Source organism: Cavia porcellus, unplaced genomic scaffold (genome assembly GCF_034190915.1).
Source record: "Cavia porcellus strain 051 isolate PalLab524CR breed Dunkin Hartley unplaced genomic scaffold, mCavPor4.1 scaffold_5, whole genome shotgun sequence".
NCBI lineage: Eukaryota > Metazoa > Chordata > Mammalia > Rodentia > Caviidae > Cavia > Cavia porcellus.
Window position 1 is genome coordinate 476707 of NW_026947488.1, and position 144179 is coordinate 620885.

At 45.2% G+C, this 144179-nt stretch overlaps 2 protein-coding genes across 9 annotated transcripts; both read right to left on the minus strand.

Moving 5' to 3' along the window:
- Positions 1–6925: 6925 nt before the first annotated feature.
- Positions 6926–25981, minus strand: Pcmtd2 (protein-L-isoaspartate (D-aspartate) O-methyltransferase domain containing 2). 4 transcript variants are annotated; one of them, XM_063247960.1, is made up of 7 exons: positions 25829–25950; positions 24852–24900; positions 21654–21984; positions 20218–20344; positions 19156–19327; positions 13293–13416; positions 6926–10086 (listed from the first exon to the last, which is right to left on the minus strand). In XM_063247960.1, the coding sequence occupies exons 3-7, from the start codon at positions 21958–21960 to the stop codon at positions 9710–9712; spliced, it is 1107 nt and encodes a 368-aa protein (XP_063104030.1). In that variant the 5' UTR covers positions 21961–21984; positions 24852–24900; positions 25829–25950; the 3' UTR covers positions 6926–9709. The 4 variants fall into 4 exon arrangements, with proteins under 4 accessions (XP_063104030.1, XP_063104032.1, XP_063104029.1 ...); XM_063247962.1 differs by lacking the exon at positions 24852–24900 and having other exon boundaries at positions 20242–20344; positions 25829–25981; XM_063247959.1 differs by lacking the exon at positions 24852–24900 and having other exon boundaries at positions 25829–25981.
- Positions 25982–46477: 20496 nt separating this feature from the next.
- Positions 46478–105376, minus strand: Myt1 (myelin transcription factor 1). Of its 5 annotated transcripts, none has more exons than XM_023561944.2 (24): positions 105031–105374; positions 87318–87418; positions 80797–80851; positions 79928–79958; positions 77068–77130; positions 76046–76293; positions 73651–74520; positions 71281–71415; positions 70587–70677; positions 69299–69412; positions 66753–66967; positions 65294–65418; positions 64467–64736; positions 61904–62058; positions 60907–60969; positions 60726–60794; positions 57094–57156; positions 56590–56673; positions 53285–53506; positions 51749–51840; positions 51052–51155; positions 50048–50104; positions 48687–48830; positions 46478–48298 (listed from the first exon to the last, which is right to left on the minus strand). In XM_023561944.2, exons 3-24 carry the CDS (start codon positions 80849–80851, stop codon positions 48158–48160), a joined length of 3411 nt encoding a protein of 1136 aa, XP_023417712.2. In that variant the 5' UTR covers positions 87318–87418; positions 105031–105374; the 3' UTR covers positions 46478–48157. The 5 variants fall into 5 exon arrangements, with proteins under 5 accessions (XP_023417712.2, XP_063104033.1, XP_063104034.1 ...); XM_063247963.1 differs by lacking the exon at positions 105031–105374 and adding an exon at positions 104568–104924; XM_063247964.1 differs by lacking the exon at positions 105031–105374 and adding an exon at positions 104129–104273.
- Positions 105377–144179: the final 38803 nt, after the last annotated feature.

The window sequence follows — 144179 nt, forward strand, 5'->3', positions numbered from 1 at the left end:
ATATAGCTCAGTGGCACAGCACCTCCGTTGGTGTTTATACTGAAACAGCAAGCCCCTAGAAAAAGGAAAAGAAGACGAATGACAGTGTAGTTTAAGAGACAGAATGGGTGTGTTTTAATAGGTAATAGTACTGAGTACAAACTTAAGGTTCTTTTCTATTTAAGAATACACTATCTTAAAATATTATGTAAAATCATGATTACTATTTCTCTATGACAGTCTGAACCTCTATGACATTATGAATGAAGCACTTATTGTACCTGTTTTCATTTCCTTTTTTTCTTTTTGCACCAGGGATCAAGCTAGTGACCTCACACTTGCAGGCAGGTGCTTGTGCTGCTGAGCCACATCCCTGGCCCCCATTTTCATTTCTAAGAGTATATTTATTCTACATCCAATGAATCTGAAATTAACACATCAACCTTAGGTTTATTGTGATTGGAGTTTGCATAGTACTATCTTCATAGTTACTGTCACATTATGTCTTGGAATTTTCCCATATTCACTTTGGTTTAGACATATTTACTTAGAGGAGGAAAAAGTAAATTTGATTTTCTATCTTGTTAAATTTTAAAAAATTATTCTATTTACAGTTCATGATGATTTATATACCTTCTTTGTTCACACTGTTTTTATATTGCTCTCCATTTTTTAGATAACTTCTAAATCTCAAAAAGAAGAAGGAGAAGGGGAAGAAGGAGAAAGAAAAGGAGGACGAGAAGGGGAAGAGGAAGAAGAAGAAGAAAAGAAAAAAGAAGAAGAAGAAGAAGAAGAAGAAGAAGAAGAAGAAGAAGAAGAAGAAGAAGAAGAAGAAGAAGAAGAAGAAGAAGAAGAAGAAGAAGAAGAAGAAGGAGAAAAAGGCCCAAAATAAGTTTTATTTTCAACAACCAAGTTATTAAGTATAAAAAGTTACTGAATTCACTGGGAATGGTGGCACATATCTGTGATCCCAGCACTTGGAGGCTGAGGTAGGAGACCAGCATGAATATGAGGCCAGCCTGGATTACATAGCCTTCAAGGCCAGAATGACTATAGTGAGACTCTGTCTCAAAAACAAAACTAAACTAAACAACTATTGAAATTCACAGAAGATGAACTCTTTTTGTCAGTCACAGAAATTCCTTTCCAGTGGCCTTCAGATGAGCTGACAGAAATCCTGTTCATTAAATAGCACACACACACACACACACACACACACACACACAAAACACAACACAAGCTTAATTAAATACAAAAAGGCAGTAAACACATCAGACAACACATAAATCTAGTCACTTTGATAAACTACTTTTAGTTATACAAAAAATCAAAATAGGGATTAGAAAATAGTAGCTAAGACCCCTAGAGAAATAAGAAAAGGAAGATGTACAAACATTAATAAAGGGTTTCAAAGTAGTTGATATAAAAAATCCAATATATACCGAGCTAGAATGAATTTACAGATTACTTGATTCTAAAACATAAGGATAGGTCTGGGGATATAGCTCAGTGACACAGCACCTCCCTAGCAAGTGGCAGGCTGTGAGTTCAATTCCCAGTACCCCCCCAAAAAATATATATATATATATACATATAATAGGTATGGCAGTGCACATCTGTATTCCCAGTATTGTAGGAAATTGAAGGCAGGTTGACTGTCATGCACACACTTATATTAAAAAAAAAAAACACGTCAGGAGATGTGGCTCAATATAAAGGCCTTGGGTTCAAACTTCTCTACTGAAGAAACAAAAACAAGACTATCAGGAACATCTTAAATAAAACAGAATTAGAAAACAAAATCAAAGTCTGCTTTTTAGCTATTTTTGAGCTTGCTATAAATACTCAAAATTTGAGCAAAGAATATCCTAAGTTATCAGGTTCTGACCTAGATCCCTGATCTCCCAAACAAGTGTACAGTGGAGGTTTTTGTCCTGTGAAGGCCTCCTCTGTATCCAAAACTTCCCACTCTGATGGACTTACTCATTCAGGCTATAAATTCCCAGTCCAAAGGTTTTTAAATCCCTGTTCTGGGTGACAGTTATCAGGTTCTGACCTAGATCCCCGATCTCCCAAACGAGTGCACAGCTGAGGTTAAATAAAAAGAGACAAATTGTATGATTTTTAGGGCTCCAGGAGGGTCAAAACCCTTTAATTAAGCTTAAGATTTTGAGGGTAAAGACAAAGGATTCTGTGGATCAGCCCACTTATATTAGGACCAACGACAAAGGACAGAGAAGCTGAGGAAAGTGCAGGCAATGAGCAGGACCTTGGGAGGCACTTCCAAGTCAAGAATCAAGTCAATTAGTAGAACTGTCTTATCATGAAGACATGCTAGAAGTAAACTGCAGGAGTAATCTTTGCAGCTGAGTCTCTACCTTCTTAATTGGGGTTGGAGCCAGAGTGTCCTCAGCTGTGACCTTAACCTGCCCTTTGAGATATCTCTGGCCTCACAGGCCACCAGAGCCGCTTCATAGTGGGCTCCAACACTAAGTGAATCATTAGAACACATAATAATTTTTAATATCCTCATATTTCTTCAGGAAAAAAGCAATTTGTATTAAAGTATATACAGGTTTTGATACCAAAAAAGCATCCAGTAGGATTGAATTTTAGTTTACAAGAATGCTATTAATTCAGCATTTATTATGATGATGTAACTGCAACAAAATATCTGTCCATGTTCATTCATGTGGAGAAGTGCAAGAGGTGATCAATGCTAATTTGCTTGATTTAATCAATTGAAGATGTATATAATCACATAACTTTATAACCCATAAATATATACAAGTAGGATAATTAAAAATAAAACAAATGGAAACTCCCTCAAGTCAAGACTTAGATATTACTTAAAGAAAAAAGGATTAGGGCTAGGGTTAGGGTTAGATTTAGGGTTAGTTTGCTTAGTTCAAGTACAAAACCCTGTTCTGAGGCCTGATTCTCTGTTCCTGGAGCCAGTACTTCAGCCCTCTACAGGGTTGCAAGGGCATATATAGCAAGACTAGGAGCCCAGGGGACAAAGGTCAGGAGGTTGGTGACATGAAGAAAAATTCACTCTGTACTGCCACTCTAGGGGAATCCAGAGCTTCAAGACTACAAGCCTAGAATTCTCAGACTAATTTTCCCATGGATTACAATATCCAGTATCTTGTGGGGCTACTGGGCATGATATTCCCCCTGGACTACATACATAGAATCTTGTGCAGGGCCTCAGGACTGTGTGCCTACAGTCCGTATAGTAATTTTCCCTCTGATATAACAAACAATTCTATCGTGGCCACAGAACTTGGCACAATTTCTTTCTGGACTATATTAGAAGCTTCCAAGAAATCGCAGGACTTCATACTCAGAATCATCAGTTTTCCAATAGACTACCATACCCAGAATCCTCAGAGTAATTTTCCCACAAATTATAATACCCAGAATTCTCCATGGGACCGCAGGACTATGGTACCTAGAATCCTCAGCGTGATTTCTTCCTAGATTGCTGTAACTAGAATTCTTTACAGGGTTGTAGAACTAAGTAAAAGAGTTCTGCTTAATTTCCCAACAGATTATCATAATGAGAATTCTTCCGCAGCCACAAAACTATGATACCCAAAACCCTATAACGCTCCATGGACTACCATACCCAGGATTTACAGCGCAGCCATAAGCCTACAATACCCAATCTTCCCACTACCTCTACCCCCAACTCTCACCCCCCACCACACCAGCCCAACAAGGACGTTACCCAGACTCCTTGGTGTGCCCACCCCTAAAACAATAGGGTGAAAACTGTACCATGATCCTCTCAAAAGGTACAGTATGTAGAATCCTCAACATAGCCACAAACTGCAATATCGACAGAATGGCTCACGTCGCCTGAGCAATGACTACCATACCCAGAATCCTCAGCGTTCTTCCCTAAAAACTACAATACCCCAAGTCTCCCTGCAGAAGCCTGGTTATGATGCTTAGAATCCCAGGTATGTTCCTATTACTAACAGCTACATTCCCCAGGATCCTTGCTATGCCTGCCTTACCCAAGACTTCGCAGCAGCATCTTTGAAGACTGGTACCCCAAGTCCTCAGTTTGTTTCGTGAAAGACTGCTGCCCAGGATCCTCTATATCCCCTTCCTCCCTCAAACCAGGGTTATGATACCAGAATACTGTGTGTACCCCAAGGGTTGTGGACAGGCACAGTCTCCTGCACTGCACCAAACGGAAAACCCAGAATCCTCAGGAGTCTCTGTGAATTCACTGCCTAATACCTGAACACAGGTGTCCACCTGGGTGTGTACAGCCAGTCTTCTCTCAAGATTTGCCAGGGTTTCTGCAGTCCAGGCCTTGGTTTATTTTTAGGAACTTATGCATACACTGGGATCATTTGCCGTTTCTGTGATACAGGTAGTTTTTCTAGTGTATCTTTGGACTTTGCACTCTTTCCTATACAAAATTTAATGTTTAGTTAATTTTGCAGGGACAAAATTAGAGGGCCATAGGCAGGAAATTAGAGCATGCTTTGGGTGGCTGATGGTTGTAAATTTATCACATGCTTATTGTGTATTATGTACTGGGAGAGGCTAGCTCTTGGGAGATTATTGCATGCATGTGCCGAGAAACCCCTAGCTCCCTGACATTTTCCTCACCCCAGAAACAAAGGCTAAGACCCTGACTGGCCAAATTTACACCAATCAGCAAAATAGTTATTTTTAGAAACCAGCTTACCCCAGTAAGTATGAATGCATTTGTTCCTTGAATGTCAGCCACCTGCTTAGGTTACCCCTAGCTTGCAGCAATTCTCATACAGGGTAGCTTTTTCCTGCTTCTGCCATGTGGTAAATACACTCCTGCTTCACATCATTTCAATTCTGACTTCATTTTCCACCTGAGGCACCAGGCTTTGAGTCACTCTCGCCCTGCTTCTTCATTCTTCACCTGAGAATTACCTGGAGAAAAGCGGAGGGTCGTTTTGCAGGGAACCCCTGCCCTCAGACATCCCTGCCCCACTGCTGACACAACAAACAGATACAACCCCTGCGTTTGGACCTTCTAGCCTCCAGAACAATAAACCTCTTATTTTGTTATGTATAATTCATCCTCTAGAATTCTGTTATAGCTCAGAAAACAGACTGAAACAGATGGAGATCACTATGAGTTTGAGGCCAGCCTGAACTGCATAGCAAAACCCTGTCTCAAAAAAGGAGAAAGAGAGAGAGAATCCTAAGGAAAAAGTAGATGGCAAATAGACAAGTCAACTGATGTCCCATATACTGAGTATAAAAATAATTAGAATTTGAAGTTTTTAAAATATTTTCAACACCACCCCAAAATTGAAGGACCAAACTATAAATCTAACAAAACATGCACAAATAAATGCACATTCATAAAACTGTAACATATGGCTGAAAAAATTAAAAGAAACATAAATGCAATGCAGAAATATTCCTTGTTCAGGAACAGTACAATTATTAGTTAGGATGGCAAATCTAACTTGATCTATAGAGTTAGGGAATCTCAGATTCTCCACAGATGCCAACAAAGTCCTTCTGAGCCTTGAAGAAATGGCTTGAGATTGAAGAAGAGCGCTTATAAAAGTGTCTGATAGGTACCAAATACCCAACATACCAAACTTAAGAGGAGAGGCTTACTTTCAGTTCACCATCTGAAAGGTCTCAGTCCGTCGTTGGCTGAGTACAAGGCACGGACATCATGGTAGAGGGCACAGCAGGAGAAAGCTGCCCATTTCATGGCAGCCAGAAAACAGAAAACCAGCAAGAGATGCATCTTTCAAAGACATATCCCTGGTGGTCCACCTCCTCCAACTGCCCCACACCAGCACATTACCACCTAAACAGCACTCCCAGGTTCCAATCACCCCTCCAGGAGTCTCATTCCAGTGAAGCTCACAACTTCTACCTAGTACCATGAAGCCACAATGCAGAGGATGGAATTGGGAAAGGAATACATAGAAAAATGGAACAAAACAAGATAGGAGGGCAGCAGGGCAGCAACCACTAGAAGATGCTCACTTTGCCTCATCTGGAAGGTTGGGACGCACCTCTCAGATATTAAGGGACACTGTGAGACGCTGGCAAGGAAAGGCAAGAGGTCATCCTCCTCGGAGCAGGTCAATCAGGCTCCCTACAGCAGTGGAGCTCAGAAGGCCCCCGTGGACGTGGACGCCCCTCCCTTCGCACCTCCTCTATCCCTCACTCCCAATTCCTAACCCTCTGACCTAACCTTTAACACCAGCTCTCTAATGCTTGACTCCTGATCCTGCTGAGTCAGATAAGCAAACATTTTCTTCCTGGTCTTTTGAAAAGCTTTTACTTGGGTTCACTCTCGATTATTTATTCATTCATTCATTCATTCATTGGTACTGAGTCAGGACCTCACGCCTGCCAGGCAGGCACTGTGCCACTGAGCTATATCCCTGGCCCTTGATTAGATCCTGACTACTTAAAATAATGGACTCTCCCCACTTTTTTTGCAGCTTTGGTGCACAGCTGATTTTTGCTACTGTTCCAGTTTCCTGTCCAGCCCCTTCTTTCTTCTCAAGTTCAGACCCTTCAGTCCATTTGATCTACCAATTCTTTGTGGGGTTTTGTTGGTTGTTGTTTGATTGGTTTTTTACCTTTTTGAGACAGGGTCTCATTATGCAGTTCAGGCTGGCCTTGGGCTCACTTTGTAGCCCAGGCTGGTCTCAAACTTGCAACGATCCTCCTGCCTCAGCCTCCCAAGTGCTGGGATTATAGCACCACCATGCCTGGCCTCCAATTCTTCGTTTTTTATGTAAGGCTGAAACCAGATTTATCTTCAACCCCAGCATACAGCTTCAATACAGCAGACTTATTTATATATGAGTTTATATACAAACCATAAAAATAAACCACTGCCATCCTTTAACATTCTCAAATATGGGAAAACTGTGTCAAAAATATACATATATGCTCTTGAAAATAATTTTCAATCTATTCCAATTTCACATTTATTAATTAGAAACAATGGTTGGCCTTTCCTACATCTATGAATGTTACACAATTAAGCAATATAGGTACGTAGTGAAAGAAAACATATAAATAAGGGGGGAAAGGTGTATTTTTTTAAAGATTTCTTTCAAAAATGTAGTCAAGAATTTAAATCCCACATGGGATACAAAAGCAATGATTAGAATAAAATGTCTCAGTTACCATTATTGATTCATTTGTGTGTACTCATGTATATCCGCTCATTAAAATCAATGTGTTCCCTCTCCAAATAAGTTCTAAACTGACAGGCTTTGTTGTTGGGTTTTGGTCTAGTTCTCTACTACTTAGCACTGAACTGGGCCTCCACAGAGTTACATCCCCAGTCTTTCTGAGACATCTCAGTAAGTTGCCCAGGCTGGGCTCAAATTTGCAGTCCTCCTGCCTAAGCCTCCCCAGAGTGCTGGGATTACAGGCATGTGCCATCACTCTCAGCTCTGAGTATTTTTAAGTACACATATGATTTTTATAAATTTGAAATTTGCTTTGCACAGATCTATGGCTTTACTACTTTTCAACAGAGAAGTCACATGTTAAAATACAGACTACTCAAAAATAAAACAGTTATCAAGAATGGGATTACAATATCCCTCTTGTAGACAACACAGATTATAATATGAATTTATCTGTTTGAAACAGAAGTAGTGTACTATATCGAATTCTGGTTATAAGGTGCTTAATGATAGGAAAGCTTATTCACAATTTTTCTTTACAAGATAAACAGCAACCTATTTGTCACATGTATTACAATTATGTTTATACAAACTGACAACATGTAAACACAAAACACTAAGAAAATTTTAACATTTAAAACAATGTCTCATACATTGTAATGATTTTCTATAATCTAGCATAAAGGCAAATGTGGTTTAAGAAAAATTTCAATCTACATACAATTATAGAAAAACATTTCATCAAACGACCTATTTCACAGATATCATTCATTTACTATTATGTCCAAAAATCCTGATGTAACATAGAAGCTACGTATCAATTAGAATATTGTCAACAAGGATATAACAACTATAAAACATTATCAAGTAAACTTAAATCATGCATTTCTCTCTGAAAGTAAAATGCCTGGCTTTGACTTAAAACGCAGGCAAAAACAATTCTGAAATAACTTTCTTTAAATAGCTTTTATTTACCAATCTAGGGCAATGTGTGTTTTTCCCAGCTATGTATGCAGACTGTACCTCATGGCAAAATGATTCAGTTACTACAAAGAAGCAGAAAAAATACAAAATAACCAGTTAAACTAGAGAAACCATAGAGACATCAAACCCCTTCCAGCAAGTAAGAAGGTAAGAGGTTAAAGAGAAGCACAAAATCTCAGTGCTAAATCCTACATCAACACTTGAGTTTGGAATTATAATTAATAACTTATACTATTCTTTTCTTTGGGTAAAAAAGACTTTAAAAAGTGTTTCAGAATCATCACGGTAACTTCAAATCATTCTGCCATTAAGACTGCTACAAAGATTGCTTTGTTTTCTAGACCCACAATTTGATACCAAGCTCTCAACACAAAAGGCCTAGAGAAGACAGACCTCACAAGTCACTGAGTTAAACTGTTCTAATGCAATGGAGCTACTAAAATACATATTTGTTCTGAAGAAAATTTACAAAACTAGCAATCTCTTTTTCCCCAGAATTACAAAAGATAAAATATATGAATTAGCACTCTAATGTGATCACAGAGACAGCAAACTAAAAAAAAAAAAAAAATTACAGACTGTAACACTCCCTAATTCATTTCTTGAAGTCTTAATACTTCCTATTTTGAAAAATAAGCATATCAACAACATCCTTAACATCCATTATGGTCTCTAAGGATGAGTAATTACCTCTGTGGTTAGAGCAAAATTAGTTTACTACTTTAACATGTTTTGTTTTGCTTTGTTTTGGTTTGGTTTAGTTTGGTTTGGTTTTAGTTTTGTTTTGTTTCGTTTCGTTTCGTTTCGTATTGTTTTTGGTACTGGGAATCGAACTCACCATCTCAAGGTTGCCAGGTAGGCACTGTGTTACTAAGAACCCTGACCATTTACACATATCTTAAAACAAAAACTCTAACCCAAGAGTTCACTTGACTGTTGTTCTTTTAAAAGTAATAAAACATGTCAGAAAAAAAAATCTTGGAAAACTTCTGAAATACCAGAAAGATGCCTGGCAGGTTGATACTTTTACTCCTCCTCCCCTGTTCACACTTTTTCTTTTAAAACTTAGAGGTGACAATTCACATAAGATTAAAATACTTTCATTAAAGTAAGGACTTCTCAATGCTTCCCCCTCCATAAAACTAAAAAGCTCAGTGGAACTCAGCGCCACTAACTAAGAGGCTGCTTAACACAGAACTCAAACTCAAAAGGATTTTACATATTTTCACACACTACGCTTCACACAGGGAGTCCTGACTTCCATGCACCTGATGTGGAGTTTCAGACTCACACACATTGTGTCAGCTGAACACGAAAAGAGCCTCCCGCTTGAGGAAAACACTCTTCTATGTGTCCTTGTCAGCTTATGTTTAAATAAACCACATTACTGAATCAAATTTTAGACCATAATCAAGAGCCAGAAAAGGAAAATTACAATGTGGATGGGTAGACCAGTTCCCTTTCCCAGGGCATCTGCTCCAAGGGACCCCTCAGCAGGAGACAAGCAGCACAATCAGACTTCATACTGACTCTTCCTCATTTCCCCTTTTCAGTTGGGTGATTTATTTTTCTCTGTAATAAAGCAAGTAGTATTTCAGGGGGTCTGGCAGAGGGAGGCTCAGGACCTTCTGACGCAGGAAGTTCACGGGAGGATCTGGCTTGGCTTCTAGTGAAGTTTTATCTTCTTCCCTCCGTTCCTCTTCCAAGTCTTCACAGCTGTTGTCGTCCGAGGGGTTGGAAATACGACTGGCAAAGACTTCTTTGTCCAAAAAGACTATTGTTTCCATTTGACGGCGGCGGACCCTCCTTCGTTTAAATCTGGGAGTGTTCTTCAGTCCATTTCCACTTTTGCTCAAAGCTTCCTGATGAATGATCTTTTTAATGGTACCCCGGATGGCAATGCGGGCCAAGTCCTGGAGGCTGCGTACAGCAAGTGGTGCTTCAATACAAGAACAAGAGGGGCAAATACAACTGTGAGTGATGACACCATAAGGCCCAAACATCCAAAAGTGCACCATTTAAATTCACTGGCATATTTACAAATCTGTTACCAGAATGTTAGAGTATTTTAGACAAATGTTAATTAGTACACCGATTTGCATTCCTGTGCTACTTTTCAAAACATTCTCAGATACACTAATTCTTCACTCTTAAAAGGAAAGAAAGCAACATTACTGAAATTAGGGAGGCTGCAGAGAATCCCAACAATCTCCACTGCCCCAGAGAAACACAGGCCTGTTTCTAAGGACGTTGGCAGAGAATATGTAGCACCTTCCTCCTCTTATTTATCTCTCCTGATTTTCTGTCTCCAAGGACAAGAGGGCCCTTCCTCCCTTTTCCAGGATGAGCTCCAGCAGTTCCTTTGTTGTAGTCCTGAGCACCTAGGTCATGCCACTTACCTATCTATGATCTTCCATCTTTCCTGCCCTCAATAACTTACTTCAAGAAAGATTAGTTCCACAGCCCCTGCAATCTAATCATTCCTCTAAGACGCTGGAACAATTTACCTCACAGGCCATCACAATTGTGAGTGTCAGCTTTGGGCTGGCTCACTTTCCCTCCCCCCACCTCCCTCTTACTTTCTGTGTAAGTGTGTGTGTGTGTGTGTGTGTGTGTGTGTGTGTGTGTGTGTGTCTGTCTGTCTGTCTGTCTGTCTCTCTCTCTCTCGCTCCCTGAGGGTACCACCAGGAACAGCCAAATGACCTCACCATCCCAGGGACACAGCCCCTCCCTCTCGATCCTCCTTTCCCCCCAGCCTAGTCATGTCCCCAAGCCCCAAGGTCCACTATCTTCCCTTTCCCACGCCTGCTGTTCCTTGATTCACATTCATTCCATGGCTTTAAGTGAGTGATCAGCTCCTCAGGCTTCCATTCCATCCTGACCAGGTACGTACAGTAAAAATGGATACCTTAGACTCCCATATTCTTCCTCAGAAAGGCCATGTATCCCTGAACTCTGCTCACTATTGAGGCCAGTGTCAGCTCAATCTTCATTTCTTGCCTAGAAAATTCCAGTAATTTTCTAACTAGCCCCTGTCTCCAGTCTGCCAATCATCCACTCAGTTTAAAAGCTGACCCCACACAGTGCATGTCTAAGTCTTAGTAAGGTAGAGGATTAGGATGGGGACACACTGGCCCAACAACTGGGAGAAATGTGTCAGTCACGAGACCCAGGAGACATGCAGAACACAGAAGCCAGGGTGACTCCGCAGCTCCTCAACACTGTAATGGAACCAAACAGAAACATGCTATTTTCAGTTCTTCACTTACATCTGGCAGGAAGTCAGGCTAATCTTCGGACAGGGCAATTTAAATATGGCAGCAGGCCACGAGTGTTTCTAATAGGACAACTGTCTAAATGCCTTATCTGCATGAGGAAGAAGACAACCCAAGAATTCTGGATGTAAGGAACCTTTTCCATTACCCTCACGGCTGCTGTGAGTCTGTTCATCAACCCACTCTCACTCTGCAGAGGCACTCCTGTTCCACCTCCCCTACCACCTTCTCTGTATGTCTCGTACAGTCCTTTGTTCAGGCCACCTACAACCTGGGCATCACCAAACCAGTAACAATGGGACTCACTTTACTCATGCTATTTTCTGTACTACTGTGTTCACTGTCTTCATTAGCCCAGAAAACTCTGGCCCAGAAGGATAAAAGTTGCAAATAACCTGATTATTAACTTTAGGAACTCTAAATATGATCACATCAATGTTTATCACCCAACACTGGCTTTCTCCCTCAAAACAAGCGTCTCAGGGTAGCCAACACACTGTCAAGCCTCACCCAGGTCTGATCAAGCCTCGCATGGAGTGACTTATTTTTCAACCAGACCCTCAAAAAAATCTCATAAATGCCTCCAAGGAGCCATTCACTTCCCAAACTCTACTACAGCTCTGGAAATTGATGCCCTCACTTATCCACAGCAGCTTTTGTTTAAAGTTTCACAGTAAAGCTTTTTGGAACATGCATCTGACAAAAATCACCCTCTACCTGACCAGTAGGGTTATCCAGAATTGAAGCATGCTCTCTGCCTGTAAATATCTGTAGGCTCTCTACACGATGAATTCAAATTTAGCCTATATACCAACCTAGTTCCTGCCATATATGGGAGAATACATGTTTTTAGTTTTACCTCCCACATACAATTTTAATGTTTCAGTGGCAGGTAAATATTCTTTAATACCATTCCTCTACTACTTCTGTCTTTCGGGAATTACTCGTCACATTAAAGACTAAGAACAAACATCATCATCCTCTTTCTTTTAGAGAGACACTCCCTGGTCTCTCTAAACTCCTTTGCATGTTCCACTGTGGGTTGTTATCAAATTTCAAGGATCTTACCTATGTCTTGAACTTAGCAAAGTGTGATTATTTGACAAATGAGTCCTCAAAAATTAAAAAAAAATTCTGAAAGAAGTCACCAAAAATACATTGTCTTTGGACACCAGGACTAGGTATATTTTTTCTCTTCCTTTACTTTTACAAATGTTGTAAATGGTAAATAGTTTAACTTTAAATCAAATCAACTGAAATTCTCATTTCTGTGTGAGTTGTTTAAATTCTCAAACATTATGATGAATGCAGCCCTTACTGGTCTGCACCCTGCAGGTGTGACATGCAAAGGGTCAGCAAGCAAACCTCCACAGTCTTCCATCTGACCCAGCCGATGAACAGGAGAGTGTGCTCTAGCCTTCATCTCCCCATACCAAGACCTGCGCTGGGGAGCAGGTCTGTGACTCATGTACAGTTCCAGCAGACACAGAATCTTGAGTCTTCTACATGGCAAACTAGCTACCTTTTTCATGAGTCTCCTACAATCTATGGATAACCAGTGGCTACTCTTTGTAGATTTGGGGGTTTTTTTTGTACCAGGGATTGAACTGATGATCTTGTACTTGTCAGGCAGGTGCTTACTCTGTTGAGCTAAATCTCCAGTTCCTCTTTGTAGATTTAAAAGAAGGCTAACATAACCTAGGATGGGCTAAAAATAAATTATAATTTTTAAGTGCCTAAAATCCTTTGTAAAATTTTAAGTTTTCAGTGGTAGATAAATACTCTTTACTATCAAGAGGTTTCTTATAAATTTTGCTTCCAACACTAATGAAATTAAAAGATTTAAAAAGAAAATGATGCATGTACTCACGAAGCTGGACAAGTCTGGACTTTCCTGACTCTGAGTGACAGGGCTGGACCAGCGGGGCAAAGGAAACAGCCAAAATCTTTTTTGTTTCCCAAGCAGAAGGGCCTGTGCGCGTTATCTTGGTCAACTGTTCCAAAGACAAAACAAGAATACCCAAAAGATTTGGCTATTAGATAACATATTTGTGATCATCCCTATACTTAAAATCTTAAAATATGCAGATATACTGAAAGAACCTAAAAATATAAACCCCTAAAGTGATATGGCATGGAGCACAGAATGTATTCAAGCCACCAGCATCTTTTGTTTATAGGTGATATGTATGATACATAAACTAGTTAAAGGATTACTTCAGGAAGTACTTAACCCAGAAAGCTGGAGACGCTTACAAGACAACTTTCTCAGGCTCTTTAAAAAAGGTCAATGATTTGAAGGAAACTAGGGTAGGCTAATCTGAGTTAAAAGTAACTGAAGGCATGTAACAAGCACAATGCTGGAATTAAATTGGAATTCCAGTCTGCCCTGCAGTTAGGTGTAAACATACAAATATTTCTACAATTCCTGCAAAAACAAGGGTGCAGGAGACCCAAATGCTAGGCAATGCTGCATTCACGGTAACTTTCTTCAGTGTAAATTTCTCTCTCTGGATTCCTAGGTGATTACTCTCATTCTTCCAGGAGAAATACATCCTAACAGTACCTTTAGGTGCTCTGGGATTTGGTAGCTAACACACCGCAGTGTAGGTCATCAAAACATTTCTTAGTACAGAGAATTCAATTAAACAACACAGTCAGTCTCCATGTGTGCAGTGTGACTAGGCTACTTTTCAAACAGCCTTAATAGGCCACAATACCATTTTGGGTCAGCTCTGTCATATAACACTATCTGCCAGCCTTCCCTAAAAATATCTAACCTAGTAGATCTTCTAAAGCTAAGATTCTGTAAAAGGCTCATACAGCCATGTACTAAGTAAACAACATCACACTCTTATATACCAAGAAAATTTTTTTCCAAAAACATTCTTGAAAATGAGAAATTCTAATTATAATGAACATCCAATGTTTAATCATTAAATGATGTAATACACCTTAAGTAAAACTATAATCCTCTATTTCTCTTTTTCTTTTTTTTTTTTTGGAGGGGGGGTTAGGCTGGCCTTGAACTCACTATGTAGCCCAGGTAGCCCTTGAACTCACAGCGATCCTCCTGCCTCAGCCTCCTGAGTGCTGGGATTACAGGTTTGCACCACCCACCCAGCTTCTATTTCACATCCTGGAGGAGCAGATTCAATACTGTAAAAACATCTACAGTCTTCAAATTAATCTAGAGATAAAACGATCTCAATCAAAAGCCCAATGCAATATAACAAACATTTCTAATATCATTTATGTAAACAGAATTATCTTCGGAGAAGGAAGACAAAATATGTTACTGTCTAAGCCCTATAATATGTTAAAGCCTCAAACTCTGCAGGAGCCACACACAGGGCAGTCAGCAAGCACTCAGACCACTACTTCTTCTCATTCTGCTGACAGTACTGCCTTAGAGAGGACACAGATACTTCTGCTTTTGAGATTGAAATTGTAAAGATTAAGAGATAAAATACAAAGATATAAAGATTAAAATATAAGAATATTTACAAAAAACATACATGCAAGTTTTTTCTGGGGACAATGCTTAGAACAGCAAGGCTAAAAAGAACCCAAATGTCCATCATTAAAGCACATTCTTATATACCAACAAGAGATTTTGGCAAGGGATCTTCTTGAGACTGGGTCTCGTGATGCAGTTCAGGCTGGCCTTGAGCTAACTTTGTAGCCCAGGCTGGTCTGGAACTTTCAATGATCCTCTTGCCTTACAGTGCTGGGATTATAGGTGTGTGCCACCACACCCAAAAAGATTTTTTTAAATGGACAATATTTTTTAAAAAGCATAAGGGGAGTAAGAATTTTTAGATCTAATGAACATCAAATACATAGAATTAAAATATATAAAACCTACAAAAATATAAACCTTTATCTCATATAAAGTGATATGTTTATGTACATTTTTAAATAGAGATAAACTAAAAGCCAACCAAGATGGTCACCTACAGATGAGGGAGCAGAGTAGAGAGGCATGCATAGAAAGAAATTTTGAGTGTTCCTTGTTTAGACTTTGGAACCTTGTAAGTATTTCACAAAATTAAAAATCTAGAATGATAACCACTAAAATCTGAAAAAGAGAATGAAAGAGCTCACTACACTACAGGCTGATAGTATATGCTTACAGGGAAGTATTACTTCAAGGGACTCTGAAATACAGTGATTGTATACATTATCGCAACAGAGGGACAAGAAAGGCTGGAAAAAGGAGTGTTGGCTGGAGAGGCACCAACATACAGAAAGAAAGGGAAAAAAAGCAAAACCTTTCAACAGTTTTGGAAGTTTAACTGGTGATACTGGTAACACCGTGTACTGCAGATAAAGAGAAGGGTAACACTGCTGTCAAAACTGACGTCAGAGAGCACCCCAATCCTTATTTTAGGTTGGAAGTAGCCACTGTGAACATACGGCACATTTTATCTCCAACAAGTCAGATGCGCCCTGCCCTAATAGTCCACTGAAAACACAAACCTAGTATTATTCATTCCCTGGCCCTGTCACCTCAAAACACTGATTCTCAACAGGGATCCTTACAGAAATGGCTAATTCCAAGTCTGAGATTAAAAAAAAATACAAACCAAATCCCTTTACACCTTGGGATAGTAGCAAAGTTATCACAGACCAATAAAGCTGTATCAAACCCAAAAGTCAACTAAAGAGGCCCTAGCTAAAGATGAGAAAATCTAAGCTTCCTTAAAAATAGCTAGCAGGGTGTGTTTAAACCCATGAATTCATAATGATACTAGAAAACAATCAGTCCTTCATTAGTCACTACCTCTAGCAAACGCTGGAAAACCAAATTATTGAGAAAATAAACAAAGGTTAAAAACCAAGATTCATCCTTCCCCTCTTTGTATAAAGTATACCTCAGAATAACCAGTAATGAGGATTTTTCCCCTCTTAAGTAAACCAGCTTTGTAATGATGGAATTAGAACATATTCTACTGTTCTTAATGAATAACAAATTGGGAGTCACAACTATGCCATAAGCATTAGAAAAAACAATGACTTGATGTGCTGATACATGGTAATAGTGCTGTCCCTGTTTCCAAGGTCTCTACATCCACAGATTTAAACAATCATAAACCAAAAATATTCGGGGGGGGGGAACCTGTCTGCCCTTGATACAATTTTTTTCTGTCATTATTTCCTAAACAATGCAGTAGGAAACAATTTACATAGCATTTGCATTGTGTTAGGTACTATAAATAATCTAAAGATGACTTAAAAGTATGTAGAGGATTTGTGCATGTTAAACAACAATAACATACTATGTGATTTTCTGAAAGGTACTTGAAGATCTGTGGATTTTGGTATCTGATGAGCAGAAGGACAAGTCTTGAAACCAATTTCCTGTAGATACCACGGATAATTGTATAAATACCTAGTAAATATTTTTGTGCTCTCTCCTCCAAAATGTCTCAAATACAAACCTAATCAAATCTCTAAATCAAACTAACAATTCACAGAATATACAAAGGACAGAAGAACATGCAAAATGTCACCATAGAAATATGTAATCTGCCAAATACAGACTATACAAATTCTACAAAACAAATGACCAAGTCTTTGAAAAAATAAATGGCAAAAAAGTAAAAAAGAAAGGAATCTCAAACATACATTAATAAAAAAATTTTGAAGGACAATCTATAGATTAAAAAACCTCAAGATATCTGTCAACAAAATGCAATAAATGACTCTTATATATGATCTTTCTTTCTCCTTTTTTTTTCCTTTTTTTGGAACTGGGAATTGAACTTAGGACCTGGTGCTTACCAAGCAGGCACCATGCTGCTGAGCTATATCCCTGGCACCCATGATCTTTTTTCTAACAAACAAACAATTTTGGGAACAAGGAAAAATTGAACATAAAGTGGATGTTTGAAGATACTAACAAATTATTAAGATTTTAGGTTGATAACAGTTTTATAATGCTTTTTTTTTTTTTTTGGTACCAGGGATCAAACTCATCACTTCACACTTACCAAACAGGCACTTATACCACTGAGCTAAATCCTCAGCTCCTATAATACTTTTTTAAAAGGACTCTCTGTCTTGGATAGCTATATATTCAAATAACAGATGAAAGTTTTAAAATTACAAACGTTCAGTAATGTCTTTATATAACACTAACAGCAAAATAACATACAACCTAACACTCAGTAACAGCAGCTAGTTAATAAATCTGATTAACAGTTCAACAGGGAGGGCCAAGGATTTAGCTTAGCGGCATAAGTGCCTGCTTGGGCAAGCATGTGGTCTTGAGTTCCATCTCTGGTGCCAAAAAAAACTGTAAACAGTTCAACAGGGTTAAATATTAAGTAACTTAAAATTATATTCATGAACTTTTTTTTGGTTTTTTGTTTTCTTTAAAAACTAATTTTTAATTAAGACTACTGACAAATAGATCAGATATTTATGTATGATTTACAAAATATGAAATGAAAATATTTTAGGACACTTCTGTTTGAGGATGTTTTCAAAAAAATCTATGAACATATATTAACAGCAATAATTTTGTATTATTTTTAAAAGCCTCCTCTACATGAGTAATTTTCAAAATAGTCACTTACATATGTATGATTACACGTAACTATGATTATTTTCACACATTTGACAATAACCATGAGTTTTGAATGCTTCCCCACATTGCATACATAGGCTCGGGACACAATATGACATCATTCAGAAGGTTAACAGCTCTGTCAGCTGAACTTTTACCAAATATTTCTTACATGCAGTTACTCCCCAGTGTGAGGGGAATGTTATGTTTGCTAAAGGAAGACATTGCAGCAAATCTTTTTCACACTGCCTAGATACACAGGGTTTTCTACCTTGTGTGCATAATTCCTCTATTCAATGGCATTTTTGTGCACTGACTGCTATCTACCATTTCATGAACTTTTTTGGATAAAAGAAATTATAAATTAGTATTGCAATAATCCTTGAAAAAAAAACACAAAAAGTACTATATACAAGTATCAAACACTAATAATAATTATGTCAGAGATTTTATGCATTTTTCTTAATATCCGTATTGTGTTTTCTAAATTGAGTATTGTTTTCTGAACAAAATAAATGGTAATATCTGAAAATCAAAAAATGCACTAACTCTTAATTTTTAACCCATCTCCTTTTCCAACTTCTTTGTGACTTAAATTCTTCTAACTTCTAAGAAATTCTTCCTGGGGACCAATTTATGTTTGACTGATCTACTCATTAATTTTAATCTATTTTGCTTAATGAAACACAGTATCTGAAACACATACAAAACCAAACAGAATGCTTGGACAAGATTTCCACAAAACAAGAATTGCTATACAATACTCACCATCAAAGCATTTAACCACTAGATTGATAAAAGAGTATTTTAATAGTTTCCTATATAACTCTGACATTACAACAATTGTAACAATTAGAATCAAAAATGAGAAGAGCTGGAGTAAAGAGGAGGGTAAAGGAAATGAAGTGGGGAGTGAGAAGGAAGAAAGGAGAGAAGGAAAAGAGGAACAGGAGAGAGAAGGGAGGTGGGAGAGATGGGCCACAAGCATGGGCTCCAGCTAGGGTCTGTATTACCTAGACAAGCTCCTACACCTGTCCTCTTCTCTTTTCCCTAATTTATACAATGGCAGAAACTGTTACAAGTGTAAATATGTATGAGCTGCCTGGAAGAGACCTTGGCAGACAGTGTACAAAAATGTCAGTTGTGGAGGACATCTCACCTTCTCTTCCAGAGGCATGACAAGGATTCCTCCAACTTTAAGAAGATTTTTCATGTATTCCTCATGTTCCTTCTGCACACCAGCCCCACAGTACACTCGATCATACTGAGAACAATCTGGAGAAATCTCCAGGCAATTGCCAGTAACAAAAGAGGGTTCACAGAAGTCAAACCTGGAAAGGAAAAAAATTCTTTCTGTAACTAAATACATCACGCTGCAACAAGTTCATACAATAAATGTACACTAAAGCAAGGTTATGTTTTAATTGTAAGATTCCAAAGCAATGTAAGTTTCTAGAGTCAGAAGCTAGAAGCCAAACTGCTAAAGAAAATTATAATACACAAATAGAATCTTAGAAATTCAAAACAAAATACAATGAAAGTAAATGTCATAAACATGATCCAAATTTAAAACAATTTCCAGTTGTTCTTTGCTTTGTTTTACCATGCTCATCACAGTAACCAAGATCTACTGTTTGACAAGTTAAAGGAGAGAAAAGCACATTTTGTTTCTCTTAAAATTTTAATGCCTGCTGGGCCTAGTGGCACACACCTGTAATCCCAGTACTTGGGAGACTGAGGTAGGAAGATCGAAAGTTTGAGGCCAGCCTCAGCTCCACAATGAGACTAAGGCCAGCCTGGACTACATGATGAGACTCCGACTCAAGAAACAAAAGACAAACAAATAAAAAATTATGATCTAAAATAAAAACTTCAATGCCTTACTTTAAAGTACCAGGAGCTACCACATAAACTGCCTATAGATAAAAAGTAACAATTTTATTTTAGAAACAATTACATGTTAAAAGGTGGCTATACTAGAAAGATAAAAGCTGAACTAAATGAAATTTTTGTTTTCTCTTATTTTACTAGTGAAAAATTACATTCACAAAGATATCATGTTTACCAAAAACTAAAGCCCTTAAAACCATGATACTAAACAAAAATAATCAGAAAAGACACACATACAACCCAGTATCATCCAACTATGGTTCAATCACATATAACACACTGGCTTTTATCTAATCCAAAATGTGCTGAATTTTAATTCACATTCGCTGACCCAATGGGTATTGCCTGATCATACTTGTCAAAGCTGTCACTTGTTCTGATGAAGAAGTCCAGTTTCTGTTTTGCGTACTCTATCACATCAGAATGAAGCTCCACTCCATGGTTCACACCAAAAGGACCTAAAATTTTGAGAATAAGAACACTTTTAGGACTAAAGCCAAGAACTCTCATACCTTCTGTTCTGCTTTGTTAACACATCAGTTCCTACATCAAAAAATACCAGCTGCAAGTTAGGCATAGTGATGCATATCTATAACCCCAGCACTCTGGAAGGTAGGAGGATCCCAAGGTAAATGCCAATCTTGGCAAATTTGTGAGACATAGTCTTAAAATAAAAATTTAAAAGGGCTGGAGCCAGGCATGATGCTGCACATCTGTAATCCCAGCACTTGGAACCTGAAGCAGGAGGGTCACTATGATTTTGAGGCCACCCTGGGCTACATACGGAGTTCAAGACTAGTCTGAATTACATAGTGAGACCTTGTCTCAAAAAATAAAAATAAAAAGAGCTGAGGGTTCAATTCCTGGTACCACACACACACATACACACAAGAAAGAAAAAAAAATAAGGAAAGAAAGAAAAGAAAAGAAAGGTTTAAGTGGAGGATGTACCATGAAGGCCCTAGGTTCAATATCCAGTATCATTCACACAAAATAAAACTTAAAACTACAAAAATAAAAAAACTGCACTGGCTATTTCCCAGGTCTCCACCCCGTCTCCTACTCAGAATAATCACTGTGAAATACTCTTTCACAGGCTAATTTCCACCTTTTTCTCCTCTGGCAAACCCAGCTCACCTTATTAAAAGCTGACATCCTTCCCCTACTGTGCCATTTTTAAACAAAGATGGACTTCAATAAATCTTTGGTTATCTGATACCAGTATTATTAATACCAGAAATGGCCACATTCCCATGTCTACTTAACTGCTAAAACAACTTTAATGGCTTCAAATTAAGATATCCTCTGAAATCACTTGATCTCTGAAATGTATTTTAAAATATATAAATGTACAGGTATTACTCTTCTAGTCTTGAACAACGAAACAAACTGCTTGGAATAACTCCAACTATCAACAGACTTTAATGACTCTAGGTGGAGAAAAAGCGAAAGAAAAACAGATTCCTCATTAACTTTTTTTGGTGTGGTAACTGGAATTGATTAAATGAATAAATATGTGAGACCGACATTTACACTTCTCTCCTGGCACTCCATGAGCCATAATATACTTCAAAGACAAAGGTAGGAGGAGACAGGGACTAGGAAAGGGCTCCCTGAGAACTCAGGGGTCCATAAGTGACCATCCTACAGTTACTTACTACCTGGGCTCTAGTTACTAGGCTCTAGGCAAGTAACAGAGGCCACAGTCTCTACCAGGGCACGCAGCCTGGTTCTGTCGGGACAAAGTTCAGACTCTTCAATGCTCACCTAAAATGAGGCCAACCATGGAGCTGAGGTATCCAGTACCACTGCCCAAGTTCAGAAACGAAAGCCCTGGCTGCAAATCCAGGGCCTCCATCACTTCTGAGTAGATGCACGGGGCTGAGAGGTGAATGTTTCCATGCTTCCACGCCAAGTCTTTGTAGGCATTTTCTTTAAACTCCTCCAGGTAGTAATCTGCTCGATCAATAGCTCTGAAGGCCTGTTCCACCAATTCTGTCCGTATATACTGTGCTTCCTTCAAATTATCGATCAGTTCGTCATTGTCCTCACCAGCACTCACAGCACCGCCCATGTTCAAGATCAAGCTCAAGACAGACTGTAATTAAAAGTTAAAGAACTATTTATATCAAGGGCAAGGGGCAGAAGAATAAGGGTTCAAAACACAGACAAATTTCAAATTCTAAATTCCACCAATAATGTAGGTGGAATATCTTTTGTTATCTAGCCCACTCTCCAAAAATGCCAAATTTATAAGAAAATTCCAGTTTAATTAGAAATTCAAGCCAACAAATACTAAGAACGTATTGAACGTTTATTTGCAGTTCATATTAAAGTAGTATCCTAAATTTAATCAAAATTCTTTATTCCAATATACACAAGAATAGCAGACCAAGTCAAAATTCCATGTACTCTGTTGACATGGATATTCTGATATCCAAATTTTGTGTAAGAATCTTTTTTTAAAAATCTCTTCCGAAATAGAACGCATTATGACAAACACTTTAATGTAACAAACACAAAAACGGTTTCAAGGCGAAAGGTTAGGAGTAGAGGGTGTACTATCACAACTTCCTATGCCATAAGTGTGTGCTGTGTAGTTTTTTCAGCTCTCTCAAAAGCACATTTCTGAGCCAGGGACAGTGGCCTGTAATCCCAGCTACTTGAAAGGCTAAGGCAGGAAGATCTCAAAATTGAGGGAAGCCTGGGCATTGTAAAAAGAACCTGTCTAAAAGTACTCAAAATTAAAATTTAAAAGGGTAGGGAGGCAGCTCAGTGATAGAGCACTTGTGCTGCACAGACAAGTCTCTGAGTTCAAAATCTAGTACCAAAACAAAAACAAAAACAAAAAAAAACCTACCCTCATCTAGTGCACAGAGAAATGTTCTTCAATCTGCTGCTTTACTCCTCCTGAACAATATAAACATCTTTCTCAATTTTACACTGAGCCCAGGAGACTTTCCCAAAGCGATGGCCCTACTTCACATAACACAGTGACACCGAAACAACACCGCTGCAGAAAAAGTCACCACACGTTATGAAGACACGTACCTTTTGCTTCTGACAGCCCTCCAACAACCTATTACAATGCTATGACAGGACAGTTCCACATGTCCTCCCTCACAGCCCCTTGGGTCTCTAACAACAGCAAGAGAGTCACAAAGAAACCCAAGGGAGAGGCTCCAAGACACCCAACTACCCAACTGGCTGACTAAAGAATGAAAATTTAAAAATTGAGAAGTGTCATTTGTTCACGTACCAACTCCTCACAATAAATGTACTCCCTATGCACTACAAACAACATAGTAATAAAAAATAATTTTTTAAAAGGATAAAAATAAGTCACCACTTCTATAAATCTTCAGCTTCTTACAACAGATGAACAAAAAGTACAAGTAAGTGTGGCATAGATTCTATTATACTTTCTGGTAGAAAGTCAAGCTTAAAGATTTGAGAACTGAGTATTTTCACTTCCTTTTTAAACTGTTTCAGAACCCTCATTGACAGTCCATGGCTAGTTAACTAACATGGATGGAATTAAGTGCTAATGAGGTTGGGTTTAATCTTGGATAAGCCACTTAATGCCTACGTTACACCCGTAGCCTAACGGTTATATTAAAATTTGGGTCACTGGTTAAAAGTAAAGTCATGTGTTTGGATGCTTAAGGATCTACTTAGCAAAAGACTTTACAATCACATATTCTACTAGGTGCTGGATCAAGAGTGCCAACTCTCCATCAAAAGCCTGTATAGAACGCTTTTATTTTATTTCAATCTGTTTCACCTTTAGACAGTAACATAAACTATGTATTGGGTACATGTCATTTTCTATTAAGTATCATTTTGAACTTTTCCTTACTTTGAAAGTTCCTTTCATATCAAAAGGATGGCTTTTCATCATTTTTTGTTGTTGTTGTTCTTTCTGAGACAGGGTCTCCTTGTGTAGTTTAGGATGGCCTTGAGCTCACTTTGTAGCCCTGGCTGGTCTCAAATTTGTAATGATCCTCCTGCATCGGCCTCCTGAATTTTGGGATTGTAGGCATGTGCCACTAGGCCTGTCAAGAGGTCTTTAGTAAAACAGCTACCAGCTATCTGCAGGTGCTACCTCCCAGTCACAATCTCAAAATGACAGGAGGCAAAACACAGCCAGTGTGAAGAAGGGCTAGCTGCACTATCCAAAGGCATACTTTTTATACATCAAAGCAACTTTTTAAAAATGTTAAAGAAGCAACATTCTTGAGGGAGGGTAACACTCTTTATACACAATATCTTGTTGATCTTTTGACAATCAGGGTAACCTATCTAATGCCACTGATAGGGTGTAGGTGAAGATCCATAGGCTTTGGTATTTACTACCACCTTTGTTTGACAATTTAATACTTCCTCACACAGAAACATCCCTGCTTACTGCAGACATGTGTATGATCTGTCACCATGTCACCAGAAACACCCATAACAGTCAAGAGACACCCTCACAAACCAACACCAGGCTCTGCAATCCACTCAGATACAATTTCTCAAAGAGAAGCACTTTAGGTTGTGCCTTTAAGTGCACTCCACTCTTTCCTACTTGCTGTAATACTCACTACAGTCCCTATTCAGCTGTTACCCACGTAATCCCACAGCACTGCAGGGCGCAGGGCAAAGCTGCAGCAGCACGGGAACATGGTAAGATTGGCAAATGGTGGCTGTAACCGAGGCTACATCAACACAAGCAAAGATGAGCCAATGGGGGTATCAGCTTTGGTCTGTGCTGGGTTTGGGAGACTACACAAGGACGCCCACAGTTCACCCTAGATCTCACTGACTCAGGAGAATATCATATGGAAGATGCTGAGTGGGGAAAATAACCCGAAACTATGCATCCTATGGACAGAATAATGAAAAAATGGAGACTTCTGAAAACCAGAGATCTTACAAGGGCTAGGGTAAGGCTGCCACCTGTACACTATTCGTGGCCCCTACCTGTGGACAAAAGTCTTGACCACGGATACATGCTGGATGCAGTCAATACCTACGAAACACACAGAAAGGCTTTCTAACAATTGGAATTGCACACACAAAAAAAGTAAAACAAAATCTTTACCCACAACACACCCGGTCACCATGTAAGACAGTTCCCTGTATTCTCCCAGCCACAGTCACAATTTTCAGTTTTTGAGGGCACCTCTACTTCCCTCATTCTTGAATGAAAGCCCACCAAGCACCATTTGTTTTAGCCTTTCCTTTGCTATTGGAAACAAAGACAACTCCTGCAGGCACAAGAATGCAGAGTCAGATACTCAGAAGAGTAATTTGAAGGTAAAAAGCCCAAGGCCCGGCAAATTCTCCTCCCCGCTGCTCCAGATCCTTTCACAGCACTGTAACCAATTCTCTTCTCCCTTGTTAGCGGCCGTCTTAAAAAAAAAAAATCCAAGGAAGATAGAATTTGCTTCAAACCTAGTCAACTCCTGACTTGCTTGAGAGTTATCTGGAAAACAGAGCTAGAGATAAAAGTGCCACTCTAGAGCCAGATCTGGGGACTGCAAATGAAGTAAAGTGAACGAGAAAATGCTGCACATCTCCCAAAAGGGAAGAGGAGACACTGGGGAAGATGCCGGGGCGAGGTTCCGGAGAAGGGGCAGACTCTGGGAAAGATGCTGAGGATGGGGTTCACGGATAAGGTGACAGGAGGAACTGGGGGGAGGACGCGGGGCCGAGGGGGGTCCCGGAGAGGAGAGAGGAGATGCCGTGTGCGCGGTTCCCAGGGAAGCAGAGCAGACGGTGGTGGACGGTTACCGGGAAGAAACAGCGGGGAGACGCTAGGGCCCGGGTGCCCGAGCAAGGGGACAGGGACGCCGGGGGTGTCTACAGGACGCGCCCCATAGAGACGGCCCAGCGCTCCGGTGACGAGGGGCGGGCAGAGTGCTGTAGGACATGAGGGACAGAGGGACGGACTCCACCTGCGCTCGCGCTCCGTGGCCCGCGGGTCAGGCTGCGACGGCAGCTCGCCCGCCCGGCTCGTCCTCCGCGTCCGCGGCCTGCGCTGCTCCGACCCCGGCCGCCGTAAACATCCGCCGCGGTTTTTGCGCCTGCGCGCGCAGAGGCCGAACTGCGCGTGCCCATCGATCTCGGGCTTAAAAGGGCAATGGCGCGTAAAAAGGGCGATAAGAGCCGCCGAGTCCCTGGCCGCCTAGCGGCGCTGCCTTTACTAAGCATGTGTGCCGTCCAGTGAGCGCCAGGGCAGACAACTTCAACAGTGGATGCAGGCGCGCAGACTGTCATAGGTCTGCGCTTGAGGAAACGGAGGAGCACTCGGAACAGAGGCTCGGTGCCTGTGGGGTCAGGCAGCGCCCCTTGAGAGACACCCTGGACCGGAGACGTGGCCGCAATGAGAAAGCAAGATGACAGAGTGGATCCTGGGGCAAGAAAAGAGCCAGCATCTGTAGGACCAGAGGAACCAATTGCTATAGTCGAGGGCAAAGCAGAGGCGGGCCAAGCCCTGGCAGTGTCCACAGAGGCCCCGCATCGTTGTCAGACCGGCAGCCTGCACTTGGCTGATCTGGTGGCTGGCTCCAACCCTCGCCTATCCCCCCAATCATTTCCACTGTTTTCTGGGTCAGCAGAGAAATAGGCAGTTGGACTGGACTGTAGTCTTAAGCGTCCTTCAGAAACACCTATCAAGAGTGTTCTGAATTTGGTCCTTGCAAGTTTTGAGTGAGAAACAGCTCTGTTCCATGGTCATCTCCACTGTGCATTCCTCCACCCTCTCTGTTGATAAACAACCTTGGAGCAAAAGCACTGAAGAAAATGACATTAACAGAAGGAGTCTACATTTATGAGAGAGTCACTTAGCCTGCAATGGATTGTGCTGTGAATGAGAAAAATATATATATTTTTAAGAAGTTTGTATGGAAAGACAAAGACCCACAATAGTTACCACAATAATGATGAAGAAAAAAATTGGGAAAGGCCAACACTGTCTGAGTTCATGTTTTTAAATTATGTAATCGAGTGTGATATTGGTGAAAAAAAAAAAAAAACAAATCAGTGGAACAAAACTGAATCCCCAGAATTTGACCCACACAAGAATAGTCAACTCTTCTTTGATAAAGAAGCAAAAAACAATTCAGTGGACAAGGACTAGGGATTTAGCTGAGCGGCATAAGCACTTGCTTTGCAAGTGCTCAGTTGTGAGTTCCATCCCTGCCACACAAAAAAAAGAATTCAGTGGATAAAGTGTAGTGTTCGGTAAGTGACTTTTTGCAAAAAGAGTAACCTACAGACAGATCTCACACTTTTAACATAAGTCTTCTAGAAGATAACATAGTAGAAAATCTAGGTGACACTGGGTTTAGTGATGGCTGCATAGATGGATTAATATTGAAAGAAAATTTGGTAAGTTAATTTTTTCTTTAAAATTTCTGTCCTCTGAAGTCAAGCCCAGTGGTATAGCATTCTGGAGGCTGAAGCAGGAGGATCAAGAGTTTGAGCCAATGAAATTTACAATCACACCTAGGGAGAGGAAAGCAAAAATTCATAACCAAGAATTTGGATTGGAACAGATCCTAAGTCAGTTAGCTTCAGTACTGTGGTGGAGTTAGCTTCAGATCAGAGAAATTATTGGAGTGTGAGCCATCAGACTCTCTGGTAAAGAAGCTATTGGGTGAGAATCAAATACCCCACATCCCAGAATCTACTAAGCAACCAGTGGATTTGGAGGACAGGCTGAGTTGATAGCAATGTACATAAAGCAACTAAATGCTTGTATTGTTTGGTTGGTTTCATAGGTCTGAGCATCTCTTGAAAGAATAATAATATGCAGTGTAGCGAATACAGGGGATTTTCTTCTGTCTTGTCTTTGAAATCCAGTATTGTTCTCACTGTTTTGTTTTGTTCTAATTAATTGTTTTGCTTTATTCAATATTCTATTTTGATTGGTTTAATTGTGGTTTTTTTGGTTCGATTTTGCTATACCTGATGGAATGGACAACTATTGTGAGGATAACAAGATATACTATGTTAGCTATTGTTGTTTTCCTGATATCCTGCTTTGAAGTTCTGCACCAGTTTTGCTGCTCTCTTTTGATTGGCTTTGTTCTGTTTTGTTTTGCTGGATTTTACTATCTTTAAAATAAAAAAAAAAGAAAGAAGCTATTGAGAATCACATATGCAGTGTCTCATTGGCATATTTAATATATTCCAAGACTGATGAATATATTAAACATATATATTAAATATATTAAACATATATTTAATATATTCATCAGACATAGATTTTCTTGATTGGTTTAGTAATATGGAAGTATGTTATATTATTTTATGGTTTCCTGTGTTTGTTAAGTTGTTCCTTTTGCGTATTTGTCCTTTGCTCTAATTTAATAAATGTTGAAGTTCTCCACTCATCTAGCTTCTTCACCTCAAACCCCCAAGACAATATTGTTAACATATTTCTTTGTTCTTTTTCCAAACACATAAACTCCTCCTCCCAAGTTTTTAAATTTCTCATACGTAGACATACAGTCATGTCTATCTTCTCTAGTATATTTTTATCTTTCCCAGCCTAAGCCTTTGGCTTTTCCATATCTTACCTAGTTTATTGTCCTGCCTGTCAGCAAGTCCTGACAACCACATAGCATTCCTCACACAGTAAACCTTTTTCCTGTATCTCTCCCTTACCCCCCCCACCGCAAAATAATACTCTCAATACTAAACCTTCAACTCAACTGAAATTACTCCAATAAAATAAAGCCTCCACATCAACTTTTTCTCCTCATCTGCCACTATTACCACGTTTAAACCTCTCCCTTAGTATCTAATACTGCTTATCCAACCACTTCCGCTTCTCCATACCCCACCTCACCTACCTCATGGCAGAACAACCAGAAATAATAAACTGTCATATTGTGCTTAGAAAAGAGATAAAGGGGGGAAGTGTAACTGCAAATACTATCATATAGAAGTGCTGTAAGATTTGATTCCATAAGAATATTCCTGACATAGTGGACAAACTTCATGCCAGTGAATGTCTACTGAATCCACCATCACACCTAGGGAGAGGCAAGCAACAATTCCTAACCCAAGAACTTAGATTTTACAAGAATGCCTGCAAAGATTCAATCTGTGGATGCTGTTATAACCAGAAGTAATTCAACAAAATATAGAGAAAGAGTCCAAATCACTTAAAGTAAATAATATAAGGAATAAATACTAGAATTGGACATACAAAGCTGAAAATTATTCATGGGAAGGCAACATCCTATTAAAAATCTCCAAATAAATTACAAACTCTCCTTGCTTCTCTCGTCTCCTGACATGCAGTAACTCCCCCCAAAAAAGGGACAAAAAAGATAAGGGAGAGAGAGAGAGAATGAAGAAACAAGAAAACAGATGACTTTTGAATCCCCCTAACTCTCCGAGTCAAAACAAGGGATCACAAAGAGAGAAAAAAACAAATACCAGGTAGCAGAAATCTATGAAAATTTCATGGAAGGGATGAAGAAAATAGATGAGTTCAAGGAGGAAATGGACCAAAACTTCACAGAAATCTTACTCGATATGCCTGTAGTGATTCTGGGAGAACTAGATTAAAAATAAAAACTGGACGAGCTAAAGGGAACAGTTCAAAATTTGAATGACAGATTCAACAAGGATGTAGAATCATCAAAAAGATGTCAGACAGAAATATCTGACATAAAAACTATAGAATTCACACATTGCAGAAATGGAAAATGTGAAGACAGAGTATCTGATATTGAGGACAAAATAGTGAACTACAATAAAGAACTCAAAAAAAAAAATAAGAGAACAAGAGAAGACTATCTAGCAGCTACTAGATGACAACAAGAAGACCAATCTAAGGATAATCAGAGTTAGAGAAGAACTAGAAGATAGCCTAGATGGATTCACTACCATGGCTTCAAAAATCATGGCAGAAAAACTACCAAATAAAAGAAAAAAGCTTAAAATAGAAATAAGTGATGTTTATAGAAAATCAAACAATTATGAGAAAAAAGGCTCACTAATGTTTCACACCTATAATCCCAGCATTTGGGAAATTGAGGCAAGAGGATTAGCATGATTGTGAGACCAATCTGGACTACACAAGTGAGTTCAAGGTCAGCCTACACTACACAGTGAGACTGTTTTCAAGCAAACAAAGCTCACCAAGGAGCATCCTTATTAAATTAACAGATATCCTCCCAAAAGCCACAAAATTTAAAAGTAGCCAGAGAAAAATTAAAAAATCACATATAAAGGTAACTAATTTTAAGAAATAAAGTAAAACAATTAGAAACACTGCAGACATCTCAACTCGAACCCTAAAAGTTGTAAGACCTTGGAGCGAAGTATTTCAAGCCCTAAGAGTAAATAACTTCCAACCCAGACTAACTTACCCAACAAAGCTATCTTTCAAAGTAGATGGAAAAATAAGATATTTTGAGGAGAGGAGCAAAGACGTCGGATAGATAACAACTGGCTACAGAGGCTCCCTGAGATAGTCAACTTAGAATTCAACATAATACAGAGTGGGGAGCCCCAAACAGAAGGAGATGAATTCTCTTATCCCAAGAAGAAATTAAGGGGACTTGCCAACCATCCAAGGTCCCACCTTGACTTGCGGAGCCATCCGAGATCCTGCCACTTTGACATTGAGTTTGGGGGTCAGCCAGCCAAAAGGAGAGCTGAGTTGGCAGGGTGCCTACATTGACCTGTGGTGAGTGACAGGAGTGGAGCCATTCCATAAATAGGGGGGCTCTGGCAGATGACATTTTGGGACCAGGCAGGACTGGCAAGTACAAGGGGCAGCAGTGACTTCTGTCAGTTGCTCCCTTCCCAAACAGGATTGGTGGAGTGAGGTAGGCTTGGGTCACATGACCTGGATGAGACCCAATAGGTTATTTGAAATCAAGTCTCTATAGCGGTGGTGCACACTAACCCAGTGAAACCTCAGAAGTTTGACTGACAGTGCAGGCCACAGCAGCTTGACTGACCCAGAGTGGAGGTGGTGCAGAGAAATACAGTGCACACCACAGCAGCTTGACTGATCCCCATGCCACTGAGCTCCAGCCACTGCCTCTGGCGCCTCCAGGCCACTGGTGAGACCTGTCTCCATGGACCCGCCAGAGGTTGGGGGAGCGGAGCCGCTTGGCACCCACTGGCTGCCCCACCCCTGTCCCCACTGCCGCAGCCACTGATCTGGAGGGGAGGTGGCACAAAGTAATACAGTGCAGGCCACCTCCGGAGGGGAGGGGCCAGCATACGCTGTCCCTGTCTGCAACTCATTAGCACACAGCAGTGTGAAGGGTCATCTAACCAGTGTGCTTCAGAAGAATTGTAACCAACAAAGAAAGAAACTGGGGCCTCCTGGAAGAAGCAAAAAAGATAGGAAGAGGAAGCATCAACAAAAAGTCCCCAGGTCCCAACCCTGAGAACATTGACCCAAGACAGGGAAATACAAAGGAGAATGAGAACAGCAAACATGCAATATCAGACATAGTGCCAGTGGACATAAAGAAATATATTCGGGACCTCATAGACAAGTTCAAAAGTGAAATATTTAGCCAAATAAAGCAAGATATAAGAAGATTAACAAAAGAGGTACTAAGCACCCCTCAAGCAGATACAGACAGAAAAAGGGAGGAACTCAAACAAAGGAGAGAACCATTTGATGAAGAATATTTTAAAAATATAGAATATGTGAAGCAGATTCAAAGAGATAACCAGGAAATTAAAAACTCTATGGAAGGGGCTGGGATTTAGCTCAGTGGCATAAGCACCTGCCTTGCAAGCAGGCGGTCATGAGTTCGATCCCTAGTACTGATTTAAGAAAAAAAAAAAAAAACTCCATGGAAAGATGGCAAATCAGCTTGAAAGAAACTAAGATAGATTATCCAAACTGGAGGACAATTTTGCAATGTGGGAGTATGAAAGGGAAAACTTTTTAAGAATAACAAGGAAACAAGCAGTAACAATACAAAGGCTAGAAGATGACAAAAGGATCTATAACTTGAGAATAAAGAATGTGAATGAAGAAGCTGGGGTACAAACAAAGGAACTACAAAGGTTATTCACAGAAATAATTAAGGAAAACTTCCCAAACATAGGAAAAGGAAATGATATGAGGCATACAGAACTTCAGCCACCTACAACCAAAACAGAGCTACATCCAGGCATGTAATAATCAAGATCCCAGAAATTCAATATAAGAACAGAATATTAAAAGCTGTTAGAGACGAGAAACAGATAACCTATACAGGAAGGCCTATCAGAATAACGGCAGACTTCTCAACACAAACCATTAAGTCAAGAAGAGCCTGGAGCGAAATATTTCAAGCCCTAAAAGAAAATAACCTCCATCCCATATTGATACACCCTGCTAAACTGTCTCTAGAAATTAATGGAGAAACAAGATGCTTTCAAGACAAAGAGGAACTTGGGAAATTCACAACCACCAATCCAACTCTACAGAGAATACTGCAGGGCATTCTACAGAGAGAGAAAAGTACTAGGATTCCAGGAATGGTGGCAGAGAAGCCTCAATGAATGGAGCAGAAAACAGAATGAAGAAGATAAGCAGACAACTGACAGCAAAAAAAGAGCATAACAGAAATGAGGCAGAGAAGATTTTATTCAAAACTGATATGATTGATAGTATCAAGTCTGAGAGTATAGACGATAAGACTCTATGATATACATAGAGTTTGATAACTGCCAGTTTTTAAAGTTCTATAATATATACAAAGTTGCGTTTTTATTAATACTGTTATGTAATGATATATAATCTGATGTCTGATAATATGTCTGATGATATAGCCAATTCTACTGGAGATAACAAGAGACAACACAGGAACCATTATAGAACTCTTTGTACAATGGTCTTATATGTTTATTTGGTTTTGTGTGTTTATAGGAATATGTTTTATTTTGCCTTGCTTTTTTTTGTTTCTCCCTCTAATAGAGAAAGGATAGAAATACATGTTAAGACTCATGCATGTGTAGAATCTATAAATAGTTTATGAGAACTGATCTTATGACACATGATGAAATGAACAGATACTCTGAAGAAAAAGAGACACTAAAATACCCAGTGCTGATCCTGGAGTGTCATAATGTAAAACCCAGCAATAGTATTATTCTTTATTCAGAGTGATGTTAGCCTGCTTGGGTTTATTCAATCTCAACATAATTGTAGATATGTATGTTTAAGTGTATAGGATTGATAACCATATTTCTAAGTTTTTGCTGGATAGTTGAACAGAACTGGTTGCAATCTCACTGTTTGAATCCCCACTTTATATGCTCCACTTTTGTATCTTGAATAACTATTTGTAAGAAGACAATCTGTAAACATCAACTAGTGATTTCTTACTGTTTATTTTTTCTTTGAAATTATGTATTATTTCTACCCATTTTTCATTTTGTTTAGTCTTTCTTTAAATTAAATTTTTAAAAAAGACACGATAGTACCCAGTGCTGATCCTGGAGTGTCATGATGTGAAATCCAGCAATACTATTATTCTTTGTTCAGAATGATTTTAACCTGCTTTAGTTTGTTTGATCTAAACATAAATGAAGATATGGATAACTGCATGTCTGTTTAAGTGTATAAGATTGTCAACCATGTTACTAAGTTTTTGTTGGACAGTTAAAAAGAACTGTTTGCAGTCTCACTGTTTGAATTCCCACTTTACATGTTCCATTTTTGTACCTTGAACAACTATTTGTAAAATAACAATATGTAAACATCAACTGGTGACTTCTTACTGTTTTTTTTCTCTGAATGGATGTATTATTTCTACTTATTTTCTGTTTTGTTTAGTCTTTCTTTAAATAAAAATTTTTTAAAATAAGGTATTTCATGAAAAAGACCATCTTAGAAGACATGTGAATGCTAAACCAACTGTAGAGAAAATAGAAATATTCTTGACAGAAACAACAAATTAAAGACAGCTAAAAACACAGAGCAAACTAGTGATGTCAGTGGATAAACAGCAACAAAATATCAGGAAAAGAAAAACAAGTGATACACTAACAGATAAAGAATGTAATGATAGTAAATAATCAACACATCTTGGTAATATCTCTCAGTGTTAACAGCCTCAACTCTCAAAAGGTACAGACTGACAGACTGAGTCAAAAACAGAATCCAGTAGTCTGTTGCATTCAATAAACTCATCTAATTAAAAAAGATATTCATAGACTAAAAATTAAAGGATGGAAAACCACATTTCATGCACCAGGATCTGGAAAACAAGCAGGAGTAGCAATTCTAATATCAGATATGGTAAACTTCAAGTTAAAACTGATTAGAAGAAACAGAAAACGTTACTACATACTAGTTAAGGGAGCAATCCAACAAGAAGAGAGAACACTGATGAACAAACCAAATACTAGCGCATCTAGTAGCACTAGTAGCTACTAGATAAAATAGTAGCTCCTAAAATTAAAAAATCAAATAACACAATCATAGTGAAGCATCTTAATACCCTACATTCACAAAGAGATCAACTAAATTTAAAAAGTAAAGAAAGGAAGAAAAAGAGAGGGTAATAAAGAAACTTTAGAACTGAACTACACCCTTGAACATATTTCACCTCCTAGAGTAGAGTATACATTCTTTTCAGCAGCACTTGGTACTTTTCCCAAAATAGATCATATACTAGTCCACAGACCTTGCTTAAGTACATGTGAAAAAACAAAAATTACCCCAAGCATACTATCAGACCACTGTGCAATGAAAAATAGAGATCAATACAGAAGAAATTTCAGAAAATGTAAAAGCTCTTGGAAAATTAACAGTACACTTCCAAACAACCAGAAATTTTTTAAATTTCTGGAAATTAATGACAATCGTGGTACAATTTGTTGAAGCCTCTGGGATATTGTGAAAGCAGTTTTAAGAGGAAAATTTATCACAACCAGTGCTTACATTAGGAAGACAGAGCAAGCTCAGATAGATTACCTTATGAGAAATCTTAAAATACTCGAGAAACAACAGACCAGTCCCAAACTGAAATTAAGGAAGGAAATTATAAAGATGAAAAAAGAAATCAATGAAATAAAGGTTAAAAATGTAAAAAAGAAAAGAAAAAAAACTAAAGACATGATTCTTTAAAAACAAAATAGATAAGCCCCTAGATGGGCTTACCAACAGAAAGTAAGAAAAGACCCACATTAAGGCAATTAAAAATGAAAAAGGGGGCGGATGTGTTGGCACACACCTGTAACCTCAGCACTTGGGAGGCTGAGGCAGAAGGAGTGTGGTGAGTTCAAGGCCTGCCTCGACCACTTAGTGAGTTCAAGGCCACCCTGAACTATATAACAAAACCTTGTCTCAAAAAAAAAAAAAACTCTAAAGAAATGAAAACAGTGAAACCACAAGAGACTCTGTTAAAATCCAGAAGATAGTAACTACTTCAAAAAATTATGTTCTAAAAAGTTACAATTTTAAAGAAATAGATTCCTAGAAACATACAGACTACCAAAACTAACTCAAGAAGACCTGTTTAACAATCAAATAACAAGCAATGAAAGTGACACAGTAATAATCTACCAACCAAAAATCCCAGGACCTGATGGATTTATTACTGAATTCTGCAAAACTTTTAAGGATATTATATCCCAATACTGCTCAAGCTCTTCAAAGAAATTAAAAAGGATAGAGTACTTCCAAGATCATTTGTGAAAGCCAATATTGCCCTAATTCACAAACCAGAAAAAGAGTCAACTAAAAAATAAAACTATAGGCTATTCTCCTTAATAAACAGAGATGCACAAACCCTTAACGAGATATTAACAAATAAATAGACTTCAGCACATTAGCAAAAGGATCACGTATCTTGATCAAGTAGGTTTCATGCCACAGATGCAAAGATGGTTCAACATATGTATGTCAATAAACGTCAATACCTCACATAAACAGGAGTGTTATGGCTTGTGTCTGTATGTCCCCCCAAAGCCTCATGCAATCATGGAGGACTTTTTCTGGATGTGGCTGAATCTAGAGTTTGTGACTGACTCCTAGTGCAATGCTGGGATTCAGGGTGGGTGCTGGGATTAAGGATGAGTAATTGATGGATCGATGCACTGATTGGATTTCTACCACCATAATCCCAGTAGTCTGGATAAGATAAAAGGGGCAGAAAGAGGCTTGTTTTCCCTTTTGCTCTTGTTGCTTTTGCTGTCTTCTGCTTCCATGAATGTTTGCCCCTCTATCACACCACCCTGCCTTGGAGACAGGTGATATGGACTGAAACCTCTACAAATTGTGAGCTAAATAATCTTTTCCTGCCTTAATTTTGGATGTTGGATATTTTATGTCAGCAATGAGAGAAGAGTAACTTTGATAAGGAGCAAGATCAAAAACCATGTGATCTTAGCAATAGATGCAGAAGAGACTTCCAACAAAATGCAACACCCCTTTATGATATAAAAATTATAAAGAAAACAGTAAAGAAAAACCACCCCTTAATATTATCAAAGATGCATATGACAAACAAACCAATAACCAGCATCATACTAAATGGGGAAAAACTAAAAGAATTCCCCCTATGATCAGAATCCAGACAAGGATGCTCACTATCACCTCTTCTATTCACAAAGTACATGAAACATTATCCAGAGCAATTAGGCAAGAGAAGGAGATTAAAGGGATACATATAGAAAAGGAAAAAACTCAAACAATCATTTTTGCAGATGACACAATATTCTATATAGAAGGCCCCAAAACTCCTAGAATTAATAACAAACTTCACCAATGTAACAGAACACAAGATCAACACACAAAAATCATTAGCATTTGTGTACACCAATAACGAATGCAATGAAAAGGAAATTATGAAAATAATACCATTCACAGTATCTTCAAGAAAAATTAAATATTTAGGAATTAATCTAACCTAGAAAGTGAAAGTCCTCTATAGAGAAAACTACAGTACTCTAAAACAGGAAATTGAAAAGGACATGAGAAAATGAAAAGATGTCACCTGCCCCTTGATAGGCAGCATCAGTATTACTGAAATGACCACACTGCCAAAACTGTTATACAGATTCAATGCAATTCCAAACAATACCAACAGCATACTGTACAAAACAACCCTAAAATTCATATGGAGCCCAAAGATGCACAGAATAGCAGAAGCGGTGCTGGGCAAGAGCCAGTCAGGACGCCTGGCAATTCCTGGCTTCAAGCTATAATAAAAGCAGTAGTGACAAAAATGGCGTGGTAACAACATAAAAACACATATGTGGGTCAAAGGGACAGAACTGAGGACACAGAAACTTCCCCAGACACATATATCACTGTGGTATAGGCAACTACTTTGAAGGCAATAAGATTCACTAAGATGCCCATTCTGGTTTGACTATTGTCTTCTTTGGAAGTCCTGTAATGTTTACAATGCCTAAGTTTTATTGGTCTTGTTCTCTACTATTTTGACCAACTTTATAATATCTAATGAGATAGACAATTCTTTTTAAGGAAACAAGAGACAACGTTGATAACCATTGTTGATAACCTTGTGCTCTGTTCTACACCATGTGCTATGTCTATCCTTAGTTTTGACTGACAGCTTTGTTTTGCCATATTTGACTGTATTCTCTCCCCCCCCAAAAAAGTAATAAGCACTAAGGAGTAATAAAATCCAAGATGTGTAAATTTTGTTGTAAAAAAGAGAGGGGAAAAAAAAATAAAAAGAGCTCTAACGGATATAACAGCAAGTGTGTTTAGGGGTGTTAAATAGCTGACTATATCAATGTTTTTGGATCATTGAACACAGCTGTTTGCAGTCTCCCTGTTTGAATGTCCACCTTGTATTCTTTGATACTGTGATTTGAGCAACTATTTTCAAGATGATAATATGTAATCTATTAACAGGTGATTTCTTACTGTTATTTTTTTTTTGTAGTTCTGTATTACGTGTACCCTTACACCACTTTGTTTTGTTTTGTGTTTTTCTCTTTTTCCTCTTAAATAAAAAAATAAAATAAAATAAAATAAAAACAAGAAACTTCCCCAGACACATTCAGCTATTGATCTTTGACAAAGGGTACCCGAAGCACGTGTTCAAGGGAAGATGGCCTGTCGAACGGGTGGTGCTGGAAAAGTGGTGGTCTGTGTGAAGAAGATTAAAACTGGACCTTAATCTCTCAACACATACGAAATTAAAATCAAAATGGACTTAAGATCTAACCATTAAAAGAAACACTAAACTTACTGGAAGGTAACATAGGTTAAAAAAGAAAACTTGAAGACATGATGTAAGAACAGTTTTTCTAAACAGAACCTCAACTGCACAAGAAATAACAATAAGACTCAACAAGCGGGATTATATCTGATTAAAAACTTTATGTACAACAAAAGAATCAGTTAATAGAGTGAAGAGACAGCCTACAGAATGGCGGGGGGGATTTGCCAGCTACTCCTCAGAGGACTAATATCCAAAATATATGAAGAACTAAAAAATTAAACCACTTAAAATTAAAGATCTAGTCAAGAAGTGGGCAAAGAAGTGAACACCTGCTTTACAGAGGAAGAAATATAAACGGCCAACAAATATATGAAAAAATGCTCAGCATCTCTGGCCATTGCAGAGAAATGAAAATTAAAACAATGCTAAGATTCTATCTTACTCCAGAAAGAATGACAGCCATTAATAAATCAAACAGTAACAAACGCTGGTGAGGCTGTGGTGAAAAAAGAACTTTCCTTAATTTTTAGTGGGAATGTAAATTAATACAACCATTATGAAAATTAGTATGGAGGGTTCTCAAAGAAATGAAATTAGAAATGTCATGTGACCCTACAAGCCCCCTGCTAGGTGTCTTCCCTCAAAGAGCTTAAGATATCGTACTACAGCAACACACGCATACCATGCTTATAGTAGCACTCCTTGTAATAGCTAGATTCTGGAAACACCCTTTATACCCATCAACAGATGATTGGATAAAGCAAATGTGATAGATATATATAATGAAATACTGCTATGCTATAAAGAATAACAGATTCGACACATTTGTAGATTAATGGATGCACCTGGAAAATACAGTGTCAAATGAAATAAATGAGAATCACAAGCTTGAATATTAAATGGTGATATTCTTGATTGAGTGAGGCAAAATACAAAGAAAGAGACTAATAAAGATGGGTATACAGGGGCAAGGAGATAGATCTCTTGAAATAAGGAAGTAGTCCAAGGGACATACAAGGGCAAGGAGGAGGGGAAGGGGACAATCAGTAAAGTAAAGATACGCCGTGTGCAGAAATCTAAGGACCTCAGTTATCCTGGGATATACATCAGCAGCAAAGCGTCTGCCTGACAAGCACAAGGTTGTGAGTTTGATTCCCAGTACCCAAAAAGATTTAGGGGGAGAGAGAGAGAGACAGAGAGAGACAGAGAGAGAGAGAGAGAGTTGCAATGTCCTAATAACCTCAATTAATGAAAGCATGATATGCCATAACATGAGCTAAGTTTAATAATATCAACAAGAATGAACAATGGCATAGGGGAATTGGAGGAGGGAGGGAAGGGAAAGAAAGCGGAAATGGATTTAAAAAGAAACAAGCTGCGGTATGACATGTAAACACTCCCACAGGAAGATTGTAAACCGCATGAACTGTGAACATGTACTAATAAAATTTACAAATTTTAAAAAATAGAGTGACCCAAATCTAAAATACTGACACCACCAAATACCGGTGAACATGGGGATACAGCCAGGATATTCATCTACTGCTTGTGGGAGTGTAAAACGGTAAAGTCAATTTGGAAGACAGGTTGGCAGTTTCTTACTGAACTAGACATAGTCTAATCATGAAATCAAACACTTGTACTTTTAGGAATTTGCCCAAAGACTGGGATGTAAAAACCACACATAGACACATAGATACATAGATATATAGATATATAACACCTTAATTCTTAGTTACCAAAAATTGGAAGCAGCCAACATAATATCAAATAGATGAATGATAATCAATTGTGGTATGTCTACAAAATAGAATACTAATCAGTGATAAAAAATGAGCTACAAAATGCACACAAAGACTGTTATTAACAACTTATATTAGCGAGGTACATTGTTACAATTTATGTGCCAATACTGATATGTTACTATTACTTCAAGTCCACAATTTACATTAGGGTTTCTTAATGCTTTGGGTGCTGAACATTCTTTAGGTTTTAACAAATGTGTAACGGTTGGTCCACATTATATCATACAGAATCATTTCACCTAAAAATCTTCCACGATGCACTGCTCATTTTCTTCCCCAGCCCACATCCAGGCTCTGAACTTTTTGCTCTTTCTACAGTTTTTACTTTTCCGTAGTATCATTCAATGGAATCATACAAAATGTGGGCTGGGGGTTGTCTTATGGCACCTGTGCTACCTGCTCAAACTTTCTGTAAACTTAAAACTGCTCTCAGAATTAAAGTTTATCACTTTTTATTTAAATGAAAGTTTTTTCCAGACATCTAAAAATCTAAAAAATTCAACGTCAGAACTGTCCAATATGGAGCATTAGAGGAAGTTTTTTAGGCAGAAAGCAAATGATAACAGATGGAAATACAGATCTGACAGGTGTTAAGGGCACTGCAATTGCATGGGTCAATGCATAAGACCCACATTCTGAGTCCTCGACAAAGACACCACTTTACTTACATCTGTGTTGTGACTGTTTTTAAGATAGGCATATGTTGCTTCAAAGTAACAATAATGGAAAAATGTTTTTATCTTCCAAGATTTTTAAAAAACACACCCTATTTTTGAAGTAAAGCTTCCTATCCAAATACTACCAGGCCTTGCCCTGCTCAGGATTTGGTGGCAGCAAGAAGGCTGTCTTGGGGCAGGGTAGAGGAGGTGGTAAGCAGGGTCCACACAGGATGCACTGGCGGCTTCCCCGTGCTCCATAGGAATCACTGCCCAAAGTCCTTCTCACTTCTCTTTGCCAAGAAAGTGAGTGAACATGTGGTCAGTGTTCCTCTGACAACCACAACTTGTCCTTCCCCGGCCCAGTCATTGACATCTCTGTGTGCTGCTGCCTCCAGTCTCCGTGTCCTGGCCTCTCTCTGCCATTCCTGCCCACAGGTATCAAACACTGCTGGCTCTGTCGGTGCTGAACTGGAGGCAGGCAGTTCCATCCTAAGGAGGAACCCAGAGGTAAGTGCCAGCTAAGGCCATGGGAATGATAAAATGCAGAAACTGCCACCAGGTGTCACCACTACACAACTGTCGTGTTGGGAGGAGACAAACTATATAATCAAAAAGAAAAAAAGTAGTTCTTTCTCACTTTAAACTCTTTGTAACCACAGGATGTAAATAACAGTCTTTGGACAGGTGCCAAGTGCTCCTCCCTGTGCATACCACACAGTCTTGAAGAACATTCACCAGCAACGCTGATGAGATCACATGTGCAAAATGGTTGGGAAGGGATTCTTAAAAATATGTTCTCATCTAGGGGCTGGGAATTTAGCTCAGCGGCATAAGCGCCTGCCTTGCAAGCAGGCGGTCGTGAGTTCGATTCCTGGTACCGATAAAAATGAAAAAGACCAAAAAAAAAAAAGTATGTCCTCATCTTAAACCACTTTAATAAAAAGTTAACCATGCATGGGCACCAGAAATGGATCTGATAAAGTCAGCTATATTCCCTGAGCTGGGCCTGTATCAGAGCTACACATCTCTGTCTTTGGAGACCTTGCTGATGCAGGTGTAAGAGCAGACCCCAAGGCTGTCAGGAAGCAGAGGCAGAGCTGCTCTGAGGAGTGACATTTCCTAGGAAGTGAACCCAAGGTCTCAGTGACACTGCTGCCACTGACAGGAACATGGAGTCCCTCCCCCTGCTCTAGACCCTTCCTCACTGTCTCTCGTGAATTGCCAGAGGGAAATCCAAGGGGAATGTGGACTTGGAGAAGTAGGGGCCACGCCAGAAACTGCTGCCGTACCAGGCCTGTCCTGGAGAAGCTTGTAGAAGCAGATGAATCCACTCCAAGGGCACAAGTGTATGGCATCCAGCCTTATGAGTACAGATATGAAGAGCGTGGCTCCAAACCCCGGCAGCAGCCATGGTCAGACACCAGGCCTGGCTCTCAGCTGAGCGTGATGGCCGCCACAGACGGAAATGGCAGAGAAAGGAAGGTAAATGTGAGGGTATCCTTGGAGTGTCAGAGGTGGTGTCAGAGGCTCACTGCCTATATGTGGGGGTGCCAGGCACTGGGAGGAGCACCAAGCTGCCAGGTTTTAAGAGGCTAGCTCCAAGTTGGCTCCTCCCAGGCAGCCCAGTGGTAGGGTCTGGGTGAAGAAACACCTTATGAAAGCCCACATCCTATGCCAGCTTCCACTCAGATGTCCCCAGTGAATCAAGGCTGGCTCTGAAGCCCTCTGACTTCTCTCTGTCCCCTCATGCACTCAGTGCTATGTGTGGCTTTTCTACAAGGGTCAATCCTACTCTGGACCCAGGGGTGCACAGTTAGTGTAATAGGACCCTGGCCTCGAGGACCTTAAGTCTACAGTAAGCCAGATAACAAGTTGTCAAGATTCCCTTGTTGATCACACTCCAGAATTTCACATCTCATACAGTTGGTCCGGCTGTGCATGATCCCTCTTCATCCTGGCTCTTCCACTCTGTCCTGGCCCTGCTCTGCCCACCTCCCCAGTGTCCCCAGTCTTCTTCACAACAGCTTCCCTGTCCCTGCCCTGGTCACCCATAGGGTGGCCCTTGCTTCCCTCGGTTCCAATGAAAATCCACTAAGGAGAATCCCCTGGACAACTTCTGGGCTTTCTCAACAACTCTTCTCACCCAATGTATCATTCTCCACATGGGTTAGAGAAACTAGCTCCATTTTAAGGACACCTCGGTGTCTCCAGCTAGCCTCACCTGTCCTGGGGAATGATCAGAGCAACCAAGAGGCAAAGACATCAGCCTGGACTCCTTGCCAACTCTACTGAGCAGAGGCGAAACAGCTGTGAGTTCTGGCTCTTTCCATTGCACCAAGGGCCTCCACTGGCCTAGGGCCATGGCAGCTCCTTCTTCTATGGCTCCTCAGATAATCACTGGATCTAACTGTTTTGCAGAGAATCCAAGCTACAGCACCCTCCTTCTGAAGAGACAGACCCTAGGGGCATCCCCATGTAGCAACTGAGGACCAGCCTTAGAGTTAGGAACTTGTGGGTAAACCATGTCAGCACAACTCCTCTCTATGTGACCTTGGAACAACCTCCTGTGCCTCAGTTTCCCTATCTGTATGAAGAGGACAATCCTACAGTCTGTATCACAGGAGGTTGAGAAATGAAATAAGCCTGTGCATGTAAAAATGGCTCAAGATCAGATAGTCCTTATTTCTGTCCTGTACCTGCTCAGAGCTGAGCCAGATCAGACTTCTGTATGGGTTGAGAGCTGGGGCAACTTTTACGGAGCCATTTTAGGTTTGGTGCCTGATTGGATCTCAGATTAGCAGCCTAAGGTTGAGGATCCCAAGCAGTAGTCCTAAGGGTCACAGGTGGAATTCACAAACACACATCCTTGGTCTTTACAACTTAGTGGGTGTCAAATGATTCTTCACAATCTTTAGATCTAGGCATTACCAGAAATTTTCGTTGTTTTGACAGCTTCCACTGAGAAGGCTGTAGAATAATTAAAGATAAGGAAAATGCTTTGGACAGGATGAGAAAGAAACAGATAAAAGTGTCCAATGTGGCAGAAAGTACCCATGGATCAAGAATGAGTGGGTCCAAAGAGGGGCATTCATTGGCAGGTGCCCTTTCCTTGTCAGCTCTTCCTTCCTGAGTCCCGTGAGCAGAGCAAAGCTATCCAGGATCCCCTGTCTCTTGCCAGGCTCCTAACACTGACAGTGATGAGCATTTCAGCCTGGCTCTAAAGGGTTGAAGTCATATCACTTCCTCCAACTTCAAGGAGGTCCAGGTCCCTCAAGGTCTCACTTGGTCAACAAGATTCCAGGTGTATTTTGTCTCAAGAGACAAAACCAGTCTGGGCAGACACCTCAACTAAACTGTCAATCCATTTCCTGAGAAAGGTTCCCTTGGAATTTGAGTCTCTGAGTTTACATGGTTCGTACACATATCCCTGCACTGCTTTCTACAGGACCACTTAACCATCCATTTTTCTTCCACTCTCTGTGGAGCTGCTTCCCAGTTTACCTATTTAGGAGGTACATATCACCAAGTTGGCCATCCATGTAGGCATAGTTGTATGGACATGAAATCACCAGCTAGAGGTTAGTACCTTGCTGGGCAAAGGAGGGGCCAGGCTGGAAAAAGCCAGTGAATATCTGGCACCAAACTACATGCCTGTTAGGCATCTAAGCAGAACAGGAGGAAAAGGTAGACTCTGAGAATATTGTGGAGCTATATTATTCAGCAGACATCATCAAAGATGAAGAGAAGAAGATCAGGATGTGAACTAAGGCAGCCCCCAAGGAGCACCAATGAGGAGCTATAGAGAGAGACAAAGAGGCACAGAAATTGGGAATCAAGAAAGGTCAGGCTTTAGATGAGCCTGTACAGGCAGCTTGCATACTGTAGACACTGAGAGGAAAGTGTTGCGTTAAGGACAATAGGAGCGGCCAGGAGCAGGACAGGGTAGGCACAAAGCAAGGGCCTGACCCCAACATCCTGAAGCACAGTTCTGCCGGGGCTCTGCCAGGGCTCTGTAGGGACCCTTGAAGCTAACAGGAGAGTCTTACCTGAATTTCATGGGGTAATGTCAGACTCTTTAAAGACCGAAGATCCTCTGCCCAGGGATGCTCTTCTCCAAGATCCCTCTGAAGTCTTCAGAAACCCACCAGAAGAATTGTCCTCAGTGCTTGCCTGCTGGGGCAACTTTGTCATTGCTAGCCTTGGGCCTGGGCAGAGAAGCTGGGGCTGGGACAGGGCTCAGTTCGGAATCCCCATGACTAGGTTCCGCTGTTTCCTCAGTTGCTAACCAGTCCTCTGCTTATGAGCAGAAATCTGTGCTGGGATGTGATCCCTGCACCCTCACCCCCACTTCCAAGCCCTCCATACCCTCACTGCACACCCAGTCACAGCTGTTGCGTTGCTAGTCTGGGCCCTCTTCCCACCCACACCATGTCCACAGCTCTTTAGGCCAGCTAAGAGTTGCACAGAGAGCCAGGTAGACTGATGAGTCATCAGACTCCAATACAGTTTGCTGGTGATGACTACCATATGCACCTCACATCCTTTCACATGCTTCGGTGGTTCTTATTGTCACTGCCTTGGGAATTATCTGGAAGATTTTTAAGTAAGTCTTGCATCTATGCCTGGATGTGATTAGGAAGAGACTCTGGTTTGAGGGACCTAAGTTAGGCAGCTTTAAGGTCGGGATGGACAAGAGGCCTAATGGACCTTTAAAAGCCAGAGGAGCAAAGATCATGAGCGAGAGTGGGGACAGGACTAAGGAACTGAGCCCTGGTTGGCTGCCCTCGCATGGGGACAGACTCAGTGGTGTCTCATTCCTCCACAGGCCTTGGCTCCTCATTGCAGGCAACCAAGGCAGGGCCCCAACAGTTTTCTTTTGCTCCTTGTCACCAGCAGGGGTTGTCACAGGCCACTCTATCTGACCAACTCTACTGCCTCCAGAAGTCCTTCACCTCAGCCTGCAGCAGGACACTGAGAATCACCCTTCCCAAACCCAGACCTATACCCCAGCATTTGTCGTATAACCTAGGTTGCCTGTTTCAAATGGGGTCAACGATAACCCCTAAAAGCCCTTTCTGTGCAGCAGCACAGGTTCTGCACCAACCACTAGTATGTGCTGGCACCTGCTCTGCACTGCACCCATACCTCCGCCCCAGTGTCCTGAAACTTGTCTGACTGAGGCGAAGACTAGAAATGAAACCTAAAATTTCTAAGAATTTAGCACTGAAGGTAGGTCCTGTGTCTGCATGCAGGAGGGAGCTCAGCGTCTGCCCTCAGAGCCAGATTCCTAGAAAGGTCATGATGACAGTTCTATTTAGGCTGAATGTGACCAGAGGCCTCAAATGTAAGTTTGTCCCTGGGAGACCTGATACAAAAGTGTAACAATGAAGAATTGCATCTGCAAGACCAAAAATCCAATGCACTTTAGCTTAAACCAAAAGGGAGTGGGGGAGAGAAGGAGGAAAAAAGAAAACTAAGAGAAGGAGAAAGAACTCCATTGCCTTGAGTAACTGGGAAGTTGCAAATACCCAGTCTTTAAGCCCAGTTGAATCCAGACGCCTTGAGGCTTTTCTTAGGGTGCCTCTCTCTTTTCTGCCTCGATACCCAACACCATCTCCTTCCAGAATGTCTGAATTAACACTGACTTGTGGCTAGAGAAATGGTGTAGTGATATTACATACCCCAGGCTCATCCCAGCAGGAATGCTGTTCCCCTTGACCCAAGAGAAAACTCCTGGGAAGAATGCTGATTTGTGCACACCTGATTTCATGGGACAAGGCAGCATACAATGACTGAGACTTCATAGAACTCACTTGGGGAAAGATGGTTCCAGAAGGAGATTCTGGCTGAGCTGACCCCGGGAAGGAGCGCCTGTATTATCTGGGATGGGACAGCCGCCCCTCCTGACCACCACCCACACACTCCCACACGGGCGAGGAGCAGATCATGGCACCAACTCAAGTCAGATTTTTTTTATTAGGAAATCACCCTCCAAACACAAACGAAGTGCTGTGGGTCCAGTGCGTTTCCTGAGGAAGGAGGGTCACAGTATCAGGGCTGCCAGGGGCCCAACACAGTGTGGGCCACTGTTTGGCGCTGGCCACAGCCAGCATGCCTGCACGGCAACGGGACTCAGCCAGGAGAACTGCCAAAAACATAACACAAGAAACACGCAGGAGCACACACAGCTGCGCTACACTTAAATAATAATAAATATAAAATTCCACTTGCTGTTGTGGCTGCAACAAAGGAACCAAAAACAGGAAAAAAGAAAACCAAAATAGCTTTCTCTCCATTGGACCAAGGGGAAGAAAAAAATCCCCAAATTATCAAAATTCCTCGGTTACAAAATACTTTTTTAAAAATTCCATTATTAAAAGAATAAATAACAAAATATATAAAAAATAAGTTGGTTGCATCAAAATTATAACTAGAAGTTTTATCAAGATGTTTTTGTGGCCTATCTTATAGTCAAATAATTACTTTTGCTTTGATTTTCCTTATTTCACTCTTATGGTGCCCTAGTGTGGGGTCTAGTGACATTGTAAAAAATTAATAAATAAAAATGTTAAATAAATAACAGACATTAACATAAGAGGGTGTGAATATAAATACTTACATCTTGACAAAATTAAATAATTTACAGAATAATTAAACTAACTACTTTCAATGTCTTCCAGGAAGTGCAATTTCTCTACTTTTAAATACTAATTCGTAATTGCAGTCACAGTTGACTTGGAGTATTTACATGGTAGGAACATTGTGTTTTTAACACATTAAATTAAAATTTACCTTTTCTTTTGCATCGTGAATGATCTAAACAGAAGTGAAACCTCAGTAGTCTCCCATGAGGAATTCACCCCTGAACTCACTGACCTGTCCCCACCTTTGACACTAAACAATCCCAGCTACAACCAGAGCAGGGGCAGCTCAGTGGCCTGGATAGACCTGGGCCTGAAAATCACATCCTGAGAGGGAACCCAAGCCACCACAGGTCTGCACAGCTCAGGGTGCCAACTGCCACAGGTGGGATGCTGATTTTCAGGGGGCCTCAAAGGTTACAATCCCTGGAGCTGAGTGGGTTGGATGTTTGAAACTGTGGTACCCTCTCTTGGAAGGCCTACTCCTGGTTTCAGCTCTGAAACAGAGCTTTGTCCCATTCTAACACAAAGCTGAATTAAATTAAAACATAAAACACTTGCCACATGGGCCTCACTGAGCACAGACATACAGCCTCAGGCATGATCTCCAGGAGGAGACCCCTGGCCACCGAGCCTGCGGCTGCCCTCCCGGCCTCAACAAACAAAGAAATACTATGGTTGCAAAACACCAAAACTTCCCTGAGAACCTTGTCCATGAGCTTCCACTGGAGACTTTGAGCTGCTCTTCGGGTTTTTTTCAGAAAACAAAAATAAATCACTTTGTAATACTTCAGTGTCCCGAGCACTTGTGTGAGGAGGCCTGGGCTGAAGGGGCATCACAGGAGACACTAATTTCCAAGCATCCTTTGGACTCGCCTGAGGCCACACCCAGCCTGCCAACTAGAAGTCACTGTGAGTTAGAGGTCCCTGCCGAATGCAGCAGGGTATGGGAGGTAAACGTGGGAGCCAGATGGATCCTCCGCAGCATGTAACAGTCTAGACCTGGATGCCCCTCACGGCCTGCTTTATGGTCTCCAGGAGGCCCTTGTTCTCAGGGTTCTGGTAGCAGTCCCGGTTGGAATACATGTCGGTGAGGGTGTTCACATAGGCGTCAAAATTCTGTTCACAAATTGGATCCTAGGAAACAGAGCCAGGTTAGCAAGCCCTGCCCATGCAGTAGGCCCCACGCAGGGAAAACCAGTAGAGAAACATCAGCCTCCATTTCCACTCCAACCCAAGATGAGCAGTGCTGGCAGCTGCCCCCACTCTACCCCAAAACACCCAGAGGCATTTCTGTCTGCCACAATCCCAGTGACTGACTCACTGCCTCCAAAACTAATCTACTTGGATTCATAAGCTACTTAGGGGCCTCAAGCCCCTGTGACAAACAGCTTCCAGGCCAGTCAGAGCACAGGGAATTTCCACAAAGGGCAGAGGATCCTTCCAGAAAGACCCAGAGCATAGGTAAAAGGGGCCCCTCCCCTCCCTGGTCTTCAAGGACTCCCTGGTAGGAGTCGGTGCCTACCATGTGTGGAAGGCGAATGTTGGCAAGACTTTGGATGAGGGCCTGGCTCAGCCCAGACAGCTCCAAAAACAAGGCTTCGTTCTGTTCTTCGATGAGCTTGTTTTCCTCCTCGATGTTCTTCAGGTTTTTCTCCATGGAGGAGATCTAGGCCAGAGAGAGGTGGGAAGCGCCACTTGCCCTTGGCTCCATCCTACTGGGCATGCACTCACATCTCTCTGGGAGAAGACAGAGCCCAGGGATGGGGCAAGAGGATCTGCCTCCCTACGGGATCCCTTCCTCAAGAAAGAGCTGGCAGCGCCCTGGTCCTGGTATGGAGGAAGCAAAGTCCTCTGGAAACAACCTGAGCCCTGCAAAGATGGGAGCAGATTCAGCAACTGCTCCAGGAGCCGCACATGGCCACAGTCCACTGTGTGTCCTCCATCCTAGGGGCAAAGCGAGGACACAGCCTGACTCTAGGCACCTGGGCTCAGTCCCAGCTCACATTAGCTGTACACTTAACTCTATCAAGCTTCCTGTTTCTGTCTGTAACATGGAAACAGTGATACCTACCTTGAGAGCATCAAGCATCTCACACTAAAAAGACAAACTGCTTCCCAGCCTCCCAACATGTGGTCCCCAGGTCATACACTGGAAAGTTTCTTCCACTCTGCACACTATCCCTGGGCCTGCACAAGGGTTACTGACCCTGAGGTCTTTGGGGTTAAGGGACAGCCCCCGGTAGTACTGTGCATCTCCAAGGAACCCTGGGGCAGAAATTGGATAATATGTGGCACTAGGCAGGGATAGTGAATTCCTTTAGGTGCTGCAGGAGAAAGCCAAGCACACTTCTGCTATCTGGTGCAAGCCTGTGGCTTTAAAGGACTAGGGGAGGGTTCACTTCATCTTGACCCTTCTGCAGCCACCATAACCCACTGAACTCTCTCAAAGGGAGGAAGGAGCAAAGGTCTAAATCTGCTATTTAAAGGGTAGGTTTGGGTTAGCTTGGATTGGTTTGGTTTGGTTTTGAGACAGTCTTGCTGTGTTGCCTGTTCTGGCCTTAAAATTGCAAGCTCACATGGACTCAGGGAAGCTAGGACAGAGTTGTTAGTTCTACAGGTATGCACCACCACACCTGACTCTTAAAAGTTGGTTTTGTCGAATAAAGAGAAATAAGAAGTGCTATCTCAAGTCCACTGACCCTGATAAGGCCTTGGGGACTCTGAAAGGGAAGGATGACAGAGTCACACTGACACATGCTGTGTCTCCCACCCAGAGATGTCGTTGGGGGCAGGGAGAGTGTATCATTGTTGCTATCACTCTCCGTTACTGTCACATTCTGAGGGACGCTGCATTGATGCTAGAGTGCACAGTGAAAATCCTACCTGAGCTTCACGTGCTATTTCTATCCAGGCTCTTGAGCAGCTGTAGGTAGGATGAGCCTGTTTGTTGGGGAGAAAAAACAGAGCAGCACGTGGACCTGGAACATGTCCAGCATCTGCCTCTGAACGCTGGTCACCTTCCTATCCCTTATCCCTCCTCTAGCCACAAGAGGGCACTATTACCAGGCCAGTTGCTCTGTTCTTGTCCCTATTCAACAGCTAGCGGTTGAGCTTGTTTTTGTTTTCATAGTAAGGCCTTCCCTGCTTCTTTTCTGATGACAAATGCTTCCTTTGGGGAAAATATTATACCTGCATTTAAATATTACATATAACCCTTTAACAGAGCCATAGCTTTGCTCAGGACACACATGCTGTGGTCGGGTATTTTCTCAGAGAAGTCTTCAACCATCAACCAAAGGGACAGAATCTGCTCTTATCTCCAGTCTTCAAGAAAGAAGGAAGACTACAAGGCCGGTGTGAGAGTGCATACTTATAATCCTAGCACTGTGTGAGGCTGAAGCAAGAGGATTACAAAATGCCCAGCCTGGGCAACTCTGTGGGCTCCTATTTAAAAATTCAAGAAAAAAAATTACAGGACCAGAAATATAGATCAACACAAAGGCCAAAGACCAGGGTTCAATCCTCAATATTTAAAAAAAAAAAATACAGAATAGGAGGGATGTAGGCAACTCTGCTGGTGTGCAGTTGTGTGGAAGCCCTGGCTCTATTCAGGCCCGCGCACCACACTGACAGGCCACCAGCACTAACTAAACTGGAAACACAGTCAGGATGATTAGTACAAGAAGGGCCCTATCCCTGATGGACTAATTACTTCAATGGGACTGGCCCAGGAGGACAGCAGGAATTGGAGTAAGATCCCATCAGCATCACTTGGCTGGGTGCTGCACTGTAGAACAGCTCAGCCCCACAACACTGACACTGGCCACACAGCTCCAGGATGGCCTCTGGATGGAAATGTAGGCCAGGGAAAGAGATGCTCTACCTACCTGGGACTGTAGTTGTACCATGGCGGCCTCCATCTCTGAGTTGGACTCATTCAGGTCTCGGATCTCCTGGTTCAGCTGTTTGATCTCCTCGTCATTCTCCAACACTACCCCAGAAAGAAACTTCAGCTAGAGCTGTAGTATGAAGCCCAGACTAGCAAAGACGGTATAGGCCTACTTTCAAGGGTCCCTGTGGGGCAGAAGTCTTCCCCCATGGTCTCTAAGCTCCCATCTTAGGCTTGAGTCTCATATTTCACCCTGGGAAGTCTATCTTGAAAAATGAGATGAATACTGCAGTTTGTCTCCTGACCTGGGCTCCAGGGGGAAGCAAGCATAGGTTTCCCTACAAGTGTTAATTAATGAGATCAAAGGGAAGATCTGTCCCAAAACGCTGAGGGTCTTTGCCTACATGGGAGTGAGCCGCACCACCACAAGCTTCTGTGGCCATGGCTCCTGGAGCTGCTATGGGTTCTCCCATGCTAGGAGACACCACATCCTCAGGTCAGCACAAACATGACTATTCAAGAAGGGCCCGGTCTCACACAGCAGCAATGACAGCTTCAAAATCAAGGCTAGAAGGTCTGTGGGCTCAGGACTAGAGCTATCTTCTTCACAACTCCTGGGGCTTGGGCTCCTTCCCTCTTCCCACCAGTACAGAGAATGGCAGGTGAATAGGGGCAGCGCAGATGAGCATCCTTACCATCACTGGTCTTGAACTTTGGGCTGAGAACCTCATCCCCTGAGAGTTTTCCCTTCTTTCCAGCAAAAGTTGCTCTGGGACAACCAGACAAACTGAAAGCGGAGGTCATACATCACTGACCAGTCCAGGGACACAACCTGTGGGCCAGTCCAGGGCTACCTGCCATGACCAGTCCAGGACATGTCACCAGTCCAGGTCATGCCATGGCTGGTACAAAGCACATCCCCTTGCATCCAAGTAACCCTGAGGGCCTCCCATGGTGGGACTGCTCCTCATCAGCTGCCTCCCCAAACATGGTCTAGGTGTGACAGGGCCTGGAAGGTCCTCCCTCCGAGGCCATTCTGTCTGGCATAGCCATAGCTGCCCACCAAGAATTGGAGGGAGCAGGGCATCACTGCTCCATGCACTGTTTCCTCTGGTTTCTGAGGTCCACACAGCCAGAGATTCTGAAGGAGTCCCATAAGTTGACCCTGAGGTCTTCCAGCATGTGAGCACTCAGATACAGATGTTCAAGAAGAAAAATGCATAAAAATATGTGGATCCTTGGGCATGATTTTATTTTAGTGCAATGATAATCTGTACCATGAGTAAAGATTGAAGCAAAATGAAAGGTGTTCAGGAAGATAGAGAAGGGCTCTCTGCTAATCAGCTCTGGCCCCAGCAGCCTCCTCTGTGGCTACAGCCCAAGACCATCCCAGTTGCCCAAGTGAGAGCCCATCTTCTCTCTGCTCCCAGTCAGAAGCAGCAGATGAAACCTCGGCTCCAACTCTCTGCTCCTCTCTAGCTACATGCCAGGCCTTTCCCAGGCCTGCCCTACCCACAATCTGTCCCCCAAACATCTGGGGCACATGTCTGGCACCCTTTTCAGGAACCTTTTGCCCCTTCCCTGGCACTATTCACCATTCAGTAACTTGTTTGTAATCTCTCTCTGCCCACCTTCCCCCAAAAGGCAAGAGTTGGCTGTCATTCTGTTCTTTGCTTTATACCCAGGTCTTGGTGTATGATGGACTCTCAATGAATATTTTGTTGAATAAATGCACTAATTAATCTTAAGGGAAGAAGAAGAAAAGAGGAAGGAAAAGGGAAGAGAGAATAGAGAAGGAGAGAAGAGGAAAAGAGAGGAAAGGGAAGGAGAGGGTACAGGAAGAAAGAAGAGGAAAAGACAGGAGAAGGGAGCAGATGAGAGAAAAGAAGAGAAGAGGAAGGGAAGAGGAAGGGAAGAGAGGTCACCAGGCCCTCTGCAGAGCAGGCAGGGGATTCTGACCACAGTTCAGAGATTCCAAGGCATGAGGTGTGGCCAGCCTAATGCCATCCAGGGGGACTCAGGCAGGGCAGAGAGGAGTCTGGTGAGAGCAGGCACACAGTGAAAAATGAAACATCATCTGGCACCAGCAGCACCCTACAAGTCCCCAGTTTGGTGCCCACAGTCACACTCAGCCCAAGTCTATCCCACCCCCACTCCCAGGAGCCAGGTTCCAGCCCAAGGCCAGGGTCCCTACTCACTGGCAGAGATGGCAGGCCTACGGTGACAGTTACCTCCGGTGAGTGAGGAAGCTCCCATTGGCATGACCAGAGCCGTCACAGCCCGGGGTGGGACAGGTGGGTCCCTCGCTCTTCAGTGACTTCCAGGAAAAAGAAGAACCATTCAAGGAGCCCTCTTTCTGTCTCCGGGCAGCCAGAGGGCAGCCAGATGCGCTTCTGTGTGAGGCATACTTGCCACTGATATGACCAAGCCCCACACAGCCTGGAACTGGGCACCTGGACATAGAAAGGCCAAGGCGACTTCAGTGTCACCAGAATGGGAGACTGTACCCAGCCTGACTCAGGACACTCCAGTGTCCAGGAGCCCAAGCCCCATGCAGAGATGAGTCCTATAGCCTCATGAAAAGCCTGACATATGGCAGCAAGGACCTTAGGGTCACCTTCCTCTCTCTTAGCCTCTCAGCCCATTCACAGTGGGAAGAACAATGGATCGGGTCGGGCACCCTGGGTTGAGCAGCTCAGGGGGCCTGTCATTCTCCAGCCTCTGGGGTAAGAATAGGTATGGGTTGGTGCCCGTAGGCATCACAGGAACACAGAACTCAGGTGAGGGGCTTGGCAAGGACATCCATCACCCTTCCTAAGGAGGCAGGCTAAGAATGGCGTTTTCTTTTGGTCCAAGTGTTCAAAAAGAGAACCAGGAACTCTCATGAAAATGGCACAAATACAAACTGATAAACATCCCAGGCACTGTGCGCAAATCCCTCTTTATGCTTCTGTCCTTGCACCTGAGGGAGGGAACTAGGCCAGTGAGATCTGGGGATCTGGCCCCCCAAAATCCAACATATGGCCCAAGACAAAATCCTCAGTCTGCAAGCTTTTAGTCTTATCTCTCCTGGAACCAACTCAAGTCACCATTTGTCACACACTTGCTGTGCACCGGTCATCCAGCACACACACAGGACACTAAGGGCACTGCTGTTCCATTTTATAAAGCAGTCTGTGGTAGCACAGAAGTCAGAGGGCCATGAGAAGAGGCTCCTGTTCCAATGAATGAGGTGGAGGTATGGGGCCATCTCACGGAGAAGGAGGTCAGTGAGGACAACCCCAGTAGGAAGTCACGAGGGCAGCCCACTGCCACACTCTTCTGGCCTTGTCTCAAAGGCAGCCCTTGCAGATACTTTCCAGCCAGCTCAGCTGGATCTTTGCCTCCTCTTCTGTCTGCACCATCTCTCTCTTGCCCCTTCTTCCTTCCTTGCACATCCAGTCCACCAATTCCTCAGATGGCATAGAATGTCCACCGTGCCAGGGCAAAGTCATTTCAGCCTCCTCCGGAGCAGAAACACTACAGAGACATGGCGTGAGCTTTAGGCCAGACCCTCAGATACTTCTCAGCCACCTGAGATGAGGGTTTGATGTGGGAAGAGTCATCTGCTGAGACTCCAACATCACAAGATCAAATACCTAAATAAGAAGTGTCCTTCAGTCACTCCATGTAATTGAATCCGAGTTCTTCTTACTTGCTTGCAAAACCCTAACATTTCTCACCAGGAGCAGCCATTGGTATTCCTTGAAATTGCATTCATGGAGAAGAGCTCAGGTATGGTTTCTCTTAACCACCAGTAGTGAATCTTCTAAACTGTCAGGTGATATCTTGTTGACACATGCAGGGAGCATGAGCTAGCTCCTCAAGTGAACTGGTGTTTCCTGGAGCCAACTTTGCAGTGAGGTAAGAAGTAGGGCCAAGACAGCAAGGACAACAGATGAATTTCATGGGTCAGATGCAACATGGCTAGGGCAGCACAAGCATCCAAGGGTGGAGCAAGGAAAGCATAAGCTCCTGATCCCTGCACTGTAACCTCTGCCAATTTCTATGGCCTGTTATAAAGTTGTGGCAACTGGGATTCACCATAAAGTTCCAACCATGACTTAATCTAACATGGTGTAAGCATGAGACATCATAAAACAAAACTCTTTTTCAGTAGCCCCTATGAAACCACAGCTCATCCCTGCTAACATAACCCATTCTACAGCAGGACCTGGTTTATCAATTAAAGTTTCTGCTTTAGTCTGAACTTGTTTAAAGATATTAATCAGTTATAAATATGGTTAAAAGAGAAGCCCTATGGAAGTGCCATAGAGCCACTAGGAACTTTGTCCATCCTGCAAACATTGGACAATTTTTAAAGGGTACAACCTTCACTTGGCTGCAGAACTCCTGCTTTCTTAAAAGAAAAATTGATAGCATATTTGAAAGGAAAAAGCCATTTTTCCAGTTAATTTGAAAAGTGCTGCTCTTGACCATGGCTTCCAAATGCAGCACAATTCATTTACAATATTTCTGTCAGCAGCATCTTTGCTGAATCCATAAAGGTATTGCATTCATCTTATCACCAGCAAGTTCCTGGATTCTCAAGAGGAAACATACCTTTTGCCCTGGTCAGCATTTACTATGCAGTATTTATTATACCAGCAATCACATATTTTACATTGTTAATTTAACATTCTTATTTTGTTGTAAAAATCAAATAGAGTATAACAGACCAAACAAGTGGGTGGGATATCTCCTTCTGAAAATTGTTAAGGCTGGTTAGTTAGGCCTCTACTCTGTGGTCAAGTAGATGGCTGGGCACAGTTAAAGCCACATTGCCCCTCTGCAAGCTAAGGGTCTAACTTCTCTTTGCCCACCAAGTAACACAGTCGGGGAGAAAGCTGTCCTCAAAGCCCGGAGCCATTATTTCCACTATTCATTTGCTGGGGGACCCACCACCCACTTTGCTGGGTGTCAGTGTCAAGCCTCCTGTATCCAGAGAAATCCTATCATCCTAGGTAAATAAGCCAGTGATTCACTCTGTTTATATCTGTGGCACAGCATGGCCCTCACATTCCGGTGGGTAGTGCTGGGGTCTAGTCCCCTGTGGGGCAGCAAGTTTACAGTAGAACCAAGTCCCCATGCAGGTTATGCAGAGTCAGAGTTCACCCATAAGCATCAAAGACACATCAACCCTCACCTCACCCCAGTGAAAAGAGCTGAACTCAGTACCTGACCTTTCCTGAAAGGTAAAAGCCATACATATGGCAAGGTTTATGGGTGCCCAGGGGCCAGCCTGAGGCAGCAGGACACTCAGGCTCCCTCAGGCCTACCAAACACCTCTGATCTGACCCAGAGAAGAGTCAGCACACACATCCTGGTTGCAACACCCAGGCACTGATTTCTATAAAAATTGGTCATTCTGGTGATTGGTTGTGATGAAAAAGGAATCTAGAAGGCGATTGCATTGTTTTTGTTTCTGTTTTTAACTAGAACACAGAAAAACTTCAATTCTGCAAAGGAATAAAGGAGCCAGCATGGCTCAACATACTTCATCAGCTCAGGGTCCTCCTTGTCATCCTTGGTGGGGGCCACCTTGAGTCCACTCTTCTTGGCACGTGGGCAGCCTGACAAGCTGGTGTGGAAATAGAAGAAAGTACCACCTGAGTCCCAGAACAGCAGCTCCCTCACCTATCTCCTCTTGGCTCTTCCCTCAAGTCCTGTGGACCCCAGAAGGGATAGGAGGAAGGAGAGAAGACTGCTCCATCAGTCACTCATCATTAGTTATTTGGTGATTCAGAACAGAATCCACACACAGAGAGGCTTCACAACAGGGCCACAGAATCAGGAATAGGGAGCACCTCTGTGAGCCTCTAACCCTGACCCTTTGTCTTTTTATCTTATGGCAAAGAGCCATCTGACCAGGTTCTGGAGGCATAAAGAATTCAGATGAGATAGAAATGGGCTCTAGATGTCAGCAGCAGTATGGTCTCATTCAGAACTTTAGAACTTTAACTAAGACAGAGACCCCCACGCTACCCCAGGCCCCACACACCTCCGGTGCGAAGCGTAGTTCCCTGTTATGTGGCCGGAGCCATCGCAGCCAGGCGTGGGGCACCTGCAGAGGAAAGCTGGGTGAGACCAAAGCCCACGAAGATGTTTGACCCTCTGACCTCAGTCCTCATGAGTGCATGGTCTTCCAAACAGCCACCTTCCTCAAGCATTTCTTTGCAGAGGAACATCAGCATTGATGCACCACAGCCTGCTGCTGCTACCACCGCTCTGATGGGGTCACCTCAGTGCCTCAGTACAGTATAGTCACCCCACCAGCAGGCCAAAAGGAGAGCAACCTTAGGGCAGCAAAGACTGCCCCCACTGGGTTCATTGCATCTTAAAGAGATGAGAAGCTCCAGGTGTAGCCTCCTTCCCAGTTCTAGTCTGGACCAGAAACATTCAGAATATACCTGAGACTTAACTCTGAACATGAGAGCTCAGGTTGATACACCTAGCACCTGAGGCCACTTGGTCCTTAGAGTTATGACTGGGAGCCTGCTTCACATAGAGTATTCACAGTTGCTGAGAAATGAACAGACACGTATCAAGCACCTGCTACTTGGATGCTGTAGGTATGGGCCCAGATAAAGAATGTGGAATTCACATAGCAGTGGCTTTTGTCCAATAGTGGGCACCAGCAGAGGGTAAGGAGGGGAGACATGGAGCATAGAACTCCATCTTTATGCACCCAAAATGCTTGATGAATGTATCACATAAAGTGGCAAAAATCATACTTCAATATTAGAGTCATGAATGTTCTTCCAAATGTCCTCTGAGGAAAGCTGCACCATCTCCTGCAGGTGTCAGGATAAGAAGAGGGTTGATTCTGCAAAGGAGCTGTCTCCCATTGGATCTGCTATTCTGCACTCCTGATGATGAGGCCACCCTACAGAAGCCAGGCAAGCATTTGTCAAGCCCACTACTCAGAGCACTGCTCTGTGCACCATGTGCACCTGGAGGACTCCTCTGTTTCTGGGCCATGAGAAGCAGGCTTAGCATCTAGGACAGGGCATCTCCCTGTTTGGAGAACAAAAGCTTTACACAGTATCAAAGAACTTGACAGGGACTTGACAAGACCGGCCTTATCTCACACTAACTTTTTCCTAACCATTTGGAATTTTCTTGAAGTATCCTCTTGGGGTATCTCAGGTCCTTCATCTATGCCCTGTGTCATCCATTGGATGTTCCAGTGGCCTGTCATCTAGTGCACCTGTGGATGCTGTCACCATCAGGGTGTCCCTGCTCTCTGGAGGCCTAAGTCTAGGGAACTGAAGATGTCTGCTCCTCCTCCTGACTGGCAGCAGTTCCAGAAGAGGCCTGAGGCTCTGGCTCCTTGTTTCAGCATCAGGGAAGCATCTGGAAGAACTCAGGTTTGGCTCTAAGGGTGTGATCTCTTGGAGCCACTGCTTTAGGCTATGAATGTCACTGGTGGTGAGATACAGACACCTCTGAACACTGGGGGGTCTTGGGTGGATTTTTGACTCCCACAGGGCCACAAGTACTTGACCCATGAGGGCTGGGATATCCTGTACTCTTCATTGAGACCTGATGCAATGGCTTTTCCCAAGAGTTGTATCCAGGAGAGGACAGTAGTCATGTAATCAGAGGAGCAATTGTCCTCCGTGTGCTTCTTCCAGCCTGTGATCCACAGGGTTAGCATCCTCTGCCAATTCACATCATCTGCTTCCGAGAACATTGTCTGAACAGAAAGAAAAGTCTGTGCTCAAAGGACATGGTCTGCCTCTGCAGCACACTGGGTCTCCCTCTGAGCCTGTCCTTGGGCTGAGGGGTTACCCCTTCCCTGTGTAGAACCCTGCATGTCCAGCAGTGTGCGGATGTACCTGGATTTCCCACAGGCATAGGGAGTTGAGGAGCCTAAGGCAGCTCCTAAACACAGTGGCACACAGAAGATAGCAAATGCCCTTGGAACCTGCTCATAACACAGGATACACCTCATCCAAGAGTCTCTGCACCCAGCATGGAGGAGGATAGGGGAAAGATGAGCATCATCACACCAGGAAATGCAGAGGAGCTACCCATGACTGCACACTATGGCTTGAGGGAGGTGACCACATAGGTTCTCCAGAATGAGCCCCAGAGCAGAAAACAGCTGCAGAAGGAGCGGGCACTGGCTGGTTACCTAGTCACACCTTGTCAAGGCTGAGACTTTTCAAGATTCTACAATCTCTTAGTCTTCAAAGGGTGCTGATACTTCCCTGGCTGCATCTCCAAACAGATAGATCATGCTGAGTTTCCTTCTGCCTGCCCTGAGCATCTGCTTTTGAGCCACAATGTATATGTGGCTACATCACTGGCTCTAAAATTATCTAGGCTTTTGAGTTGGAAAACCATGGAAAGGAAACAGTTATAAAAGAAAACAGAATTGGAAAATAAAATAGGGGGGGAAAAGAATGCAAGAAAGATAGCAAGAGAAGAAATGGGAAGCAGGATATACTCAGGGCTGCAGGACTTACTGCCCCAACCTCAGGTTTCAGAGTCAAGAGTAGGACGGCAGCAGGGAAATGAGTGAGTATTTGAACCTGCTATTCACTCACAAAGAGAGAATGGCCCTGCTCTGGCCCTCTGTGGTAGAGACAGAAGGGCAGAGAAGAGGCTGCCAAGGTGGGAAACACAGAATCAAGAATTTGTCCCCTGCCCTAAACCACTTTGGTTTCCTTGAAGCCTTCAACACCCCTCCCCCCCGCTTCTTCATTGCAGAGGCCATAGTACCCCACTTTTCTCTGGCCCCAAAACAGGGCCAGGAATCCTTAGCCTAGATTCAGACTCCATAAAACAAAGGCCCATGGGACAGAAACCCAGCCCCAGGCGGTCATAAACTGAGGGAACAAGAGTGGCACTTCCTTCATCCACTCAACCCTGGTGCCCAAGACGAGGTCCCTGAAGCCCAGGGTCATGGGGCCATACTGTCACAGCTAAACACAAGGCCTGAAAACCAAAGCCAGTGGCAGTTTCCAACTCCAGCCCCAAAAGGACAGACACCTAGAAACCTCAGGTGCTTGCAATTTATTTGTGTGGGTCTATAGTGGGGGACCACAGGGCCTGCCTACTCATGTGTTAGGGGCAGCGAGATACAGAAGCAGAAAGGGGTTAGTAAAGAGAAGGCAATAGCATAGAGTGAGGCTAACTGGGAGGGTGCCAGGGTAGAGGCAGAGCAGCCAAAGGGTGCGGGAGAAGGGAGGGCAAGGAGCTGTCTGCATCATCTGTGTCCAGTTCACATGTCAAGAGCCACACAGCCTGTAGTCACTGAGCCTTGGTGAATCTTGGAAGCCACAGCCAATTCCAGGCTTTTCCCAAATGTCTAAGGCAGTAGGCAAATCAGGCCCTATTAGGGTTGTCAGGACAGGTTACAGGAGGAATGAGGGCTGTGAAGCCCAAGGTGAGAAGCAGATGACAGTGCTCAGGGTGGGGTCACAGGTGGCAGAGAAAGCAGCAGCAGCTTCAGCCACACAGAATCGGCCCTTCCTTGGCCCTGCCCCTCGGCCCCACCCAGGAGAGCAGGGCCAGCCTGGGGTAGCACCTTGGAGAAGGCCGATTTGGGCAGGAGCCTCACAGCAGAAAGAGCAAAGCAAGGGTATTGCCCAAGAGACAGGAGGTCAGGGAGCGCAAACATACTTGAGGTCAGCAGAGTGGGCAGCCATGAGGTTTCTGAGGCTCTTGTCAGCAAGAGGGCAACCAGAGAGGCTGAAAGAGAAGAGATGGGATATGGGGTGAGCCAAGAGGGGGAGCAGAGGAGAAGAAGAAGAAGACCCCCCAACAAAGCACTAAGTCCAAGCCAGCAGAGCAGGGGACGAACCTGCGGTGGGAGGCATAGTTCCCGGTGATGTGGCCACTGCCGTCACAGCCGGGGGTGGGACAGCTGGACAAAGGAAAAAGAGTGTCAGAACAGGAACCGCTGCACACCTGCAGGCCTGCCCAGGACCAGCCTGCAACCAGGCCCACTCCCAGCTCCTCCCCACCATCCTGGAGCACAGTCCTTTCCTCTCAGATGGAAAGTTCCTCTCATGGGTCTGAACTCAAGAAGAACATGTTGAACTGCACATGAGGATACTCTGAAGCCTGCGTGCTGTATGTGCACATGTGTGTGCCTGTGAACAGGTTCCTGATCCCTCACAAAGCAGTCCTGACCTCTCCACCTTTCAAAGCCTCACGGCCTCCCCTGAGGAAGACAACTGGGCCCCGATATACGAGGAAAACTAGCAGGGTTCGAGGTAGAGAGAGGAAGAATCTTCCCCTTCCAGGAGTGACCTTCAAGTTCCATCAGTTGGGAATCTCCAGGGCACAGGTGCTAGGTGCAAGCCCTCACAGCTCTCTGCGGAGGTGGATGCCAGCAGAGGAGGCCAGAGATTCTGCCTGTTTCAGCCACGCAAAGACCAGGTCAAGGGTGGCCTGGATCTCAGGCTGCCAGAGTTGAGGACACAGTCAGAAGGCACTGAGTTCAAGCCCTCTGGCACTGAGCTCAGGCAGAATATGTCTAGCTGGGCCTCTGTTATCCCTGAGAGTTCCTGGCAGGCACTCTGCTCATGACTCCATAACTCTCATCCTGTGCTGCTCTTTCCTTCTTTGAGGGTTGGGCCTGGGGCTTCGCCTTGTTCTCAGTTGTTCTTAGAGGATTTCATTAACCCCAGCACAGCACAGAGATCACAGGAAAACTTGTCACCATGCGGGGTGCCTGGCTGAAGGTGTTCAAGCCTAGGAGGAGAGTCCTTGGGCAGAGAAGATCCTGTCGCCATGGGCTGGACCCAGGCCTGCTCCTCCCTGACTGGGAGTGTGCCTGCTGCAGTGGCACTTACGTGAGCAATTCCTTCTTTATGTCCTTGGAGAGAAACTTCAGCTTAAAGTTTGTCAGGGTGACTTCCCCTGGGTATTTCCGTTCCTCAAAGTTCTCTTCGGACACCTCCTGGTCATCTGCTTCAGAAGAAGCAAAAGAATGTGCTGCTGGCTCTGACTGCAAAAAACCAGCAGGGAGATGTTTTAACAGCTGGTGGGAGGCCTGAGCACCCAGTCCTCTGGGTGAGGGAAAGAGACCCTTCAGGAAAGTGTCCATGATGCATTTCCCAGAGTCTGTCACCTTCCAGGGGAAGAAGAAGGCCTTGCCCCTCTAGTAATGAGACACAGAAGACAACCCCCCAGGCCACAGCTAGGAATCCCTCCACTTTTGAGGAGACTACTTCAAAGACAGAAGTCTGTGTTGTCCAGAACAAGGCTTCTGGTGCCCACTGTGGCCTTCAGGCACCTCCACCACATCATGCCACACCACTGACATCTAGCATTGCCCTTTGGGGCAGGGATGGTGCTCAGTCATCAGCAGGCAATCAGTAGATTGTCATGGAGCTGAGTAGTAAGCATAATAACGCAGCTTATGGTAACCACAGTGACCTTGACACCCACTGGCTTGACCCTCTGCTTGTTCCTTGGCTACAGCAGGCACTTCACAATGCTACCAACTGAACACTGCAGGGCATTTGTCCACACACAGGCTCAGCCGTGGACATCAATGAGCAAGAAAAAGCTGCTCCCATGAAAGGCCAGGGACCACAAGATCAGAACAGTCATCTTCTCACAGGAAGCTACAGCAGAGGTTATATCCAAGGCTGGCACTTACTTGCCACAGTTCCCAGCAAGTGGTTGAAGCGCCACGCCCTTAGAGCTGAAGAAAACCTCCTAAATGAGGAGGTGCCATGAGGACAGCCAAGTCAAGTGACTCGGGTTCTCAGCAGTGGATCTGGCTGGTGATGTGACTGCTGCTCTTGTCCCCAGAGGCCCATGAATACAAGGGTCTAAAGTGCTCAAGACGCTAAGGAAAGACTGTTGCCCAAAATGTGAGCCCACAAGAAGCGCTGGCAGAAGGGTCTGAGGAGGAGGCCAGAGTAGAGGTAAAGGCACAGGAAAGGGCCTGACCTGGAGGCATTTTGGAAGGTGACTGGCCTAAGAGGTAGATGGGAAAGGGTACAGGGTTTGAGATGATCCAAGGCTGCTGGCTGCAGTGAACCAGTAGCCCCGGCAGTCAAGTACAGCAAGAGGTAAGATTCAGTAGGGGAGATCTCATAATTGCTATGTCAGGGTCACCTAAGATGACAGTTTATCCTCAAGGGGATAAGATAAATCCAAGAGGATGTGTAAATGAATAAGAGGAGGGCCTAGGTAGTCTGGGGAGTCCAGAACTGAGTTAGATCCAAGGTCCCAGGACACCACCCATAGGCACCAAGAAGGCATTGTTGGCACGCTAGGAGGACATGCCCAGGTGCAGGAAGGAGGTGGGGGGTCGCTTATTCCTGAGAGATTTTAGTCCCAAGGATGAGAGTTGCCAGTGGACACACTGCACAGGAGGGCACTTCAGTATCAGACAGGGATCTTGCCAACTGTAGAAAAGAACTAGGCTCAGTAGACCTGGGCAACCACAGCTTCAGGTGCAGCTTCCCTCCAGTCAGCTAAGGTGGTCCCTCTTCCAGGACCCCATACCAGAGGAGGGCCAGTGAAGCAGCCTGAGTGACCAGACCCAGAGGCCCAGTTCACTTCTTGGTAAAATGAGATGACCCTGAATCATATGAGAGTAGCTCATGGGCCAGAAAAGAAGTTGGTCCCAGTGAAGACAGACCATAGAAGGACCTGGCTCCTCCTCCCTATTGTTCTTGGCATTGAGTTTGTTTGCTCCATAGAGTCCTCTTCCAAGGAGCCCGAGCGAAGGAGAGGAAGAGGGAGTAGGTAGGCCTCACACACACTGTCTGGACCCCATGTACCCTCAGATTGGACTCTGCTCCTTGGAACCCATCCACCTCTGGCAAAAGTCCAATGTTGCCCATAACAAAGGGACTCTTCATTTTGCAGGTCAGGCAGATGAAACGCTTGGAAAAGGACTGTTCTACAGCTCTGACATCAATGCCCTGGCTATCTCCTCTTTATCAGTTTGGTCCTGGTCTCAGGAATTCAGGCCACTGCCACCACTTAAGCCCAGAATACACACTTGCTTGCCATTTTAGCCCAAGGCACCAACGAGCTAACTACTGTATGGATAGCAGCTATATTCTGCAGGTCAGTGGGAGGCTCACAAAATTAAGAAAACCTGAGCTTTTCCCAAACCATCCACAGGAGGCTGAAATGAGCCCCCTACCACCTCAGAGTCCCCATATTGGTACTGGCCACCCTGTTCCACATAGGTGAGAAAATCAGCTCTTGCCTAACATGTTCTGCTGGAGGCAGAGCTCTGGGTCCCAGTTGTCAAACAAAGTGAAAGTCTTGAATGGAAGCCCTGGACCCCAGAGTTTCTGCCAAGCCCCTCTTTTGAGAAGAAGCTGCCTAGAGAAAAAGCACAAGGCACCACCACTATCTATCTGCTTGCGCAGCCTCTGAACCCACCTCCTCAGGCTCCTCCTCCCGCAGTCGGCTAGGCTTGGTGTAATCCAGGGGTCGGTCCCATTCATCCTGGCGGGAAGCCTGGCTGGACTGAGGTGAGGTCATGGAGCTGCTGGGAGCACTAGTATTGCTCTGGCGCTGGGTGACATCAGGAGACTTGACCCCAGGACTGCTGCTACAGCTGCTGCTGCTGGGGAGAGCATTTTCTCGTTTGCGGTGTTTGTGCATGCTCAAGTCCAAGGTTCCATTTTCATCTACTTCGATGTCCACAGACTACAATTGCAAAAGTGAAGAAATCATTAGAGAATCTATCTGATTCCCATGCTGGTATGTTTTTATCAGATTTATAGGAAGTGTAGAACACAGATCCATGGAAAGACACTGGACTAGCAGAGAGGAGAGGCGATAAGAGGGAAGAACAATGTCACTTCCCAACTGCATAGGACGGAGCCTGAAGCCCCTTTACAGCCAGCAGCACAGAGCCAGTCCCTTGAGACATATGCCAAACATGGGTATGACTAAGTACTCTGAGCCAGAACTGTCAGCCATGACCAGGCTCTCTGGGAAGTGGTAAGAACCTGTGTGCACCTGGCCCTCAGACTCATTGAGAAATGCATGGGAACACAGTACGGTCCTTGGTCAATGTCCACAAAGCAGCACTCTGTGGAAGGACCCATCCACCCTCTCCAGTCCTCTGAGCCAGGAGGGAGAAAAGGGAAGAATGAACATTCCCAGCTAGAACTTAGCTATTCCTGGCAGCACCGAGCCCAGTGAACTGGCTGCAGGTTCTACACATTCATCACTTCTTGGAGGGATGGGGCGACACTCACCTTGCTGGGGAGGTCCTGTGGCTTTGTACTGAGGTTCTCAGGCATCTCCCAGCAGCGGGTGGACAGGTTCAGGATGGCAGTGGCAGCCATGTGTGCAGCCTCGGCATCATGTGAGTAGTCAAAGCCTACAGAAGAGGATGAAGTGTTCCTCCTAACTACTGGGTAGGGGCTGCCCCTGTGGGGAGGATGCCTTTGAGGAAGGTTTGGTTGCAAAAAGGGAACAACATCAGGCAGACAAAGACTTAGACAAAAGCAGCAGATGGAGGGGAGGAGTACTGAGAGTGGGGAAGAGCTATGGCAAAGTGGACATTGGGCTAAGCTGTGTGCCCACTCGCACATTCTCATACACCCCTTCTTGCCATCCTCCTGTCAAGTACTAAGGAGACCTCAAATTTCTAGCCTGACCAAAATTTGGACAGAAAGATCAAAAAGACATTCTAGTAGTCCTGGTATATCAAACAAAAATAATTTGCTCATGAGCAAATACTTGTTGAGAGACTGAAGAATTCTGTAAATAGGATGAGTGCTTGTACTATCACTCACTTGGAAAACTTTGTCACTTCATCTCAAAAGTTGTCACCATGTCTCAGCTGACCTTTCAGCTCCAGTGATAGCTGTTATCTCAATAAAGCAGCCTTAGCCTTCAGATGGATACTGCAAATGTCATCTTTTATAGTGGTCACACTACGGCTATAAAACTACTCTCACATTATATTCTGAGACACTGTGAAAACTTCAGCAGTCCCTAAAAGTTCTACACATACAGAAAGCTCACCGAAAGTCCCCCCCCCTCTTGGCACAATTGTGCATTCTCATCCAGACTGGTGTGTATGCCTAGAGACACCCAGGCCTCAACCGTGACAAGCAGAATCTGTGGCAATCAGTCAGACTGCTTTGTAACCCTCAGGTCAGTCCCTGTGGGGCTGATGACACCCACTAGGAGGCACCAGTCCCAACTTTATGTGTGCACTGGGGGCTTTTCCATCTCACTTGCACTTCTGAGGCTAATGGTCTTGCAATCCACAAATCTGTGAGATAATTGACAAAACGGGGGCGACTGTTCTAGAAGATTTGCAGAAGTAATTCTTAACAGTGCAATTACCCAGGAAATGTGTTGTTAATGGTACAAACATCATTTCCAGTTAGATGGTCCCAGTACAGAAAAGCAAAAGGCTTCCTGACAAGGCACCCCCTTGAGAGAAGCTCACTGCATTGCGGGGAGGGGACTCCCAGGGTCGATCCAGTCAGAGTAGTTATTCTTAAGTTTCTGGACAAACACAACAGTGAAGGACCTGAGTTGCGCTTCATAAATAATTAGAAGACATGCAAGGGCTCAAGGTGAGATGTAAGCCCCAAAGAGACCACAACTGCACCCTCTGAGGCCTCAGGCCTGAACACCAGTTTCCCCAACTCCACAGAGGCAGCATGAAATGAGAGGGAATGGTTCTCCCCAACTTACATTGGAAGGCTTTGGGTGAGGTTTCGCTGGTCTGAATCTTTGGGGCAAGCATACGTTTGCCAAAAACCTGAGCATCAAAACTTGCGTAGTCGAAGGTGACCTTGGAGAACTTCTCTAGTTCCTTGGCCAAGTTGGCCCTGGGTGTGGCAGGAGCCACACTGGGCCGGTAGCTCCCAAAAGGAGGGACCTCAAGCTGCTTCACGAAGCACATGGGCCTGGAGTGTGGGCAAAGATGTAATCTGTGAGAAGGGGACTCAGACCCCTGCTACCCTCCCTCTACTCCATCTAAAAGCCCCATCAAAGACCTCACAGTCTGTTGAGAAAGGAATCCCAGAGAGACAACCTCACACTCAGCCCCTCAAATTGGTCAGAATTCTGCCTCCCAAGGTGAAAAGCCCCTGGGGCAGTCCTTTGGCTGATATGAGGAGAATTGCCACTAAGGAAGAAGTAATAGGAAACCAGGTTGGTGGCATTAGCCAACCCAGATGTTAGGGTAGCAGGTTTCCAACAATTCAGGTGCAATGCACAAGCCTGTGACAGCTCAACAACGAGCCATGACAAGACAGCATTCTCAGGGCAGAAGAGCCTAGTGCTCCAACAAGGACTGTATGGAGGGAACATGAAGTGAGGGCAAAAGACGACCTCCAGGCTAGGCTGGACCCACAGCACTTCCCTCAGCCCAGGACTTGGCCCTCAGCTGTCCTCTCCTTAGAGCTGAGTGGAGGTCGCCCCTTCCCTCCAAAGGCTGCTAGAAGAATCAGCAATGGGAAGGAAAAGGTCATCACAAGCATCCAGTTTACAGAAGAGTTCGGGGAGAACTCTTGGGAAATGGCAGCAGTGGTACAGAAGGTAGAAAAGAAAGTGAACTATGTGGGCTGAGACTATACAAGATACATGGAAACTTCTGGACTCGTGGATGTACACACACAAACAGGCACACCAACACACGCTTGCCTTCATGCTCAGTATGTAGGAGAGAGGGAAGGAGCTCCTGTGAGCACTGCCCTCAGTGGCTGGTGGAATTCAGGAGTTGGTGAGGGCTTTGGGCCACTGGGCACTACCAAAGCTTGAGCGTGGCCTAAGGAGAGAAGTACCAGGCTGGCCCCAGGGCCACCAGGGCTGCCACCAGAAGGCGGGATGTGTGCTGGCCCATGAAAAGTAGAAACCCAGGCTAGAACCGGCCCAGACAAGAAGAAAAACTGCAGGAGGGAGTCTACCAGGCCCCAGCAGGGACACGCTGGCCCTGATGTCAGTGATAGCTCCTCGTCAGGTGTCAGAAACTGAGAGTGAGGCAGAGGAAGGATTAAATCTATAACCAATGAGAAGGTGGGAGGAGGAACAAAAAGGTGGAAGACAGAGACTGCTTGAAACCCAGAGCCAGTCACAGTGGTGATACGCAGAGGGAAACCTCTACGGTTGGAGGCTCCCATGCAGAGGATGTGAGCCTGCCACAGAGCAGGGAGGTGAGTCTGTCACCAGCCAGGGATGTGCATGGGACCACAGTTTCTGATAAACCCTCTGGAGCAAGCCAGGGAAGAGACAGGACATGTAGCAGCCAAGGCAGGTTGCTGGCCCCTCTGTCCAGGGCTTTGTAGGCCTGGGGAAGGAGATGAAGGGTGGTGCCAGTGGGCCTGCCAAGAATCAGCCATGCTGTGCTGTCTCCCACACTGCCACAGCACAGGATCTGAGAACCAGGGACAGGGATACGTGAGTGAGTTCTGGTTCTCCAAAGATAAGAGAGCAGGATGTCCTCAGACTGAGGTGGGAGGTAGGAACGTGAGTAGGTGGCAATATCCTGGTTCATGGTTCCTCATGATTCCTCGTGGTCCAGGGACTCTCACACCCTCTCCTCACCTCATAGAAGATTGGGTAGAGAAGGAGACTCTGAATACAGGCCATTTCAGAGGGGTGACCTTGGGCACACCCCTGCGTTTCTGTCCTTAACGTGATGCCTATTTTCCAGCATCACCTAGGTGAAGAGGCACTAAGCAGGTATGTTCTGAGGGGTTTTAGAGGGGCCTTCATTGAGGAAATATTGTCTACACAGCACACATACGCTTGAACACATGTGTAAATACACTCATGTACTCATACACAAATAGGCATGCCAACATGCATCTGCCTGCACACACGCAGACCTGCTGCTGTCTGCCCACTCTGAGGGGCTCCTAGCTCCCCGCTCCCTAACTCAGGGTCTATCAGAGGCAGGACACCCAGGGCTTTGTGGCCATGGTGCTTCCAGGATGGCCTTGGCCTTGCTGGGCTCTTCTCTCTCCAGACAGGACCAGCGTCTCCACAATGGGTGCCTGAGCAGTTACACTGACTATAGCAGATGCCCTGGAGAAGAGCATTGCCAAACTGCCTGTGGCTAAGCCCAGGGGTCCTCAAAGCTGCTCACACCTTGGCTGAGGCTCTGGTGAGGCCAGAAGGTGTGAGGCTGTTCAGTGTTCTGCTGAGTATTCACACTACACATAGCCCAGGAGAGACTGTTCAACCCTACAAGCACCTGGAAGTGGTCCCTTCAATTCAGTGGCTCATTCACCCACCTGAGGATCCGATCTGAATTGGAGCTATTCTTGGAAGGATCTCCCATCTGTGGCTGCTGCTTCTCATGAGATTTGGCTAATTTTTCAGCGGCAGCAATAGGACATCCAGACAAACTAATGGAAGGAAAACGTAAGACATCTGAGCCTTCTCACTGATGCCAGGCCTGTCCTAGATGACCAGTTCTGCAGTCTGAGAACAGCATCATTTAGACATGAAAGCTCCTAGCATGTAAGGCCCAGAGACAAGAAGATCTCTCACTTTGCTACAGGACAGGGCCTCTTGCCAGCTCTGTCCTCAGCTTTCAAAATTTTTTGCAAGCTGATCAGTTTCTGTTCTGGAATATTCTAAGCCAATAACCCTCAAGGTTGAACTATACTCTGAAAGCAGGCAAAGCCTGGTCAAAGATACCTCCTCTGCATGAGTCTGGGTATCAGGATCTCTCCTCATCTTCCTCCTCCTTCCATCACAGGTCCCAGGGAGGATTCTGGGATCATCTCTGGCTCATGTTCTGCTAACCAACTCACAGAAATGGAGGACCTGGCCTCCATTTCTCTATAAGCTATGACCTGGCCACTGTACCTGGAGGACTCTGAAGCTTCCCAAGAAAGTACCCACTCAAAAGTAAGACAGAGCAGCTTTATCTATCAGAATTGAGTCGACTGTGAGCCTAGGCACCTGCTCCTAAGCCACAGAAGGTGACACAGTGATGTCACTCAGGATTTTGGTCTCTTTTCTAATGACATGACCAAAAGCTCTGGTAGTATTTCCAGCTGAATGTACTCCTGCTAGCACATCCTGTACAGCACGGCCACCTGTGGCTGGGTGGGGTTGGGGGCATGGCCCCCTTATCAAGGAAAACAAACTGACAACTGAATACGGACAGTGGCCTGGAAACCTGTGTCTGCCTGGTCTTGGTATACCCTCTGAGCAACCCTAAGAATGACCTTGGTTACTGAGGTCCTTATTGTTATCCATATTTTTCCCTTCACCAATAGGCAGAAGTTTTCTGAAAATAGGCAGAACCCAAACCTACGACCTGGGTAGAGACCTCTCAACAGAGGCATGTGGTCACCAAAGCTCACAGGGTCTCCAGCAGCAATACCACCAGGTACCGCACCTTAGGGTGCCCACTATTCACACAAAGGCCCCTTGGTCTCCATCAGCCCTGACCTTGGACCCACCATGCAGGGTGGCAGCAGGAAGGAAGGCATTATTTGTGGCCCATCCTAGATGAGGGCTCAAGGCTCCAGGCAGGCATACACTACAGGCCCTGCGCCACCCAAGTACCTTCTATGTGTGTTGCGGTTGCTGTTCACATGGCCCTGACCTGTGCAGCCAGGAGTGGGACACTTCAGCACATTTTCATGCATAGCCAAGACTGTAAGAGAATCAGGGAGGTCAGACAGTGAGTACACACATGCCTAAAAGATTGGTAAAGAACAGCTGAAGGGGGACCCAGAAGTCCAGCCAAATGTCATGCTTTGTGGTAGAGAAGCAGCTAGATCAAGGTAGTTCCACCCTTAGCACAACCTTTGCCAGTCAGGTATGACCCCTTTCCATGGGGCCCCTGCCTCCCAAGGCAAAAACTATATTCCACTTCAAAACCTCTCATTTTTCTCTTTTATTTTTCTTTTACTTTTTCTGTCAATACAGAAATCTACTTTCTGAGCTTTTAGAGCATAGAAGCCACTGTGTAAAGAACTCTGCCTTCAAGGGAACAGATCATTCCTTCCCACCTACCAGCAGTCTTCCAGGGTCTCTGACTCAGGCTGGCATCTCCAGTTGGTCAACTGGGTAGGTTGTATCCCCAGCCTCATTGGGCTCAAGTTTAGGCTTAAGAAGTTTGAAGGGAAGACAGGGATTTGGGAAACCCAAAGGGACAGGGCTCTGGGCAGGTTGCCTCCCCACCAACAAGGGACAACTCCAAATACCACACATGCCAGAATATCATTGTAAGCTAACCCTGCATGTAGCTACTCACTCTCTGGAGGGATCCTGTCCTTGTGGGGACAGCCAGACAGGCTGCGGTGGTGAGGGTACAACCCAGTAACATGCCCAGTGCCATCACAGCCAGGGGTTGGACACTTGATCTCACGCTTCTCTGCTCTGGAAGGATCTAGAATATACAAGACGTATCACATAGAACCAGGAGGCTGGTTAGTGGTTAAGGACAGGAAGAGGCAGGAAGATCTCACACACCCTCGCCAACTGTCCAGAGAGAAGACAATGAGACTTCTTAGGGAACCTAAGAGGGATAGGAGTTAGCCAGGGAGACAATACTATAGAAGCTGGTCCAAAGCCCGAGTTGTTCCTCCCACCCCAGATAGCAGGATAGGTCAGACTTCTTAACAGAGAAGGGAAGGTGTTTGGGAACATCTCTGCCAGAAGACATGGGGAGTTAACAAAATGAGGTGGACAGAGGTTAGGTGCCTATCCGAGAAGGCAAAACTAATTAATGTCTAGGCAGAAAGTCTCTTCTGGACTCTTAAGGCCCAGGAATATCACTTTCAAGTATGGGAACCAGAAAGACAAGAAGGATCCTCAGAGCACAGCCATAATCTTGGAGAAACTCCTGAATAAGCACAGAACCCCCAAAGAGGGCAGGCTCAGCCAAGGACTCCAGATAAAAGGACCCACAGCTCTGTCCCTCCAAATTCAAAAGGGCAGGAGAGCAGACTCCCAAGCATCCAGGCATAGGTGTGCTAAGGACCTGCCTCTGCCAAGGACTCTCATTTCACGTGCCCCAGCATCAGTCCCACTGTCTGCCCACCCCACTGGATGTTTGTATTCTCCATGGCTTGACAATGCTGCCTGCTGTGCTCAGCAGTCCATATTCTGCTGAGTCTGGGACCCCAAAATCTAGCCCTGAATGCAAGGCACTTTGTCCCTGGTCTCTGTGTCTATCAACACTCTCACAAGCACCTGGACCTTGGACTGTTGCTCAGTATTTATGCTCCCAACCAATGTCCCCCAAAGTCTATACTGACAAACCCAGCCCCATACATCTGTCCCTGAATGTGACTCACTTTCAGCCTACATATCCTGGTGCTCATAGCCTTACATGCCCAAGCCTGGTAGAGCCAATTTATGTCAGGGCCCCCAAACAGCCATGCTGTCTTGTTGCCCGAAAGGGTATCCCTTTAAGAGCTGTCCTCTAGGCCCGCCCTCCTTGAGAACTATGCCCCAGCTGTGTCCCCTTAGTACCTATATTCCCAGAACGTGTGTCACCATGTCTCCACTAGTCTTCTGGCTGTAGTGCCTGAGGCCACTCCTCATTCCCGTCTCCCTCCCCCGTGATCCAGGTGTGTCTCCCAGGGGCTACCCCAATATGTATCTCCTGCCCGTTTGATTCCTAACTCCAGCTTCTAAATTAGTACCCTGCTTTCCTTCATTTATCTCTTCCTGTGTGTCAGCTAATCCTTCAATGTGCGAGCAGGACAGGAAGAGGGCAGTGACTACTGCTGTCAAAAGGAACAGGCTATAGAAGGGCATGAAGAAGAGAACCTGGCTGAGAGAGGGAAAGAAGAGCCTGGGGTTACTGAAGCTCCCTGGTTTTAGAAGAATAGAAGCATCAGGCCAGGCCAAGAGGGTGGAAAAGTAAGAGCCGATCTAAGGCCTGGCCCCCAGCATTGTGACTCTCTTACTCAGGGAAAGCCCAAGCCCTGCAGTCAGGCCAAAGAAATGCTTAAGACAGGCAGACAGCAGTACAGTCTGTCCTTTAGAGCCCAGTAGACCATTTGCTCAGGGCCTGCCCTTAGACCTGACCTCCAGTCTCTGGCCCTATCCCACACCAGTCCAGACCCAAACCCCTGCTTAGCATCCCACTTGACTCCTCTCACCTGGATATCAGCCTCTCAGGGAGGCCTGTGGACAATACCCTTAGGCTCTGCACACTTTAGGACCAAATCTATACATTAGCAAGAGACAGATAGACATCCCTTGTGTCTACCTAAGGATTCCAACAAGAAAACATCTTTCCAGGGTCAAAGGCTGTAAAGTGCCAGGTCTGCCATCACACAGTCTTCTTGGGTTTCTGAAACCTGTGGGTTTAGGCCCAAGTTGTAGTGACAGATGGGTGGCACAATGCCTGGATCACCACCAACCCTCCCACGGTCCTCTCTCCCACCCCACAAACTTCGGCTCCATCTATCCACCCTACGTGAAGCAGCATTGGCCCATTTCCTCAGTCTTTGACCACAGTCATTTGTGTATTCATCTTTTATCTTCTTTTCTTCCCTTCCCCATGCACCCAAGCATGTGAGGGCCTGCATCTCCACACATGGACAAGACTGCAGGTCCCTGTATGGTAGCGAGATGGGGTGAACGTGTGGGCAGGCCACTTGCAGCCTACCTTTGCTGTAGCAGCTCTTCCGTGCTGTGTCCAGGGGCTTCACCACCTTCCCTGGCTCACCTGGGGCTGGTTGGCCTGACTCAGAAGGTGGGCGGCCTGGCTCACAGACAGTGTGGACTTGCTCAGCCTTCAGGGCGATGGCCTGCTCCAGGAGGCCCAGGTTCCCTCGGGTCATCATGTCATACATCTCTGACTCATCTGTAATTGTTGACTTCTGGGAGTGCATGTCCTCATCCTTGTCATCATCAGACCGGACCTCCACAATGACAGAATACTCAGGTTTGGGACTGGATGATCCTGGGCAACGGAGCTCAGGGCCTTTCAGGGCAGAAGTGTGAGTAGCATCCTCCTCAAAGTGCACATTCGGAGTTGCCTCCTCCCCCTCCTCCTCTTCCTCCTCATCTTCATCTTCCTCTTCCTCCTCTACCTCCTCTTCCTCTTCTTCCTCCTCTTCTTCCTCTTCCTCTTCTTCTTCCTCCTCTTCCTCCTCCTCTTGGCCCAGGACACCTTTCTGTTTGCTGGACCCCTCCCTGGCCAAAACCTCCATGGACTGAGAACATTGCTCCTGGGAACGCTCACTGGTGACTTCAATGACCTCTTCTGCATCCTCTGGTTGGATATAAAGATCCTTCTCACCCTCATCACTAGTGGCCTCCTCTGCAGCTTCCTCCTGAAGCAGGTGCACAATGCTGGGGCCCAACTTGGCTACCTGGCCCGAGTCCTCCCCAACCAAGGTCTCTTCAGCGATTTGGCCCAAGTTTAGGAGAGAAGTTGCAATGATTCCCTGGTAGCTGCTGTAGCTGCCCTTGGAAGAGCCAGTGGGGCTGCTGATGGGGTTGGATCCAAAGTGGGACTTAATGGGGCTCCTTCCTGCACAAAATCAGAAATACCACATGGAGCTAAAAGACAACCTGGAGGATGTCTCCAGGTCTGTGCTCTCTACATCAGCCAGACCACCCCACTTTCCCACTGCCCTCTTTTAATAGCACAGCACAGGAGACATGAAAATCCAGAAGCAGGGATGGATGCCGTTCCTATCAACCCTCTATCCAAACCCAGAGACCTTGGAGAGTTTATTTAAGAAGCAGGTCTGGGGCCACTGCTACATTTTTTTCTTTTTCAGTATTGGGGATTGAATTCAGGGCCTTCACACTGAGATATATTTCTATCTCTTTTTGTTTTTTATTTGGAGTTAGGGTATCTCCAGCTCACTAAATTGCCTAAGCTGGGTTCAACCCATGACCCTCCTGCCTCATCTTCAGAGCCCTAGAATTATAGGCTTACGCTTCCTTGCCAACACCATCACTGTACTTTTAAAGCGGAAATTTACTTTGATTTTCTAGAATTACTTTGCTCCTCCATTACACACCTCAAATCAGGTCACTTGCATTTTATGTAACAAAGTTTAAAGGACAAATCAGAGTTTTAAAAGTTATTTCACAATTGAAAAGTATTTATATTTTTAAGTAATCAGATTTAAATCTTTTAACCATAATAACTAAGGTCTGTGGGATTAGTGGGCCAGCACTCCCAGCAACAGCAAGAGCCAATAAAGCCCAGCACTTCTGAGCTATATGGTCTTGTCTCAAGGAGCAGGCAGATTGGGACCTTTTCCACCTGAAATACAGGGCCAGCTTGGTTCTTTGGGCTGTGGATGCACTCAGATTCCAGAGAGGAGAATACAAGGATTCAGCTTGGATTGCTTCTAAAACAAACCATACTCACATATTAACCCTTCAAAGTCAGCTGATTCCAGAAGCTTTGGGAGACCACCAGGAATCCATAGGTCTGCTAGGTCTCTTAGGAATGGCACAGACCCTCCTTAGGGCTCAGGAGTCAGCCCTCCTTAGGACTCGGGAGTCACCATTTGCCAAAGGCTAGGTCTTCAACAGGCCCCCCTCCTCTCCTCTTGGCTTCCCTGAACACCCACTTCATGGTCCTCCATCACACAAGGTGCTACCTCAGCACCTGCCCAAGTATCTCAGAGCCAAGCAGACAACACCGCATAATCCTACATTGCTCCCATAGGATCAGGCAGGCAGGGGTTCATCTCAGTCCCTCATGGACACAGACATTGCCCCACATCATTTGTCTGCGTTTCCCATATGCATGAAGACATACTGTGGAAGCACCACACTTTGTGCATATACCAGTGAGCCTCAACTCTGCACCTGCCTTCTGCCTCTCCCATGGTACAGTGTTCACACATGCCACAGACCATGCAGTCTGTGCAGGCCTCTCTTCCAGGAAACCAGCACACACAGGGACAAGACATGCCTTGTTCTCAGGAAGGCTTTCCCTCACTTGGCATGCACTCCCTCCCACTCACAGGCTGTGATTCTCCAGGGCCACACTGAAGCACCCTTTATGTGGAGGAGAAAGAGCGACAAAGCACCTTCAGCTGGCTCCAGGCGATGAATCTCCTCCTGTCCTGACATCTCAGTCTCAGCCTCATCCAGAGTTCCTTCCGATTCATCCGAAACAGAGGCATCCTTCACCTCACCATCCTCACTGCCATCACTGTCCACACCATAGCCCTCATCCAGAGCCAACTTCAGGGGGTGTGACTTCCTCTTGGACAGCAGGTGCTCAGCCTCAGGACCCTCCAGCTTCCTCTTCTTGGCCAGAGGGCAGCTCTGTAAACTGGGAGGAAGGGAGGACAGGCCATAGAGAGAGCAGAGCCAGGGTATGGGAGGCCTCAGACACCTGGGAGCACTTCCCAAGGTCCTTTCCTCCTCTGTGTCTAGTTATGTTTAAAATTTTACATCTAATTATATACACTTAAAAGTGCTTGTGTTTTAAACCATCTCACAGTGGGCCAAGACCGTATTTGGAGACAGGACTCAGGGCCCTTCTGGGCCCTTCTAGCCAGGCTATTTATTGTTCTCCAAACTGCCCTGTCAAACTCAGTCAGTCAAATCCTGCCCTGTCAAACCACATGCACCCCCATCAGATCTTGGCCCCTTTCCTCTCACCTGGGGCCTTTTCTTCTCTCTTCATACTCCCCCCACCCCACAAACCTGGCACCACAGGGTGGATGAACCCCTAATATCAAGATGACCCCACAAGATGATCACGCTGACAACCACAGCAGCAGCTCATTGGTCTCGACATGGCACCAGGCCTGATATGGGTACTGACACATGGACATGTCCAGTCCTTATACCAGCTCCAGTGGGAAAACCAAAGTGCCCAGGACAGGCCATCTAGCTGCTCCTTCATGACACACTCTCATCCAGACTCACCCAGGGCCAGCACCCTAGGGACGTAGCCCTATGGGAGATCACTAAGAGGTCAGCCTGGCCTCAGCAACCAAGGACAAAAATCGAATGTTTTTAATCCATGAAGGGGCCCAGAGCAGGGGAAGGGCCCTGAGCTCCCTTTCCAGAAATGTAAAAGAGCCAAGGAGCCTCTTACCTTCGGTGCCTGGAGTATTTGCCCCTGACGTGTCCTGAGCCTGTGCATCCTGGGGTGGGACAGCTGGAGAGACAAACAGGAGAGGTCACCTTGGGCAACAGGATCAGGGGCTTGAGACCCATCCTAATCCTCACCCTGAGGGGTAGGAGGTGGTCTCTGAATAGCTTATCAGAGGACAGCTGCAGGCAGTTTGCTTAAACATTAGCAAAATAGCTCATGCCACTTAAATAAATGAATGGCTCAACACAGCTCTGAGTCTTTAATCACATATCTCTATGTACAAGAGCAAGGTTTCTATGCCAGCATCTGCTGGGCCATTTCCTTTTGCCAAAGCACACTCCTCCACTTGCCACTAGGCTTCCAGGACTTTGAAGACAAGACACTTTGAGTCCCCACTGCACACAGCATCTTCTTTAAAGGATGTTTATTGTTCATCTGGCCAAGTCTCCAGCCCAAAGTCGGACTTCAAGTCTGTCCCTGGTACTGTGATACCGAGACAGCAGACTGTAGTACCTGCCAGGCAGCAGATACCAAGAACAGCAGGCGATATTGTACCTGCCAGGCAGGCTGACTTGGGGTTGCCAGACAAGAAAGGCTCTGTGTGGCCCAAACCAGCACCTCCAGCTGGGAGTCGACACTGCTCCAGGACCTACAGTCTGGTATGGGTCCCAGTTTCCACAGAGGGAAGGGAAGCCAGGAGGCCAATGAGCTAAGAACCCGCCTGCCTGACGGAGCAGCTGGCTAGGCGAAGGGCAGCTCCTATCCCAGGGCCGGCAAGAATATGGGGGACAGAAGCAAGACTCCCTAGAAGCCCTTGCACTCAACTATTTTGTCTTCTGGTGTGGCCAAACAACTGAGAAGCTTTGGAAACTTCTAATCTTGGGCACTAACTGTGCCTTCCAACCATGGCAGCAAGACCACAGTGCTCACAAGAACCCTCTCATAAAAGCAGCTACAGAGAAGACTGTATGGTATGTGAAGCCACATTGTTTCAGCCTTTGTGGACTAAGACATGTCCATAAGTCACAGCTGCCACTACCTCATGTCACTGCACACCAGCAAGACAGGGAAGCTGTAAAAGTCTACCTGGGAGGCTCCAGACCTCCCTGGCCAGGGTAAAGGACCTGTTTTAACAGGATTGTTGCTAAGGGTCTCAGCTCCTAACCGGGATCCAGATTTCCTAAAATATAGTACATTTTCTTTGAGCCTGTGAAGGCTGGCAGATGTGGGCAGCTCCTGGGACCCAGGAAAGGACATCACTCTCATCTGCACCCAAATGATTTCTGCTGTGATTGACTGTGGCCTGACTGCAAAAACCATGGAGCCAGTTGGTCGTGAAAGCCACATTTACTGACTGCTTCAAGTAAACCCAGAACCATTTATGAGCCAGCTCCCACTCTCACAAGTATAGCAGCAGCCATGAGGGACAGGGGCTCTGATGAAGCGCTGTTTCGCTATAGGATGCCATGTCTGCTCCTAGTCCTGATTTTCGGTGTGTTAACAGAAAAGAAAAGCCAGGCATGATGGCACAGATCTATAATCCCAGCTACTGTACTTGGGAGGCTGAGGCAGAAGTATAAGAAGTATAGGCAAACCTAAGCAACTTAGTAAAACTCTGTCTCAAATTAAAATGTGAAAGAAGCTGGGGATATATAGCTCTGTGATAGAGTGCACCTAGGTTTGATCCCCTGAGGCCACAAAAAAAGAAAGAAAGAAAAACGGAAAAGGAGAGGGAAAGAGGAGGGAGAGGGAGGAAATAAAAAGGCAGTGAAGGAGAGAGGAAGAACTGTAGCAGGCCGGGGAGGAGGAAAGGTGCAGGAAAGATTTTACTGCAGTTCTTTTCCAGACAGAGGAATCACTGCTGCCCCTGGCCAATCTACTATAAAATCCAGGCCTACACTTGCTTTCACTCTCTCAAGAACTAGCTTTGGGACTTTTCACAAAAAGCTCCTTGTTATTGAGGATTTGAAGCTGAGGTCCCAATTAGTCGATTAATCACTGAGTTAATCAGGCAATTAGACAACAGCTGCCATGGAGGCCTGTGGGGCTCTGGCTCTGCCCCCAAAACACATCACATGCTTCAAGCAATTTTTCCAGCCCAGCTCTAAGTCTTGGTCCCCAGCCAGGTGGGCCAGAACCTTGCCACCCAGTTTCCAAGGTTGAGAGACCTGTGAGCCCAAGTGGATGAAATTGGCAAGGTCATTCTGGGGCAAGAAGCTAGAAACACCCAAGACCCAGCAACCAAGGGAGCCGCCATGAGACCCAGCCTGGGCCTCCGCAGTTGCAGTAGTACAGACATCAGCCTTGAACCTCACAATTTAATCAGGTTCACCTATGAGCATGCATGTGTACCCTTGAATTCATGTAAACATCAGTGGCCAATTATGAGCCACATGAGCACCTGTGGGCATGGTATACAGCTTCCAAGAAATCTGTACCCCTAAGCAAGTATAGGAAACACCACAGAAACGCCAGCTGCACCCAGCCACTGTTAGAGCACCTGTACTAGAGAGCACTATGTGCATCCTGGATCTGTGAAGACCCTATTTCCCAAATGTGGCTGAAAACAAGCATTTGTGAAGCATACTAAGAAATCATCTTGCTGCTGTCTTGGGGATCACAGTGACATTCAGATCCTGGTGGTGACCACTGCCTAGGTCCCTGACATGAGGATGGTATACTATTCATGGTGGTGTGGTGGGGCTAGTATAGAGCTAAGTATGGGCTAGCTGAGGTGCACATAGCAAAGGCACAGCACAGAGAGAGACATCCTCCTCAGAGAAATTCGGGGCTCACAGGGATATTTAGAGTATCTCCAGGAACAAGGTGGTATCTGGTGCTAACAGGAGGACTTTCTTACCTGAGGTCTGCACCTGTGGTTTCTGGGGGTCCTGAGTAAGAAAAAAGAGAAAAACAGGAAAACATATATGGGACATATTAAATAATGTCCTCCAAAGTCAGGGGAGAAAGCTGCTTCCTCAGCCACATGTTTGACCTAGATCCTCCCCTGGAAATTTTGCAGAGTGGACCTGATCCGCTGCACCCTCAAAGACCAGGCAATCTCTCTCTCTCTCTCTCTCTCTCTCTCTCTCTCTCTCTCTCTGCAAATTAATGTCAGCATTAGGCAGGAAATGTTACCCACCAGATCAAGGTGGTCAGAGGACAAGTGGGCCAGTGTCTGCCTCCCCAGAGACAAGTACTGGCTGCAAAGATACAAGAGGTCCAACCAGAGAAGGCATCCTTGAGGTCCTGAGCACGCTGTGTACAGCATGGCAGGAAGCACTCCGGCTAAGGTAGTCAGGTTCAGTGATAACAGAGCGAGCATGGGCCGCCTTCTTTCTCACCCTATTGCCAGTTCCACCCAACAACCTCTTCCAGCATCAAGGCCTGTCTCTGGGAGGGAACTTGACAATGACAGGCCAATGGCCATTCACTTCTAAACAAAAGGACGAGTTTTTCAGTACCCACTCTATGGAGCTACATTTGTCTCCATGTCTCTGTCTCTGGCAGGTTTGTCTGGGCCAAAGGCCCTGAGCAGCCCTTTAGATGCTTCCCTGAGGATGAAAAAGGATGCAGAGGCCCCAGGTCTCCTGTATGAGCGATGGCACCCCAGGCATTTGAGTATTTGGTGTGGGATTTTTCCCCTAAGGACAGGTGGGGAGGTTGGCACTAAGCACTTCCAAGAAGGAATACCAATGCCAGGAACTCAGGCTGGGCAGTGACACTCACCTCGGAGGGCCTTGGACCGTGTACGGGCTCTCTTATCATCACTTTCTAAGCTCATCTGCAAGAAAAAAGCAACTATGAGTTAACAAAAAGCCACAATCAGCATGTCCAGAACCACACAATGATTCTCTGGCTCTGGACAATAAAGATGAATTTGTGGCCCACATTGACAAAAGTGGGATGACAAGCAGCAAGTCTACCTTTCTGACACAGGTTCACGTGAGCCCACAAGAGCCAAAGCACAGAGCCTGACCTCCTCCACTCCCAACACCTGGCCTTTGGTAACAAGGGCCTCCTGGCACAATGGGGAGCAATATCTGCTACTCACCTGGCCAAGTAGGTGCTCAGCACCAGGGTTGTCCACTTCCCATGGAGCAAAGTCAGCCTTACCTGTACTGGGCCTGGCTCTCCTTTACCACTCAGCAGAGGTATTAATGCCCCTGACACTCCAGGGTCATAGTATAGGAAACCGGCAGCCTAAGGAAGCCCCAGCCACATGACCTCAGGGGTTTGGCTATCCTACCTGAGCCCATCACGTTTCCAGCCACTACACCACTTACACCTGACCAGCCTCCATGGGGTACTGGCCACACATGGCTCTACTAGGGGAAAAGGAAGAGCCCTCAGAGGGTGACAGTCACACAAAGACCTGGCTGGGGCTGAAGGCCATCACACAGAAGCCCCATCCTTCATCACCACAGCAAATTTGAAGGTGAAATCCTGGCTCACTCTGTGGTGTACAAAACAACCGTTTTCCAGGGAGTAAGACTGAGCAAGTCAGGTGTACCATGCCAGGAAGAGAACAAGCTGGCCTGGGCTATAGCACTAATTCTTAAGGTCAAGAAGGAAAAGGCTGAACTCATGAGTGTCACCGAGCTATGTGTGAGAGACGATCAAGAGTAGGCAGGAAGAAGGGGAAGAAATCCTAGGAGAAAGAAAGCAAAGAAGACGAGAAGAGGGCCCAGAGGCCCCTGCCGTAAATAGGGCTTTAAGTCCTAAAAGTCAACAAGAAACAAATGTCTACACTACCACCTGGGAAGAAAAAAAAGGAATTCCTTTACTTCGTAGGATGAAATTTGCAAAGTAAGCCACCACCATCCAGCAAATGAACATTCAATGATTTATGCAATTTGTTAAGGAGGGAAAAATCAAAACGTGGGTAATCCATGCAACCTGTCAGCTCCAGGCTGTGGAGCACAGGGCTAGAAGCTATGCATTTATTATAGCCGTCCCATAGAACAGAAGACAATTGCTATAATTTCTATTTTTAAAGCAGAGGTTCCCCATGGACCAATGGCTCATATTTAAAGTGAAGAGAGGAGCAGGTGTCAAAGGGACTTCATTACGTTTATGCGCCTTCAAATGTGGACTGTGCAGCGCCTTGCGTCGCAGGCCACACAATGGAGCTGATGCATCTGATTGCTGGGTGCCTGCGTTCAGTTGAAATGAAAGCTATAGCTATTTTTGAGTCAGTTTTCCCAAGGAAATTAGCAAGCACTCTGGTAGGTTAAAGTGGCCCTTGGCAATTTGGGTTTCCTGCAGATAAATTATTCAAAGACCAGAGAATAGAGAGAGTTGCAGAGATGTGTAATGGGTGCTTGCAAACTGTGAGCTCCCATTGATGAAGCTAACAGCTGTGGCATTCATTTTGCTGAGCACCTTTCCATTTGCAATTTATCTGCATTAAATGGTCAATAAGAAAGAAGGTCTCTTCAGTGCATGTAGCTTTAGTTTTAAGAGGGAAAATCTGAACTTCAGGAAGAAAAGCCAAGCTCTTTAACATGAGAACAAATTTGTAGCTTAATTACTTATGAGCTCGACACCAAGCAAAGGACAAGGAAGGGCCTCTGTACTGGTTGAAATTAGCAGTGGCAATAGCTGTGGAGGCATCTGGCAAAGGTATAAAAAAACCAGCCCCACTTAGTTCACATCATTTTGCTTTTCATGACTCAATTGCGAAGGTGGATCTGTTCTCTTCTGCCTGAGATTGTATACCCACAAGGCAGCAGCCTCACATACCCATTAACCCCCAGCATCTCCTGTGACCTCTCCACACAGGGACAGTCCCGGCTCTGAAGACATAAAACAACGAGGCACTTCTCCACTTCTCACTGATCTGCTTTTTAAAAACCCTTTATTTGTCCAAAGCACAAACCAACCAAGTTCCTGTTTCTGCATAGGCCACACATAACTAAACAGCATCTTGCCTTAAGCATGAAAAGATCTCTTTGTCAAAACAGGCCAAGCTTATTCCCCACTCACTGCAAGGTCAGTGGTCTCATTCAAGAACATTGTCTGCTGTTTCTCTAACACCAACTTTATTCTGTCACCTAGAGCACATTTTACAGCTCTAATACTCCAACAGTTCTGCCTTCTACAAGTAAACTGTAAGGAGGAGAATAATTTGCAAATGAAACACATAATGTTGTGCCATATCTATTAACTGGAGAGAATTGCTTTTTAATCTATCCACTCGACTTGCATTCTTGGTAATGTACAAAAGTAGTCTCATTCCAAATGGTGTTTTTGCTTTGTTCTCTTTGTGTTCCTTTTTAGTAAAGTTAAGGCCAATCATATAAGCTCTTTGTAAACATATACTCACTCACAATGACCACCCTCCTTTCAACCCATCTGCAAAAACATGTCCTCTAAGTTGTATGTTACAAACTCAGGTACCAAAACAATTAAAAGCAAATGCTACAGAATTCTCTCAACTCTGTGACAGATGTGAGGAATACACTCAAAGTCAGACATGCAACTGAAACAAACAATTTATGTCCAATTTTTAAGGGAAAATAATGTGCTCCTAAACCCTAAAGGCTTATGCTGGACTTCACTTTCACCCAAGAGACTATGATTGCCCAGTGACCCTGAAAAAGTCCCTGGCTTACTAAAGAGCTCCTCCCACATCTTTCTCCCCCCCCCCCCATTTTGATGGCCAGTGGTTGAGGACTGGTCAAAATCCAGGCTTTGTGCTGAAACCTGTCCACAGCACATGCTCTGGCCTCAGGAAATGCAGGCTGGACTCCCCAAAGTCTGCACAACACTCCAGAGAGGCAGAGAAAGAGCACCTTGGGTAGCCAGCATTATGTTCATGCTCAAGCTTCTGCTATCCTTCCTCTCTCTGTCTCTCTGTCTCGTTTCTCTCTCTTTCTCTGCTACCATCTCTATCTCAGATGATTTCATTCCTTCATAGGTATGAGATCATCTCCTGTAGAAGTGATTGTCTCTCCTGCAGAAAGATGCCCAATACCCATCAGTGGGATGGGTAGAGGGAGAAATAGATGGGTCAATGCAGGAGTGAGTGGGGACAGACATAACTGTCTCTGAAATTCTAACAATGGAAGATGGAACAGACAGAAGGGGCTGAGCAGAGACAGCACAACAGCTTGAAATGGGGGCTCTGAGCCTGCTGGCCCCACAGGGTCATTCATTCTAGCCCTGGAGGAGTGACATGGTAGTTTTCTATTTTCTTTAAAATGTGATCCAACAACCAGCAATCCAGAAAAATTAAAGTGGACTTAGAATTTTTTAAATCCATAAGCTTATGCGGATTACAGGGGACCACAGAAGGGTTGAGCCTCTTGTACTATGCTTTTCCTCCCTGAGGGGGGCGGGCGGTGAGGACCATGGGCAGCCCATCCCCAGAAGGAAGCGAGAAAGAAGCCATGGAAGACAAGAAGCAGAAGGGAACTAGCCATCCTCTACCCTGTTGGCCTGGCAGCACCTCACCCACCTGTAGAGGGGAGAAGAAGCACAAGGTTTATTTTGGTTTTTTCCTTTCCTTGTGTGAAGTCAAGAGGGACATCAGCTCTGGTGTGTGTTTTTGTTTTTTTTGTTTTGTTTTGTTTTGTTTTTTGTTTTTTTATTTAAGAGGAAAAAGAGAAAAACACAAAACAAAACAAAGCAGTGTAAGGTTACACATAATACAGAACTACAAAAAAAAAACATAACAGTAAGAAATCACCTGTTAATAGATTACATGTTATCATCTTGGAAATAGTTGCTCAAATCACAGTATCAAAGAATACAAAGTAGACATTCAAACAGAGAGACTGCAAACAGCTGTGTTCAATGATCCAAAAACATTAATATAGTCAGCTATTTAACATCCCTAAACACACTTGCTGTTATATCCGTTAGAGCTCTTTTTTTTTTCCCTCCCTCTCTTTTTACAACAAAATTTACACATTTTGGATTTTATTACTCCTTAGTTCTTATTACTTTTTTGGGGAAGCTCTGGTGTTACTGCTGCAAATCTCTGAGAGTAGACAGTTCCTATCAACAGGGACAAGCTCCATTAAAGAGTTTGTGAGGAGTTTTTTAAGGCATTGTTCCCCTCCTCAAGCCTCCCAGGGGGGTACCTCACAGCTTCAACTCATTTGCTGCCCACTTGCACAAATTTAGAGTTTCCTTTTCTTTTGAGTATGAGCTCTAAACAAGGTCATCACACACAGTGATGCAAAGATCTGCTCCCTCAGAAGCCCAGTGTACATCCTGCTTTCCATTTTCTGGATTATTGAGACCAAACCACATGGCTATTCCCCTGGGAGCCATCTCAGCATCTCTTGGTTCCATTTATGGCAGTTCTGTTCCATCTGCGGGCATCCCATTGTGCATCTGAACTTCTCCTGACATTCCACCCCTTGTGCAACTTTCTTGCAGCTGAGTAGACCAGCCCCTTTTTGGATGTAGAAAGGACTTCCCTATCAGGCATTATTTAATATACGTGTTGAGGAAGGGCCTCCTTATAGCTGTAAGCATGGGCTCCTAACTCACTCCAATCCTCAGAGTAATCATATCTAAACTAAACAGTTAAACACTCTACCAGAAGGGGCCAGGGAGTTAGCTCACTGGCACAAGCGCCTGCCCAGCAAGCACAAGGTCATGAGTTTGAGTCCCAGTACAAAAAAAAAGCACTGAAACTCTGCCACAGGTGAAATTTCTCCACACCCAGGGTAGAACCCAACAACACAAAGTGAGGTGGGTCAGACAGGCCACAGCGAGGGTGTTATCTTCCTACCTGTAGGTGCATCCATCTAGTTATTATCACTGGAGGCTGCCCCTGGGGCAGAGGAAGGGATGCAGCTGATTATCTCCTCAGTTCCATAACTTTAGGTATCCGCTATTATATTTGGGCCCAAATGCTTCATTCCACAGATCAAGAAGGGGTTTAGGAGGTCACCATCAATGTTTGTACTTCCTCAAACACACCACTTCCCACTTTGTCTGACAGTCCCTTCCAACAGGAGCTAAGCTGTCCACATTCTTGGTGCTGAATTCAAAGCCAGGCTGTGGCCATATCCTGCACAGGCCTGGATTGCTGTGCTTCCTACCCACAATAGCTCCTCCTCCTCTATATCTTAGGCCCTCATGCTCTGTGCTGTCCTTCTTGGGACAGCCTTCTCAGGGGCTGTCCTTCTCAGACCTCCTTTAGCAGGTGATATACTACCTGTGATACCCTCATTCCTGAGCAACCAGCCGTCTCACATCCTCCTCTGCCCCTGACCCAAGCCATGTCTTAGCTTTCCGTAAGAATGGTAACTCAGGCCCTAGCTTCCCAATACAGGGGCAAACAGCTCTCAGTGGAGCACTTAGGAAATGGCCTGTGCTGTCAGGAGGGCCTGAGTGTGGACCTAAGCTTATTCGTGTCATTTGCATTTGGACAGTCACCTGGAATCCATGCCACGTCCCAAGTAATCTGAGTGCCTCAGATTAGGGAACGGAAGGGGGAGGCAAAATTCTCCTACCTAACCCTGATTTTGTGCTGGACAATCATAGAAAACACTTCACCCAGAGCCCCTGGCCGAAAGTCAGATCACTTCATGGTCTTGCTCCAGTGTAGCTCAGGCTAAAGTAGGGTGAGAGGAGTGAGGCCAAAACTCTGTGATTAAGATAAAGAATAATTTAATACAATATTTTATAATATCAACAGTAATACTTTTAAATCTGTAATAAACAAAACGTCACAGTTCTAGGTCAAGTCAAGATCAGTATTCCTATGCCTGAAGCAACATCACAGAAGCAGGAGGAGTGGGGGTGCTTGGCAAGGCAGCCATGAAAGACTTCTAACATGCACCTTCCTTTCATCAGATTCAAAGTAAATATGTTGAGCTTTGACAATAAAGTTCAAGTACCCACAAATAAAGCTTCCACATCAAATTGGCTGTCCCCAACTTGGTGATCATGTTCTGGGTAGTAGCTGGAATAGAAAAGGATGACACATCCAGGAAGAGAGATCAGCATCTAACATCTGGGAAAGAGTGCTCTCATAACTGCTGTCCACCTCGACTGCCAGATTTGGGGTCACTAGGCCTTGGGGAGCTGGTTTTACCTAAAGCAGCTTAGTAGGAAGTTCTAGAATTAGAAGCTTGGCAACAGTAACAGTAGCCTTAAGGGAAGCCCTATATTTACCATTTACCCTTTGCCCAATCCAGACTCTAATGGTTACCATCCCCTCTGTGCTTCATGACTAGCAGTTGAGGAGAGGTTGGCACAGGAAGCCTGCAGGTTGGAGTCCTCACCTTGCCGTGTCTTCCCAGGAGGCGTCTTGAGGTCCTGTAGCTGCTGGTCTTGTCTCCAGGTGTCCACCTCTGGGTCAGCAGTTCACCCCGGAATTCATTTTCTGAAAGTTTAAAAAGATACAGAGAAAAAGAAGTCCTGATAAGAACCAAGCAGGCCATGAAAGAGAGACTTGAGATACTTTACACACCATTTGTATAACCCCCTCGCTTCTGAAATCCACTAGAAGGGTGGACAAGGTCCTGGCCTATGGCTGTTTCGGGGACAAGGGAAATTCCTCTCTGCCTCGGGAGCCTCTCAGGTCCTCTTCACCATCATCCCAGCTCTGGTAGCTACTTTAAGGAACACATGTCAGATGAGTATGGATATGCATGAACATAACAGTTTCAAGCATGATGTGGATGAAAACCAGGTAAGACCCACTTGAAGACAGCCTAGCATTAAGCTCTCCTACATTGAAGATTAGCTAATTAGTGAGTAATTACTCAGTTACAACTAAACCCCTCACTGCTCCCAAAAGCATCTGCAATCCAGACCCATTTCAAAAAAAGAGAACAAGAAAAAACACATTGCTTTGCTCTACTTCTTGGTAGGCCATCGATCAAAGAAAGTGAGATCCACCCATGGCCTTGAGTCAGCTCTGGCAACTCTGTGTAGCTCAGGCTAGAGCCTTCACCTGTTTTCAGAGTCTTTTCTCTCCCTCTATTCTGTTTCTTTCAGGGCAATGCCTCCCATTAATATTTAATTCCTCACATAAATTCACACGTCTAAATAAAGACTGAATGCATCAACTGGACATGACAAAGAAATGCATTGTGTACCTATTCCCTGCACATCACTCCCTGTTTCCATGGCAACCTGCTTTCTACAACTGCAGTTTCAGACGAAGGTCATTAGTAACCAACAATAAAAATAGGAAATGAATATTCCTACATTTTGCTCTCCACTTTTCCTTGGAAGTGAGTTTGGATACTGCTGCAAGCCAAGTCAGACACACTGTTGTCATAAACATCATCTTTCTTCCCCCACCCAGGTGTCCGATATACTTCCCTAAATGCTGTTTTTGTCTAGAATTCTCCCACTACTGGCCTTGGGTACCCTTCAAACAACAAAAAATCTTCTTAGTTCCTGGAAATGATTTTATCCCATTAAAGGGCCTTAGATTTCCTTTGGGAGCCTAGACACAGAGGACAGTAGTTTGGGTATCAAGCAGATAATATAACACAAGGTGTTCAAAGAAATGATAAACCCACCAAGACTTTATGTACTGCTAGCCCCAACTAAGGGCCTTCCCTATCTGAGCTGTCAGTCAACCACAAGGCCTGGCTGAGGACAGGCTTTGACCGAAGGTCAAAGGATTACTTTGACTAGTGAGGAATGGCTACTAATGAGGAATGGCTACCCCAATGTCCGAATCCCCAGGTTGCCATCTGGAATATAAGATTGGCAGTCATCAATCTGCACCAGTGTGAGGTGCCTCTAAGTGAAACCGAGCCTACGCCACAGATAGGTAGGTCCTCAAACCTGTGGCAGAGACAGGACATCCAAAACACAAAAGTCACAGGGTAGATGCCACCAAGAGTGTAAGGGATCTAAGAAAAAGACCCTGCCCAAGGGAGACAAGGCCAGTTAACTTTACTCTGCTGGGGACAGAGGGAGGAAGAACAGAGTCGGAAAAGTTCAGATGTGAATAAAACAATAAACATATTATCTGCCGTCACCAGGTGTGCATAACACTCTGGATCTGGGGTTGAAGAGTTCTCTATGGATCTCCTCCACTGTGACAGTGAGAGCTAGAGAACTGCCGGGCTCAACAGTACGTGAGCCTCCCCTTATGAGCATCCATCAGGGAGAAGAGAAGTTGTAAACACCTGTGCACTGCCTAGATTGCACGGTTTAAGTGAAATTTCTTGTAGCAGGGAATGTACAAGGCATGGCTTGTTGACAGCTAGAGCGAAGGATCTAAGGGCACTCCAGAAGATCTCTGAATCTTCTGCTCCAACTCTCTCCAGCCTCTTAGAGCCCTGGCAAATGGGAACTGCCTAAGTGCTTGATGGGAGGTAACCAGGTCACTTCAGCTTTTCCTCTAGCCTTGTGTAATTCTCTATCACCCATGTTCCTTGTGCTCCTGTTACTAGGTCAGCCTGACTCCACATCTACTCAGCAAAGCACCAAGACCTTAAGATCATTTACTCCTTCAGGGGGCATTTCCTGTCTCCTAGTGGCTGCAAAGCCAGTGCACATTCCCCAAGCAAGGGCTTCTGAACCACACCCCTATGCTGTATAGCATGCAGTTAGTCAAAGTACAGATTCTAAATTTCACAACTTCATGACATGATTCTGCTTGCTTTTTCCAGGGAATTTCTTGGCAACAACTGAAAAAGTCACTGCTAGGAGCCTATTAAAGTACATAGTTCACCTTTGGCCCTTGTGGCCCCCACTGGGACCTATACGCGGCCAAGTCCTCCCCTGGCTCTACCCTAGACAAGACCTTCCTTTCTGATGCTCTACAAACCTGTGTCCCTGACAACACACTAAGCCACAGGTACCACAATGAGCAGGACTCACCAGTCAAAAGGCAAGAACCACAGAGCCACACGCAGGAGCCATGCATCCCACTCCTAGAGGCTGTCTTGCTTCTCAGTCCCCCAGTGTTACAGCCAAGGTGTCCCACTGCTCATGCAGACCCACTCTGTGGGTCACCCAGCCCCTCTAAAACTTTAACTTCATCCAAAGTGAGGAAACTATTTGGAGAAAGGGAAGAGCCCTCATTGAGGCACATGGCTCCCGCTGCTCTTGGCTCCACACCACATTTCTCACCTGGAATTTGGCTGCAGGGTGTTAGGGTAGGAGGGACCAGTCCTCCTCTGGGGTTCTGGATTCTCTGGGGAGTTCATCTGAATCCTGTTCACTGAAATGCAGGGCCCTTGTATCCCAAGCATATCTCAGATAACAAGCCATTCAGCAGCAATCCCTTAGGCCAGGATGGCCTCACTGGTCGTGAGTCCTATTTGGGGACTTTGAGCCCTGCCTGCTGAACTTGGCACTAGTGTCTGTCCTCACAGGGACCACAGATTCAGTGTTTGGGGGCTGCAGTGGGCAAGCAAGCTGAGCAAAGCAACTAGGACTGCTCAATCTGGCCACAGGGAATGGACTCGTCCTCAAATGGGCCAGAGACTTCCAGAACTGAGCCACAGCCTACCTGTCACCCTGCTAATGGGGTCTGCTTCCTGGAACCCAGTCACCCTCCAGGCACTAGAGTCAACATTCCCAGGAAGAGCATACAAAAACACTGGTTCGGGTGGTCCCTAGCAGTACTGCTGACCCAACTCATCATGTCTTTGACAGGGCTATGACACCAGCCTGATAGAGGAGCTGTCCTCTCTGTGACTTCCTCAGTTATCTTCATTCTGGTCAGTCCAGCCTGCTAGGGGACTATCTTTGTGCCCCGTCTGGGAGACCGTGGTGATAGGCACTGACCCTGCTCCAACACCAGCAGAGTCCCACCACTGGCAAATACTTCCATTCCCAGAATAAGAATGAAGAGCAGAAGAGATAAGCCCGAGGCCAGGCACTGAGTATAGAAATTCAAATACTTTCAGTCTTCAACACATTTTGCAAAGTTGTAGGACTCACACTTCCCAGTTTCAAAATTTACCACAAAATCGTAATAATCAAAACAATTTGGTACTGGCATAGGATGGACATACAGGTAATCAGGAGAGAATTAAGAGTCCAAAATAATCAGTTCTATTATAGTCAATTGATTTTCAGCAAAGATACTAAGATAATTTAATGGGAAAAATATGCTTTTAACAAATGTCCTAGGACAAATGGACAACCAAAAAAATTAATTCACTGTGGACCACAGATCAAAATGTAAAGCCTACAACCCTCAGGAAGCTTAGAAGGTCTAGAGATGATGCTCAGTGGAAGAGCTCTCGTGTAGCATGCTTAAGGCCCTATATTTGTCCCCAGCACCATAAATAAATGAACAAATGAAAGAAAGAAAACACAAGAATAAGCCTTTCTGATTTGGAGTTAGATAGTTGTTTCTTAGACATGACACCACAACACAAGACATGTAAGAAAAAAATTGATATATACTAGACTTTATCAAAGTTTAAAACCTTTATACTTCAATATCAGTAAGGTGAAAAGAAAAGCCACAAACTGAGAAACCACACCTATGACACCGAGGCACAGATTTCTCCTTTCCACAGAAGACATTCTCACAAATGTCTGTTGACTTTCAACAATGGCACTCTGACAGTTTAATGGGGAAGAACAGTCTTTTCAATGTGCTAGAACAAATGTGCTGAGAGAAATGAACAGCCAAAAGGAACTGGGCCCCTCTCACATCACACAAATGTCAACTGTAGTCTCGACTTCCTTGCTCATGAAAGGCTGGGTCGGGGGTCTCTGTGGCAATGAGGGATGAGCCATGGAGGGCTGATGAGGCTTCAGAAACCCACCTTCACCCAGGGCAATTACAGCTGCATTCAGCCAACACAGAGACAGCTGCTTCTGGGAACACAAAAACATACCTGCCTCTCGGTTGGGCCGCATCTGAATGGTCAATAGGATAGGCCAAGTGTTAACCTGAAGCGGGCCAAGGATTACCACAACCCCACAAGCCAGCAGGGTCCGGTCATACCCGCCTGTGGGGTTCCACTGCCCCGGAGAGGCCAGGCATCTTCAGCTTTCATTATTACTTATGCAGAGTGAAATTAAAAGACTGAGCACCAGAGTTGAATATAAAACTACATTTTTCCACTTCAAAGGAAAAAAAAATTCCTAGCTTTCATCTCAATTCCTTCTCTTTTCTTTCTTGCTGTTGCCCAGGTTTATAGAAAGGAAACATAAGAATGAAAAGCCAGTGGAAAGACCCACAAAGCCAGCAACAGTTGCAGCAGACTTGAGGGGTACCGCAGTCGAGAATTCCTCTGTGAACTCAGAGAACATCTGACACACAGGCCTCTGAGGTCCAGGCTCCAGAAAGGCAAAGCTTTCAAGGACACACAGACCCACACCCGTCCCCCACTTGCCCAGGGGGAAGCCAGGTCTAGAACTCGTTGGAGTTCAACTTGAGGCCCTGCCCTGACCACTAAAGAGTGAAGACATTTGCAGGAGCTCCTCCCACTGCCCATGTAGACCATGGCTACAGCAAGGACAAAGAGGGCCACAGAAGCTGGACACAAACTGTCCAAGACAGAATAGATGAAGCAGTCTAGGAAGAGACAGACATTGTTTGGGAAGGCTTAACACCACCATGATGTCTCACTCCCAACCTAGAAATAAATTATAAAACCAAAATGAAAAATCCAATAATGCCAGGGATTTAGCTCAGTGGTGTAAGCGCCTGCTTAGTAAGCGCAAGGTCATAAATTCAATCCCCAGTACTAAAAAAAATTTTTTTAATTTAATTTTAAAATCTAATAGAAAAGATGAGGAAGAAAAGCAAATTGAGATCTAATATCTGACCTAGGAGCACCAGAAACAGAGAACAAGAAAAGTGGGAGAATGCAGAACAAACTAAATAACTAAACTAATTTCCTACAACTAAACAAAATTTTATTTTTATTACAAAAGACTCAGTGAATATCCAGCATAGGTATACTGTGGAGAATTTGGGAAAGGAGAGAGAAAGGACAATGTGGGAAGATAAAATGATCAAGATCTCCCAAAACAAATGTACAAATTTGGACTAGGGATTTAACTCAGTGGCGCATTGCCTATCTGGCAAGTGTGAGGTTCTGAGTTCAAATCTCAGTACCCACTCCAAAAAAAAAGAACAAATTCCCCAAACAAATAGAATTATTATGTATTACAAATATATACCAATAAAAAATTGTATTAAACAAAAATTTTAAAAAATAAAATACATGCCTAGCATAGTGAATAAAAAAAGATCCACATTCAACTCAGCCCAAAATTTTAAAGCATCAGGTACAAAAAAGGATATTAAACACCTCCAAAGGGGGAAAGGTCATGGACAAAACCTACATCCAGAACAGCACCGCACAACTCAGCAGCCCACACAGGCCTCCCAAACTAAGGGACTGATTTCTAGCTGCAGCATGTACTTGCTATTCCAGACATTAACATGGTAACCTAGGGGAATAATACAATAAAACACTTCCAGATACACCCTGCCTCAAAAACGGCTCACTGAGGGGCTGGGGGTTTAGCTCAGAGGCAGAAGCGCCTGCCTTGCAAGCAGGTGGTCATGAGTTCAATCCCTGGTACCGATAAAAATGAAAAAGACAAAAAAAAATTTTTTTAAGAAACTGCTCACTGATCCTCATAAGGGAGTGGGGAAGAGGACAATCATCTACAAGAGGAAAAAACACCTGTAGGTGAAAGAATTCTGACATGTGCCCCTTGATCCAACATTAGAACATTACAAATAAATAAGCCAGGTATGCTGGTCCACCAGTAATCTCAATACTCCGGGAGGCTTAGGCAGGAGGATCCCAAATTCAAGCCCAATCTGGGAAAATTAGAAGTCCCTGTCTCAAAATAAAATATATATAATATATATATATATATTTTTTTTTTTTAAATGAACCTGGGCATGGTGGCACAAGCCTATACTCCTAGCACTTGGGAGGCTGAGGCAGGTGAGTTGCAGGCCAGCCTAAGCTACATAATAAGTTCAAGCCTACCCTGAACTACACACCAATACCCTGTCTCAAAAAAGCAAACAAATTTTAAAAAAAAAGGAGTGGGGATGTAGTTTAAGAGTAAAGGCCTTGGCTGAATCCCTGGTATCATAATACATGCACACATACATATGTACATAAATGCACACAACATTCAGTGCTACAAAGCAAGCAACAGGTCATTGTGTTTAAAAGTTGGCACCAGCCCTGAGGCCAAAGAGGCCAACCATCCATCCCATTATGCTCCAAGGGTATCCTGCCCTACATACCATGAGCCCCCGTCCTGGGCAAACTGAATTGGTGAGTCTTCCTGTTGTCAGAGCCAGGTAAGGAGAAAAGTACACCCTGCCAAGCTGGCTTGCTGGGAGCAGGGGCTTGTGTCACAGAAGGCAGCTAGACAGTGAGCTGCAAGAAGGCCTGTTCAGGAGATGATCACCTAGGGCAGCACTTTTGTGGGGTGAGAAGAGCAGCTGTACAAGGAGGGGACAGATCAGGAAGCATCTATGTCAATGATGATAGAAGCCACGTTTCTCCAGGTAGGAGGAAAAGTGACCGAAAGCAGAACTCTGGAAGAACCCATAAGGACTGGAATCAGTGTGAATGCTTGATTTCAAGGTGCCTCAGTAAAAGGAAAATAAACACAGATGTAAATGCAGCACATGCATGCACGTGTGTGCACAGCGCTCCTCTTCTCCTCAGCCCCGGGTCACAGACTGCCCTCTGCTCTCTAGACTGAGGCTGCAGGCATGAGGCAGAGAGGGAGACACGTTGGCATGTGAGGAACACCCAGATCCCACAGACCACCAGGGATAATCTAAGAATCAAAGTAAAGCCAATAACTCTTTAGGTAAAATAAGAGGTCATGAGTCTAGAGGTGTCCTTAAATGTAAATAAACAGTTTGATAAGGAAAAGATTTCAAAGTACTCTCTCTCAAAGTACCTAGTGACTGCAAAAGGAAAAGAGGGACATTGCAGACACCTTGAGCTGGCCCATTTCACTCAGTGAAGTCATCTTGTCACCTGAGCGACAAGTAGTATCCCTAAACATCAGGCTTAGAGATACTATTAGCAGGGTTTTAGGGTGCTAGCTCCAGACTCAGCCACCAGTCCCAAAACATTAATCAAGCAGCCAAATAGAGATAAAGGAGCTTTAATCTGCATGGCCACGCTGGGAAGGACAAATACAGTGGCTCAAGATCTGTCTTCAAGGGTCTGACAGAAACTTTGTGGGTTTGTTTTGTTTTGTGTTTTGTGTTTTGTTTTTGTTTTTGAGACAGGGTCTTACTATGTAATTCAGGTTGACCTTGAACTCACTGTGTGTCCAGGCTGGCCTCAAACTCTCATCAACCCTCCAGCCTCAGCCTCCCACGTGCTGGAATTATAGGCATCCACCACCATACCCAGCTGAAACTTTGGGGGTTCTATGGAAAAGAGGGACAAAGGTAAGAGTTGGAGTTTGTGTAGCTCACAGAGGAAGGAGACAGGTAGTCTTGGGAAGCTGTGATCTGGTTGCTATCTGATTTTCCAAAGCAACCTTAGAGAAATCTTTATGGCTTCCCATGAGATGACACTCATGCTTAGAAGGGCAGCCTCAGTTCCATCAACGGATAATCATGCCCATGTCGAGGGGTCTCATCATAGAATAAGCTATCTGCAAGGCTCTGCGTTTCCTGAAATCTCTAAGTTTAGGGCAATGATTAGAGTCTTTTAGGCACTGCTCTAGGGAGTCTGGAACAGGACATTTGTGAAGACCTGCAATTCAATGTCCCTGTAAGTCTTGGAAAACACCTTAGTTACTCTTATCTTGGTGTAAATATAGGAATAATAAACCAGGTTCTAGGCAGATGCTCCTTCTGTGATTAACAGGCTTTCCTGGAGAGCTGAACAGGGATCTGACCCAAAGTTTAAGGTAATAAAGGAGACAAGCACAAAGGAAGATGAATACCCAGTTTCCTCTTACAGAAATTGGCCATTGGGCATCTGTAAGCCTCTAAGACCCTGTTATATGATGAACCTCACACTTGGGTGCTATGTAACCCAAATTCAATCACAGGCAACATCAAACAAATCCAAATTAAAGGACATTCTACAGAATAACTGATCGGTGTTCTTTAAAAATTCACAGTCATCGAAGACACAACCCTTCCTATGCTGGACTGACAAAGGTAAGACCCCAGGACCTGGCATAGCATGTGGTCTGAACTCATCTTTTGAAAGGTCTGAGAACGTGCAGGTGAAGGCACAAAAGGGCCCTCTTTGCAGGAAATATCCATCCTGGGCTCTGAGTAACAGTGTCTCAGTGGCATCATGCCCTCAAATGGTTCAGGAAAAACAGTTTTGTCCTGTACTTGAAATTGTTCCGCAGATTTGAGGTTGTTTAAAAAATAAGGATGGAAGTTTAGACATGGTGGTACATCCTGTAATCCCAGCATTTAGGAGAATGAGGCAGGAGGATCACTGCAAGTTCCAGGCCAGTCTATGCTATACAGTGAGTTCAAGGTCAGCCTGAACTACATAGTGAAACACTGTCTCAAAAAGACGAAAAAAAAAAAAAGTGGGGAAAGTTATTTAAGTAAGGAGTGTCCAGTGGAGACATCCATGAGTACAGATTAAAGCAGGGAAAGGCCTCCTCCTCCTCAGGACACCCCACACTCGTGACCTAAAACAATTCTTCCTGCCCTTACTTCCAACACACAGGCCCCATGCTTGGAATTTCTCTCTGGGATGACAGGCTTTGCCACTAAGGAAAGTCAGAGACCAGGCCCTGGAACGGTTGAACACCTTGAAAATCCCTATTAAAATCTTCCTGTACCCCAGCAGCAGGGTTCCCCTGGAGAACTGCAGTTGGTCCCCCACTTTACCCTACAGGGGTCTGGTAGCACCCCGCTACATCAGCTCCAGCCTTACGGCCCTTTCCTCCAGCCTTGCCTCCCTCCTGGAGGTAGTACGCAGTTACAGAAGGGGTGTTCATTCCTAGGTTTCTGGCAGCCCTCCCTGCTGAAACCGCTTTTGACTGGAAACACAAACAGGAACGGGGCGTGCGAGGAAAATGAGGGCACGTTCTGCTCTTTTTCTTTTCTTTCTTTTTTTTTTAAACTGGAATCCAGTGAGAAGTAGAATGAAGACTTGCTGAGTAGGGCCGACAGACCTGTTTTTGCTGAGTTTAGGTGAAAATGAGAGACGAGAAGGCGGGGGCAGGGGAAATCGGCAATATAGCTTTGCACATTTCTCTCATTATTTTGCTTCTAAATCAGCCTTGTTGGTACTTTCTGTATTGAATAAACGCCAAATGCAAGCCATGTCCCTTAATCTCTCCAACAGCAGCTCACTGCTGAGAAAATAATACAGATGTAATAATACAGATGTAATAATACAGATGTATTTCCATTTACATGCAAATAGTGACCTTTCACCCAGGCTGTCTCAAAGAAGTGTTTCCTTAAAAATGCAAATAGCACATTGCAGGCAGTTACTGTGGCTGGGTGTTTCTTATATTATTATCATTATTTCTTTTAACCTTCCCAGTGCTGTAAAAACAACAGCTAAACTGCTAGGCAGTAATAATGACTTTCCAAACCAAATCACAGGACTAGCTCTCCAGGCAGCCTGTCATCTAAGGCTGTCAGCGGGGGAGGAGGGTTTCTAGCCCCGGGTGGCACTGTCTCAAGAGTGACAGACAGCATCACACTGCATCTATCCCAGGGTCAACTAAGCAAGCAGAGCAGGCTCGTGGCCAGATCTCATCCCTACGAAGGTGCCTGGCTTCCTCACAGACCGAGTAAACCTGCTCCAAGCAGATGAAGACAGGATTTCCCTTCTGAAGATCCTATCTCCAACTTCCATTCTGATGGGTGTTCATGACACCAGGACACCCTTGGTGCCCTGAGGGGCAGGATGCACATTCACTCCACAGCAAAGAAATGGAGGGACCAACTCTAGAAATGTGGGCTCCCAAGAGCCTGCATAGGGCATCAACAAAGATACCGAAGAAGATACCAGGGGAAAAAACAGGCACAGCCACGTAAGCAGAGGCACTGGGTGAGAGTCCCTGCCTGCCCTGACCCAAACCCTGTACAAGCCCAGGAACAGTGTCTACACTGTCACCTGTACCCATCTGCTGCCACCCCCCAAGGCAGCCCTGGACCTGTGCTCAGGAAAGCAAGAGGATGCATGGTTGGCCAGGCTGACAAGCTGGCCTGCCTCACTGAACCACAACCAGAGACCAGATCAAAGTGATTTTCAGATTAGCCACACCTGGACTCCTTGTGTGTTAATCCTAGGGGAGCAATGCAGACAAGGTTCCCACTCAGTTCCCTTCAGCAGTGTAGGCAGGCAGATTTGACCCCACACCAAGAGGGCAAGGCCTGGAACTCCTTAGAGGACACACTGATACATCAGGAACTCTGCCCTACTGTTCTCACCAGTGAATGCAAACAACTTTCTTAGCCAGAACTGTCTAGTTTCTAATCCAGGAAGAAAGGAAATGGTCAATTCTTCCTTAAAAGCACACTTTATTTAGGCCTTGAGAATCCAACCAGGAAGCTATCTCAAAGTCCTTGTAGAATCTATCCCCCAACCTCATGTCCAGCTCAGAAAGAAAAGGGCCCAAGAGCCCCACAGGGAGGAAGGGAGATCTTGGGGCTCAGAGTACTGATAGGAATGGCTTGGAAACAATAACTCCATTTCTTTCTCTCATTTCTAGTCTGCTGATCCTAAAACCCTGCCCAAATTCCTGTTTGGGTAGAGAACAGCAAGTCCCAGGTGGCTGCTCCCAGACCGTTTTGGCTGCAGCTTAAGCTTTCAGGCCCGGGTTGGGCCCGGGATGACAGTTCCTTCAGCAACAGCCTGCTGCTACTCCACAGGCCTAGAAACATTGGGCTTGCACAATGCTTATTTCCCAACCTGAATGCACAGTTCTCATACACAAAGAGCCCATGACAGATTTGGGTAGAAACACAAACACTTTAAGGATACTAGGGGCAGCCTGGCCTTGAATGACTGGACAGATCATGGCTGCTCAGCATGAAAGCCCAGCAGAGAGAATTGTACCAGGTCCTGAGACCATGCATTCTACACTGACACAAGCTCCCAAAGCCATCAGAGGATTCTGTAACAGGAATTCAAACTCTGACTCTATTCTAGTTCCTCTGGATGTTAGAAGTACAGGTTGCTTGCTGATCAAGCACAAAAGCCCATGTCCTGGGAGAAAAGGAAGACCAAGACCCAGAAGCAAGTTCTAAACAACAGGTTCATGACCTACTGCAGCTTCCTACAAAACCTTGCTAGATGCGATTAGATTAACAAATTCACTTTTCTTTTCCCTTTGGATAAATGTACCTAAGGAGCAGAATCCTCACTTAGCACTAGAAAAGCAAACTGATAGCTCTTAACATTTCTTAAAAATTGGGAAGATGCCTTATCTCTGTGTTGCAGTGGGGGAAAACCCCACAGCTAACCTGATAGAAGCAGCAATGAGATCTTAAGAGATGATTGTAGTTAGGCTGTGACCAACCAAGTTAAGGGACAGGTTGTGGTCTCATGAAAATAAAATGAAGTACCACAAAAATCCAGGCTATCTGCTTCCTCCAAAAAATTTTAAATATCAACAAATAGTCAATGTTTTATGTGGGTGGGTACTGTCTCTAGTGACTTCAATGGTCTGCTTCAGGAAGCAGCAGATGGCAAGAAATCCTAAACTGGAAATTCCTAGGCTGAATGTGGATGTATGACCCCCAATTCCTCCTACCTCAAAGCCACACACTAAGGCTCCTGTGCCAGGAAGGCCCGCAAGGAGGTGCCCTCAAGGAGGTGGTGGTCAGGCTCTTCAAGAGGCAAGCAAGGAACCCTCTCAGGTCTGCGACATGATAGCAGAGTCAATGCGTGAGAGTAACAGGTCAGTGACCCAGGAACTCATCATGGCATCCGTACTAAGAGTACTAGAAAGAGAAACTAAAATCCAGTGGCAGGAGATGACAGGAAATGGGATCTTGAGAATAACCTAGTTTGGGATGGAGAATAAGGACAGGACAGGCAGACCAAGAATGTGTCTACATAGTGAAAAGATTCAAGAAGCATGGTGAGAGCTGGGCTGCAGGTTCCAGGGTCCTCCAAGGCTAATACCTCAAGACTGCTAGATGGGGCTGAGTACAGCCTTAAGAGGCATCTCCTCAAGAAGAGTTCTCAAACCTGCTCATAGCTAATCTGGGTCTATGGGTCCTCCCACAGGGCACAATATTTAAAAACAATATCAAACATGCCTCTTTACTCCTTACAACCTAGGCCATATTTTTATACCATGTGATGGCTCCATTCACTGAAAATATTGAATACTGCAAGCCTTTCTGATTTCTTAAGTCCCTGACTATTCCTAAATAAAAGTTTGGTCAGGATAGAATTGTAAGAAACTGCTCAATTCCATGTGCAAAGTGATGGTGCATCAGTCAATTATTCAGATAGCAATTTGGGCACTGAGCAAACCATTTTGAACCACCCAAGATAGAATCCCTAGGATGATGGACGCCCTCCTTGTCCCCAGGCACCTTCATCATAGACAAAGCTATAAGCCTAGTAAAGAGCAGGCAGCACTTCAGTTGAGAACTACTTGGGCTACCCACAGAAGGCAACTGAGAGGCCCACTTACTTTCAGAATTCAACAGCTCCACAGGTGAAGACCCAAATGCTTTGGCAAGTCAAGTCATCAGGATGCACATTAGGGATACACCCTGGAGGACCTCAGAGCTATATGTCCCTCCTTGTGAGGTTCCCCAAAACAACCTGAAATGCTGTCAGTTTGAGGTTTAAGAGAACCAGAGGAAAAAAAAGAGAGAGAACCAGAGACCCTCGAGGAGTTTCCTAACTAGTCTCTGGGGGTGTCACAAAGCGTGCAAGCTCCTGCCCCCATAGAGAAAACCCGGGTCCCTCTCACTCTAGGCAGAGGAATGAGCAGGTTAGACTTGTGTACCTCAGGTATATTGTGGGTCCTGGACTTTAGGCTCAGGTGAGAAAAGCAGGCACTGCCCCAACACCACCCTGTGCTCCCTAATGTGTGGGGCCTGCCTGAGACCTCAGACTAACACTGAACACAATGTTAAACAAGACCAAGAAGTGCAATCAGGCGCAAGTGTGAGGCTCCTCCCTTCGCCTATGCCTGTGCTCTCCCACATTTCCTGGCAACCTTATCCCTACTCTGCAATACAGGTGCAGGCCAGGCTGCTCACCATGCACACCAGCCCTCCTGGCATAGGCCATGCTCCCAGCCACAGTTCCTCATAAGTTCAAGGGACCATGATCATGTCCAAACTACAGCAAGCAACCCAGCAGCTGCCTGAGCACAAACGTATGCTCCCAAAGGCAGGTGCTAGGCAGAGACCCATCGCACTGCAGGATGAGGGGCAGTCATACATCCAGATAGCCACAACGGCGTCTGTCAACTTCCCCCTTCCCAAGGGCAAGACTAATCATAGCAAGGCAGATAAAATGTCCTCTGAATCATTTTCATTCTGCTTAAAATAGCATTGCATTTTTCAAAGTGCAAATTTAAAAATTAGAAAGAGATGAATGATGGGTAAAACTTTTCACAAAAAAAGCACACGTGGTCTTAACAGCATTAACAGAGAGGAACAGGACTCAGAGCTGTATCTGCTGAGTCCCAGCAACACTAAAGGCAAAAAGGAAAGTGACTTCAAACTGTACTTTCTGTTCACAAGTGTTTATTAATCTATTGTTTGTAAAGCAGGCTCAGTGGAAGCTGAGATCAAAAATGTTTGAATACAGGTGAAAATGTCCCTTGTTCACTTTTGATTTTAATTCCTAAAGTGACATTTGGGGAAATTCAGCATCTAGGACAACAGAAAATATGCTGAGAACTTCAAGAGGCCATGAAGGTGCCTTCTGCCTGAGGCCAGACATGCTCTGGACTGGACAGTGGACACCTGCAAGCTCTCGGGTCTTCTTAAAGCAGAAAGCTTGCAGGGACAGCACCAGTAGCAGCTGCTCTTGCTCCTTCTGGGAAACAGCACTTTTTTTTTTTTTTAATCGGTATGGGGGATTGAACTCACAACCTCGCACTTGCAAGGCAGGCGCTTATGCGGCTGAGCTAAATCCCCAGCCCAGGAAACAGCACTTTTGATCTAGCTAACCTTCTAATGATGCTGCTTCTCAAAGGCCATTTTCCTGTGAGCTCACTCTACAAAATTCCATTGAAACTACATCCGTGGAGAACTAACTTCTGGTTTATTCATGAATGAGTCCACAAGAAGAGAGCAGAGTGGTACCTCCAAAAGGAGAAGCTTGAGAAGCTGATGGGAAGGAGCAGAAGGAAGACGCCCTCCCCAACTTGCCACAGGAGCGGAGCCAACAGAAATGGGCTCTCAACTGATTTTCCAGGGTCACAATATCAAGCACATTCCTACGATGCCTGACTGATTTGCAAGTTTGGCTGGCTGACAAGGGCCTGGCCTGCCCACATATCAGCTGACAGCCATCAGCCCAGCACACTTCACTGCCCCCCTCAGGTCTGCCAGCCAGACCAGCTCCCTGTCTCCCCATTCATCCCAGGTCCAGTGCTGACCAAGATGTTCTGGTTACTTGTGGGCCCACTCTCACATCCAACACAGGTCAAGCCAAGCCCTGTTCACCTTTTTCCAGAGTGGGTGTACTGAAGGGCTCAGTCCCCACCAGCCTGCCCAGCACCAGCAAGCAGCTGTTGGGGGCCCACGAAGTCTCTGACACTTTGTCAGTTTGCAGACCCCTCATCTACCTAGTTCATCCCATGCTGGCCAGGGAAGCAGCATGTCAAATGGTCCAGCCATCTCAAGCACAAGCAACACCAGGAAGGTGATCACCTGGCTCTCTACCCCTATTCCACTTACTCATACATACTATCATCCATATCATCATCTTCACATTAGTGACCCCAACCAGTGAAGGACTGGAGGCCCAGAAAGTAGGAGGAGGAGGTCGTGGTAGCACCAAGGAGAGCACTTTCCACAGCCAAGGACAGGCCAAACTCCAGCCATATCTAGACTAACTCTGGGACAGACAAGATGTAAGTCAGCTGCCTGGAGTGTTCAGCACGCTTTCCCATGCCAGCACCCCCTTCTGCCATCCCCTTCTCACTCAGGACTATCAAGAAGAGGCTGCCCAACCCCAGCACACAGCAATGTTGCAGTCCCAAGACTAAAGAATCTCCTTAGAGTGGGCTCTCCAGGCTCAGCACTAGCAGCATTAAGGGCAGGGAGTCAGAGCAAACATTTGAGGCTTCCTCCAAAAATGTGGGCCACACTGGGAGCTACACTTTAGACAGCAGCCTCCTGTCCTAAGGAAGCAACCTGGTTCACACTGGACTCTATGGTCCAAGAGGCACAGGAAAGACCATTTAGGATAAAAAGGCCTCTATCTCCAACTCTTGTGGTCTCTGTTCAACCACTTGGGACAGCAAATATTCCTGTGAGATCTAGCACTTTCCAGGTGGAACCCTCTGGGGGCCTCAGCCTCTGGTCCATGGGACAGAAGAGTTCATGAAACTGCCTCCTTCTCCTGGAAAATAAAACAAACTGTCTCTGAGCACTGTCCCAGCCTCCTCTGCACAAGGAGCATACCCACGGGGCCGCACAGGTCCTGCCTCCATTGGCAGAGTATCTCAGCCAGACACCACAAGACCGCAATCCCTGCTCTCTACTCTTTTGTTTACCATTAATTAATGGGGCCATATGGAAGGAGGTGATAATCACAGTCAAGGACCAATGGAAGGGGAGTCCTGGCGGCATGGAGCCTGAGGCTGAGAGAAGCTTCGTCCAGCCAGCCCCAGCCAGAGTGAGGACCCTGCACCCTGACTTCCTGGCACCTCCTAGGAGCAGAGGGTGCCCTTCAGCAAGAGCTCAGTGCTTCCTCACTCCCTTCACAATTGTCCCTGCAACCTCCTGTCTTTTGTTCACTGGGCCACCAGTCTCAGAGACATCTTTAGGTTTCTCTATTAAAAAAAAAATTGGGGGCAAAATTTGTCATTCCTTTTCCCAAAAGGATAATTAAAATCATCATTGTCATCACTGTCATTACAGTGACACAGTCTGATGCCCCACGACCAAGCCACATGTAGCCACTGACCTACCTCTCAGATGTTTTGTTTCAGAGATTAAACATCAACTTACTACCCAATGATGTTCACTGACTCCAAGGTGAGGCTGACAAGGAAAGCCTTGGTGACTCAGAAGAAACCAGCAGTGAGCACCCAACTCCACACAGAAAACCTTCAAGGGCTTGTTTATTTCCCTGCTGTATGAAGAACAAAATTTGATGGATAAAACACAGTCCACATCCCCAGAATATGCTACCTGATTGGAAACGACATTACAGGGCTCAAAGCTAAAATTGACTTCCAAGTCTTAAATGTGTAAATTCAGTTACACTGACGCCACAGCCACAATTCCCCAACTATTCCCCAACCATTCCATAAGGAACTAAGAGCCACTAACATTTCATTTCGTACATCAGTCTCACAGGCAAACACACCCTGGATATCACTCTGGAAGTTTGGAAGTATGTGACATACAAAGGCAAAGGTGCTCCTGGGAACATCTTGCTCAGTACCTCAGGGGTCCCACGTGAGATATTTGAGTACCGGGTCCCTGCTTCAGAGAGGTCTTCTGCTTAAAAGACAAGCATCCTTCCCAGAAAGAGAGCTGCTGAGTCCAATGGCCCAAACACAGAAGAAGAATTCTGTGTTCCTCCTCCAGAATTGCACATAAAGTTTCCTTTCTTTATCCACAGCATCCCCTTCCTTTCTATCTGACGCACGACATGTCCACAAGAATCTCAGAGATGCAGGAGGGGCAGAGAAAGAGGAGGAACACAGAGACGAGCAGACTGGAAAGAGAAGAAAGCCTCATCCTTTAGAACAGTTTAAAAAGCCATACCCTGACCTGCTTTTCCTGCAGAAAGCCTCCTTCTTAGAAATCAACTCTGCTCTCGCCCTCCCCCATCTCTGTCCAAGGGGAAAAGCCAAGCACTGGGTGTCTGCCTTTGTCAGCAAAAGAACATAACATTGACTTACCTTTCCTCACAGCTATTGTCTGTCCTCTTTCAAAATGACATCACGGAAAGCAATCATGAAATTTACATGGGGGGGTGCAGGGTGGACTGGGGGAGGGGAAGGCAGCTGCCTCCCTCACAGCGGTCACATGTGGGGAAGCCTGTGTGCGGGTTTCAATTAAATATCTTCTCCCCTCTGTGTGCGAACTCCTAAGCCAGCTAAAGGCGATGTCTCATTTACTTAATGACCGCTCTCATTAGCAGCGGTGGCACGGGCTGGCGGAGGAGCCTCCTTTGTAAATACGCTACCCATGAACCCTTGGGGCTCCAATATATCTGTTTACTCTCTGAGGTGAAATAAATTTACAGTATAGCATCAGAAAGATGGATCTGCCAAACTGGGGGTGAGAGGTGTCCTAGCCCAGTAGAATTCCTGTCCACTGCTCCAAGCCACACCAATAGAAGGTGCCTACATCTGCCCACACTGACCCATAATCAATATGCAGCATGATTGGGGTTTTTTTAATTGCAAAACACACAAAAGGGCAGAGAGTATTACAACCATCATGCTCATCCCCCTCTGCTTTCTCTGCCAGTGGTTCAGTCCAATAATTCCTAATAGCAACGACCGGAATGACAGATGCCCTGGGTTAGCATGGCTCCAGCGAAAGTGCTTTACAATATTTATTGGTGGTTAGGAATATGACCTCCCATCATAAAAAACAGGCTGCAGAATTTATTACTCAAACAAACCAGGAGGATTACATATGGGTTCATCTGCATATTCAAGTACTGGGAATTTGAATAGATCTTTTTTTGAGTTCATAAAAGGTACTTAAAGCCACAGATCAAAAAAGTAAAGTTATACACACAAAGAACATACCAGAAAATGATATTTTTGTTTTCAAACTCTTCTTTTTTGTTTAAATGTTTTAAACACAAGCCCCTTCTAAAAAGAACTTGGAGCAACAGTATTCCACCTCTAAAAAATGATAAATTCATTCCAACTTCTCAAGTTTTGTGTCTTGACTTTCTCTAAACCAGATGCAATGAGCTGTACAGTAAACACTGAGAAGAGACATGAATAACAGGAGAAGCGGCTGTAGCACTCACCCCAGTCGCACTCTCCAGTCTGTACACAGCCTACCTATCTACTTCCTCATCTGCCTATTTGTGGGATTTTTTTGCATGTCAGGGATGAAAGTAGGAATTTCCTCAGTGTGTATTACGGGTATACATTGCTTACCATTTTTCTATGTGCTTGTTTGGACCGCGAATTCTTTCTTACACTGATAAATCAGAATCAAGACATTGAAAACACATGGGTGAAAGCTGAAGTGTGACCCCTACAAAACACCCTCACCGCTGACCGCCAGAAGGTCATGTGGAGATTTCAGCAGAGAGCAAATATACTTTATGGTAAATTGTGCAGAAACACAACATCCTGCTTGATTAATACTAAAGGAGTTGGGCTGCAAAAGTATAAATGAGACAAAGTTAGAGCAGTTAGCTTTCTCCAAAGAGCGCAGGTTGTAAAAATTTTGGCCAAAGGCAGCTGAAACTCCTGTTCTACAAAGCAATTATTTTTATCATGCAGTTTGTGTTCTACACATCACACACAAACCAGTCACTTCATCCCAAAAACAAGTATGTTAGACTCATACATTAATCTGAACAAGTAGAATACAAAATACATGCAGGAAAATTATGCAGATGGAGGAAAAGGAAATAAATGAAGCCTGTAGTGGTCAAACTGAAGATGAAATATTAACTAGCCAAATGAGAACAGTTTGAGGCTTCTACAATGACTGCCTACCATTTTTCTATTCTTTAAAGAACTCATATCCATTAGCATAAAAGGACACATTCAGCTGAGAGCAATCCTGAAAAGCCGTGTCTATCTCCTCTGGACATGCTGTGAGTGTCGGATATTTTACATCCAAACCTTTGGCATTCAGAAATTCTATTAAACTCTTATCACCAGGCTGCAGGCTCGGAGCAGTCCTGTGTGCCATTGTTCCACAGAGAAGGTGGATCAAAATGAGGGCTGGTGCTGAATCAGCCTTACTCCTCAGCAGCAGGCAGCGTTCTGCAAGAGAACTATTGGCTTCAGATATGTAACATTCAAACTTAAGAAACAACACAAACACAGGTAACAACAGGGAGAAACCAATCTGTGCAACAAAAGGACCTGATGGGGCATCATTATTTTTTCAAGGAATGTAAGTTGCATTTGCACAGAACCTCAGCCTGGTAGTATTTCATGTCCCCCTTGCAAGGACCTTCTGAAAGGACAGGTCTGGTGATCAGGAATATGGGCCCAAACTCCACCTGGGGCTGCTCGAAGGAGCACTTAGAACGTGCTTCGAATCAACACCCGATGGCAGAATCTGGAGACAGGAGCCCACTGGGAGGTTAGGGTTGTGCCAGAGATTTCAAAAGACGAGTTTTGACGAATAAAGGTTCAAAATCTTTAACTGACACTGCCAAGAGAACAAAGAGGGGATCCTGGAAAGGAGCAGGAGAGAGTTTGCCGCCAAGTTTCTCAGGAGTGCTGCCTCCCCGCAGCTCAGGGAGGGAGCCCGAGCGGGTGGAGGCGCTAGGCAGTCTGATCAGCACTTTGGACAGCGTCCCCCGCCCCGCCCCCGCCGCGCCGGCCTTTGTTCTCGGTTCACAGAAGCCTCTCGGCTCGCACCAGATCTGCAGTCGCTGAGCTCCGGCTGGGAGAGGCAATTCCCAACCCAAGGCTCCCAACCAAAAGCCCCTGCTTGTGACAACAGCAAGGTATAACCTAAAACTTCTTCTTACACGGGGCTGGGACTTTTTCAAATGATAAAATGTTTTCTTTAACCAAGTGTGGAGTACCCTGTTCCTTTAAGTTTGAGTTCATTAGAATCAAAGGGAATTTTGCGTGTGTCTCTTTAGTTTTACATTTGGGAAGATCCACAGGAAAGGAAGCAACTGCTGTCTGACTGGTGGGAGGAAAGGGGAAACTGCAAAATCAGACTTATGGCTGTGGCCTCACTCACTAAGAAAGTGCTTTGTGAGGGCTTGGGGGAAGCAGGCTTAATGACGGCCTTTGCTCGTAAGATCATTTCAAATAAGGTGTAATTACTTGTGCAAATCTGCACGCAGACATTCCAAGTGTCAGTTCATTTGCTTCATAAAAACTCTTTCAAGTAATTTTGTTCTAAACTTTGTGCATCTGTAATTGGCACCACCTTCTCCGGTGGCCAGCTGGGGGTGAGGTTTTCTTGTTTCCTTCTGAAAGCTTCCCCGCAGATGGGCGCCTGCCTTAATGCTGCCGGCGACAATTAGGGCGTTGTGTGTGGAGCTGAGATGGTCAGCATTAATATTGTATAGAACAGCTGAGGGCTGGGGGGTGCTGCCCCAGGCAGGCCCCGGCAGATGGAGCAAACAAAACCAGGAGCCACTTTACCCACACTCTGAGCTGACTGTGTGCCTCTCTCACACTCGGAAACATTTGGCATCCAGCTTGTGAGACTCACACGTGCATATACACGCTTACAAACGGCAACTGTGAGGATGATAAGGATGTGGCAACAGCAGTAGCTGGCAAAGCTCCTCTGCTACAGAAGTCCCAGGTGGACACTGCCACCCACACAAAGAGGCACTCACACACCCTCCACCATGTCCTCACAGGGCTCTGGCTAGTCAGGGCTGCTGACACCCACTGCTCACCTTGCCTGCCTGCCAGAAACCTCAGGGCAAGTGAATAAACAGGAGGAGCCCAGCTTCCCTGCCCTCCCTACTCCAACCTTCTACAAGGCCAGCAGCTTCCCTAGGGCTGTGTGCAGCAGTACTCCTGCAAGCACAGGTCCTGAAGGAGGAGCACAGTCGGTTCCCAGGGACCCTGGCAGGCCTTCAACAGGGAGCATGTGTCTGTCACTTCCTGGCTGCCCAGAAAAGAAAACTGAATACTGATGGGACATCCAGGCAGAAACATGTGAACAGGCCCAGGGAAGGGTGTGAGGGGCTGGGAGTGGTACGCACCCAGGAAGCTCCCACAGCTCGTCATCCTGGCTCGATGGGTGAACCTCCTCTGCAAGACCTGGACACAAGTCACTTCGTCCTGGAAAAGTTGCTGTATAAACTTCTATATTCCAGGGCCCTGAAAGCCCCCACCACAAGCTAGCCAATCAAGACCTGGGGCAGATAATCACAAATTGATGCCCAGCAGCCTGCCAATGAGGATCCTTTGCCTACACAATGGGGCTCCGTCCCAGACAATGGGCCCCGCCTGCAGGCCCACGGAAAGGGAGTGGGGAGTGCCCCTCCCCACACTAACAGTGAGTGAGGGCAGTGTGGGGGTTGGGCTGTTAGACCAGATCAAGCCTGAAGCCCAATAGGGACAGTCACCATGGACTGTGCACCCTGGCCTCCCCCAGAGCCCCTGAATACTGCCCCCACCCAGTCCCAAGAAAAAGCTGAGAGTACAGGGGAGGACGTGGGGTAACTAGATACTCCTGGGAGGTGATGTTACTCTGGACTCCTCAGCAGGCCTGGTAGGCAGAGGATGGGCTGTGCAAGAGGAGGGCAAAAGGAGCAGGACACTGGGGACTCAGACTTCCCAGTGGCTCCCTCCAGGTGAGGAGTGAGGGGAGCAGCCTGGAAGCTGGGAAGGCCTCATCTGGAATGAGCTTTCCACCTCACTCCATGTCCAGAATCCTTTGGAACAGTGACCATGGCCACACTGGGCATTCTCACAGGATCCTCAGTGCTGACAGAGACGACTACCTTCACTGATGGTGACTAAGGTAACACTGAACTTCTCTCACAGCCTGAGGCTAACTCCAAGCTGGTCACCTCCATCCGGGGCAGCACTGGCCAGCAAGAAAAAGCTCATGGGGCAGTTCAGAGCTCTGTAGGAGTTGGGCCTGGACCGAGCCTTGGACAATGCCTCAGAGCTGTGTAACATTCTCCCAGAAAGCCTTCAGTGAGGAAAAGGCTAGAAGACTCTGGAATGATGTTCCAGTTAAGTTATAAGATGCACTGAGGGAATAGGTTGCTGAAATGCAGGTGTGGTGGAGCCTGGCAAGGACTAGCGTCACCTGAGACACTGGCAACTAGAAAGGAACAGGATGTGAATGGCTGGTTACACAGATATGTGGGTGCCTGTTAGTCACTCAAGGACAATGTCCACCTAGTGGGGCCAAGAGGTGGGACTAGAAATAAAGATAGGTCATCCCACTTACTAAGAACATGGTGGAGTGCAGTGTTAAGGCGAGTTATAGGACAGGAGGGGAAGTGGAACAGGAAGAGAAGTGGGGTAGGAGGGGAAGGAAGACAAGGGAAGTGGAGCAGGAGGAGATGCAGGAAGCAAGAAGAAGAAATAGAGCAGGAAGGGAGTGGACAGCACGGTAAGCAGGGAGCAGGAGGAAGTTGGGGCGTGAGGGAAACAGTGCGTGGGGTGCGGTGGGGAAGGAAGGAAAGTGAATCAAAGATGGGCAAGTGGGGACAGGAGGGGAAGCGGCATACAGGAGAACTGGAGGTGGGGGGAAGGAGGCCAGCAGGCAGGTGGGGCAGGATAGTGGAATGGGGCAGAGGGAAAGGGCAGGAGAAAAGAAAGTGAGGCAACAGGAAAAGCAGGGAGCAGGCAAGGAAGTGGGGGCAGGAGGGGAAATGGGGGGCAGGTGCTGCTGGAGGAAGGGTGTGTCCCCATCCGCCCCCTTTCCCTCAAGGGTGGTAGCACATGTGTTTAGGCAAAGGAGTTGCGTGAGTCAACTTTTAATCACTGTGACAAAACCCCGAGTAAAATGATACAAGGAGGAAAGATTTACTCTGGCTCACAGCTGCAGAAGTTTCAGCCCATGATCACTTGGCTCCTTTGCTCCGCGGCTGTGCTAGAGCAGATGTTATGGCAGAGAACACACAGTAGAGCAAAGCAAGTCACCTCACCGTGGACAAGAGGCAAAGGAGGAGGCTAGGAACGAGGTGCTGGCCACAAGGGCACAACCCCATGACTTAGTCCCTTTAACCAGGCCCTCCGTCCTCAGTCTCCATCATCTCTGGATAATGCCACCCCACTATGACGCCATCAGTGAGTTAATCCACTGATAAATGTAAAGCCCCATGATCCAATCACCTCACAAAAGTCCGGCCTCCAACATCACTGTTTTGGGAATTGAAACTTGGGTGTGATCATTAATTGTGATGTGTCATCTTGACTTCGTTAGAACCACCTAGCCGACTGGTAAAGTTCAGGTGTGTCAGTGGATGACTGACAAAGAAGCCAGCAAACTGAGTGGCGAAGAACCACTCCACCCACTCCAGATAGAGGTACAACAGGCTTGCAGCCTGCACAGAAAAGAAAGGGGAAGAAGGAAACGTCCCTTTTTTGGAGAATCTCCAGGCTTCGCATTGCTCTGGGCTGTTGTTCTCCAGTGTCTTCAGGCTTCCAACCCAGACTCACACTAGTGACCCTACAGTGAGCTTCCAGGCCTGCAGCCTTACACTGATACTGGTCCCTCTTCCTCTCTGGTACACAGTCTGCCTCTTTGGGTGTTTCCTTCTTTGATCCTGAAGATAACTGTCATAACTCTTCGCTTCTGGTCCTAGAAGCCTATGTAGTAAGTCCTTCTGCATAATTATACATGCATCTTATATTGATTCTGATCCAGAGAACATTTTAGATCCAAACTGACTCAGTTTCTTCATGTGTCAAATGAGGAAACAGTAACTCCAAATAGGATCACTGCATATTCCATACTGAAAGTAGTCACTGCCCTTCATATCCTGCCCTGTGCAGATACCCGGCCAGCTAGCACTCAATGCTGAGGCATGCCTGCCTCTACACCTCCCTATGCTCTGTTGATCAAGACTCCCTGCCCTTGGGGAAGTACATTCCTTGGGTGGCATAAGTTAAGATTGGTTATCTGAAGTCACAATGGTGGAAAATCTAGAAAACTCTCCTGCTGTTTCCTTTAATAAAACCAAAAGGCCTGGAAATCTATCACAGTATGAAGCATTTGGACATGTTCAGAACCATTCAAGAATTAATCAGTGCTGCCTCTGAAGGTCTGCTCACCCCTAAGAGTTCCTCAAGCCCCAAGCTCAGGGACTAGTGGGCTCTGCCACTTACCAAGTCAGATCCTAACAGTCTGTGTGTCTGTTAGAGTTAGGAGGCATTTGCCTCAGGCCACATGGCCAGAGGCTTACCTTGCAGCCTGGGAGAGACCAACCCTACATCTATTTATTTATTTGTTTATGCACAGGACATCGAACTCATGATCTAGAGCTTGCCAGGCAGGTACTTGTGCCACTGAGCTAAATCCCCCGCTTAACCCTGAATTTAAAACGGGCTGTAGCTATCAAGGGTAGTTGTTACCCCAGGCTCACTCCAGAGTTTGCCCAACCACAGCACCTGCCTACCCTCAACTGCAAGCAAGGGCTGCATCTAACCCAGGGAGGCATCTAGACATTACCTGCCACCATCGTAATCCCAGTCACACAGGAGCCCCAACGTGCAGCACCACACTGGCTTACATGGACCCACTTACATGGTTCCAGCAGGGTTCTACTGGCTGGACTCCAGGGGCAACTGACCACCCAAGGGCACTATGCTTTGTGGTTCTGGCTAGTATTCATGGTTGGCAGTGCTTCAGTAAGGTACCCCTGACATATACCAAACAAGCCCTTGTGTTCTGTCCACTTAGCTCTTCTGCCAGTTCTGCTGCAACCCGGGGTTCTCAAGACTTCATGGCCCTGACACCCAGGGAACAAAGACCCAGAAACGTCCCCTGCATGGGGCTCAGCCCCACCTCCTTAAGGCTGAGAGCTTGCAAAGGCTAACTCAAGCCACAAGCAGGCTAACCCACTACTCTAAAGCAGAGGCAGGGAGACCTGGGAATGAGCACCTGTGGCCACAGCAAAGGCAAGGGAGATTAGTGAGGGGCCACCAGACCTCTGATCAGATTACTCTGGGACACTGGCAAAGGACACTGGACACTGGCCAGTAGCCCTCAGACCTCTGAGGCATCCAGTCCCAGTTCTGCAGCGTAGGCCCAGGACTAGCCGGAGGTGCAAAGCACCTGTATCAGCAGAAGGAATGTTGCAGCCAGAGAAGGACATACCTCTCCTTAGCATGAGCAAGCTAGGTAAGACATAAAGAAGCACTTGCAGACAAGCTTTCTTCTCATCTGTCCTCTGTATAGGAGGCTGGTGAAAGGTATTGTGGAGAATAGAGCAGCAGCATCCAAGCAAGGCACACGCATAGACACAGGAAGCCTGTTGGGCCCAGGATGCTACAACAGCTCATGGTCCCCCAAGGGATGCGGAAGCTCGTGACAGGGAAACTCAGCCAGGAGGGATTTCAGGTGAGGGAGAGCCTGAGGAAGGTCTGTGTAGCAAAAAGGGCAGCACATTCAGAAAACAATTGGCCTAGTGTCAGACAGGGCCTCTGAGTGAAGAACTCAGGTTCAAGCTGAGGACACACTACACAGGTGTCAGGAGGCCAGAAAGCTGAGAGTGATGTCCAGTAGTAGTCCCTGTGACCTGGCCACAGAGGCAGAGGAGAGAGAAATGAGACTCAGACATGCTCAGAAAACTGACTAAGGAGCAGGAAACTGTCCTGTTCTGCCAGGACAGAAGCACTGGGACATACAGAGCAGCTGTGCAGCAGGAGAGATGAGAGGAGGATGGACAGAGATAAAGACCAGAGCCACAGAGCAAAGGCCACAGAGGGGGCTGGATGGTTTAACCCAAAAATGGACCAGGAAAAAGCAGATGTTGCAACAGAGGATCTGGGTGCAGGGAAGAGACAAAAGAAAAGCCCAGATGAGCTCAAAAATGCCCCTCCCAAGTCTCTCACCATGGTGCCAGGATCGTGTGACACACTGATCAGTGGTGGTTGCAGCCATAGAGCCAACTCAAGAGCCAGACAGGGAGAAGTAAGGGACAGAGAGAAAAGGAGAAAGGCTATGGCAGGCACAAACACATGGATGTACACAGAGACAAACACACAGAACACAACACCACAGACTCATGCAGCACACACATACAAAAAGACCCAGACACACAAACATTAACAGGCACAAGTACATACACGAACACACATACTCAGACGGTCAGGCCTTCCAGGAATCCCCTCCAGGACAGTAAAAAAATGAACAGCCACTGGGATCTTCCCAACTGTCCCTGTCATCACCTTTCACCTGCAAGGATCACACCACATTTGTGTGTACATGTGCATGTACACACACATGTGAGGAGAGCTGCCTCACTCCAGGCTCTGTTTAAGTGGCTTTGGAATTGTGCTCCCAGAACAGATGGCCTCAGAGATAAAGCCGCCAGGCGCCTGGATGGAGAGCAAGCTGCAGACCGTTGCCATGGCAGGCTGGACTGGCAGAGCTCGCTTATTAGCCAGCAGAGTGAGGGCCACAGAAGTCAAGATGGGCTTTTAGGGAGGGGCATCCCACCACAGAGCCCAAGATGGAAAGACCTTCAATTGCATGATCCTATACTATCAAGAATGGAGCCGAGCAGGCTGCAGTGCAGGACAACAAGGCTGACCTGACCACATCAGGAAAAATTCCCCTCCTAAGTCCCTCACCATGGTGCCAGGATCCTGTGACACACTGATCAGTGGTGGCTGCAGCCATAGAGCCAACTCAAGAGCCAGCATGGGCCACGCAGCCCTCTGAAGTTCCAGGATGCCACCAGCATCCATGAAGAAGTGACCTCACAGCTAGGCTGGAAGTCCAGAGAGGGAAGGGACAACTAGACCACTAAACAAGATGAAGGACTATTCCAGTCCTGTCCTGCCCCAAAATCCTTGAGACCTATAAAACCACATCTGGAGCCAGATTAGACATCCAAAAAATCACAACACCCACAGCCAGTCGCCAAGGAGGAAGGACAATAATACTCCAGTCTCTACCTGGCATCTTTCTCCAGGAAGATTCCGAGGTTATCCTGCACTCAGTATGCAATGTGGCTTGGGTAAAGGCCCACAGCTCTTGGGACAGTGCTAGGACTGGAGACCAGGACTGCCTAGCACCAAAGCTGGATCTGTGTCTTCCACACCAGAAAGGGGCCTTTGGGGCACTTTCTTCAACTAGGAACTCAGACAGTGAAGGTCCAGGTCAGGAAGAGTCCTGTGCTAGGTTTCTAAAGAAGACAGAACCAGACAGAGGCCCATCCCTGAACTGCACAAGAGGCTTCTAATGGCACACAGTGCAGGAGGGGCTGGGATGCAGAAGGTAATCACCCACCAGGACAAGCAGAAACACTGGCCTCAGGCCTTCAGAGCCTTGGGTCTGGTCAGCCAGGACAGCCCAGGACAGCCCAGACTGTCCAGTGGGCCCGAATGAGACCAAGCCTAGTAGCTCTACCACGGACCCCAAGACCACACTTTCTCCCTCCCAAACCAATACAAACTCCAAACCAAGTATGGTAGTACATGCCTATAATCTCAGGAGGTGAAGGGGAGTAAGTTCAAGGCCAGCCTGGAATGTGTAGCGAGACCCTGTTTTTTAAAAAATGCTTCAGATATCCAAGCCTTCACATGTTAGAATATTTTTAAATCTAAAAACCTCAGAGCTCCACACTGCCCTTCCACCTTGACTACATACCCATACACATATACACATGCTACATTCATATTTGTATGCAGCATATATATGGCATGCACATATATGGCATGCATAGATGTATATACATATGATATGCACTGAAGATGCACACACATACACATGAATGTATACACATAGACATAGTAATATATCACATAGATATGCCATATATACACTACATGAATATTTACATGTGTAGATATATACATACCACATGTATAGGCATATGTATATACATTGCATATATACTGCTGCATGCTTATACATACCACATATGTATATAAACGTACCATATATACTAATATACACCCCACAAATACATACACACATATATACACAGTACATGTCAAATGTGGATGCATACGCACATGCATTTGCCCACATAGGAGAGCATGATCCTGCTGGATGAAGCTGAGATGGGCCATAACAGCCTTAAGCTTATGCATGCAAACAGGGATATCAGGTTTGCTGGTACAACTAAGAAAATGTATGAGCCAGGGCGGTGTGGTTCACTAGGGACATCTAGTCAAGAACCCTGCGCAACTCTCCCTCCCTGGCCCTATACCACTTTCCTCAAATCCATGATATCATCCCATCCCCACACACAAGGCTTCTTTAAGTCTGTAAGGAAGAAAGGAATTTGCAGAACAGACTCCCCGCACACATGCACTGGCACAGGAGCAACACAGAGGCCCCAAGGAGGCAGCAGGGAGTGAAGCCTGTGCTGGGAATGGCCATTGTTCCTCCTCCTGCACCACCTGCCCGGCCACCCCACACGTACTCTGCTGTACCAGACACCTGTATGCAAATTCCATGGTGCGAGGTGGGGGTGGGACAGTGCTGGGCAGACCAGATCCAAGCTGGGTGCTGGAGAAAAGAGCAGGGAGGGGAGGACCTCAGGGTGACAGCTGAGGGTGGCTAACAGGTCTCCAGCCCAGAGAAATAAGCAGGACAGCAAGAGCAGGGCTGTGGAAGCAAGGGGCAAACCTACACTGTGAGCCTAGGACCCCAGAGCCCTCTTCTGAAGAAGGGGCTGTCAATCTAAGGAACAGCATGCATCAAGCACAGCCCACAGAGGACCTGAGCTCATCACTGTGTGATGCTTGTATGCTGACGCCCGTGTTCATATAGCAGCAAAGTCTTTTCGGAACCAAGATGTTAGATCTGTCAGTTTACATAGAACAATAATGATGAGCAGTCGTGTCAGAGGAAGTGACCGTGAATTGAGCCTCTGGCAGGAAGCAGGTGTGAAGTTTCTCAGCAGATCATCGCTGTGCTTGAAGGTAGTGATTTTACCTATTTTATGGTGTCAGATGGGTTCATGGGCTTTTTCTAAGGTCCCTCACATGAGCTATGCAGGAATCAGGCCATAGTGGATCTCAACCACTTGATACACCAAGTCCCCAGCCTTATTCCCCGTTCACCGAGATGGATCTAGAGACTCAAAGCTGTTAGACATCCTGCAGCATTATACAAAGCATGGGAAGGCCAGAGCCTCCCATAGAGCCCCCGTTCAGACCCACAGGTCCACACAGCAGCCAGGGTTGAGGGTAACTGAGACCTGTACTGTACCTCACTGTGACCACCCCTGCCTTGGGCTCCTCTCAACTTGTCTGACTCTGAGAGAGACCCAGAAACATGGAAAATATCCTGCTACTTGCTTCCAAATCACAAAACATCCTGGACGACTCCACAAGCTCCTCACTGAGGAGATGGCCTGTCACCTCACACCACCCCTTTGTTCACTGAATGTTCATTGGCTCCATGTTCAAAAGAAAAAAACTGATCTCTCCCATTGTCACACAGAAGACAGCTACCAGTGGCCTCTGCAGGAAAGAGATTGCGATTTGCACTTTCAGGTTAAAATTGCCTTCTCTATCTCCAACTTCAATATTTCTGGCCTGGTCCTAGAAGGATGAGGGATCAGAACCTACAGGCCACCAAGAGCATCACATGAACAGAGAAGCCAAGCATACACCTCCCCTCCGCAGAGAGGAGCTCCATGGCTCTGAGAGGCACAGAGAACATAGGTGGAGCTCATTACGCTCTTCCTGCAACTGCACAGGACCTCAGGGACTTCATGCCCTATAGGCCCCAGCAGTCACACTAGCCTCATCCACTCAGATACTCAACCAGCAGCCTCAACAGCTCGCTCTTGATCTGCACTGAGTCCCCTTGCTCTGGACTCTTGGATACCCCCAAACCAGCCCTGTTTCCACAGTCCATACTACCCTTGATCAAGCAACAACCCTCAGTGTTGGTGTGTTTTGTTTTCTTCCACTGAGACATAAACTCACATGGAAGCATGAGAACTTTTGGACCTTTGAAATTTCTGGATGATGCTGAGTGGTCAGCTGGTCTCCTAAATCCTCCACATCACCATCTTCTCAGGCTGCTTAGTACCTGCCCACTATGACTCTTATCTCACATTCTTCTCAGCGAAGCCCTGACACCCAGATTGTTCTTTCCTCAGTTGCCCCAGGCTAGTGCCTCTCTGTCTATGTCCATGCACTATCCAGGCCAGGCTGCAAAAGAACCTGGCTGACCTTCTCCTCTAACCCACAGCCAGCCCCTCCTCTGTGACACCTGGCCACCCACCCGAGTCCAGTGAGGGAGGATTAGTGTGCCAATCACTTTACTATCATCTCCTGCCACAGGGCTCCACAAGGGGAAGACAAATCTCCATCCCACAGCACCTCAACTGGAATAAGGCTTGTTTATTCCCCTTGACTTTCAGGATCACCTTCTCTAAGCTAGACTCTATGCAAGAAATGACATGAAACATAAGCTCATGTCCCTGTCAGGATCACTAACCCCAACCATCCTGCACATCTGTGATCTCACGCACTCCAAACCTCTCAGGGATCAGGGCAAAAATAACCTTGCATTATTCTTTGTTCAGAGTTATATTAGCCTGCTTGGGTTTGTTCAGCCTCAGCATAATTGAAGATATGGATAACTGCATGTATGTTTAAGTGTATAGGATTGACAACCACATTACTAAGTTTTTGTTGGATAGCTGAACAGAACTGTTTGCAGTCTCGCTGTTTGAATTCCCACTTTATATGCTCCACTTTTGTATCTTGAACAACTATTTGTAAGAAGACAGTATGTAAACATCAACTAGTGATTTCTTACTGTTTATTTTTTTTCTTTGAACGTATGTATTATTTCTACCCATTTTCTGCTTTGCTTAGTCTTTCTTTAAATAAAATTTAAAAAAAAAATAACCTTGCAGATGCGTATGTGAGGTGGCTGCACCTGTGGCTGGAGTCCTGGCATAAGGACATAATCACAGGTAAGAATACCAGCTGGGGCCAAGTAGGTGGACCCCAATCCTGAGCCACATTTCCCCAGAGCTCATCCATGACCAGGTTCAGAGATGCATTCTTGGCTATGGGGCCCTGCCTGGCTGCCCCCACTACTCACCCTTCCCCTGCTCAGTCACTTGTCTTTTTTTATTTTTCTCTTTTTGAGATAATGTCTTTCTATGCAGTTCAGGCTGACCTTGAACTCACTTTGTAGCCCAGGCTGGCCTTGAATTTGTAATGATCCTCCTACCTCAGCATCGCAAGTGTTAAGATTACAGGTGTGTGCCACCATGCCCAACTTCAGTCACTTTTGTTGACCAGAGGTCTCGTAATAGCCTCCTGAACATTTCAGGTTCCCTATGGACTCTGCTTGCTGAGGCTCTGTGCCTTGGGAATATGTTCCCCACACCCAAAACACAGCTCCTCACCTATCTTTAGGCCCCAGAGCATCTGGCACGAAGTCCCTTACATGCTTTCAGCTGTGTAGCTGTTGCTTGGGGCAAGGCTAACACCAGAACCCGTTGTTCCTTCTACAGCCTTGAGCAAAATTAAAATCCAAAGTCTATTTGCCATAAAACTGAAAGCCACAGAAGAGTCAGGAATTGAATCCAGGCCTTCTGCTGCCAAAGGGCAAACATTTGCCTATCTGGCTTTTCAGCCTCAAGGCAGGAACCAACAGCTGTCCAGTGTGCCTGTATCTGCATGCACACACTGTTCCTGCACTCTGAGAGTGAAGGGGGCTGAGGAAGCTCAAGAGCTCCTGATCTAGCCCCCAACCATAGCCGATCCCTCAGGTCAGTCCTATTAGCAACCATTTCCTAAAAATGTGCCCAAACCTGGCCCGAGGTGCAGTCCCCACACCCACTGGTCTCCATCTTCCTCTCAGCCCATGGTCTGTCATGCTCCCCTAACACCTCTTCTCAAACTATGAGGCTTTCTCAAGGTGGGCTGAATAGAGCCCCAGAACAGAGCCACGGGGATCCCACTTCCTTAGGCCTTTGCTATTGTAGGCTCTGCACAAGTGCCCTTCTTACAGAGCCCCGCCAGGCTGCCGTGCTGAGGCCCAGGCTGTCTCAGTTCTTTCCATTTCAATGAATCTCTCAACTGCAAGCTGCTGACACAAAATTGCCCTCTGAGAGCTGGGGATTTAGCTCAGCATCATAAGCACCTGCCTGGTAAGCGCAAGGTCATGAGTTTGATCCCTGGTACCAAAAATAAATAAAATAAAAAATGTTTAAAATAAATTGCCCACTTTAAATGATGATTCCAACTTTATTCATTTTCTTGTCTCTGTTTGATGATTTTTCACATTTATCCTGCAATGTGGGCCATTAGATTGGAAATGATTTTGTCAGGAAGTGAACACTGATGGAAGAGATCCTGTACCTTCCCCTCATCGAATCCTGGTTATGTAAGGCCCTCAACAGAGCTAGGGCAGGAGCAAGAAGTGGTTCCAGAGGACAGAGAAGGAAGGAGCAAGGAGGGGTGCCAGCAAGGCTGACCCAGGCCTCCCAGCCCAGAAACATGGAACTAGCCCACAGGGTGGGGAAAGAGTTTGATGGCCCTGGATGTCACCAATGTGAGGGTTCCCTGGGATCTTAAACAAAGTCCCTCGGGCTGGGACATCGACAAGCTGTATGTTTGGAATTGGACTGCATGACCTACTGATTCTGGAGGCCCCTTCCTGTCCTGCTTATCACAAACTCCTTGGGAGGCCCCCTGGGTGCTGTTTGGTGGGGCACAGCATGTGGACAGTTTTTATGCCCTCGAGCCCAGCATGATGGCCAGTGACGGTTTCCTATGTGAACCACTGGGACCCAGGGAAGGGTGAAATTTGCCAGTGCTCTGTCCTGCACCTCCTGTTAGGTCCCTCTTCGGGAAAGAAGGCCCCAGAACTTCCCCTGCTCTCTGAGCTCTGCCATAGGCAGGGACACTCCCTCCCTTTGTCCGTTCCTATCTCCTGTGCCAATCCTGCTTACTGCTCTTTGAGAAGCTCCTTGCAGTTCCTTGATGGCCCTTGCCACAGTTGCAATATCACAAGTCACTTAGTCACCATCTGCGCAATACAGGCCAAGGCAAGTGGGCAGGTGGGTCTGCCTCTACAGTGCCTCACTTGGAGCCTGCAAGAGAATCACAGCTGAATCCGGAAGGGAGGACACAGGAAGGATGACTGTCACCCCCACATCTCAGAGAGGCTGGACTGGAGGGGGTGTCACTGAGGAGGCTCAGAAAACAGGCCTCCTTTGAGAGGCTGGGGGAGTAGGGAGGGGCAGGCCGGAAGACAGAGTCCTTCACAAAGGGCTGTCTGCACCTGCCTAGACGCCCAAGCAAGCAAGCCTGGGAGCCTGCTCCAGGCAGCAGTCGGCAGCACTTAAGAGAAGCCAGGAGTTTGCGCTCTTGGGCAGAGGAGCGGTACAGCTCAAGATCTTGACATGTGAAGGGCCAAGCCCTGGACATGCTGTAAGCAACAGAAATCCAGCCTCACTGGCACCGTCTCCCCCTGGTATGCCAAGATCTCCTAAGGAGCGGCTCCCTGTCCCACTGAGGTTGCCAGACCCTTACCAGAGCTGTGAGGGCTACAAAACCCAGAGGCCGAGGCCAATTTATGCCACTGCTCAAGGCTCTGAATTTGCACCCAGCACCATCACTCAGGGCTGAGCTTCTAACCAGCAGCCAGCCCTTGTCTCATCAGGGAAGCCCCAAGCCAAGACTCTCCAGCACCAGGGCCCTGAGAAAAGGCCAACCTGGCCTTTCTCTAGGAGAAAGAATGCAGTGGGCAGAGTAAGGCAGACAAGGCTTGGGACAGCAGTCAGGCTGGGGACTGGGTGGCTGCAGTAGGCAGAGCACTCAGCATCTGCCCGCAGTAGCCTTCCCACTACTTTTCCCTAATTGCTTTAAAGTTGTACTAATTGAGCTGATTGAAAATGGGAGAGGGTCCTAGCGGCCAGCTGCCCATTCTCCGACTCAAGCAGATAACAAGGCAGAATGGAACCTCCCAGCTGCCCCGGGGCCCAGCCAGGGCAGCTGTTTGTGTCCTGACAGGCCCAGCTAAGCCCCTACCAGATTTGAGGCTGGAGCCGGTAGACACAGCAAGAAGAGGATAAGTTCAAGCCATGTATCCAACCACAGGACGGGACGCTGGCAGGACTTAGGTGTGAGGAGACAGAGCCTTCAGCTCCCTTAGACGTGTATACACCGTATTCCAGGCCCATCACCAGGCTCCCCAGCTGCCAGCTGCAGAACCTGCTAGTTTCAATACATCCCACAAACCTCAGCCTCACTGTGCCAGAGTCGCATTCAACAGTGAACACTGAGGGTAGCTCTTGTGTGCCTGCTGCCTCTCAGTGCGACTGTGACACATCTGTTCTCTGTCAGCCGGAAGACCCCCAACACAGGCTGGGGCCAGGTCCGCCCCAGTACTCTGAAAGGAGAAGGGCAGAGTGTAAGCAATCTTCCCCAACTCCAGACAAAAGCGGGTCCTGGGTCTTGACTCTACAATAAAGCAGTATGTAAGCCTCCAAACCTTCTGCCTGCACTCGGCCTATAATGTCCTTCTGAAGTCTCCTCCCTCACATACCAACTGTCCAAAACTGCCGTCTTAGTCCAGTGGAGGTCGCATTCTGATTCCACAGCTGGAAGAAGCCAAAGGGGCCTGGACAGTACTGCTCCAGTCACTGCCCGAAGGGTCCTGTTGGACCCTAGCCTCGAACAGCACTGTGACTCTATGCCTTTGCTGGCAGTCCCTCTGAACTCCATGGGGCCTCAGTGATCAGAGGTTATCAGCTTGTGCCTGGTACAGATCCAGAGCAATAGAGGCTTCTGTCATTGGCCCCAGTGACTAGTGTCTCCCACCTACACATATTCAGCCCTAATATTGAGTTCAGTCTTTGTTTGGAGTACACCTCTGTGGGAAGACACCTAACGTTATTTCTCTCCAGCCAGTGTCCATCAAGACACTTGCAATCCATCACAACGGCTGTACTGATGTTTGACCTCAAGAATGGAGAAGTTGGTGGGGCAACCATAACCAAGCATGGAGGGGAGGCCTCGAAGCACATGTGAGGGGCTCTGTCTGCAGGAAGTGCTCAGCCAATTTCTCTGTGCTAAGACACTAGAGAGGCTCCAGATTAGTCAGTCACTTTCAGAGAGATCAGAAACCAAGGCCTGGGACTCCTACTATTCTTAAGTGACCTAAGAGACAAGGAAGGGCCCCAAAATTCTTTCCCCTCTCTCCTACTGTCTCACCTACATGTACAGAAATCAAGTCTGATCCAGGCAAAAGCATATCTGAGGTTAGACTCTCAGATACCTGCTCTGTTGCTGTACCTCCAATGCCCTAGTGGGCACTCTGGCACACAGATGCACCGCAAAATAGCTGCTTATATTCAAAGTTGCACACAGCACACCATAATTGTGAAATATATATGCATGTACATTCACAAACACAAGTACAATACATGCAGCCAATTGTAACCAATACCCCAAACTAGAAATTCAGGTCTGTGACTAGAGCTATTTCCTAGTCTCCAAAGAAGTAAGGGAGTGCAAAAGAGCCTGAGAAACACAACAGGAGGCTCTTTCAACTGGAAGGCAAAGCCTCAACCTGCTACCAAACTCTGACGATGTCTCCTTAGCCTTCCTCCCCAGAGCTAGTAGGGGCGCCCTTCAGAGGAGCCCACACAGAATCATATTCATCCCTTATACATATGTATGACACAAGTTCTACATGAACATATATGCTATACTGACACACCACTTTCACACATATGCAAATATACACACATGAGCACCCTATCCATACACATACATGTGCACCACTCCCACACATATATATGCCTATACATCCATACACCAAACACAGAGACCTTGTGGATATATATATATATATATATGTGTGTACATGCATGTATATACATATACATACCACTCATATGCACATGTGTGAGAAATTATACATATACATAAACATATACCACACATGTGCACACACAAACACACATGCACACCACTCGTGTACATGCACATATGCATACTACTTATATACATATAAACATGTGTATATGTACACACCATGTACTTACACACATGTGTATACACGTGTATACACCACTCATATATATACATTGCACTGAAGCATGCATTTACACATGTGACTTAATCATATACAAACACATGTTCATGTGCCTCAGTGGGCACACTTATGTGTGTGCTCACATGTGTACACCAACACACATGCCCACTAATGATAATATCAAAAAGGTGGGTGTTGTTAAGTAGAACAGAAAACCAAACCCGAAGTCTCTGGTCCCAAGCACCTGAGTCCTATCATGGGCATGAGGGACCCAGTAAACCAAGTTCAGGGTGTGATTTCCTTCCACCCCTGAGGCTACCCTGCCACAAGACCACTCTACCACAGGAGCATGGGAGAAAGGTGGCCATGACCGGTGAGCAAATGAATGAGTGCAATCCCTGTCTCAGTGCTCTGGGGGACACTATGAGCTCACAAGGAGCCAGGTAGACACCAACAAGTAGCAGGTGCTTCACCTGAGGTAGGAAATATCCCTGGGGACACAGGTTTGTGTTTTGTAATTCCTGCTCTTGTGAAGACATGGATGAGAAACACCTAGGCAAGGCAACAGGCTGAGATAAATCTGAAGAGAAGGAGACAAAGCTGCCAGGGTACTGAGGCCTAGGAGCCACAGGAGAGAGCGTGGTCAGAGAGCCCAGAAGGATGGCAAAGGCTGCCTGGCCTGGAGGACAGCTGCAGCGGAGCCATCTAAGCCTCAGATTTTGAAGTGGGAAGGCAGGAGGCGGAGAGAGGTAGCTGGGTAATGAGCTGATTGGCAAACAAGTAAACAGTAATTGCTTGATGACAAATGTTTACAGTGCGGTTAGTAGCTGTGTCATAAATGAAACTTTAACTCTGTTTATCGTGAACTGGTCGAGCCCCAGAAAATACCTCTTTATGACTGAGCTGGCCTCTGCTACAATACACTTAAGAAACATCTTCACTGAGGCATGATTCAGCAGCCTCTCCAGCCCACTTACAGTAAGTCATCTGATTTACAAATGAGTTCCCTTTTGGGAGAACATCTGTTAAATCAGATTCATTTGTAAGTCCAAGGAAATGAATCTTATACACGTTTGACACGAATGTACAATGTAAAGCATAAAAAACCCACCAAGCCTCCACATCATCACTGTTTTTCCTCTTGCTTCGGGATACCCTGGGCTCTGACTGAGCAGTATGCTACTACTATACACTATCAAACTCTACAGTACGCATGTAGCAGCACAACTCGCAACGTCCAGCAGTCACATGAGCTACTTTCACAGTTTGTTCACACCTATGTAATCCAAGGTCCATTTGTTTCTGTGTAAGTTCACAACACAAATGTTCCTAAGTTGGTATCTGATTCCTGAAACCTGGAGGGAGAGGGAATGACCCCACTAATCCACGTTGCCTCTGTCACCCACATCACTGTAGAGTGCATGTCTCAACCTGGGCCCCAGCTCCAAGTAGTGCCCTCTGCCAACCAGAACCACTCAGCCCTGCCTCATCTGTTCACCAATCATGAAGGAAGTGGAGCCTGGAGCCACTCCCTGACCTCACCCCCTTCTCTGAAGCTCTTCTTCCAACAAAATGCTGCTGGAGCCCTGATAGTCCTCCTCTGCCCAAATCCCCTTTCCAGTTTACTGTCTACTTGAGCTGACATGGGCATCCTCACACTGTCTTCCCATCACATCCCCAGAATCTTTTGTTGATTAATTTTTAAGCATGAAAATGTTCAGAGACATGGAGGTGGCATCCCTGAAATTGGTTTGGATCATCTCTGCATGTTTTCAGAGTTTTAACATCTCCCCACATGTCAAAGGACAATGCCAGACTTGTTTGCACCTTAAACTACTACACTCACACAGAACAACCTCTTCAAGCTGCATCTATCACTCAGCATCTGTTATGGTTTGATAACTAGTGGTCAACTTAACGCCAGCTGGATTACATCAGCATGCATTGAGAGAAGATGCTCCACCTGAGGAGGGTTGCCAGGATAAATAGGTGGAGAAGAAGAGAGGTGTGGCGAGGGATTGAGGCGTTATGGAGGCATTGTTAGTTCTCCTACAAGTTGCTGTCTGAGCTGCTGGTTCTCCTGGAGAAGCTTTGGTCTTCACATCGAGCATTGCTTCCTGGCTCTGGAGGGGAAGACATGTGCTGCCTGGTCTCCAGGGTGAACTCTTCACGCTGCTTCCTGGCATGTTCCCGACTGTGCTTGTCGTCGGAGGAGCTCGGGGCCTCCGTGTTGCTGAGGACAGCTGTGGTTCCTTTCAGGACAGCCCCGCTCTTTGTTGTGAGTGTGACTTTTCAGCTCCAGTGTAGAACCCTCATCCCACTAGCACAGCTCCTTCACCCTGCTGGCATGAACTTTCTGGCTTCCACCGCTGACCCTTGGGTCTTCCCGGCACGAATCCGTAAAAGAGACTGGTGTGAGTCATTCTTGTGGGCTCTGGACTTCCAGTTGGACTCGTGGAGGCATTGTCCTGAGCTCTGGGTTTTTATCTGGACTCATGTGGGACATTGCCATGGGGTTTAGACTCTTGACTAAATAATCTATGTCGTTGGTGTTGCGGATAGATTTCCTGCATTCTCCTGTGTTAACTTTCAGTGACCATTATAAAAATATTATAAACTCCATGTCCTGACCTGAGTTGTTCTCTGTGTAATAACCCTGGACTACAACAGAAATTGGTACCAGAGGAGTGGGGTCATTGCTGTTATGTTGCCTGGCCATGTGACTTGAGAGCCTTAGAAATTAATTTGAAAATATTTGAGAGACTGGCCAAAGAGACAGCCCCTGTGTGCTGTATTATTTTGGAGACTCTGGTCGGAACCTGGAAGATCGGAGTACTGATGGAAATGCTGCCAATTAAGATGAAGCTTGGGAGGCTGCTTTTGAGAAAGACTGCAATGTCTGCTGAAGTCCAGGTAGTATATTGTGCTTTAGATGAAAGTTGGTCTTCTTGTTTGTATTCAGAGATATTACCTGGGTGCCAGAAGAATTTCAGTGCAGTCTACTTTTGGGATGGTAGCATGATTATTTTAGAGAACTTTCGACCAGATGTATTTTGAAATTTAGAGCAAAGGGCCAGTAGAGTAATTTAAAACACTTGGCCAAGAAGAAGGCTCCATTGGAACTGTGGGTTGTAAAGATGAAACAGAGAACATGGTTGTTTAGAAGAATAGGATAATGGAAAAATCAAGAGTACGTTTGAATTGCAGGAGATTCTTATATTTGAGTCTTGCCATGCCATGTTAAAGTTAATGGGAAGCAAGGACTGTGATTGTAATTGTTCTTTTACTGTGCTTTTAATGTTTTATATGTTTGTAACCCAGTTGATTTGTCAAAGTACTGTGTTTTAAAGTTGAATCTTGGTCACCCTTTTAAATGTTTTTGTTTTGATGCAGGAATTAAGTGTAAAAAACTGAATATATGTAATTGTTTTATTAATGTAACAAATCTGCCACTAAGGACTATAGTTAAGGTAATGCGTGTGGTTATTAAGTTGACCAGGGGTGGATTGTTATGGTTTGATAACTAGTGGTCAACTTAACGCCAGCTGGATTACATCAGCATGCATTGAGAGAAGATGCTCCACCTGAGAAGGGTTGCCAGGATAAATAGGTGGAGAAGAAGAGAGGTGTGGCGAGGGATTGAGGCGTTATGGAGGCATTGTTAGTTCTCCTACAAGTTGCTGTCTGAGCTGCTGGTTCTCCTGGAGAAGCTTTGGTCTTCACATCGAGCATTGCTTCCTGGCTCTGGAGGGGAAGACGTGCTGCCTGGTCTCCAGGGTGAACTCCTCACGCTGCTTTCTGACACGTTCCCGACTGTGCTTGTCATCGGAGGAGCTCGGGGCCTCCGTGTCGCTGAGGACAGCTGTGGTTCCTTTCAGGACAGCCCCGCTCTTTGTTGTGAGTGTGACTTCTCAGCTCCAGTGTAGAACCCTCATCCCACTAGCACAGCTCCTTCATCGTGCTGGCATGGACTTTCTGGCTTCCACCGCTGACCCTTGGGTCTTCCCGGCACGAATCCGTAAAAGAGACTGGCGTGAGTCCTTGTGGGCCCTGGACTTCCAGTTGGACTCGTGGAGGCGTTGTCCTGAGCTCTGGGTTTTTATCTGGACTCATGTGGGACATTGCCGTGGGGTTTAGGCTCTTGACTAAATAATCTATGTCGTTGGTGTTGCGGATAGATTTCCTGCGTTCTCCTATGTTAACTTTCAGTGACCATTATAAAAATATTATAAACTCCATGTCCTGACCTGAATTGTTCTCTGTGTACAACCCCTGACTACAACAGCATCATTAGTGAAGTTTGAGTTGATTTGACTGATCTTAACCCTGTGTACTAAACCCAGAAACAGAGCACACTACTGTGCCTTCCTCCTGGGGAACACAGAAGTCCACCTATTTGTCATTCCAAGCACATTTTGATGGCAGGATCTCCTGCTGTGGGTGCCTCATACCAGGCTCTCCAGTGGTCACTCCCACTGACGGAAGCTGAAGGACACCACTGCACAACGACTCACCAGTGCTTAAAGCATTCAAACTCCAGGGTTTCCCATAGCTCATGAGGTTAGACGACTTTTCATACTATCTAGAGCATACTATTTATCACAGCCTTGTGGATAAGGATGAGATGCCACACATTCAAGTTCCTCAGCTAGTAGCCAAGAACCTAGAACTTCCAGGGCATAAAGGATAAAAAGGCAGGAGGGTGGGAGCCCTTGCTCCCCAGGGCCCCTGGGGCGGACATTCTCCATAGACACTCTAAGAAAACCCACTAGAGTGGCTTTTCCCACCCAGGAAGGGTCACCAGTGCCAAAGTCTCTTTCTTCAGCCATTTGCAGACCAGAGATAGAGAAAAGAGGGCCACACCAGGAAGCAAGCCCAGTCTGGGAACCTGCATCATGTGCATAGGCCACCACCAGACTAAAACAGCCAGACCCCAACCCCTTCCAGCACATGGGCTAGCAAACAAGAAGTACCAACCATCCCACACAAGCAAACGGTTTATCCAAAGAAACACAGGCTATGATGGTGGCTATGGAGGTGAGATGTAAATGGATGCCTGTGGTATTTTGGTGTTTCACTTACATTGTAGGTCTAGGGCCAGTGGTCTGATCACAGGTTTGGAGGACAGTAATATACAGTATGGCATCTAGGGGGCATCTCTTTCTGAGGGTTACAGCCATTGTTGATTCCCTATGGCCTTGTTTTAGAAGTCCTATATCATTTTCATTGCTTTATTGGGCTGGGTTTTATTTTCTTTTGTCTTGTTTGATTATGTCAAATCCAATGGCAGGATCAGCTATTTCAAAGATAGCAAGAAATATTATGGTAGCAATGTTGGATTTACTATTGGCTTTTTAAAAGTTCTTTATTGCATTCATTGCTTAGTTTTTATTGTTACTATTCTACTCTGCTCTGTTTGATTTTTACTATGGCCAAAGTTATATGCAGCTATTTTGAAGACATCAAGAGGCATTATGGTAACTATTATTGATTTCATGTTTTGAGCCCTGTATCTCTTATACTGGTTTGTTTTGATTGGTTTTATTCTGTTTTATCCTCTTTGAAATAAAAAAAATTTTTTAAAGTCTCTCACTTCTCAGACACAGTCCAGTTCCAGTAAGGCCACCTCTTCAAGGAAAGGTGGACACAGAATACAGGGGTTCCCAGAAATGATTTGCTACCTTCATTTTTCTGGAGAACTCATCTCCATTCAAGGCTGCTGCCTATTTGTGTTTATTTGGCTATGTTTTTTCTTGCTGATATCTGACCATTTGTCCCCATTGCTGGGAGACCAGTCCTCACTGATAGTGTGCATTACAACCACCACACCCAGCTGTGGTTCTTCCCCCTTCTTCAATTAGGACCTTCACACCTCAAGCCCTGAAGCTGTACCTCTCATCTCTGCCACTCCAACCCTACCAGGTTTCAGGCTTCATCTAAGAAACCCAGCCACTACCCAATGAAACCCTTTGCTGCTTCACACTTTCAGATAGTTTCTTTCAAAGTTCCCTTTCATCATAGAAAGGACGAGAAATTTCATCAACTTGAAAAATGGAGAAGCTGCATGTGGTTGCACACACTTGTAATCGCAGCACTCAGGAGGCTGAAGTAGGAGGATCATTGCAATTTCAAGACCAGCCTGGGCTACAAAGTGAGTTCAAGGCCAGCTCAAACTACATAGTGAGACCCTGACTCAAAAAAAAAAAAAGAAAAATGCCATCTCTCCCACCAGAATGGGTGCTATTGTAGTCAGGACTTAAAAAGGAATAGATTTAGTACAGGACACATCATTTATAGGATTATTTTACAATATTCACCCAAAAAATAAAATGCAGAAGATCACAAAAGATCTGTCCATATACTACAGACCCAAAGAATCCAGCTGAGGACCTGGATCCCATGGCAATGTCCTGCGCGTGTCTAGCTAAAGATCTAGAACCCATGGCAATGTCTTCCACAGGTCCAACAAGAGGCCTGAAGCCCATGACAATGTCCCTTGCAAGTCTGTATCAAGGCTCTGCCTTGGGAAGGCCCAAAGGTCAGTGAAGGCATCTATAAAGTCTGCACCTCAGGGTGAAGGATCTGTGCCAGTGAGCAAAGGGATCTTCACTGGAACCAGGAAGTGATGTTCAAGGTAAGGACCAGAGCTCCCCAGGAGTGAGCCATAGCTATCCTCAGTGATGGCAAGGACCTGAGCTCCTCTGATAATGAGAACAGCTGGGTTCTTTTCAAAACTAGTGTGACAAGCTTTTCCAGAAGAATGAACCGCACACCACCTTCCCCTCCAGTTCTCCCTTTATCCTCTTGGCAACAACCCTCAGGTGGGCCCTCCACACCCAGCACTATGCTGACTCAGTTCAGCTGGATGTTACAAGTTGATCATTAGTTAATTGACCACAGGTGTCTTGGGGTCCTGTCCCTCAGAGAGACGCAGAAGATAGACAAAGAGGGAAAGGTACAGAGACAAAGATCAAGAGAACATAAGAGAAGAAAGAAAATACTCTGGTCCTGAGTAGCCACCCACGTGCACGTGCCTGCCCTCTGCCTGGCATCTTCTGTAGGGCCCAAAGCGGCAACAGTTACAGGAACAAGGTACAATTACTGCCTCCTCATATGGCCAGGTCCTGGGCACAGCTGTGGGTTCAAGGCCCAATACCACTTGAAGGGCCTCTCAGTGTGGCACCACAAACCTGAGGATGGAGATAAAACGTAATAAGGCAACTCTTCAGGGAGTTGTCACAACAGAGCTCTATGTCTCCCTTCTGCCAAGCATTCTAAAGGCCCAGCTAGATGGTTCAGTTTAGATTCACAGAGTCCACAACAGCCACAAACCTTCATAACGCCTGCCTTCTATCTGCAGGAAGTCAAAGATCCCTGTGATGTTGCACAACAAACACCTCACTGGGCAGGTAGTTGTCCAGTCCTCCTCCTGCCTTCCCACCCTATAAAAGTTCTTTTAGGCCATGGCTGCCCACAGTGGAGCTTGGAATAGCCAACTCCTCCATCTCCTGCAAATGAACCTGCCCTCCACTGACCCTGCTTGCTTCCCAACTCTCATCTCCCAAACATCGGCCTTCAAGCAGTGGGAAACTTGGACACGGGGTTTCAGCAGCATGGAGGCGAGCTATCCCTTTAATTTCTTTACATTACAAAACAACATTTTAATTTAAATTCTGACTCCACATTCATGCACAGAGCAGCTCTGACCAGGGGTTTCATTAAAGGCTTTAATAGATTTTATAGGAACTGTCACATCAAGAGAAGTGATGGAGCAAATGCATTTTCTCTGCTTCCAAAATTTCCACAACAGCTCAGAAAGCAAACATGGCAAGAAAACCCAGAACCACTGAGCCTGCAGAGCCCGGGGAGAGGTGGCATCAGCCAGGGAAAGGAAGCTGCAGAGCTCCCTCCCTTCACTTAGGAACCAAAGGAGGACCAGGGTGAGGCAGCCAGGCAGAACAGGACCTGGTGCGGGTGGGTGGGTACGTATCCCAGGGATATCTGGGAGGGTCTTACCTTCTCACGGGCTGCTCTTTCTTCAGCTCTGGGTTTGTGGCAGGAAAGCACTCTCATTTTGCCTTGGATTCTCAGCTTCAGATCGGCCAACACACAGAAGTGAGCTTAGTGGGTCTGCCAGATGAGGATTCTGGAAACCAAAATGGTAGATATGGGGTTGGACAAACAGTGAGTGGGTCAGCCACAGGCTCACCCACAGGAAGGCTTCCTCGCCACCATCTGTACCCTACTGCCTGTGTGCAGGCCCTCAAAAATTTTCCAAATTCAATTCACCCACAGCATACTAGTGTCTTTCCTCAGATTCCCCCTGCCCAGGATAAAGGGCTCAAGGCTTTGGTGGGGGGTCTCTTTTGGAACCTGGCCCCTCATGAGTCAGTGTGGATGCACCGGCCCAGACTAAGCCCCACCTGGGCCTCTATCTCTATGTACCTCAAAGGTGCATTTGACAGTTCTCCTGGGCTCCCCAGCTCAGCTCCAAGGCTGAGGGGCATGCCTTCTGTACACTATATCCCCTGCCACACCCTACCTGGTGGCTGCATGACACAGCCACAGCCTTCACCAGATATGTGCTCCCCTCTCCATCTCCCTGAACAATGGGCACTGACTCTTAACAGTCAAGAGTTCGGGGCTGGGGATTTAGCTCAGCGGCATAAGCACCTGCCTTGCAAGCAGGCGGTCGTGAGTTCGATCCTTGGTACCGATAAAAATGAAAAAGACAAAAAAAAAAAAAAAACAGTCAAGAGTTCAGGGAAGCAGCAGAGTAAGACACCAAAAACATTTTTTAAGAGTTTAGCATTTTCAGAGATGTCAAATCAGTCAATCTAGGGAAAATCGGCAATGTTTTAGACTTTTGTACATTGCTTCTCTGGATTAATAGTATTTTGTGGGTTTTTTTTTATTTTTGTTGGTCCATGTACGCATTACATAATGATTATATTCACCATGGTTTATATACATAACACAATTCTTCTTACTCCCCATTATGTTTAATTTTGAGGGTTGTTTTGTTTGTTTTTGAGACAGGATCTTTCTGTATAGTTTAGGCTGGCCTTAAACTCACAACATAGCCCACGCTGGCTTCAAACTTGAGGCAATCCTGAGTGCTAGGATTACAGCCTTTGTGTTTAATTTTATATTAAAGAGCATAGTAAGTTTTTGTCAAGGACCAAGCACAACGTGTTGAATGAATGTATGCACCACAGAATGGCTAGCTGGGTGATAAATGGGTCATGTGTCTACCCAAACATCCACCTCTCAGCTTTCCTTGCAAACTTACTATCCCACTCACCAATAAATGGCCCCTGAAGTGAAGCCAGCCCAACTTGACTCAGCAAGACTTTCCAGGGCTGCAGCAGGTCTGGACAGAGGGAGTTGTGACCCTGGACCTGAGTGCCCATGGGTCCTCAATGGAATGTGAGTTGGCAACTTAACTTCACTGAACTTGTCTCTTAACCTAGAGAGTAGAGCTGCTGTGAGCCCACGAAGATATAAACACGAGAGGCCTGTAGAAAGTAAGTGCTCACTAGAGTCTGAGCCCCGACAGATTGCTCCAGGATCTGGCTCGAGCAGGGCTCATCAGCGTTGGCTGAGTGAATGAGCAGATGGGGTACATCTGCGGAGACATTATGCACACTAACCTCCTCACTCACTCTCTGCACACCCCCAGACCCTACCGCACCCATTTTAGCATCCTACATCACTAGCCCCAAGACCAAGGTCCACTGTTTCATCCCATATCAGCCCTTCTCCTTGACCTCCCCCAAGCCAAACTCGAGCCTTCCAGCTCCCAACCCCATCTTGCACCTTAGGGGGCTGCACCCAAGTCCCTGAGGTTTCCCCAGAAAGGTTCCCCAGGGTAGCATGGTGATCCAGCAACCAGTTCATGATCTGGCAGAAGCACCTATACCCTGTGCATCCTGTCCACATATTGGGAGCAGAGGAAGTGAGTGGTCAATGCACTTCCCACCTTCTCTGCAGGTCCCTACCACGAATCTCAGCTCTGTGGATCACAGGGCCCTTCTAGCTCCTCTAGACCTGAGGGTGACTCACAAGGCATTGTTCTTGGTAGTTAATTTGTCTCTATCCCAACCACACCTTAATCCTGTTACTCAGCTCACCTCAAATTTCCCAGGTTTAGGATGACATCTAGACCCTAACAGATCCAGATTCACAACTCAAACCTTATACCAAAGTAAACACCAGATGGTTCAAAGACTTTAAAGTTTTACAAATAAATACAGAACTACTGGGAAAGGGAGAATATTATGAGTTAACAAAGCACAAACCATAAGAGTAATTACCTCACATAATAAAAAAGTTTTATTTGTGGCAAAATTTTCTTAACCAAAGGCAAAAGTCAAGTAACAAACCAGGAAAAATATTTGCAATATTTAGAGAATGAAACCCTTACATGTGTAAAGAACTTTGCAAATCAATAAAGCAAAGCCCAACAACCCAAAACTAATGGCTTAAGGATATACTTTAGAGAACAGGGGAAATGACTATTAAACATACAAAGCTGGACCAAGCAAGGCAACACACGCTGTAATTCCAGCACTCAGAAGGCTGAGACAAGAGGACACTAAGTTTGAAGCCAGCCTGGACTACACAGCAAGTTCAAGGTCAACCTAGACTTCACAGTAAGAGTCTCTCAAAAAGAAAAGAAAAAAGACATAAAAAGCTGTTCATTCTGACTCACGGTAGGAGAAATGAAGGTTTAAACTGCAGAGAATTTCTGTTTTGCTCTTAAATTGGTGAAGATCTAAAGGTCTGGCATCGCAGATGGATCATCAAGGGTATGGGAGAAAAGATACTGTCAGAGCTGCTGTGAGGGGTAAGGATAAGTTCTGAGGAGCGACATAGTTACAACTCCGCAAGGTTTACACTGAGCAGCTCCTTAGAGACCTCACCACATGGGAAACACACAGGTTCGGTGACTCATTCCACACCACGTCCAAGAGTAAGATCGAAAGCTAAGTGAGTGTCAGTCAGGGAGAGCTAAGCCAGCCAAGGGCAGAGCCCTGTGACCAGGCGGCCTCTCCTGCAGCCACTCCAAGCCATGCACCCCAACCAGGAGCATGATGTGTTTGTCATCCCCAGAGTCCCTGTGAGGGACACAGTAAAAAGGACTATCCTTTCACTGTATCTCCTTTGTCATCTGCTTTAAAATTATTTATATTTAAATATTTTGCTGTTTGAATTATCTATAGGTATATCATTTTTCCTCAAAAAAGAAAAAAAAATGCTTAGAATACATTTCCAAATACTCAATTCTGCAGCCCACCCCAGAGAGGCTGACTGAAGACTGGGGGAGCTTCCAGAGTAATTCTGAGATGCAGTGGGACAGGGAACAGCCAGCAGCCTTCTTCTGGGGTTCCAAGACCAGCCTAGTTAAGGTAACAAGACCTTCGCATAAAACAATCCCCCAGGAGGTGTCCAGGTGGCAAGCCTGAGCAAACACTGCCCCCTGCTGGTAGACAGCAAAGAGACACAAAGTTCAGGGAGCTGCAAGGGTCTGAACATCTCATTAAAACCTTTGATTCAAAATAAATAGCCAAGTGCAGTCTTTCCCCATCTGGCTGGCCTGATTACCATGCTCTCCAGAGGCACAGCTAGAGCAATAGGTTGGGGCTCTTTTCATCGTGTCTGTGGATCAAGAGCTGGCTTGAGTCTCAGGACTTTGCAGGGGAGAGGTGGCCCAGCATTCTTGTCCCAAGGCTCTAAAAGGGATCAGGACCTGCAGCAGTTCCTGCAGGGCCTGAGGGGCCTGAGGAGCCAGAAACACGCATGGTGGGTGGACATGCCAAGCCAGGTTCCCACACCTGCTCACCCTCAGGCTGTGCCCATCCTGGCCAACTGTGTGAGCCCACAGCCTATTGACACGTGTCCACAGGCCAACTAACTCAGAGCAGGCTTATGGAGACCCAACAATCTCCATCCTGTACTTAGATACCTGCTTCAAGAGGTCGCACTCCCACGAGTCTCCACCCTGCAGTGCACCAGCACTGCAGTGTCTCCACACACTCAATGCACACACTCACACACCTGAAACAAGGACCCTGCTGGACTCTTCCATTGACTTTGTGGGCTGAATGATAAAACATCGATGATCCAGGGCAAACGCACTAAAACACCACCTTCAGCTCTCAACTGTCTTCCCAGTCTGTTCACAACCACAGGTAGGCCCAACAGGAGTCCCACAGCCCCACAAGCCTCCCAAGAGGCAGAGTGTAGAGGACACACACCCTATTCCTCACACAGGGACACAGTGACGTAACATGACTTTACCTCAAAATATGTGCCTTTAACATTTTGTAAGCTTCCTACTGCCTTCAGGGAAAAAAGCCCAAACGACCCTTTATGGCTCCTGCCTCCTGCCACCCCCACCTCCTCCTGTGACTCCCCTGGGGCTCCTCCTGTCTCTACTGTATACTTCTCTGGGGTGATTGTAGCAAGAACACAGACAGTGTCGCTTACTACAACAGAAGTGTAGGTCTTGTCATTCTGGAGGCCAAGGCCTGGAATAACAGCAGGACCACCTCTGCAGAGACTCAGGGATCCAAAATGAAAGACACAGTCAAAAAGTGGGCAACTGAAATGTCTCAGAAGAAGAAGTTCAAATGGCAAAAAAAAAAAAAAAAAAGGATGCGTTCAATATCACTGGCCATTAAAAAGATGCAAATTAAGGACCTGCCTGGCAAGTGTAAGGTTGTGAGCTCAATCCCCAGTACCAAAAAAAATCAAATTAAAATAACACTGAGATTCATCTTACTCCAGAAAGAATGGCCATCATCAGGAAATCAAAGTAAAACCTCGGATTGTAAGTAACTTGTTCCGCTAATGCAGTTTATCTTGATAGATGAGTGATGTCTTGCAGTAGAGCAGTATGTGATGCTAAATGTCACGTGATCACAACCGAACTAATAGCTTCTGTCCCCCACCCCCGCCACATGCAGGATTGTGGTTGATCGGCTCCCAGCAAGTGCTTGTAGAGGAGGAGATCTCGTCTGCCGAGGAGGAGAAGAAAAAGCACGGGAATCCCCCGCTTCTAATGAGTGGAAAACATGTACATTGTGGGAAACACTGTAAAATTTTTTACACTGAATACTGTAAAACCTGAATAAGGCTGTAGCAGGGTAAATGGTGAATCTGGTTAACAACTTTGTACTGTCACATTGCCACAAAATCCCCAAAGGGAGACCAAAGCAAGGGTCACTGGTCATGTTCCTCATTAACATTTGCACAAGCTGGATGTTGTAACACTGGCTGTAATCCCAGCATTCAGGAGGCTGAGACAGGCAGATCGCTGTGGGCTAAAGTGAGTTCAAGGCCAGCTTGAACTGCATAGTGAAGCCCTGTCTCAAAAAGAAAAAGAAGAGTTACACAAAGAGCAAAAGGTCTCACTGAACTAACAGATAGCAGATTCCCTTAGTGACAGTAAGAGTCTCCTGCACAATAACCCTCCTCTCTCTTGTCTCCCTCACACCAGCCATAAAAGTCTTCAAAGGTAAAAGCAGGTTAATTCATATATTTTTCTGTGTAATTTTATAGTTATTATTTTATATTACATTATAGTATCATAACAATTTTATATGAATATTTTTGGGTTATGGAATGAATTATTTGAGTTTCTGTTATTTTTATGGGGAAATTCATTTTGATATACAAGTGCTTTGAACTACAAGTGTGTTTTCTTCATGAATTATGCTTGCAAACCAAGGTTTTGCTATAATGACAAAAGCCAGCAGGCTGTGGGGAAAAGAAATCCTCCACACTATTAATGGGAATACAAATTAGTACAAGTACAATGAAGTTGTACTAGCTGTACTAGTTGTATCAGTGTGAAGATTCCTCAAAAGAAACTAAGAATAGAAATCCCATTTGACCCAGCCATCTCTCTTTTAGGCATCTTCCCAAAAGAGACAAAGCAATCATATTATAATGATACATGGATATACATGTTTTTAAAGTACAATTTATAATAGCTAAATCTTGGAGACAGCCTGTATGTCCATTAACAGATGACTGGATAAAGAAAATGTGATACTTATATAAAATGGAGTACTACTCTGCAATAAAGGAGGATATAAATTTGAGGCATTTGTAGGTAAATGGATGCACTCTGAGACCATGACATTGAGATAAATCAGACACACAAGCTTAAGTACTGCACGATTTCTCTTATCTGAAAAGCTCCAAATAGTATAAATAAAGAGCAAAATAAAAAATAGATAGTAGGAAATGGGAAGATCTTTCTCCAATGGGAAGAGGAACAAGAGATCAAGGGAGAGAGAAGGGAACCGAAGGGATGCCAAAGAAATAATTGAAGAAAAATAGAAACATAACTTTTGTAAATGGGAAGGTGACTAAGAGTTGGAAGGAAGAAGGACCATGGGGAGACACAGGGATGAAACAAAGGCAAAAATATGTTACAGCAAGTCCCCTAAATAAATGTAATCATGATAACACAGCAAACACATAGAAATGTTTTTAAAAGGCTGGAGTCAAGGACTGGTCTGGAGATGGTGGCTTGATAGATAGCAGGTTAGAGAGCGTCTCTGAGAAAAACAACTCAGACAACTAGACTTTAACATCAAGGGGAGGGATTCTCATGACCCAGAAAGAAACTGAGGAAAGGAAGAAGGAAAAAAAAAGAAAGGAAGGAAAAACATGGACAAAAGGCTGGAACCAGACACTCACAGTGGGGCCAGTCCCATGCTGTGCTGGGCGTGCTTGGACTCAGATGACTCAAGGTCACACTGCAGTCGCAGCCACCAAAATTGGGAGTTAGTGAGCCCAGGACCCTTAGCAGGAGGATGCGGGGCAACAGAGAGTGGAACCAAACGGAGAGCTGTGTTAACTCCTGGTGAGTGCTAGGAACTGGGTCCGCAAACGGGGTGACCAGCTGGACGACATACTGGAGCTGGGCAGGACAGGCCTGAACCTGCAACCCCAGTAGCATCAGTCAGCCACCCCTGGCCCACAGAGGACTGGTGGGATCTGCTTGGGCTGGTCACACCCCTGGTCAGGACCCGATAGCCAGGGATGGAACTGTCCCAAACCTGTGACGTCCACACTGCATAGATAACAGGCTGAAGACACTTGCCGGTTGACTGGCTCAGAGGAGAGGGGCCAGTCCACATCGTCCCTGCATGCACCTCAGATAACGGTAAACTGGAGAGGGCAGCAATCCCCTAGCCAGCACACTTAAGAAAAACTGTAAGCAATACGAAAAGTGCCTGAGACCTTCACCATACACCTGTCTGAAAGAAATCAGAAACATGACAGGACAAAGAAACAAGAAAAAGCCTCCAGCCACTGACCCAGGGAAAAATAAGTTCAGGAGAGGTAAACACAGAAAAGATCGAGGGCAGTAATCATGTGATATCGGCCACAGCATCAGCGGAAATGAAGAAATATCTTCGTGACCTCATAGACGAACTTAAAACTGAAATTCTAATTCAACTGAGGCAAGATATAAAAAGGTTAATAAAAGAAATGCTAAGCACCTCTCAAGAAGACACAGATGGAAGAATGGAGGAACCCAGAAAAAGGAGAGAAACCTTTGATGAAGAATATAAGCAAAATCTAGAATACATGAAATAGATCCAAAGAGATTACCAGAAAATTAAAAACTCCATTAAAAGCTGGCAAAATTCCTTGACAGAAACTAAAGTTAGACTTTCAAAACTTGAAGATAGATTTGCAATGTGTGATTGTGAAAGAAGAGAGCTCTTAAAACTAACAAGGAACCAGGAAGTAACAATGCAAAGGCTACAAAGACAAGAGGATCTATAGCTTAAGAGTAAAAAACATGAGCAAAGAAGCAGGAGTAACACAAATGAATCACAAAGGCTATTCACAGAATTAATTAAGGAAAACTTCCCCAGCCTAGGAAAAGGAAATGATATCCAGATAAATGAGGAATACAGAACTCCAGCCAGCTACAACCAAAACAGATCTACACCCAGATGTATAATAGTCAAGATCCCAGAAACTCATCACAAGAACAAAATATCAAAAGTGGTCAGAGAAAAGAAATAGATCACCTGTAAGGGAAAACCCATCAAAATCAGGACAGACTTCTCGACACAAACTCTCAGATCAAGACAAGCTTGGAGTAAAGTATTCCAAGCCCTGAAAGAAAATAACCTCTAACCCAGATTGATATACCCTGCAAAACTGTCTCTCAAAATTAATGGAGAAACAAGATGTTTCCATGACAAAAAGGAACTGTGGGAGTTCGTGACCACCAATCCAACCCTACAAAAAATACTGAAGGCTGAAGGACATTCTAGAAAGAGAGAAAAAAAAAAACCAGGATTCCAGCAACAGTGGCAGAGAGGTCTCAGTGAATGGGCAGACAGTGGAATGAAGGAGAAGAGTAGGCAATCAATAGCAGAAAAATAGCATAGCAGAGATGAGGCAGAGAAGTTGGCTATAATCTCTGGCATAGATGGCCTTGTTACACTAACGAAAAGAAACACAGGCAGAGTAGATCAGGAGACAGGATGCTCTGAATAGGAAATATAGTCAACCTGAAAGAGGGCTAATGAACTGAAAGTCAAAGAAAATAACGCTTTATGTGACAGGGAACCAGAAAGAAATAGGGACAGCTCATCCAGCAGCTGCCGATAGGTTGGAAAGTCATGACACTTTTGTACAGTGGAGAACTACTCAGCTATAAGAAAGGGTAACCTTGAGACTTTGGTAGGTAAAGGAATACAGCTCAAGATCAAGCTCAGGGGTAAAGAGGTTCTGCACCTCTTAGGTAGATAATGGGTTGCCTCCCTAATCTAAAAACTAAAGGAGTTAGTGGGACCCAAAATGTACAAAGCACCCTGAGAAAGGGAAAGGGGAGGAATTGTCTGAAAAAAGAAGGCAGAGGACATTGTTAATAGTGTATCAAGATTTAAAAGCCACATTAATCTTATCGCTCTGTTTAGTTTGATTTTATTCTGTTCCAGTCTGTCTACTCATACTAGATTTGAGGGCATAGACAGCTACCCCAAAAATAGCAGGATATACTACAGTAACTATCCTTAATTTCCTATTAACTTAAACTGAAGCCCTGTATCACTTACACTGTCTTTCTATGACTGATCTTATTTGAATCTGGTTTGTTAGATCGTTGTTTGTCTTGACTGATTTTATTCGAATTTGGTATGCTTGAGTGTCAAGTCTAAGAATAGAGGCAACTACAAGATGTAATAAGATATCTATTCCAGTTTGATTATTAACTGCTTTTGAAGTCCTACAATGTCTCCAATGTTGTGTTTTTATTAATATTGCTATGTAGTGTTATGTGCAATTATATTATGCCTGATAATATTCTAATGAAAATAATAAGAGATATCATAGTAACTACTGTAGATCATCTAGTATTATGGTTTTATAGGTCCTTTTCATTTCATGTTTTTCTAGGAATTTGTTTTGTTGTCTTGTTTTGATCTGTTTTTCCCTATAATACAGACAGGATAGGTATACATGTCTTTACATGTAAAGAATACATACATATATAGAACTTCTAAACAGTTTACAAGATTAGTTATATAATGCAAAATATAATGAACAGATACTCTGAAAAAGAAGAAACACTAAGATACCCAAGTATACCTAAGTGCTAATTCTGTAGCATTATGATATAAAATCTGGCAACACTATTATTCTCTGTTCAGAGTGATATTAGTCTATTTTCTTTTGTTTAATTTCAACATACGTAAAGATATGGACAGCTATTTCAAAGAGGATGAGAGACATTATGACAGCCATTGTTGCCTTCCCTATTGTCTGGTCTTGAAGACCTAAAATACCTTCATCATTCTGTTCTAATCAGTTTAGTTAGTACTATATTGTGCAGTATATATTCAACGTGTGTGAAGATATGGACAATTATTTGGAAGAAAATAATAGACAATGTGATAGACAGTGAAGATCTCTGGTGGTCTTGCTTTGAAATCTGTTTTTCTTAAATTATTTTCTTATGATCTGTTTTGTTATGTTTAACTTTACCCTCTTTAAAATAAAAATAAAATTTAAAGGCTGGCGTCAATGCCTCCTCCTCTCTACCCACTTTCAGCGTGCTGGAATGACTCCGTGTTTGAGCGTGTATTGCTGCTCTCTCTCTCTCTCTCTCTCTCTCTCTCTCTCTCTCTCTCTCTCTCCCCCTTTGTCTTTGTCTTCACATGAAATCTCCACCGATGTCTGTATCCAAATTTTCCTCTTCGGTAGGCACACTCCAACCCAACACAGCCCCACATTAGCTCATCATATCTTCAAAGATGCTATTTCAAAAGGCGCTGGGACCCAGGGCTTCCATGAACCCTTTAGGGGCACATCCACCCCACACACTCACCAGTGCAGAAGCCAATCAAAGGTTACCGTCAGAGTGAAAGGAGGATTCAGACAGGCACATGCATACACCACCAAGGACACTGTTATTTTACATCTAGACGTCTGCCCAAAGCTCAGAGGCAGTGCTTGGAAACAGTGCCTGGATTGTGGAGGGTTACAACTGGCTTGGTACCAGGAGGTGAAGTCTGGCCAGAAGAGGCAGGTCTCTAGGGGCTGCAGCCAACAGGCACATAGCCACCTGGCTCTGCCCTTTCTCCTGCTGCCCTGGGCATGCTGTGAGCATCTCTCCTATGCAGTGCCACCCTGCCATGCAGCCCTGCTTTGGAGCCAACCAACTATGGACTAAAACCTCTACAAACTGTGTTCCAAATAAACCTTTGCCCATTTAATTTTTGGGTGTCAGGTATTGTGTCCCAATGACCAGCAACTAAAAACATAACAACAGAATTGTGTTTGTAAACAGACACAGAACTGATCAGTGTGTACAGCACAATTCCCAGTTGTGCTCCCCTGGGAAGAACTCCTATGTTTACGAGCAAGAATGTTTCATTACTATCCATTTTCTACAATAACAGAGTTATAAAATAGTTCAAAGATACAGAAAAATGCTTTGTAAACAGGGAGGTGAAGATCGGTTGAAGGGAAGAAGAAGGATTGGGAAAAAAGAGAAATCAAAATATATCATGCACGGGTACAAATTCCCTATGTTGAATATTATCATTATGTATATTAAAAATGTACCAATAACTATAAAGTTGCTGTGATATAAAACAGTGTGGTACTAGCAAAAAAAAAAAAAGATCCAAAGATCAACGGAATAGATTAGAACATCCAGACACATTAAGCTACCTTGTGCATCTTTGACTAAGGTGCAAACACATTCACTGGAAGAAAGATGGCCTCTAATAAATGGTGCTAGAAAAACTGGCTTTGCACATATTGAAGATTAAAACTGGACCCATTTCTTTCACCATGCACTAAACTAAACTCAGAATGGATCAAAGATCTTAATATTCAAACCTAAACATTAAAGCTGTTGGGAGATAGAGTAAGTAAAACTCTTAAACACATTCATATAAAAAAAGACTTTATAAACAAAGCCCTAATTACACAGGGACTATCACAAAGAATCAACAACCAGGAAAAGCTTTTGTGCAGCAAGAGAAATCACCAACAGAGTGAAAAAACAACACACAATGTGGGAGAAAATGTTCTCTGGCTGCATCTCAGACAAAGGATTACTATCAAGAACATACAAAGAACCAAAAAAATCAGTCCTCCTAGATTTAAAGACTCAATCCAAAAATGGGCATCTGAGATGAATACATACTTCTCAAGTGAAGAAATACAGCAATAAATATATGAAAAAATGTTCAACCTCACTGGTCACTCAAGAGATGCAAATTAAAACAACACTGGGATTCTACCTCACCCCAGAAAGAATGGCTATTATCAAGAAATCAAGCGATTAGTAAATGCTAGAGGGGCTGTGGGGAAAAAAGAACCCTTTTCCACTGTTGATGGGAATGCAGACTGGTACAACCACTGTGGAAATCAGTGTGGAGATTCCTCAAAAAAAATAGGAATAGAAGACCCACTCGACCCAGCTATTCCCCTTCTGGATATCTTCCCAAAAGAATTAAAAACATCATACCACAGTGAAGTATGTGCACCACATACATAATTGTGTATGTGCATAATTTACAGTAGCTAGATCTTGGAAACAACCTAAATGCCCATCGACTGAGAAATAGATAAAAAAGATGTGGTACTTTTATACAATAGAGTACTACTACTCAGCCATGAAGAAAGGTAAACTGGAGACTAG

What these genes read in the sequence shown, in the direction of transcription:
- Pcmtd2 (XM_063247959.1), bottom strand. Translation starts at nt 21,960, where the DNA reads ATGGGCGGTGCTGTGAGTGCTGGTGAGGACAATGACGAACTGATCGAT. An exon ending in GATCAGGCAATACCCATTGG is followed by an intron (nt 19,328 to 20,217) that starts GTCAGCGAATGT and finishes TTTCCTTTCCAG; the next exon opens with GTTTGACTTCTGTGAACCCT. An exon ending in GTCCAGACTTGTCCAGCTTC is followed by an intron (nt 10,087 to 13,292) that starts GTGAGTACATGC and finishes CTTGTATTGAAG; the next exon opens with CACCACTTGCTGTACGCAGC.
- Myt1 (XM_023561944.2), bottom strand. Translation starts at nt 80,851, where the DNA reads ATGAGCTTAGAAAGTGATGATAAGAGAGCCCGTACACGGTCCAAGGCC. An exon ending in AAATACTCCAGGCACCGAAG is followed by an intron (nt 76,294 to 77,067) that starts GTAAGAGGCTCC and finishes CCTTCCTCCCAG; the next exon opens with TTTACAGAGCTGCCCTCTGG. An exon ending in GCCCACTCTGCTGACCTCAA is followed by an intron (nt 57,157 to 60,725) that starts GTATGTTTGCGC and finishes TTTCCTCTGCAG; the next exon opens with GTGCCCCACGCCTGGCTGCG.